Source organism: Fringilla coelebs (genome assembly GCF_963513975.1).
Source record: "Fringilla coelebs genome assembly, chromosome: 14".
NCBI lineage: Eukaryota > Metazoa > Chordata > Aves > Passeriformes > Fringillidae > Fringilla > Fringilla coelebs.
This window is the reverse complement of record NC_140040.1, coordinates 12,182,812-12,326,990: the sequence shown is the minus strand read 5'-3', so window position 1 is coordinate 12,326,990 and position 144,179 is coordinate 12,182,812. Positions and strand designations below refer to the sequence as shown.

The window sequence follows — 144,179 nt, the reverse complement described above, 5'->3', positions numbered from 1 at the left end:
AATAGACCTGCACCCAAACCAAATTAAAATTTCATCAAAAGCACAAAGGCAAGAGAATTCTGAATTAACTGAACCTTTGCCTCCTGCTGAGTATCTAGATGTTGCTGGAGTTGCCTAACCTTGATTAGTGTCGACACCAAAGGCTATATGTTATTGCAGATCAACTTGCACAATTACTGCTGACATCTTTAATCTAGCTTTTTAAGCAGAAAAAAGGTATTACAGTCTTGTGTTTAGAAGCAGGAGCTAGACAAATGCAGGACTGAAATGATGTGCCCATTTTTAACAAGAACAGTAAATTAACCACTGTAAAATTTACCTAGGGACACGGCGGTTTATCCTTCACTTGAAGCCTTTGTATTAAGACTAGGTATATTTTTAAAAAAGAGGTGCTGTAGATCAAACAAAAAGAATGGTTTTGATACAGAAATTAATGGTGCTATTGCCCGTGTTACCCAGGAGATCAAATGCAATAGTCATAATAACCTATTTTGGTTGCAACATCTAGTGATTCAGTGAGGGAATTATGTATTCAGCAAAATACCTATAGACAAATACTGAGATATTTGGTATTAATTTATTTGCTATTTAAATGAGATATACTATCTCCATCATTTTCTGTGGAGAACAGTAGCATATAGATTTTAAAAAATAATTTAAAACATGCTGTTTCACCTACTTTATTTCAGTAAATGGAAAGATTTCATTATTATGTTACCATGTGACATTTTTCCAAACAAAAAACGATCTCACAATTGTAATAATTTCTATTGCTTTGTCAAGATTTTCGATACTTCTAAAAACTGCCTTAAAGTGTCCTCACACTCATACTGAGGCATTTAATTTCCCATTTTATCAGGACAGCTTAACAGAGAGGTTTGGTTAATCGCCAGACAGAGAATTTGCAAAGAGCATGCATACTGTGTGTAAGGGCTTTTTCTTTTATTTATTTATTTATTTATTTATTTAGTAATAAATACAATGACTGAAGTCAATTTGCTTAACAAAGCGGGCTGGAATTTGGTGACTGGGACTCACCTTAATAGGTTTCTGAGACAGATGACTTTTTAATTCATTGCAGTTCTTGAGCTCTTGAAAGTTAAAAAAAAAAGAATAAATTATGTCTTTTAAAAACACTAACAAAAAACTCATGTCTAATGACTTCATGGAATGATTTCAAAGTAACATTGCCCCTGGTGGAAAAATGGGAGCTGCCTGCTTTCCAAATGGGCTGCACCTGTGCAGCTCTCATAGAGGTTAAAAACATATCAAAGAGTTTCATCAGTGCAGGGCCTTCTGGGACAGACTAAATGGATTCAGGAGTTGGAGGAGGATCAGCTCTCCTGGCATCTTACACTGTGTTACTGTTGGTCCTTGTTTCCTGTTAATTCCGATACTGCCAGGGAAAGACTTCTTTTTTTCCAGGTCTCATATAAGTAAATTTTAAAAAAAAGATTCTGCCTGCAGGCATGGGATCTGATGACTTTCCTTGCTGCAAAGATGCAGTCATCTGGTTTTGGTGCTCACCATGTAATAGCTGGCAAATGGACAGAGCACAGGGTTCTGTGCAGCTCCCCCAGCTTCTCATAACCACTGAGATCCATGACTTCAGCAGGTGTAGGAGTGTCTGCCCACCTCACTCCCAGAAACTGTATGGCTGTGGCCTCTCATGTAAAAAAGTTAATAAAATTATTATTGCACAAAACAGGTTACATTCCTATTCTACCAAATGGCCAGTGTCCTTGGGGAAACATGGGGTGAGACTGCCTTGCAGTGCTGTAAAACTAACTGAGGAAAGGCAAAATGAATGATAACCCCCAAATTATTTAAGTCTTACACGTGTATGGTTTTAAAGATGTTTTCTTCAGGATTGTAGCTGTATGCTGAATGCATGTGGCTTTTTCCTAGGTTTTTTCTTCCTATCATTATTCTATGTGCTCAAATTAACTTAACTGGGAGAACCCAGATGCTAGAAAGTTTATTAAAGGCCAGGTTTGTTTGTATGCTTGTATAGCAAAGTTTGGATAGGAGGTGTCAGTATGAAGCTGTTGGGACTAAAAGATGTGACAGCAGCAGGGGGCTGGTAACATCCCCTGACAGAGCTATATGAAGGGCACATATTTGTAAGTTTGTGTTTAAATTTCATATTTGTAAGTATGTGTTTAAATTTCCACTACAAACAGGAAATTCCAGTAGTGCATTTAGCATCATTGTCCTCACCAGCTGCTATATCTTTAATAAGAAAATCAGATGAAGACGAATTTATGTTGTTACATCTGTTTCTATATCAGATGATATCCAGGTAGGCTGAGTGAGTAATGCCTCTAGAAACTTTAATCTTTGTAATTGTATTTATTTATTTTTAGACAGACCTACCTTGTTTCATTCTTTGTAATCTGTTTCATTTCAGGAGGCAGAGCCTTCCAATTGTCTAGCTACAGGAGAATTGCAAGTCCATTTTATGAAAATATGGGCATATAATGTTCCTGGCTAGAAGAGTGATCTTGAGATCATGTATTCCCTGGAACATGAGCACTATGTACACCAATGAGCCTCCACAGGAGAAGGCTCCAATCCTGCAAGCTAAATGAGACTGGGGAGTGTAAAGAATGGAAAGCTGCCACCTAGTCAAGGCTGTCTCTGAGCAGAGATGTTTTCCTGCAGTGTTGCTTAAATCTGTAATATCTGAATTGCCATGGCTGTGATGCATGGCTCAGAAAGATAAATATCTGGGCTCCAACGTATCTAGGCCTGAAAAGTCCAGCTGAAATTAAGGAACATTAAACATTCCACTCATTGCAAATGAATAATCTCAAGCTCAGGGTGAACATTTTATGTGCATAAATAGAGGTAGCAATAAGGTAGCAATCCTAACATTGCAGAAATCACAGTTGTTGTCTTTTTTCCCCAAGATTAGTGCTGACACACTATGATGTATATTGGAGAGCATCCACGACTTGTTCAACACTGGGTGCCCAGAGGCCACTGTGTAAAATTCCAGCTGCCTCAGAGCTCTGGAATCACATGGGGTACTTGCAGAAATCATCAGATTTCAGTATTGCTTATCCTCTGCTTTCTGAGATTTTTAGCTGTAAAGGAACCCAGTAAATGGACTAAATATCCCCACCAAGATGCCTCTGGGCCAGGTGATTTCAGCCAGAATGTTCACCATGGTTGCTGAGTACTTAGAGAGTCTCCAAAGCAATGTAGGTGCTATTGCCCATCTGTATTATGAAGCCTTTCACTGCCCCAGCTGTCTTTACTCACTGTTTGCATGCTCCTCTTCCACACCTATTTCTAGCTAATTCTCTTCCCCTCAAAAGTTTCAGTGTGAGAGGAGGCAGAACAAACAGTGTTGAAGCTTACAATACAGAAGTGTGGAGTTGAGCAGAGTGAAAGCAGCTGAGCTTCAGGCTGTGAAAGAAATGGTGAATTCTGTGTCATTATTAGAGGAAGAATTTTTTCATGTGCAAGTGAAGACTATTTATAACTGTAGAATTTTTGTCCCAGATCTATAGAGTTAAAAATGAGAGATGGCCATATCCTTTGTAAGTGCAAGAGACATCATAATGCATTCAAATTTATATCTGTCCGTAGGAATACATTTTAAAAATCATTTTAGGTCATGGAATTTGTAATTGAAGTGGTGAAAGCTGTTTAAGCTTGTGCAGTTTCTTGAGACCTCAGTGGATACCCCAGAATCATTAAAGCTGGAAAAGACCTCCAAGATCATTGAGTTCAACAGTGAACCACAGACCACCTTTGCACTAAATGCCATGTCCAGTTGTTCCTTGAGCACTTCCAGGCACAGCGACTCCACCCCTGCCCTGGGGTGCTGCCTGTTCCAATGCTCAACAACCCATTCAGTGAAAAAACTCCTCCTGAAGTCTGACCTGAACCTGGCATAGCTTTTGATACAGGCCAGGATGTTGCTGACTGTATACACTGGTCATGCTCAGAAACTATTTTCTTCTCTTTTTTTATCTGGTGAACTCTCCTCTCCCATAGACTGTTAGGTGGCTTAAAAGGGGGAAAGAAAAGCCCTTGTTTAAAAAGTATGAATTTTGAGACTCTGTGTTGCAGTCAGGCAATATGTGAGGAGCCTGTGTGCCATTGAGAACTCTGAGTAAGGTAAGCTGGCCTGTGCACTGAGTCAGCTTCTCACTTAGGATATGATTTGGTGGCTAAGATGCATCTTAGTATATGTTGGATGTGTTTGTCCAGTCCACATACCAAGAAACTCATTACAGTGTCAACTTTCTTCCCAAAAAGAATTAGTATAAAGGAGCTGTATACAATTCCCCCCTCCTGCTAAGGTCATCATTTAAGTCTTAAATGAGGGGGGGAAGGAGTTTCAATTAAAAAGCAAATGCTTGTGCAGAAAGGGATTTTTTTACTAAAAAAGCAGTATGCTTACTAAAAAAGTCAGTCAAATCAACCAGAAATAAAGTAGAAAATCTTTCCTGTTTTGAGTGCAATTCAGATTTTTATGTTTGCCTAGAAACAACTCTAGACAACACCTGTTTTTCATTTGCCAGCACCTGGTCAGCAGTACTTTGAAATCTGTTTCTGCCTCCATCTCTCTCTGTATTGTCCTAAATATATTCTGAATACAGGCCTATGTGTTAGCACTTTGTATTAATGCACACAACTGTCATGCTTTAATGTTCTACTAGTAAGAAATTCCTTACAGGAGAGATGGAATTTCTAAATCTCCAGGAAATACTTCAAAACAAATGAGCTTTCATGGCCTGTAGCCCTGTCCTCCATTGGAGCAGCATCCTGGAGGAAGGAGCTTGAGGAGGGGATGAACTATGCCTCCTGCAAAGGGAATTTTGGCAGTTTGGGAATCTGTTGCAGATCAGACAAACCCCCCAGTTAATTGCCAGCCATTGATCTAATCTGCAACATCAGCACATTAATGAAGTGCCACCCATGATGGATCAGACAAAGCGACTGAGCTAGAAATCCCATTCCTGAGCAACTTACTTCATTTGTTACACTCATTTTTATTACTGAAGTATGTTGAAAAATTTGCCTTTATAAGGCAAACTGGTGCAGTGTTAAACACAATCTGCTGGACAAATTCAGAGTTATGTTTGTTAGCATTTAGGAAAGGCTGTATAGTAAACCCCTTCATCTCTCTTTTTCTTGGCTTTTACCTTTGGTTGTGAGAATGTGACATTTCAGGCTCCCCCACAATGCAAAACAGGATAAAAAAGAGATTGCTGTTTGAAGAAATTCAGGAATAAAAAGAATCTCTAAAATAACGATATGAAATACTGTATTCCTTATATTAATAGTGTTTCTTAACTAACTTTGTCATACCATAATCAAGAGTTATCCACTCATCAACGGCCTGTGAAAAAGGTGCCTTGTGGTGGCTCCTCTGGGGGCTCACCCTTTATCCATTGCTCTTGCCTTTTACAGTAAGCGTGCCACCAGACGTGCTGAGATATGTAAAGAATATTTGCACTGTATTTGAACTCTGACTTGGGTGTTTAGAAACTAACTTAAGCTTTGTTCTTCTCACTTCTTACAGGGCTTACACTACAGTATGTGATGTTTTAAATCTGGTCCCTGAGCCAAGTAGTTTCCTCCCTAGAACATGCGTTAGGCATCAGCTCTCGCCCGTCGTTTGCTGGGATTGATAATGTGCCAAGTCTTGAAGTCTTAACTCAGTTCTTACTCTGACAAGTCTCCCATGGAAATCAATGGAAGTTTTGCCTGATTAAATACTTCTGGATTCCTCTCCAAAACACTTGGCTTATTTATATCAGGCACGTTTGGAAAAATCCAACATTTTAGCCCCTGTAAAGTAGGTTTATCAAAATCTTAACTGATGGAGGACACAATGAAGGCAGAATACCCAGGGGCCTGTTTGCTGGCAGTGGAGCACTGCTTATGTTTGGAAACCAAACCAAAACAAACCCAATACCTTCTCTAAAAAGCAGTTAAATTTATCTGGAGTTGAACTTCAAAACTTTGTAAGTTAAACTTACAAACTTATTCACATATGACCAGTATGAGATGACAGTGGCCTCTTCCTGTAAGTCACTCTAATGTGACTGATCAATGACTTGTGTCATTCAGAGCTGCTTTAAGGTTACCAGCGAGACTCTATAAAGTTTTAGTCCTTTTTGTGAAAATTAGAAAACTAACTGGGCAATAGATTCATACAGAAAGATGTACTATAGTTTAGCAAACATTTCATTGAAATCAGTTTCAATGAATACCACAAAAATACTTCAGGATTAACATAATTACCAAAAATAAACAAATACTAACTTTAATGAGCAACTTTTAATGTATGAGTATAATCCAAATCTTATTTTTTAAACATGCTTAGGTGTTCATGAAACTTGGCATGCTTTATGTCATCTAATACCTGTTGCTTTGAAAACAATATGTATTTTGCATTTGGAGAAATAAGCCATCTGGGAGGTATGGGAAAAAGTAATGTCTTTACATTTTCCATCAGTCTGCAGAGTACATCTACTTATTTTGAGACGCACAGAACTTTCATTTCTTGGTGAAAGCAAAGAAGTAAAACAATTTTGAGACATAGTAGTAGGATATGAAGGAAGATAGGAAGACATTAACAGCATATGAACCTAAATAAGATGTAATTTTAAAATTCATTTTACTAAATCTGTGCCCCACTGTGGAACATGAGAATTCTGACGTGTACCCCTCAGTCCTGGTGGTAGGAGCATCCCAGTCAGGCTCTGCAGTTCTGCAGGATGATGTGCCTCTGTTGTGTGTGCATTTGGAGCAGGAGGGCACCCTTTATGTGCCCCCAGGTACGTGTCTGGGTCCCACGGTAGTGTGCCCTTGTCCTGCAGTGCAGACACAGCGTGCTTGCAACAGCTCTGACACTGGGGACCAAGGCCTGATTCCTTCCATTGCCTGCAGAGATGCATCAAAGGAGTAGGGCCCTGATTTTTGAAAGAAAGCACAGCATGTTTCTCTCCAAAGTCCTCTCCAGCTGTCCAGGAACTGCAGAGTGAGATTGTGAGATTATGTCTGCACTGCGACACGAAGAGTTGCTAAAGCCTACTGAACCCTATGACTCATGCTTGCTTTCCCAATGACTATTAGCCCAGCTGCACTTTTGACTTCGAGCATTCACATATTTGGGGAGAGTTGGCTTGTGCTATCTCTTGGCAGACTGTTTTGTAGCATGCACGGCTCGCTTTTGTCTGGTTCATCCAGACTTATGAACAATAGCTTGGGTCCATGTTAAAATACCAGGCACATTTTAGCACCTGTAAGGTGCTTGCTGCTCCAATCCAGCCTTTTATTTTCCTTTCTTTTAATATCAGACAAAGCTTATGATCTCAGAACTGATTTACTGTTGCTGTGTAATGTGCACAGATGTTAGAGTTTCTTCTGCCTCTCAGAAGTACAGAGTTTGGGCTGAGACAGATTCTTGACATGGGCACGAGGTTTTCACTATGAACTGGTGGCAGGCCAAGCCCTGATAAGAAAGGGCAACAAAGCTGCCTTTTTGGCCTTATGCTGTGACAGAACATATGAAGGGTAAAAGCAAAACAGAGCTGGAGGGGGCAGGGGGGGCATTCTCTAGGATGGGAGTTGCTGAGTTCAGGATGCAGCAGGGCAAGAGCCTCGTGTGCTGTCTGCAGATCCCTGCTCCCTGTACCTACCAGAGCAAGTAGGGAGGGAAGCTGCCTCCAGTCACCTCGCAGCTGTGCTTGGAACCAGACTGCACTGCAAGCTATGAATGCATCTTGCTTTAGCTCCTGAATGGTCAATTAGCAAGGGGAAGATATGTGTCAGAAGGACAGATGCAACAGTAATGAACTGTTCTCCAGACTCTTAACGTTTCTTTACAAAGAGGGTAGTCCTGAGGTCTCTAAAAATCTGAGTGTGATTGCACTGTGCAGTATGAACAAAGCAACCTTCTTTGAAGCAGGGCAACATATTAAAGTTTTAATTCTATTTTTTTACCAGTTCATTTTTCTTTTTACTTTCCTCTCTAATACTTCTGTAGAGCTTTCTGCTTTCACAGGGCCTATGGATGCTCCACACAGGCTAGCATCACTTCCAGCCAAAACAGAAAAAGTTAAAAAGCTTTATGCTACTTTCATTCTCTGAATCTCTTGGAGTGAGTCTGTTTTATCTTCTCTGCCTTTCAGTTTGTATGCTCTTTTGGCAGAAGCTGTTGGCCTGATTCTGATCTTATCTGAAGTGTGTAAATCAGAACAAAGGCCAGTGCTTTTGAGTGAAATACTGGAGCAAACACCCTGCTATGGTATATGCCATTGTGTACCGCCAAGAATTCCAGTCGGATTCGAAGCAAAAGGGAATTCTTAACTAGGTTCAGTTTATACAAAGGGCAGTTTGCTGCTACAAAGGGACTTAAATAGAATGACTCAACACTGAAACAAAAGTGGTGGGTAGGGATCACAGTAGTGAGCTTTAAAGGCATTTATTGGAAAGTCTACAGAAGGAAAAATTGAAAAAGCTGCTAAGAGACAGTTCAGCACCAGCATGAACAGTCAGTACAGACTCTTTTTTTCCAGAACATACTAAGCTGGTATTACACCTGGTATTTCAACTAAGGTCTAATTATTATTCTTTCACTTGCTATTATAACTATACTTGAACTCTTGGAAAGCAACAGACAGATGGTGGCATCAGACTGGAGGGAGAGCAACCACAGCAATAAAGTCAGCATAAGTAAAAGCATCATTTTAAGAGGAGAGTTTTTCAATTTTCAGGTTCAGCATTCTGACCAGTAGTGCTTTCAACTTTAATATCGAAGAAACCATAGAGGATTTTAAAGTGATTAGTGGTTTGAACTGACACAGCTACGTTTTTCTTGATAATATCTTTGCAATTTGTCTTTGATCTTACAAGTAGGCAAGAGCTTGTCTTTTAGGGGAAAAAGAAATCTCTATTTCCAAATTTCTATCTTTGCATTGTACATGTATAGATTTACCAGTCAATCTATAATATATTATGATATCTATATAACTGCAAGTCCTGGGTGAGCTGGCCTATTTTGGAGTGTCTTAACATGAGAAATTACACTACATTACACTAGAAGTCTAGAGGAAAAACTTCATTGTGATAGTCCTGATGGTAAACTTTATTATGCAGAGAAATTCTCAGAGGGTGTTAACATTTGCTATCTCAACAGTTTCCTTGAACTCTAAAGTTTGAAAACATCCTTGAGACCCATTGCTACTGAAATTGCATAAATCATCCAGAGAAGCCATGCATCTTAGTCTCACTTGCTTCCAATAAAATATTGCTAAAACTGGGAGAGCTCGATTTGCTTCACTTCAAGCGAAGAAAGCACTTTTTCATAATTTACAAGTCAACTGCAGCCTTTTCTATCACGGAATTTTGTGGAAACCAAATAGATTCCAGAAATCTATACCTAATTAAGCACCACTGCTGGGCTGCAGACTTGGCATTCCTAAATTTCCACTGGTTGGAATCAGGAAGGATGATGGAGTTAATCTGTGCATGCCTTGTTCTTCCCTTAGCAGCTCGTAGTTCTTAGAAACATGACACTGAATCGTTCCCTTGACAAAGTGTTGCAGGCCCTAAATACTCATGAGACTCTTCCTGGAGATGCACAGCGAAAGGCTGCGGTCACAATGTGCACCGAAGGAAATTCTGAACAGATAGAAAAGTTACAGAGGTTTGGACTGGATGACCTCAAGAGCTCCTTCCAACCAAGATTAATAAACAAACCAGTGATTATCAGACAGTGAGGAACTTGGCAGTATGGAAAAATCACTGCCATTTCAGGAGCTACCCCCCTTCTGTCCCTTCAGTGTGCTGATGAAATTCCTTCTTTAAAGAAGTTGTTAGGGTCAGTGAAAAAAAAATAAAAAATCTAGGGAGTTTTCCAGCTTCAGCTTCTGTGCGCTGCTCTATTCCTCCCTGGGGTTAGATCCAGACTTTGTAATTGAGATGGCAGTTACATCTCCTGGTCTTCCTCTTTGCACAGGACTAAGGATCATCAATCCAGAGCCTGTGTCCTTTGACCCACACAGCTGGGGATCCCCCAGCTGAAGAGACGTCTCTCTGCCCTCCAGTAACTTAGGAGTAATAACAGTTTATGACACTGTATAAATCAAGTGATATCTAACTACATATACTTGCAAAAAAAAGACTTCAGTAAGCCTACCAGAAAGAGACTGGGACCTTTTCATTAGTTTCCTTGCTTTGTCTCTTCATAAACATTGAAACTAAATTCCTTTTCCATTCACTATGCCTTCTCTTCCTTGACCACCACACAGCCTGTCCTGCCTGCCAATCCTCCATCCCAGCACTCACTCTTACCTCATCAGGCAGCTGGATGAACTCTACTTTGCTGAGAGAGAACTCCTAAGCTACTCAAGGTTCTGCAAAAATGCAGATCTCAAAATGTATTCCTCCATGGGGAAAAACCCCACCAAATAAATGTGTTTTTTTGTTTGTTTGTTTTTTCTCTTAAAGCTGCAGTATGGTTTGCAGAACCCAAAATGTTCCCTTAATATTGTTCACCCCTGAAGTATTTTACTCTCGATTTTTTTTCCCCATTTGTCTTTATTCAAGCATGTATAATCTAGGACTATTATAGAGGTGTTTACTTGAAAGGAATGTTTAATTTCAACACAGTCTAAATGTTAGAATTCTTTTTTTCTTTTACATGGCTCATCACCTTATTGTAGTTCACAAAATACAGAGATCTATTTGCAGTACTTTAGTTCATAAACTTTTTATTTTGAAAGTCTTAGATACTGCAATCTGTACTTAAATCACCAGAACAACATCATCAGTCTTAATGTTCTACATCTGCCCTGTCCTCCCTTGCTGATTTCTGGTTGATTTAATTCCCTTTCCAACGAGCAATTGATCCTTTTGTCCCTCATTTTCTGTGTGAGAAGAAGCGACCCCAGTAATGCCCACCCTCCCTGCCCAGCCTGGCAGAGCTCCCTGCCTGTGCTGTGCACAACTTCTCTCTCACAGAAATTTGCCTTCACAGGAATTTCTCTCATAAGCAACATTGGTTGCAAGAGAACAGACTGGGCTCTCCCCTGTGGGTATGGAGCCACTAGTTTTGTTTTGATTTGTTGTTTGGGGTTTTTGGTGTGTCTGTGTTCTACATATTTGGCCTTGTCAACTGTGTTTACTCTAGAGTAGAAAAAGAGAAGCTGGTCAGAAAATGACACAGCTGAGCAGCTGTTGAACTGCTGGTTGTATCCTTAACTTGGTTATCAGCTCACATTCACAAAGCTGAAATTTGATATTCCTCCTTCAGAGCACTAGGAGAACTTCTGGTGTGAAGTGTATGTTCTCCATATCTAACTATTTATTTGTGATAAGTATCTTGAGATTTCAAGAGGAGGGTTAAATTGGAGTTTGATTTGACAGCTGGCTTTAGGCTGTGCACACTCACCATGGCATGGACCTTTCCTGTACCAGGGAAGCTCTGAGCTCTTCCACAGCCCAAGGTGCCAACTCCAGCTTTCAGGGCTCATTGTCAGAGTGCACCAGCATTTCTGCCTTCTCTGCCTCTCTCATGTGTGGAAGTTAGTCACTCAGAGCAGGCTGCCAGAGAGTGGGGGACAGCAGAATATGAAAAATACTGCTCTGAAAATATCATCTTAATGTTGTGTCCTAGGGTTAAAATTCACGTAAGGAGCTGTCAGTGTGTGCAGAGCAGGAGCTAAAGCTGTTTGTGTGCTGTGTAACATAGCAGGGGAGCCTTTTGATTTACTGAGCAGCTTTGTCTAGATCCATAGCTGCTCCTTTGCATGCTTAATATTATCTTTACAGTTCTAAGAACAGATAAGCTGTTCTGACCCTCAACAGGATCATCAGATAAATCTTCTTAACAACTATTATACAGATTATTTTTTAAATAGCAAATGAACTCACAATTTTGCATTAACATTGGGATTATTTTCAAGATACAAACACCCTCAGAAGAGCTTTCAGAGTAAATAGAGCTATTTTCCCAATTTGTTAACTTTAGACCATCAAATATAATCTGGCAATAAGTTTATTTGCTCTGATCATCCTCTCAAGATCAGTTATTATGCCCCCACAGTTATGGGCTGTCATTGGCTGGGTGCACCAGACTCATCTGGAGTGCTTTGTGGGTATCAGCATTTTGCACACTTGCTGCAATGCTTTCAAGCTTGGGGAGTGTCCAGCAGTGACAGATGGGCAATTTGTGAATTTATGGAAGCATTTCTATGGTTAACACTTCAGGTAAGCATGACTAACTTATTTCCAATCCCCCATTTAGTGACCTATGTGAGGAGCCTTATAAAGCAGAGATCTCTCTCTGTTATGAAAGTATCTGCTATCTGATCATGAGCTAACATTTCCCATGTGTTCAACAGCCCTACTTTGACATGTGACCCCCGTGATAAATACCTGGATTCCAATCAGCATTACTGCTGTGAATCTGTTCATTGCTTCATCCCAGGCATGCTATACCTGGTTCCAGTATACCTGGTTCCATTCTAACTAGCTTAGGCAACTCCAAAAATCCCTTCCAGATTTTTACTTCAGAATTTCTTTAGACCTGCTTCTGAGTAAGACTGTGGAACAGTCAATTGAGATTATTTTACAGTTCATTAGTACAGATGACTCTTTTTTACCATTTACCTCCAACTGGTTTTCCTCTCCTTTCCATCATGCACTATGGGAAGATGAGCTCATGCTCTGTATTTTGCTAGCTGAAGCTATTTGGAATAATTATAAGCTATTCTTTAAGATTCATAGATGTTTTTAAGGAATACAGTAAATGCAGGCAGGACAAGATGGTATTGTAGCAGGAAAATGAACATTGCATGGGCAGTGTGAACTGTTTTAAAAGGGTGTGTTAGGCTTTAACTAGGCTTAGCATGTGGATTTTTTTTTACTGTGATGAAAACAGGACCTAAAGAATTGTATCTCTGAATCACTGTTATCATATGGCTAGAACTTTTGGGAAGGCTTTGAAAATAGAAGGAAATGGAGGAGGAAATGGAGGTTACTTGTCTGTAAAGCAAGTGAGGTGTTAGCCCCTTGATAGAGGCCACATATTGTGAGGTGTTAGCCCCTTGACAGAGGCCCCATATTGTAGCAACTTTTTCATGTTTGAACTGTGTGAATGCTTGTCTTAAAGATACAAAACTCTTCAAGTGTCCTAGAAATGTTTGTTCTAGATATGGGACTAGCAATTCAGGTGCATTTCCACTCTACATTTGTTTGTAGAGGTTCAGAATTGGTATCTGCTTTTCTTTGTGAAAGGACACCTTACCTTATATTTGCTGTAGGTCTGTCTTTGTTTAGTAATCACACAATAGAATGAACAAACAGCTTCAAAAAAAAAAAATTGCATGAGATATTAATTGTTGGTCATTTAGAAAAACCCATGATCAGGGTTGTGTAAACTAAGACACACCATGGATGTTTGTCAGCTTCCAGCTTAGAGACTAACAATAGCAACAGCTTCAGCCAGAGTACTTCTGTCTCTTAAAAGGCCCAGTAGTACATTGTTCTATATCCCACATCTTTATTTCAATTTGAACTACCAGGATTTTCATCTGTGATGGAAAAAGCATTAAGCATGACTATCTGAAGAAGAACTGCATGCTGGAGTGGAGTGCTTCATTTACCAGATGATTTCACTCTGACACTCTGTTCCAATACAGCATCCCTCTCAGGTAAGTATTTCAGCACCCTGTAGGCTATTACTGAAAGAACAAATCCATTGTTCCAGTCAATGAAGTGGGAACTTTGTCAGTTGTATAAATTCTGGGTGTACTCATGCTTTTGATGACCCAGTTCTTTCAGGCATATTAACAGGATTTAACAGAGGCACAAGGAGCCATCTGGTTTTTGTCTCATGTACTTTTCTTTGGATGTCTTTACCTGGTAGTTGCTCTGGTTGTGAGAGCATTTGCTGATTTTTCAGTACAGTAATAATGGACAAAGCATTATTGCCATCCCTATATGTAAGCTTGTTTGTGTTAAACCTATAAAGCTATGGCAGCAATACATGGTTTCCCCAGATCATAAATTTGTTCTCCTGAAAATTCAAGTAGAAATGTCCTACTGAACTAAAATCTGTAGCCAGGAGGTAGAGTATTATGGAACATGAGCATTCCCTGTTCCAAAGCACCACTCCTAGTTCTGTTTCAGGCTCAGCCTCCATCACTGGGCTCTGGGTTCACTCATGGGCAGACTAGAAAAGGAGCAGTCCTTGTGTGTGCATCATCTTGTGTGTATGGAAGGGATGAATGAACTCCTACAACTGCCCAGTCACAGTTTGCTGACCACTCGAAGGGTTCCTCCTTCTCTTCCAAACCATGCTGAAGTTTTCACCTTCTGACAAACTCACAAATCAGCTTCCTACACTCTTTAAACTCCTGTGTTGCTATGATCATCTGGGGACTTGGCCAGTTCTTTTTAGGGGAAAGGTTTTCACACCAGCAGGTTTAATGACTTCATTTAATGTTTCAATTTTTCCCATTTACTCTTTTTCTACCAACTGAATTGATTGCTGTAGAAATTTCACAGAAACATCTCAAAATGCCTCAGACCTCTGCTTTCCCAGGATCAGGCTCCCAGCTGTGCTGTCTCAGCTCACAGCAATCAGCTGGCATCTTTTCCAGCTCCAGTTGCCTTCCCATGAAGTTCACTGCTGGGAGGAAAAGGAAAAGGATCAACTTCTATCAGCAAATCCACAGCCTCCTGGAATGACTGTTGCTTCTTTTCTCCCCTGATCTTGATCTGGGAGTCCAGATGCATCTGAGTGTGTATAAACTGGTTCCTTACCTGTTTATCCTGGAAGACCTTACGAGTTGTTGAATATGCCAAAAATACAAATTTCCTCATGTCCTTTGCCAGTTCAAGTGGGGTCTTTTTAGTCCCTCCTGACTTGTACATCTTAGTGATGCTGTGGCCAGTTATGGCCCATGCTGGCTGGTTCCAGCATATCAAGGGCTGGTGCTGGACTGGAATGATTGGAGGGGAAAAAATTTTGGACCATCACTGGTGCTAGATCAGACTAGATGACTGCTAAACCCTTCCTGCCCTTTCTGACTGTCCTGTGAGCCATTCATTTGAGTTTGACACTGAACTGAAAAAATGCCAGAGCTTGCACTTTGGCTGAGCAGGAACAGCAACTTGAAATTTCTGTGCTTATACTTCAGATCTCATTGCTAACACCACTAATCTCTTTTTGACCTAAGGGGCTTGCCAATTTTAGCTTGTTTCTGTTAGGAGGAGAAGTTGGCTATGGATTGAATTGTTTCTCTGGGACAAATCTGTTTGGTCACAAAGAATATGCACTGAGCCCTGTTTCCCTGAGCATAGCTGGGATTAATAACAGCACTCACAGACCCAGGCCTTTGTCCACCCAGCCCTCTACCCTAAAACTCTTTTTCTTATCTCCTCAGATCATGCTGTCTGTTTGCCTTGGGTTTCTTTTGGCTGCCTTCATTTGTTCTTTCACTGCTTCTTTCGCACGTTTGAAAATGCAGCACAAAAATTCAGTACAAACTCCTCTGTGATTGCATTTTTGATTGAAACCACTTCAACTTCTGCCTGCAAGGATCATCCTATTCCAAAATTTTTCCAGGACTTCTTTTCTTTCTACTGACACTTATCCAGAGGAAAACTAATGGAAATTATCTCATATTCAGGAGAATTACTTATTTGTCTGATGCCAACCGGTGAATTTTGGAACAAGAGTTCTCCATTGAAATCCACTAGAGAAAACAGACAACAAATGGAGCCACGTTTTTGTGGGCATATCCTGGAAACTGGTGTGTCCCCAGAAATATATCCATTCAGGAATTAACTGTGATTTTGGTTTTATTAAGACAAAAATCACAGACGAATGCCTGGCGGGGGAAGGAGTATGAATGCATCACTTCTGTTCACCTGCCAAGAGAGAACTTGGCTCAGAAATGGGTGCCTGTGACACTGAGCTGGGAGTGCCTCACTCCTCACTCTGTTTCTGTGCTGGTTTCAGCTGGGGTAGAGTTAATTTTCTTCAGAGAGGCTGGTACAGGGCTGCGTTTTGAATTTGTGCTGAAGAAACTACAGTTTCTTGGGCATCTTTGGGGAAAGAAGGTGGAGGAGAATGTTCTTAACAGAGGATGTTGTGTCAAAGATTATCTCCTGCTTTTTTGCAGAAGCTGAATTGCAAGAACAAAGTGAGGATGAGCACTGGATTTGCAGCTGCAGTGGAAAACCTCTAAAAAGGGGTAGAAAAGAAAATCCTGTGGCTGTTCAGCCTACAACTCTGGTCATCTTTAGCTAACTTGCAAACTACTCAACTACTTGGTTTGTCTTTTTTAATAATTTAAAATAATTTTTCATGATTTCACACCAGAGAAAGCAACAGGTAGTGGCATCAAGAGCACAATACATTGGTACAATTTTGGTGGTTGTGACATTTTGTTTGACTTCTCAGTGTGAGCAGTGCCTGTCCTTCCCTCAGTGTAGGGCACTTGCTGGTTCCCATGGATGAGAGCTGGAGCTGGCACCTGCCAGGCAGCTTCTCTGTGCCTGACCAAACACAGACTGTCTCACATTCAAATATTACATTTTTATTTTGTCATGCATAACTGGGTCCATTCTAAATGTTCTCTTAGGGGAGCTGATAGGAAAATCAAGGTTCTGCCCATGGTAATTCAGAAATGTTGGGACCCTTAGTAGTTACTAGTATAGAAAAAGAATACCCTAGAAAAAACATGTTCAGTGAGTAAAAACAATAATGAAGAGTTTAACTGTAGAGACAACCAGGAAATGTGCTTTTGATCCTCAATGACAATCAATGGAAGGTGAAAAGAGAAAGAATTCTCAGACAAAACTCCATTTTCTCCAGTTTTATGCTCATATTTTCTAAGTTCTTTACATTTCTTCAGTATGAAAATTTAATTTAGGTCGAAATGATCGTGGGGTTTACTCTCTGAAAGATGATGTTTTTTCACTAAGAAGGTTGAATAACAAATGTCAGCCAGCATCACTGAAGATTTTACATATGTAGCTGTGACCTAGGTTGGTCATGTTCAGCATACATCATGTTTCTGATGCAACCCTAGAGTTTTCAAGGATTTAAATCACTCATTCATTTAAAAAAAAAAAAAAAAAGGAAAATTAAAACTATTTTTTCCCGGGCATGTTGTCGCTATTTAAAAATCAAACTGAGAAGTAGCACACACATCAGTTGGGAAGGAGGGAATCTCTCCAAGTGTTTAGGGTTTGGAATAGGCTCACCAGGATGTACCAAAGAAGTGGAGTTTGAAAAGTGGTATGAACAAAGGAACAGTTTTTGATGGTCCCAATGATTATTTATTTCAGTGCTATTTCTCACTCAGCACTACTTCCCCAGGACTTCTATGTTCTTAATAAACATAAAGCCACTCCTATTTTGGGTAGCAGTGTGCTTTTGGCAATCGTTGTTATAAAACGTCTGTCAAATTGGTTGGAGAGAGACCTTATTTAAATTAAAATTTAAATTTTTTTTTTTTAAATAAAATGTGTGGGGCACCTTTTAAATATTTGATCTGTCCAGCAAGACCAAGGCACACAGCTTTAACCAAATGCTCCTTGGGATACTTTGAATAAAGATATTCAGATTCTAAATCATAATGGGGCTCATTGTCTTTCACCTTGTCAGTAAGGTGATCATAATCTACATGAGTAAATAAAGAAAACAAAAGGCAAATATGTTGGGTAACACAATCCTGTCATCTGGAATCCATGTGTTATCCAAACATCACAAGTACCTGTCCCCTCACTCCTCCTGAGAGACAATTCAGACTTTATCACTGTTTCAGACCTTTGTGAAAACAACCATAAATACATGTATTTGGGTGACAATCATAAATATGTGAAATGTACTGCCTACTTTGAAGTCTGTAGTTCAGTCTCTGGGAAAAAAAAAAAGAAGCTACATGGAAAGAGTTTATAGAAATGTAAGAGCAAGGGAAGGAATTTGTGCTGAAGGCAAAATCTCCAACTCCATAAATGTCTGACCATTTAAACTAGGAGAATCACTGTAAGTGCTTCATGCTCCCTCACACATCCATTCTCATATTGGATGATTTCTGTAGCCCTTTATACCCATTGTGGCAAATTGCCAGAAAAAGGCATATTTTAGCTGCTCCTTATTAAGAACAGCATCTGAGGAAAATTTCTGAGAACTAGACTTTCAGCTGTATTTCTTCTACATTTTCATGTCCTTAAAAAAGAATTTTTATTGCCGCCAAAGGATCTTCAGCACAAATATCTCCCGGTTTGAAAGCAAGAATGGAGAGCATTGTTTACTGATAATTTGTAAAGTTTTGTGTGAATTTTAGAGCACATTTTCTGTACAGAGAATGTGCACATCTGCCAGCAGAATAAGGGCTCGTGTCTGAACTGCCAACAGCAATAGACTGCGCATGTATCAGGAAGGGTTTGTCAACTGCTCCCTTCTTTTAATTTGCACGGTTAGTGCTGTGAGGTTTATGCAAGGCAGCTCTCAGGGGAGGGGACTGAAAGTTCTTTGAAGTCCTTTGTGGTGGCTGTCTAATCTGGAGAAGAGGATTACTTTCTTTCTGCCAGGAGCACATGACAGTTTGGTAATTAATGAGCATCATAAAGTTCTCTTTTTCTATTAGATACCCATTAGTAAACCTGGGATGGTTGTCATTTTGGACAAAACCATGCATATCCTCATTTTATCCCAACATCAAAGGGGATCTCCTACTGTCTGATGCTGAATGCTCTAATTGTGTTTGTGTTTGGTGGAGTTGGTGCAGAATGCATCTGAAACAAGCCTTGACATAAACTGTAGGTCCTGTGATTGGACACACAGCCTGAGCCTTCCCAGAGCTAACAGCTTAAATGAGTGGTGGGTTTCGCTATTATTTTAAACATACTGCTCTCTTCCTCTCCTGTCTGTCTGTTTATGCTATTTGTTTTCCTTTGAGAATACGGGAATTAACATACTTTCCACATCCATATCATGCTGAAAAAAGGAAAGCACTGTGTTGGGCTATTTCCCTTTCCCCTTTTGATATAGTATTACAAAAAGTCTTTCTTTAGGATTTAAGAGCATTTCAGGTATTAAAGCTCTCTTGGGTTGTCTTTTTCACATTATTCTGAAAGTACAGAATGGTTTCCTGTTCTTTATATTTGGCTCTTTTATACTGAAACAGTTGAAAAGTCCTAGTCTGTGGACTTTTTCTTTCTGAGAAAATGTCACCCTTTCTTCCAAAGGGTCCAGTTTCTGAATGCAGTGTAGTTTCTTCAACTGCATTTAATCTCCTTTAGAAATAAGAAGAATGGCTAAGCAGCCTGTTTTATATATTCTGAATTTAAGATTTTTTTAAAGGTCAGATGCTCATCCTATACTCAAAATCTGTGCCGAATGCAGGCTGGAAAGAACTCAAGGATATGCAGCTGCCTTTTCTATGCACAGGGCTGGACCAGAAAGCTCCACTGTAATGAAATGTGATGGCTTCAGAGGGACTGCTCAGTTGTGAAGCCTAAAGAGGAATATACATACTTAAGATTCCTTTTGCTTTGTTTTCTCTTATATTATTTTATCTTTTTAATAGGATTATGTCTGTACTATTTGGAATATCTGATGGGCCCAGAGTTCTTGTTCAGGGTCAGGCTGGATGCTGTATGTTGTGACTGTTAACTCAGGATTAGCAAAACAAAGTATTATTAATTTTTGCATCTCATGTGGGGAAAAAGCCCTGGTGTCCTAACAAAGGAAATGTAAAAATCTGCAGCATAAAAACACATAAAATAAAGCTAACTGGCTTTAACTGGCCCAAATGTTTAGCATAATCAGAGGCACCCTGCAGTATGGCTGTAAAGGAAACTGACAGAAATAAATGTTCTTCCTTTACAGCAAAACTGAAATAGAGACACTGAATTTCTTCTGAAATGAAAGTGTATCTTCTTCACTAAACTCTCTGGGAAGATGAACCTAGGTCAATAAAGAGTCAGATTAATCAGAAATGGAAAATGTTTTTTTCAGATGATATCTTAAACCTTTAAAATAAGATTTAAAAAAAATAAATATAATTACTATAGTTGTCATATCTGGGACCAGAATTTTTTGATCATGTTTTTCTGAGTCATCCTTGCTCTTAGGAGATGAAAGGGATAAATAATACCATTGAAGATACAAAGCAACTTGTAAACATAGTCTCTGTATTCTCTCACATTTCAAATTGCAACTGGTCAGAAAACTTATTGTGAACCTGCTCTTCATTGCAAAATGGCAATCCATATAAATGTTTCACTTCTGACAATGCTCTATGTATCCAAATACTGGAGCAGAATACTTGAATAGACTTGAAACAGAAGTTCTTTATATTTTTGGAATAGAACATTATGACCTTGTAAAGTAGATTTTTAGCCCATTGTTTAAAATTAAGAAGGCAAACTCTTTTGTAATAAGAAAAGCCTAAAAATCAGAACCATCAGTTTAAACCCAAAAAGAGCTTTTAAAAATTTATGAAAATAAATAAAGAGTTTTTTCCTCATTTAGAATGAAAAAAGAAATTGTGGATCTTCCAACATGGCAGAAAACCTACTTTCTGCACAGCTCTGATCCCAGCTGTAAGCATGACAAAGGCTTGGGCCATTGCAGTTTGAAACTCTTTTATTTGCTTGTACTATTTACTTTTGTCTAATTTTCTTTAAACGAATGCAGAGAATCACATCTGGATTCCTTTAATTGCTGAAGTGAAAATTATGGATGGCTGGGATAGTTTGTGGTCCTTGCAAAATTAGTCTCCTGCCAGTTTGTACTCAAAAGACCATTCCATGTTTACTGGTGAGGCCGGCACACTGAATCTGAGATTGGCTCTAGACACAAACTTCAGGGTTCCACACTGTAGACTCCAGCACCCCAGGCAAATGTGGGGTTGGGGCTGGAAAAGTCAGAGCCCAGCTGGTGTCCAACTGGGCCAGGCTGGGAAGGGTAACAGAAAGGGCTCCTGTAGGTGTTTCACAGGTAAAATGTGGGTCTGCTGCTGAATGGGGGGGGCTCGGTGACAAGGACACAGAGAAGCCAAGGTGCTCACTGAACTCTGCAGCTCCTTCTCTCCTGCTAAAACCAGCTCCAGCTACCCCAGGCTCGTGGCCCAGTGAGAAAGTCTGGGGCAATGAAGACTCACCCTCAGTGAATAAGTGTCAGGTATGGGGGTGCTCAAAGCAGCTGGAGGAACAAGTCCATGGGAACTGCTGGGATGCACTCCTGGGGGAGCTGGCTGATAGCTCTGTGAGGCCACCCTCAGCTGTCACTGAGAGGTCATCACTGTTGGGAAAGGCCTTCTGAAATAAAGCAAATGTGACACATATCTTCAAGGAGGACAAAAGGGACAATCTGAGAGTTACAGACCAGTGAGCTTCACCCTGATCCTAGGGAAGGCAATGGAACAAACACCCTGGAACCCATTTCCAAGCCCACTTAGGGCAGAAGGTGACTGGGAGTGCTCAGCATTGATTATGAAGGGGGAAAATAATCCCTGGCAAAGCTTTCTGTAAGAAAGGTGGATGCTGCAGAGTTTGACTTCAGCAAAACTTCTGACACTGTCTAAGACAGTACCATGCCTGCTGACAGAGGGAGGGAGGAGGGTCTGGATGAAGGCCCAGGCAGGTGGGCTGAACCTTGGCTGAACTGCTGGGCTTGGAGCCTTGTGATCAGCTGGAGGCAGCACCAATGCAGCACCCAAGGAACCAATACAGCAGCCAAACACTGCTAAACCTCCTCGTTCATGACCAGGGGGGCCCATGTCAGCTTTAGCTTGTTAGTCCAGTTTGGCCTGATTTAAGACTGATACATTTAAATTCCTTAACTATTTGCCAGGGTGCCATAATTCTGAGCATGATTCCATTGTGTGAAAGATGAGCTATTAAAATATTAGACGTTATAGTAAAGAGAATGTAGAATTTATAAACAAAAGTTCCATTATCCGTCTCACTGGTTTGTGCTACAGAAAAGAATTTGTGGAGAACCATAGGGTATTCAACAATAATCCAACAGCAGGGAAGAGCTGAAGTATATTCTTTTTCCATAGAGATTTATGCTGATTTGTAGAATTTTAAATCCAGTTTTATTAATGCCTTCCCACTCTCAGTAGGAAATACTCAGAACATATGAGGAAACTGTCTTATGAAACAAGATTTTATTTTAATAATGTGGATATTATTGTACAGCTACTCAGACATGAAGAGACTGAATAGTACCTCATGGGTCTCTTGAAATCAGTATGGAGCCTCCAGACCAGCTCAGTGGCTTAGTTGAACTCGGTGCAAGAATTTTCTTCCTCTCTTCTATGGGGACTACACTAATTGAACCTCTTCAGTTGGTCTGAAACACTCATGATCCGCTTTATTTTTTTGTGGTGGGTAGATCAAGAATTGCTGAACAGGGCACTGGTCTCTAACAGTGACCAAAAGCAGATGCCTGGGGAAGAATATAATAGGGTTAACATATCATGATACTTCCACTCCATCATCTCTCAGTCTCTCACAACTTGTTATTCAGGGAATTCTTGAGTCTGAAATGATTCCACTGTATTTAGAAACTGTCACTGGATTTCCCTTATGTTGGTTTGCCCAAACTTTCTTTGAGCCTATGTAAGCTCCAGTACTCCCACTGTTTAGTTGGCTGGGAGTACCAGAGGAGCAGAGATTGCACAGCTGCTCTTGCATGTGTTTGTCTGCTTGAGCTTGCTGGGAATGGCTGATCTGGTCACAGTATTTTTCTGGACAGTATCTTTCTGCACAAGAGAGCTGATTAGAGCAAGCCCTAGCACCGGAGCAGTAAGAAACTTTTTGTGGTGACATCCTAACTGCTTGCAGAAACAGAAAACACTCCTTGAAACATTCCACAGACCCCCAGCTACAACTACAAGAATGGCCTTAACACACCTGTAACTTGCACATTGACAGTCTTCTGCATGGTGACAGAGCTGAGATCTCTCACGCTTTTGTGGATCCTAATTGAACCTTGTCCAGCATAGTAGCATTTTGTTCCCTCTGATCTCCTGAGTGTTTTACAGTGCATAGCAAGCAGGAGCATTCCTTTTGTGTTTAAAAAAAGGAAAGTCACCTCTCCCTTCAAGACCAGGGTGAAAAAGAACCTTAAAATCTTGCTCCATATGCACAAAGTGGAATGCATCTCAGCTTTAGCTATCTACAATATCTTCACTTGATCTGGTCACCTAGTCTCCCCTTATAGCCAAGAGAGGGGAATAACCTGTTCTTCTGACCTATTTTAAATGTCTATATTAAGATGAGACAAATCATGTCCTAATAGGTACTTTTAGAAGATGATTCATTTCAACTTCATAGAGACATATAAAATAGGTCACATGAATCACACATTTCTCTCCATTGACTGTAGAGGAAGATAAATTCTACCTAGTATATGTTCAGGAATTTGTATGTTTTTAAATCTACATTTGGATTAATAAATAAGACACTGTTCTCTTATTGTGTGAATGTGGTATTAGCAGAAGTGACCCAGCCACAGTCCTTTACCTGCCTCATGATACTGAAGGAGCCTTATAGGGAAAGATTCTCTCCAGATATTTCAAGAGGCTTCTACAAGGGAGGCTGTGCAGAAGTACAAGGTGTGTGGTTTATGCGCCTGAGTTCTTTCACTTGTCTGCCCTTTGGCTGCCAGAAGAGAGGCAAAAGGGAAAGCCTGCTATGATGCACCCTGCCTTTGCAGGACACTGGCAGAAAGGCTGCCTTGGTTAGACGTGGTCTGGCACTAGTTCAAAACCACCATGGCAAAATTATGAATGCCAGCAGAAGAATTGAGGGCTTGTTAGTTTTATGCAAATCCCAGAATTCCTGTAGCTTCTGTCATGTATTTGAAAATGCACAATATAAAAGGACACAGAAAGTAGAACAGAGCAGCAAAGTGGATCTCCATGGGTTATCTTCATTCAAATTAATGCAGCCTATCTAAATGTAATAATTATGTCATTAATGCCATAACAAGATGTTGCAGAGGCCATGTATTGACAACACAAATTGAATCAATGTGCAGTGTGTTTGGCAGAGTCTTGTAACACTGATAGTTAATGGTAAAAGAAAAGCTGAGAAGTGTAAATTAAATGTTCAGAGTTTACTTGGTTGTTTTGTATCTGTCCATCTGCCAGTCCTTCAGAAATTTCCAAGTAGAAGTGAAGAAGACTATCATGGTAAGTTCATTTAAGATAGTGTCTTATCTATATGAGTCAGTTTTGTGGTTCCTTTGGATGCACTTTGTAAGAAAAAAGGAAGTAAATTTTGAAAACCGAACTGTATTCCGCAGCAAAGTTTAGAGAATATAGGTAAGCAGCAAGGACAATTTAGATCAAGCTGTGTGTGCTGTGCTGGTGGCCTCAATATAGTTGAACTGCTCTAGTGATTCCTGTTCTCCTGAGAAGGAATCCCTTGCACAGAGGGTTCTGTCTGTGCCTCGTCACCTGGAGTGTGCATGTGCAGTGCTGGGCAGTGCTGGCACGCTCTGTGCTCCTGCTGTGTGCCTGCATCTCCCTGGGTCTGGGCCTGAAACGAGTCTGCTTCTGATTCAACAACCTTGGTAAGCTGCACAAAGGCTGAGCACTGAGCCAGGACCGTGCTCAGCAGTTCACAGTTTGGATCCTTCTGTTGTACTCAGGGTAATTCATCCTCCAGACTGCGGGCTACAGGCAGCTGGGCTCTGCTGGGCACTGCAGAGCAGAAACACACACAGGGAAATGGAGAAGGGCAGTTTCTGTGCCTCAGCCCCTCGCCTGTGCCAGCCTCTGTGTCCCTGCTGCATCACAGGCTTTGTACCAACACCACTCCTGGGTGTGCACGGGGTACCTGTGGGGAAAAACAGTAGTAACCAATGACTCAGCGTGTAAACATTGCATAAAAACCCGATTGCTTATTCTGCTGAACCTTAATGTTCAAAAGAAGCCCCTCTTTTATGGCCAAGTTTCTTTTAGAATGACAAAATACTTGTGGCAAGTTACTGGAGCCAGATTTGTGCAGTGACATGGTGGTCCAGGCAGAGTTTTTAGAGTAAAGTTTTCTTTCTCAGTACGATATGGTTATAAGTGTTTGCCAAAACACTTTGGAATTGTTATAATTCATGCAGAGCTTAAAAGGTAGTTTTATTAACATTTTTCATCCTTTTCAGGTATTTATTAAGCTAACACACTTACTTATTTGCAAGCCCAGGACCTGTTTACTATAGCAACAGATCTTCAATAAACTTTATGTTTATTTTTCAAAAACTCCGCAAAACTAACATAGAAGTGCTGTGCTGAGCCACCATACATTGAATTCAAGCCTTTCACGTTTCATGAGAGTTTTGCAAATGCTATCATATTGGAAATCAGGCCTGGGTGACTGTCAATGTATGTAGTTTCAAATATGCTGAAAATACTCCAGAGAGGAAACCTAAATACAAAGTATAGGTGCAGATCCTGATTCTTACATTTTCTTCCCAAAGATAATGGATTTGTCAACATATGAAAGTATAAGACTGTACCACCCCACAGTTTTAAATAATGAGACAGTGATCAAGCATCTTTCTCCTTCCTCCACCCCTTGCTGTGGGTTGCCCCTTTGTCAGAAGTGACTTCTACACAAGCAGTGTGCTTTGTGTGTAAGGTCTGACTGGTCCTACTTTGTTCCCTTGCCAATTGTTTTTCCAGCAATAATTTTTCCTTTTTTCAGAAAGAAAAGCACCAGTGAGTTACAAAATGAAAAATGAAAACAGAAATCCAGCTCCTTACAGTTTAAAAAACCCCAACAACATTGAGCAAGTAGCAGCAGAGTGGAGGAGCTCAGCTGGCTCATCTGACAGTAGCCATTTGCTTTAATGCAAGACGTGTTTCTTTTGTCCATGTGCAGTGAGTATCCTCTAGAATGGATATGAAAAGTAATAGGGAATTGTATGATTTAATGGTGACCCTCGGTGCCATGCTTTGAACAGACCTATGATGTCTGTGTTGTCAGCTGTGGAGTGGGGCTCTCTTCAGTCATCAAAGCATTTTAGTGGAGTTTACAGTCTGTTGTTTACATTATTGGCCAGTACTTTACTCTCCTGAATACAGTTTAACTATTCCACCGCCCCTGTGATGAGTATTCTTTTCGGCAGCAGCAGTCCTCACAGCCTTGGAACATTGTTTTTGGACACAAACATACACAAGTTATTAGAACACAAGATCAAAGGAGGTGTCCCACTGTCTTCCTTTCAATGCTCCCATTGTGTTTGTATGCTGAAGCCTGCTAGAGAGTTAGAACCAGAGAAGGGGGAGAGGGGGGGAAGAAACCTTTGTACAAAGGTACTTGTCACTGAGAGAAGCCCATAAAAGATGATGTGAGAAAAGACACCAGGTGGAGTATAAACCACCCTTATTGTTAAGAAATGCAAATAAAAATCCTCTCCTATATTAAAACTTTCTTACTTGTCATTTCTTAGATGGTAAAGGAAAGATTCTGATTATTGAAGTCATGGCAGTACTTTCTACTTTGCTTTTTTTCTTTTTATGTGTAGTACACTATACATGATGTGGAAAAGAGGTTTTTTTCCTCTTTCTCTGCATATTGTTGCAATTGTTAGCAAATTTCATCTCAGCAAAATATCCACTGGAAAAAGAAAACTCAGGAAAATCACACTTTAAAATATCTGAAGGATTCCCTTCTATAGAGGACATCCATAGGTTTTGATTAGTAAATAAACTGCAAGTTCATTTTATTTTGATTGGAACAGCGTTTTCCTTGGGGAAACAATGACAGAAAAAATTCTGCTAAATTTATATGATCTTCGAGTTTCTTCTGAAGAATCTGCAATCAGATTCCAAGAAAACAGATTCTAGGTCCAACACCCACTAAAATATACTGAAAAAGCCAATTGCTTCTAAATTGCTGGGAAAGCCCTGGCCTAGCTTCCTCAGCTCTAGAGAGATACATGGTAGAAGGAGTCTCACTAGTTTTAGGCTGCATCAACTGATTTTTTCACCTTTCCACTTTTCTGGTGAGCTGAAATCTGGATTACTGAGTTAGCGATGCAAAGGTCTGAGAGAGAGAACTTGCAGGACATAACAGGTGACAATTAGGAATTCACAAGTCAAGGCATTTCTAAACTCAGGTCTTCACTGAAGGCAGTTGCTGATGAGGACTTTCAGACTAATAGATGGAGAAAACAAAAATTAATCTGGCATGAACCTTCATACTCATCATCATGGATTCTTCTGTTTTAGGACTTCTAAAACTCATTTTCCTGAATACAATGGAAAGGAGAGGTGATACCACCTGAAAAGGAGTATTTTAGTGGGGGCAGTGCAAAGGACAACTGGGTGTCTACTGCTGCTTGTGGAAAACAGGTAATCTACCAAATCAGCACTCGTCAGGCTGAACTACCAGCCCTTAAACTTAACATCCACCTCTATCTGATGGGTTTTCTTGGCTCTGAAGAGAAGTGAAAGAAAAATTACTTTAATCATGGAAACCATATCCACTGGAGTATGGAGACACAGTGGTCTTACAGTCTGGGACTACAAAGTTTGCCAGGGTTTTCTCCAATCTTCACAGGATCTCAGAGGAGTTATAGGGCTAACCTTGAAGAAGGCCTGGAAAAATTTCTCATGGTACCTGAGCATGTGCAATATTTGGCAGGTGATGTAGTGAATGCGCTCATTTGTGATAGACATCTTTCTGCTGCACAGACACTGTTTGAACTTGCTGATCAGTCTTTCTTCCCCCTCTAGGGTCAGGGCAGTTGCTGACATCCAAGAAAAACCCAAGGAAAACCTGTGAAGCAAGTATGTTTGGAGTTGAAAGGATGCCACAGTGCAGACTCACGCCAAAGCTTTGAGGCAATAAGCTAAGGCTGCAAAGTTGCTAAAGCCAGGAGGTGCTAACATGCCTGATTGCAAAAATGCCTAAGGCAAAAGTGCTGAAAAAACTGCCTAGACCAGGTACAAGGACAAAGGCCCAAAAGCTAAAACAGTGTCTTGTGACAGGCATCCCATTTATGTGTTCGGAATGAGCAGTCAAAGCACTCATGTGGTCACCAAACCACAATTTAAATGTTCATAAAATGGTTTGTGGCCCTAAATGCATCAGCAGGGTAGTGATTGAGGGCACTACTGAAGAGGTATCATTGCTGTGGGCAATTCTTTGTTGATGGAGTAAAAGGGGTTTGGTTTGAATGTGGTTGAAATGGAGGCTGAGTGTGGTTTGTGACCATCTATGATTCTGAGAGTGATGAAGTATCTGTACAAAAAATTCTGTATCAGCTGGATCCTGGAAATATTAAGAGCTTACATATGATCCATTGTCCCTGTCTATGCTGCTGAGAGCACATATATGTTTTCCCTTCACAACTGAGCAACATTTTCTTAAAACACTTTGTTCAATATGAACTTAGATTGTTTAATGCAGAGGAGGAACCACACAGATTGCACTTTACTGCTTCGGTGTATCTTTGTTTTTGGGGTTTTTTTCTAAGAATTACATGGGGCTTTTCAGCTTTAAAAAACATGAATCAACCCTCACTTATTCTGGAGGTGGTGTAGCATGACCAGCATGCCACTTCCAGGTGGAAGAGAACAGCACCCACCTGAGACTGTGGGAGGCCAATACCAGCCTTCTTTCATCTCCAGCTGGAGGGAACATGGCAGGAGAGCGCAAGAAAAGGAAGGAGATAAAGCAGAAGAACTGGAAAGCAGTATCTTACCACTACCCAGACAGGAAAATCAGTGTAGTGCTTTCATCTATCAGGTAACTCTTGCCGTTGCAATTATTGCCAATAATTCTGCTATGCTATTGAATATTGACAATGAATTCCTAGAATGGTCTTATTCACTTGCTCCTTAGCTAAGAAGCATTTAATATAATCAACTGCTTTATAGTATAGCAAGGTTCAAAAGGGTTTTCCATCTTCTGAAGAGGCAGTCAGCCCCCATGAAAGGGCAATGAATAATACTCTACGTCATAGCTTTCGAACTTTAAGAATTCCACTGAGGTCACTGGGTTGGAGATCCTTTAATCGTTGGTGATGTTCTGTGAATGGTGTACTTTACTCTGATATTTTACTGGACGTCACTACTTTACACACTTCTGGCCCCATGAAAGGAAAACCAAAAATCTTTGTATGCCTTGAGGTCTCCGTAGTTTGAGGATCATTATATACTGAGTCAAATCTTGAGGTTCCTGTTTAGTTGTTATACCATGCTAAATTCTCCTGAAATCAGGTGGAATTTGATATCTGAGCAAAACCATGCTAAGAATCGCAAGATTTGTCACTTTGAGAGTAGCTAAAACTTTCTCCCAGGTGGAGGAAGAATGAGCTGTGGTTGTGATTCACACCCAGAGTAACGTCACCAGCTTGTCATTGTGTCACTCCTGTGCCCAAGCAACGCTCAAGAATCCTACTGGACATGGAGTCAGTTACTGACATTGGGGATTCTTTTGGCAGATTTGCTCTCCTGGGTTGGTTCTGCAGGGTATGTCATCGACTGTCATGGGAAAGGGCTTGCTCTAAACTCTAACAAATGTCGCGTATGTGAAGGCAGTTGTGCACAAGAGTGGCTGTGTTCTCCATGCACGTTCCTCGACACAAGTGGACCTCTGTAATCTGCTGTGAAAGCCAGGGCTTCTTCCCCTGGCCACTTCAGCAGACCTGCTGAACTTGAGATATTTCTAAGGCCTTGTTTTATTCCCAAGAGCTGAATGTGAGCAACAACTTACAAGAAGAATGGACAGGCCCATCCCATTTGGGGTCACTTATGCTAAGCTATTCTCTGTTTCTCATAAACAGTGAAGATAAGTGATATTTCAAATAAAATATTTGCTGATGAAGTTTTAAAGGGTTCTTGTTTATATGCCAACCTGAGGTATTTGGATTTAGAATTTCTTCATATGGATCAGAAAATGTTTACAAGTTTTCACGGTTGAAGTGAAGCTCAATAAACTTTTTCTTCCCTTCCTTCACCTCCCCAAAACAAGAGACAATCTTCAAAGGAACAAATATGTCACCTTAAATACACAATATAAAAAATGGGCCAAACAAATTATTAAAATACATAAAAAAGAAATTCACAAAACATGTTATTAGCCATTTGACAAGCAATTGATGCTGTTGCAATGGCTGCATTTCACAATGCAAGGACTTTCTTCGCTAGACAGATAAATAGTTGGAATAATGTGAGAAATGACTTTGCAATCATCCAAAGAACAATTTGGGTTGAAATGGTTCATTTAATGGCATTGCATTGGCTGTGCTGTGCAGTTGTTTCATACCAGACCTTCACCACATCCATGTGCTTTGGAATTCCTTCTAAAAATGAGCTCCAAGCCTGACCCTCCTCTCCCGGTCCCAATTCCCTGCAGAAGTGTTACTACATATGCTTTGAATCTTTTTTTCAGATGAGCTCCCAAGTCTAACTCCTTCCTCCCTGTGCTTGAAACATATGGATTTGAAAGCACAGATGTGGCCTTGAAGTTTTTTGGACCAGGCCCATCTGGGTCAAACCCTACATAGTTTGACTAGTAGTTTCTTGAGTTAAATTCTCAGAAGTCTTCATTTTTTCTTGTTCTGAATCTACTACGTACTCCCTTTTATCTCTTCTAGTTGAACTTCAAGCATCTCAAGGGAGATGTGATTTTCATAAACAGAAATATAATGACCAGCCAGAGGAAGAAAGCAAATTTTTAATGACTGTGAGAACTATCTTTATGAAACAGCAAGTTTCGTTTAAGTTTATGCTCTATGTAAAAAATACACCATTCATAATTTGGAGAAGTAGGAGAGATTCTTTGTAAATCTCATCTACTTAGCTAATAACAAAAAAAAGCTGAGAGAGACTTTGTCCTCCTGCTGCCAACATTTTGAATCACTGAGAAAGGGTTCCGGACCTGGCCCCGAGAACCGCATTTTGGCATTAACAGTGACTTCATTAGGACCACTTGTGTGCGAAGGGATGCCCGTGAAAAACAATTTGCACGACTAAGTCAGCAGAACAACTGCTTTTCCAGACACGCTGGCTTCCTCCGCGATCCAGATCCGCGGAGCGGGGAGCGGAGGGGCTCAGCAGCCCGCCCGGGCACAGGGGTGCCGGGGGGCGGCGTGCGGGGCGCCCGGAGCCCCGGCGGCCCCGAGGGCGGCGGGCGCGGCCCGCGGCGGAGCCGGCCCGCGGCCCGTGCGGGGACACGGCGGCTGCGGGGGCGCGGCCCGCGGGGCTCCAGCGGCTGCGGAGGGCGGCGCTGGGGGCCGGGCCGGGCCGGGCCGAGCCGGGCCGGGGGGCAGCGGGCGCCTTGTCCGCCCGGCGCCCCCGGGGCTGCGCGGAGCGGGGCCGGCTCCGCCGCCCGTGCCTGGCTGGAAGTGAAACGCGCCCCGGCTGCTCCTTTTTCTTTTTTCTTCTTCTTCTTCTTCTTTTTTTTTTTTTTTTTCCTTTTTCCTTTTTGAGCCTCCAAAAGGCTCACTCGCCCCTTTCATCTGCCGCCGCGGCCCAATGGGAAGGCGGAGGCTGCCTGCAAGTGGTCTAATCTCAATGAGGTGTCAATCATGTTCCCCGGTGGGTGAAGTAAGGTCTTTTGTAACCGCCTCTGTCTTTGGGAAAGAGAGGAGAGAGGAGGAAGGCTGGAGCGGAGAGGGGGACGCCGGACCGTGCTGCAGGAGAGGAGCTGAGATTTGAGCTCGCTTGTGTGTTAGCAGGGAGAAGCGGAGCACATGGATTTCTAAACACGCTGGGATTTTATATATCTACAAAAAATAACAACAAGCGAACCTGACCCTACTGAAAACAGTCAAATGAATCGTAATTGCAGATCAATGCAGAGAGATGGGGAAACTTCATTCGAAACATGGTTAGTTCCTTTCACTTGCTACTTCCTTAGCCCCTTCCCTTTATTCAGATTTTATTCGGTTTGTTGCTGTGATTTTATTCTGGTGTCTAACGATCTTCCTTTATTATTTCCCTCACACACTTTCCTCCGGATCTGCCTAGCTGCCGTTTGTAAACCCAGAGAAAGTCCAGAAGGTAGGGATGGCTCCTCACTGTTAGTAACTTTGAACGCCTTCCCCCGGTGCGGCTGGCTGCCCCCGGCCCCCTGCCCTCTCCCCTCAACTTTCCGCCGCGCTTTGCTCTCTGCGCGGCCGCCCCGCTCCCGGCCCCGGTGCCAGTCCCGGCTCCAGCCCCGGTGCCAGTCCCAGCCCCGGTCCCGGCTCCAGCCCAGTCCCATCCCCAGTCCCGGCTCCAGCCCGGTGCCAGCCCCAGCCCCAGCCCGGCCGGGCGCGGGGATGGCCGCGGGGGTCGGGCGGGCTCTGCGGGCGGCTCAGCGGCGGCATTGTCTCCTCTTTCCTAGGTGATAGTTTTGCGGTGAACGCCTCTCTGGCTCGCAGAGGGCTGGAGGACTGGATGGTGAAGCAGAAATACTCCGGGGGCAGCAGCAGCGGCGGCAGCAGCTCGGGACTCCAGCACGGCTGCCAGCACCGCGCCGTGTGCAGGCTCTCCAGCGCCAGGGTATGTCAGCTTCCTCGCTGCCCCCCCCGCCCCTTCCCTTTGAAATAGTGAAAGGCAAAAGCTCTTTCTACATCCCTCTTTCCCTCCCAAGGGGCGGTTGTGCAAAGGAAGGTTTTCTTTGCCCTAATGTTGCTCCGAGGCGCTGCCCCGTGGGTGGTTTCCTTCAGTCCTTTGATGAAGTTAGAAGCTGCAGAGCAAACTTGGTGAGGGTACAAAAGCCAGAGGAGTAAGGGAACCTGACTGCTGGCGTCTGGGCACTACGATTAGAACAAAACCTTTCACGAGCAGGACCGAACAATCTCTAGGGAAAGCCCAGCACCCAGCCAGGGTGTGTGCGATAGCTTGTGAGCCCTGATTAGTGCACAAGTTTGCCTGTGACATTTTGGCAGTCGAGGAGAAGTCCCCGAAGAGTTACTGTTATTTATTTGCTCTTTCTAATAACAAGAGGCTGACTTTCTCCACCAGAGTTACTGTGCCAGTTGCTTGTCCTGGCTCTTTCACTGGTCACTTTCCACCCCTTCTCTTCTCTTCAGTCCTCCATGTAAAGCTGGGCTGGAGGAAACGTTTCAGTTGCCGTTTTCTTTTATTTATTTTTAATGTTGTCTCTTTAAACAAAGAGGCATGATGGGAGGTAAACAGACTTAACATTACTTAGATATGGTCCTCATAGTATTTCAGGGTGTGATCCAGAGCTTATTGATGTTTACTGAAAGACTCCCATTGACTTTGGATCAAGCCCTGAAAGTTTCATCACTGGAAAGGTAACCTGAGAGATGGGGAGATTGGAATCTGTGCTTCCCAGCAAGCCGTGTGGCTTTGAAAGCACAAGCAGAGCCAGGGCCACCAAACCTCCTGCAGGCTCTTTGCTTTGTCAGCTACCAGTTGTATTATCAGAAGCCTGGACTTGTGTCTCAGGAAAAATTCACTTGCAAGTGTAGAATGTTTCATTTTAGGCGGGATGTGTAAGTGAGTAGAAGATGTGTAGTATGGGAAAAGCTAATGATGACATCCACCAGTATTGTATTTTGAGGAGCATAAATTGTATGAGAGTCACTAGAAGTAAAGACAAGGGGTAAGATACTGGTTTGTTGTAACCAATGAACATAATCAGCTTCAACTTGCAGGTATGATTGGTTGAAGGGATATTTATTGTGCTTTACTAGGAAACAATGTCTTCAAAGAAAGACCTTATCATTAACAATTGTCCATACTATGATACAGACGCAACACCCATTTTTAATTATTTTCCAATTAACCGTTTTTTTGTAAGTCATGTTTTTTACATATGTTCTACCTTTCACATGTATGTTTTCTAGAAAAGAAGCTCAACTCACCAAACTAAACAGAGATTTAATATACAGGAGTTAAAGGTGAAAACTCTGACTTTAGTTTGTGAAATGTATTTTCTTCCACAAAGATGATTTGCTTTCTGCAAAGAAGAAAATATCTTTTGTCAAAGGTCCTTTCTATTCACAACCCTCTTCAGTTGGTGAGGTCTGCTCAACTGGAATGACAGTAGAGCAGTATTTCCCCTCTTACTCAAGAGGAAGCCCTCCTCTTGATGGCTCAGCAATTAGCAAGCCATTAACTAAATATTAGTCTGCAGTTTTAGTACATTATAAAACTGTAAATAAGTTTAAGTGTGTTTAAAAAGACTTTTCCCATGAGGCCTTTTACTGTCATCCTTATAGAAATATTTCTGAATGTTCAAAAATATTTGCCATTTATTACCTAATATTTGGTGTTTGGTAGTATCTGTGTGCATGTATAGCCTGCTTGTTGATTTAGTTTAATTGTCATCCTGTCACAGGCACACTGTGACAGCTACATTAAAGTTCCTTTAAAATACGAACTTTTGGAATATGGAAGGATGCATTTCTAATCCTACATTGGAACCAGATGTGCCATATGTACAGTCATTTTGACAAGGATTACGGAGTCACAGCTATTGACTCCATAACTGAGACTGCATGGCTGCTTCTCTTCTGAGATCTCTTTGATCTCTTGTATAATTATACCAAGATACAAAGGGAATTGTAGCCTAACCTCTTGGTTCTTTGGTCTCCTCAAGATGTAGAAATAGTACTTTCTTCTGCTAATGGTTAGTCACGGGGTTGTGTGGGACAGTGATGTAGTCCCCAAAAGTGTACTAGTGTTGCACTTGAATTTACCTTAGTGCACTTGAATCTTCTCCTTACTGCTTCAGAATTCATCCTGAAATGTTCAATAAGCTTACAAGGCTCTGTGGAATGGTACAGTTTTATTGTGTCACAGCTGAAACTGTGACTTCTCAGTAAAACATGGGATCTATTTTGGGGGGAAAAAAGCTAAGTTACTGTGTTTGTGACTTATGGCAGAAAGAGCTAGATCGAACACTGATGAAAATATCTGCATCCACAGAAACATACAGCTGAGTTAAAAAAATAATGGTCCTAGAAATAATTTTCCTAGTAGGAATCCTTAACCAGAGCTTTGTTGATGGTGTTTCTGTTAGTATGTAGGGCCTATTTGGTGAAATTCTGTTTATTTCCAAAGACCTGTTGATGGGAGAGAAGAGCACCTAGCCTGAAGAACTCCCAAGACTGAAAATTCAAAATTTGAATAATTTTAATCAAAACTTGGATGTGATAGTACAATTTGATTTATTTTACTGTCTACAAGCCAAAAATCCTCTCTTGGTTGTAGTTGGAAGGCTGTTTCTCTCAAGAACAGACAGTGAATTGTTCTGCTAAAGTTAGTCATCCATGGGAGATGACACTGAAGTTCAGGCAATTCATGCAGTGTTTTACAAGAGGAATGAGTGACTAATACAGGAAAGCAGTAAAGTTTCATTTGTAGTCCTCTCTAGAATGATTGAATTTACAATTGTTGTGGAGGGGAGGTCTTTACATCACTTCACTCAAGGAGAGTTCCATTGTATGACGCCTTTCCTCCAGACCAGAAGTTTTGGGAATTTCTCCGTTACAGAAGACTTCCCTCAACCGACGTGTCGTCCCTGTCGTGTCCTGTCCTGTCCATCTGTCTCTCCCCTCCTGGAAGGACAGTAATTAGTGTCCAGCTGTTGGCAGGAGTCCTCTGGGGAGGCTCTGCCGGTGGATGGTTGGGCGAAGGCGTGGGCCGGGGCAGGGAGTGTGTCGGGGTGAGCGCTGCGCTGTGCGTTATCTCGGGGCTCAATAAACCATTGCCGCCCGCCCGGCAGGGGCTGCTCTGCCCCAAGGGGTTCAGGGACTCCGGGGGCTGGCCTGCAGCTTCCACATCGGGAAGCATTAAAGGGAAAAGGAATTCTGTTGCATCCATGAAAAGCATGAGGTCCAGAGTCATCTTCTGGTTTCAAAGCTAATTGAAACCACTGAGGCTGTAAATCTGCTAGCAACTGAATACGCTTCTTTTGCTGCTTTATGAATGAGTTAACTTGTATCCAGAAAGGTTTTTCTGATGCTGTGGATTATCCTGTCTATTTCTTAAGCTTAAATTTATTCAGCGTGTTTACTTTTACAAACTATTTTTGGAAATCAACATTGTTTGCAAATATTCATGTATTTATTTATTTAACTGAGAAATGGTTCTGTGCTAGAGGGGGGAATATTAAATATGACATTTGCTTAGTTCCATTTACTTTTATCTTCAAAGCCATAAGAAATTTTACTAGGTTCTTGTGCGTCTCATTGACATGTGTGCTTGGGAATGGAAAAAATATCCTATTTTTAATTAGATTTCAAACCAACTCTCAGTGAGCCACATTGTAGGTAATCATTTTAGGTAAAATAGAAATTACTTTAGCTTACCACTTCTACTGGGCTCGTTGGTACTAGTGATCCTCATGTTCAACCCTAATTGATATTAATTAGAGTTGAGTATCTGGTTTGGGACTGACACAGTATGAAATTCTGAGGCGCATCAGTCCTTCAGAGGTGGGGCTTGTTCTCCATTTGTTCTGTGCCTGTAACTGCCAGTGACATTAATGGGCATTCCTTGCATGGCTGAGAGGAGACAACACCAGTGTCAACTTCACTGCTCCTCTAGTATGATCAATCTTAAATTAAAAAAGAAGCCCTTCCCAGTCCCCCACTGTTAAATTGTGTGTGTGTGTGTGCATATTAAAAATACATCACCTTACAGAAGACACAGCTGGGTAGGTCATTCATCCAAAATGAAAATAATAAACAGAGATGAGAGGTTTTTAGTGTTATGTACACAGTATGGCTTAAAGGCTGTTGAAATGCAAGATTTAATTGTAGCACTACTTTGGGGTCATTTCATGGGTAAAGTGACATCTGAAAGAGTGCCTTCTTACTGGTATGGTGACAAGAGCAATGAAAGTTTCCTTGGATGTTATCTTGTGTGATTGCTTGAAGAGAGCTTTTAACTGAAATATTTTCAAGTCCATTAATGTCAGTACTATATAAATAATTATTTTTATTGACTCTGAAGATTAAAAGAAACAACAGACCCAGCAGTTCTTGATATTGGTATGACTAAAAAGTATTTTAGTACACAAAAATATTGTCTCTGGCATTTAAAATAAAATTACCAAACTTTGTATTGAGAGAGAGAAAAGCAGAATCTTATTTAGTGTTGAAATTTGGTGCCAACAAACCAAGATAATTTAATTAGTGGTGTACATAGTATATCTTGACAGCTCTGGTTTGGGAAAATTATAATATGAATATTAACAATCAAAGAGTCTCTGAAAGTATTAGTGCCATGGTGATGAGATTAGTGAATTGGCCAATACTGTAGCAGAAAGCTGGATTCCAAGGGAATTATCCTTGAATGATACCAGTTGGTGCAATTAAAAGCCACAATTCAGTTGCCATATGGAAAGTGTTATGCATCCTTATATGGTTTCAAAGCTATGTGCCAGAGGTTAAATTGACATATGAAGAAAAGCATAAATTAAATATTTTGTGTTATGAAATTAAAAGTTGACTTTGCCTGAGCCATATGGAGGAGGTAGATGGAAGACTGTCTGTATTTCATCAGGGCTTGTTTTATAGGTGTTTCAGATTTAATGTGGTGCACTTTTAATTTGGCATGTTGATTGGAAAGCCGAATGGCCCATGAAGTTTCTGCAAACAATCTCATTAAAGGAACTCTTTTTTTGATCTCTAACAACCCTCTTTCTCCCACCCCCGCCAAAGTGGAGTTACTTAGGTTGGTGTTTGTAAGAAGAAAATATATTCTCTGTAGTAGCTGGGTCAAGTCCTCATCTGTTCTCTTGGGCTTCTGATGGTCCCTGTTGGCTTAGTGAAACCTTAATTCTTCTGAATGAGAAGGCCTTGGTTATGGAGTGTATTCTCTTCTGTAATCCGGGATGAAAAGAAACAACAGCACGTTATATTCTTTAATATCTTAAATGTAAATAATGCAGTCCAGACTTCACGCTAAAATTTTAGTTATAACAAAAAAGGGACTTTTATAGCAGACGATTGTTGATGTACAGGAATGTTCTTTACAGCAGCATTCATTAACAGAAGGGTTTTCTGTAGGTTTTGGGATCTGTAATAAGACCCAGGAGGAGCTCAGTAAGTAGCTATTTGTATGCACCCTTCAGAAGAAGATCTCAGTTGACTTTTATGGTTTCTTTTGAGTTGAGTTATGAACAGAGGAAAGAGAAGTCTCTTGAGTACTGAAACTTTGTAGGAGTTAGTTTTTCCAAAGTTGGGGAAATAATTGTTTGGTGATGATATTTAAATCAGAATGGAACATTGCTCCCAGTGCTACAGATGTTGGCCTTTATAGAAATCCTTGCAGATGGATTTTGCTTCGTGAATGTCAGCATCAAACCCTGGTTGGAAAGCAAATGGTAGATGTTCAGACATACAAAATACTTGAAGTTGTTTTTTTGTTTTTTTTTCTTTAATGGAACTACTTTTTCTTCATATACCAGTTACTTTGAATACTTGTGAGTTATCTATAAATATCACATAGTTTGAAATCTTTTCATGGAAAATGAGGTAAAGTTTTAGTTAAAAAAATTAATGTGAAGGAAGGGTCAAATATACTTTCTCTGTGAATATATTTAGTCATATCTGCCAACATTGGCAGCAAAACTAAGCCTGTATTTACTCCTACAGAGTAACTACCGCTATGGGAGACTGAGTTGGACTGTATTGCATTCAAGAATTATTAACAAAGTTCCAAATGCAAAATCTTCATTGTGTCTGATTTTTGAGCCAGCAAAGCGTGTTTGTATTGCAATATCTCATGACATTTCTGTTGCAGCGGTGGAAGGCCAGTGGTGTTAGCTGTGCTGAAAGGGCTGTGCTGGCTTTTAGTGTAAGCTAAGAGAAAGGGGAAATGATTTTGTGTGCCTTCAACCACTGCTCCCCTGGTGTCTCTGCAAGGGGATCTGTTGTACAGGGCCCTTGTTCACTTTCTGTAGGCTTCTGGATTTATTGTCATCAGAGAAATATGGCATGTTTTTTGTTGCCATGTAGCCTGATGTCCACTGTTTTAATAAGGTGCTCCACTGGCTTGTGGTTTAGCCATAGAGAATCTAATTGTTTAAGGGACGTGGTGCTGCAGTGTCTGTTGGGGAGGTCCTGTAGCACTTTCAGGAAAGGTGGCTGACAGGGGACCTCATCAATGTCCAGCAGTATCTGGAGGGAGGGTGTCAAGAGGCTGAAGCCAGGCTCTGCTTGGTAGTGCTAAGTAATAGGAGAAGAAACAACTGGAAGAAACTGATGCACAGAAATTTCCACCTGAACATGAGGAAGAACTTCCTTCTTGTGCAGTGACCAAGCCCTGGAACAGATTGTCCAAGAGGCTGTGGAGTCTCCCTTCACTGGAGAGATTCAAGAACCTTCTGACACAATCCTATGGCCTGTGCCCAGGGATGGCCCTGCTGGAGCAGGGAGCTTGGACCAAATGGCCCAGATGATGTGGTCCCTTCCAACCTGAACCACTCTGCAATTCTGTGGTTTTTTGCCTATTGTATATTATAGGGCAGTAAGTGATCCTTTTGTTTTGGTCTGTAAAACTTCTGGTGGTATAAATGTTTTTGCTCCTCTGATGACCTGACAGTGCCCACAGGAGACTAAAATGCCATCAGTGCCTGAGAAGCTCCTCAAGGGCCAGGAAGAGCCCTTTAAAAATACACCTAAAGGGTCCCAGCAGACACCAACCCCCTCAGCATGGGGACAGAAGACCCTGTGGTTCCTTGGTTCAAACCAAGGTCCCTGCCAAACATACAAGAAAAGTAGTTGTTCCTTAAACCTAGGGCTATTGTTAATAAAGTTTAATACTTGTGAACAAGACCTATCAGGCAAGCAGTTTTTCTGCTTTTTGTCAATGCTCCAGTAATTTGGTAATTTTGTCCAATAACCCTCCTTAGTCTGAGAATTCAGTGGACTCTGAAGCTCATTGAGTTGACTGATGGATGGGTGTCCCAATTACACCTTGAAAGGGGACGTCTACCAGCCTTGCTTTCAGTTTGAGTGGGTTTGGATTTAAATGCAGGCTCAGTGGCTCTTGTTTCTTCTGTCATTTGCAATGAGAATGCCGTGAGAATGTGAGATCCTCCCTTAAATGTTCAGTTAGGTTTTGAGCAAAATTTGCAGCATAGGAGATTTCAGGTGTCTGGAATTTTCAGCCATGTATCCTTGGACTTCTGACTAACAAATGCAGGCAGTGTATGTTGCTTTAGCTCAGAGGTGGATTGGCATGTGGTCAGAACAGTCTGTGCACTGTCCACCCAGAGAAATACTTTGTATTTTGCGATTAGGGTGGAATTTAATGCATTTGGGGGCATTACTGTGGCAGCTTTAAAGGGATTAAGTATATTGAGGTTCCTATTAAAGTATAACATTGTGATTCAAGATCTGTGAAAGAAAATCATGCATGGGTGTTTGATCTTGGGGTGCAGCCACACATGCTGTGAGGCATAAAATAAGGGGATAGACTCAGTAGGGAAGTGACAGAACAAAGTACCGTCTTGCAGGAGAAATGGGATTTGGGAGCAGCCTCGGATCTTTTGATCCACACTCTGATGCGAATGATGAGTGGTACGGAGGTGACAGATTTGTCTTGGGGGAGGAAGGAGAACGGTGGGTAGTGTGTCACATTGCCCTCGGAGATAGTTTGCTGTCTGATTCCCCAAAGATTTGATAGTGGTAGGTAAGGACTAAGCTGCTTCTTGTCCTATCTTAAAAATCTTTCATACTTCCAGGACAGTTAGTTTCAAGAGAGTTAGGTAAAGAGGGTAGTAGCTGTAAGGCTAAGCCTTGTGCCTTGTGTGAATAGGAAGAACAAATGCCTGCTTGGGGGAGTGGGGATTTTCTCTGAGCAGTGTCCCAGCCCTGAGCTCGCAGAATAACAAGCGCTCTCTGTATTGCGCAAGATGCTGCGGTTAAGCCTGTATCAGTGTTTCTGTAATAAACTCCTCTTTTTGAAACAATAAATAATAATTTTGCCTGTGAACTCTCCAAGTCTCTCTCTGTTCGTGTAGTGTACGTGTGTATACACTACGGACACTCGTTCCCCTGTAAAGAGAGAACATCACAGTCTAGCAAACAGAATATCTGTCATTCCAGCTGAGCAAAGGTCTAAGGCAATAACCCAAAATATCCTGGAAGAAATTCTAAAAAGCATTGAAGAAATCAATCGTCTGATCCTAGAGGAAGGTCTTTGATGTACTCCTGGTAAGTTTATACTGGGAGCCTGCCTATTTATGGTCAGCCATAGACTTTCTATATGAAAAGTGGATCAAATAATTTCATAAGCTCCTGCTGTAAAAAAAGATGGTTGATAATTTTCTAAAGCGTACACACGGTTTAAATGTAGATTGTGGCTTTTAGCAGAAGGCCAGGTGGGGAGGAAAGGCTTTTCAAAACAAGTACCTACAGGAAAATAAATAATACTTTGATATTTTTTCCCATGGAAAAACTGTGCCTCATTTAGCCATCCTGAATATTTAATTTTATTTTGAGGATAAACTTCATAGGTTATCTCAGTTAAAGCCACTTTTATTTATGCAAAGCTTATGTGCAAGGTCTTGTTCCTGATGTGAATGTATATGTAAAAGGAGTTTTTTCAAATCCCATAAATAAATTACATTTAAATGTATATTTTTAACTCACTCAGTGCACTTAGGTAAGACTGTTTCTATAATTTTTAAAAATACTGCATTATTTCTGTGATGCTTTGATGCAAAAGTCCTGCTGTAATAGAGGGGAAGCTTCTCATTGGTTTTAGTGGTTTTGTATTGGGTTCTCTGCCACATCAGTGGAAGATGAGGGAAGGTTCAAGAAACCTTCTTTTAATCTGGCAGCTACATTGCTGGTATAATGGCAGTGTATTTTTCCCTGCAGATGCAGTTTATCTGATCATTTTATGACAGGTTCACAAAAGTTTTTCCCGGCTGTACTGCCACTTAAATTCCCATTTGTAATTAGCAGTGTAATTTTCCAGATAGGTTTAAATAGCATGTTTTGAAAGAGGCTATTCCCACAGCACTGCTTAATACCCATTAAAATGCCACATTTTTATTGTATGAAGGTGTTTTTTTATCTAATTAGGTTGGTTTGTTAAAGTATTGAACCACAGTCTCATTTTTTTTTTCTTCTACTCTAAGGGTGTTTTCAATCATTTATTTATGACTAATAGGAAGCACACAAAATCTTTAACTCTGGACTAATGCACAGCATAAAGAAGTAAATGAGATCTCTTCCTGTGTAAGCTTTTGTACAGGGCTTTACTTTGAAAGACAGTTGCTCTCAGACTGCAATGTGGTGGTGTGTAACAGAAAGAAAGAAAAAAAAAAAACCCTAGCATTTGGAAAGGAAGTATTTTATTCATTGATGCTATATAGACTTCACTGGAATTTGGTCATCAGCCTTACCATGGCACTCTTTTCCAGATGAGTGTTTGATTTCTTTTTTTTTTAATGCCGTATAGGGGAAAAAATAAAAAAAGTTGTGAGAACTCTGTACTAAAATTCAAAAGTAAGGCACGTTAAAGTAGCTCTGTGTCCTTGGGCATTTGCTGCTGTCCAGGAGGGACCAGCTGGACTGCAGCATGCAGGTGTTTGTGCTAATTCATTAAACATACATATGTTCAGATACAGAACAAACCTCTGCTAAAACAGTCGGTCCTTCATCTATGGCCACCTCTGATTTTCCCCATTTTGGAAAGACAGAAACCAAAGGCACTGCAGTGGGAAGCCCCCTAGATTTGTCAGTAATTGAATAACAGACAATGGGCAGTGTCCTGTGGGAGAAGCAGAAAGGCTGTGAGGTCCCTTGTTAGCTCTGCTGGAGTAATCTGACCCTCCTCATGCTTCTGATGGCAACGCTGGCACTCCTGCCTCCTCAAAAATGAGGAGAATTTCACCACCACTGGGGAGAGCAGGAAAGCTTGTCAAAGACAGAAGAGCAGAATGGTTAGATGAGAAAAATGCTAATGATGTGCCTTTAGGGGTATGTTTTAAGAAAGGCAAGAGTCCTGGCCTCCTGTGCAGTCTGAGCGTCTCCTGAGAGCAGCAGGAACCCTGTCCAAAGGCAGGGTGAGCCTTGCTCCTTCCACTGTCTCAGCTGACACGGGCTCTAGTCAAGCTCATCTGCTACTGCACATCAGTTCCAGCATCCAGCAGGGTGAGGATTGGGCAGGCACTGCTGCTTGCAGTTAGAGACTCTTCTGAGAGGCACTCCAGCCTGCCAGTGCCAGATCAGGGGGTGGATGTGCTTCAAATTGGGCTGGCGCAGCTCACTGCTGCTAGGGGGCTGGGTGCTAATAGCTGATGGCAGAGCTGGGCAGAGGGAGCTACTTTTGCTAGAAAAGTCTTCTGATGTTCAGTCTGGTCTGTGTGTAGGTGGGAGAGGAAAAACCCCTTGTGTTACCTGGGCTTAGCCTCCCACAGCCAAGGATCTTCCTTCTCCTGCCAAGGGTGATGAGCAGCGTTCTGTGTCACGCCTGGCTGCGTTCCTGACTCTGTTGTGCCTTGTGCAGCTTTGCAGTGGCCCTTCCTGCAGGGTGATGCCTTCCCTCTGTGTCAGCCCTGCTGTGCCCAGGGACAGTGGCCTTGCTTCTGCTGACCAAGGTCTGCTGGTGGCTGGCTTTCCCCAAACTTCACACGCCTGCTGGACCTGCCTGCCTGTGCTGCACAGAGAGGGAAAGGAGCATTCTTTGCCATGCAGTTTTGTGACTGTGCTGTTGATGGGGGAGATTTTGGAGTGAGTGATCCGGGTGGAATGTAAAGGGTTACGCTGTTGGAGCTGCCCAGGCGCCAATGCACTGGCACACCGCAGGTGATCTCCAGCGAATGTTGTTTAAAGCGCCTGTCCCACGGTTTCACAAATGTGCTCTGACCAGAGGATGTTTTTCTAACTTCAAAGGGCTTCTCAGGCTGGCTCGGTGCCTCACAGACTGAGTCCACAATTCCTCTCTGCTCATGATGTGTTCTAACCATGTGTGATTTTTTTGGTATGTGATGTTTTCTTAAAGAGGCATTGACCTGTGTTCAAGTGAAACTTGCTCTTAAGCTTGTAAACACAAACTTGTCGTGTGGGCAGTTTTCATCTTGACTTGATGCCTGTATTTTTATTTTTTTTCAAGAGCAAGAATAGATATCAAAAGGAGGGATAATTTATAGGGGAAAAAAAAAAAAAGAAATAAACTTGCAGCAGCCTTTTGAGTCGCACCATCCAGAGTCTTTTCCTTGAAGATCAAAGTGTGTGTCCTTTGCTGGCCATACGGAGAAAAGTGTGTTCCCACCTGGGCACTGTGAGCATTACAGTGGCTGCTTTGTCTGAAATGTGCCTCTGCACAAGGAGAGTGCAAGGAGGGAAAGCAAGGCACAGAGGAGTAGAAAGCAGAAAGAACTCAGGGCACTTGTGAATGACCTGATTTTTTTTCTTTTCTTCTCTCCTTCTTTAACAATGTTATATTAAATTAAACTTTTAGGAACATGTTTGTATGTTTTTAAATATTTAAGGTTTATTTTCCTTCTGTAGTACTTTGTAGTGGAGTTTTTTGAGGGGGGCTACATTTGCTTTTTAGCACTGTGAATTAGAAATGGCTGAGTTTTTGTAGGCCAAATCCTTTTGCTGTTGAAATTCAGTAACTCTCTGTTCATTCTGCTGAGAGCAGGATTAGACCCTGAAATATCTTCTGAGGTACACTCTGCTACATTAGCTGTGGTTGTAGGTCTGGGAAGGTTTAGTTAGTGTTCACCTAAGTTGCACTGGTGGACACTATTTTTTGCAATGTTTTTTGCATTTAGTAGGTCTAGAAGAAGCAGGCTAGTTTGAGGTTTCAAAGTAATAATTCTTAGTTTACTGTTACTGCTATTATAGATGGGTTTGAGTTATTAAAAACCCAAAACCAACAAAAAACACAGCAGCAAAACAAACTCTTTCTTCAAAGAAACCAATACCTTGTAAGCCAGACCATAATACTTTCTGTTTGGCAAGGGATTAGGAAGTATCATCTGCTGTGGGAGTAAAACATCACACTGTGAATGGCATGCCGTGAACAATATATCTCAGCTGTGCAGTGAAGGTTTGCTCCTCTTGAGTAACAGTCCTGCAAACTAGCACTTAATAATTAATCCAGCTTTCAGATGCAGCTTGATCCCAAGGTCTTCATCCAGATGAAATCCTGGAGAAGTTGGTGGTGTCTGGGACCTAAGCCCTAGCAGCAAATAACCTGTGCTGCCCTGCCATCCCATGGCTATCAACAGGAACCATCCCACCACGTTTATTTTGGCTGGTTTTAAAGCAGGTGGCCAGAATGAGTTCCTGGTTTCAAAGTCGCAGCTGCTGCTTTGAAATTGTGTAAGAAGGGCTTTGGTTTCTTAACGCAAAATAACTGAGCTGCTGTTTAGTATTAGAGCATCATTATTCTGGGAAATGCACTCTTCATTTTAAAAATATCTTCCCTATGGAAGTTGAAAGTTTATACCTCATGATTCTAAGGTCAAAGAGCTGAAATGGTTCCTTGTTTGACTGATGATTGTAAATGCTTGAGAATTGCTCGGTGACTTGAAATGAGTGGAGGTAGTATTAAAATTGATAGCACTATTAGAAACACAGAGTTACTGCAGGGATTTCTGGTTTGTTGGCATTAAGTAAATTAGGGGAAGACTGTTTTGGGCAACTACAATTTAAGACTTTTCTCCTTTAACTGGATGTCTTTGTAGGAGATATCCCCAAAATATTAAATGTTTATCATTAAATCAATTAAAAGACCAAATGGAGTTCATACCATCACAGTAATGATGCTGTGATTAAGTAGGAGAAAATGTTCCATTACAAATCCCCATTTTGTCTCCTTGTAAAATTTTATTTTAAAATGAGCCATCTTGGGTGACTTTTTCAGTAGCGTCAGCAACGGTGTCAGCAGAATGGTGAATTTGTGTCACTGGAAGTATAAAGAGAATTCATGAAGGAGTTTGTGTTAAGCATAGTTTTCTTTTTTATAAAAAAGGATTCTATTCACTGTGGTTTTTTTTTTCTTCTTTTGTATTTCTTGCCACCTTATGATATTATAATGTTTTTTGCCTACTTTCAAAATTTCAAGATATATATTTATAAAAAATATATGTCATGTAAGCCTTTTTCTAGTGTAAGAGAAAGTACATTTTATGCAAGGTACACAGCATGGGGCTTTCTGGGCCTTCAATCTCATTTGATCCTGTCTCACAAGAAATGCATCAAACAGGAATGAGCAAAATGCAATCCCCTCAGACTGGGTGAAAATGTTCTCCTAGGAAAGAAGACGAGAGAGGGCTGGCGAGAGGAAAGGCTCGACCTCTCCTCTGAAAGGAGGCCTGAAAGAAGCAAGTGGACAGAGGAGGGAGTGCATCTTCAACTTATGTAAACAGGCTTGGTAAAGGATGGAAAGGGCAAAATTAGGGTATTGGGGACACAGTCGAAGAAATGAGTTCAGTTTGCATGCATACAATGTAACAAAATCATTGACTTGGTTGTTAAGGGGAAGAGGTGAGAATGGGCACATCAGAAGTACAGCCAGTACAGATGGGATATCTGGGCTGTGCCCTTAATCCTTTTTGTTTCAATCATAAAATAGTTTTTTGGTATTTTCTTGTGACTGAAATTTATAGTAGCTCAGTCTGTTGGGAGCTGTATGTTCTAGTGCAGCAGTTCTTAGAGTTATCCATTTGCACATGGTGCTGGACCACGTTTTATATTCAGGTGTGTGTGGCAGGAACATCCCTCGAGGTCTGTGGTTCAGACACAGGCTCTGATAACAGCATGGGCCTCTCCCAACTGGTGATGCCCCTTGGGTCTCTGCTTCGTGGTTGGGATTTTCATGGCTAGGATGTCAGCCCTGTGGTACTTAAGGAGGTGGGGTAATAGGTTAAACACAGCTTTCTTAAGCTCTCTGGATTGCAAGGCAGGTAGGCTTTGAAGTCACCTGAGATTAGCAGACTGGTCTGGGCTGGGATGTGGAGCTGGGAGGTGTTTGTGCTGTGGGTGGCCAGGGATGGATACCCACTGCTGTGGTGCTGCCTGGTCTCTGAAACTCTGAATTTATGGTTTAAGAGTGAGATCCAGGAGCCATGCATTCTAGTCCAGATCATAGCTTCAAGTGTATATCTTTTCTAAAGTTGTTCATATCTTCACAGAGACCCAAAATAGCTAAACACTTGCCACTCATTTAGTCTCATTTGTCTTCTCTTAGAACATGCTGGTTTTATCCACTTTTTCCCAACTTCCCCATCAGAGAAATATTTATAGTTTATTAAGAACTTCAATGTCAGCTGTACTTTTAATTCAGTACTATGTTTTTATGAACAAGCCAGGTATTTATCACCTACTTTCCTGAGCAAAGTAAGAATGAAAAAGAATGTTTGAATTCTCCTTGAAGTTTATATAATCTCCCCTTGCAAAATAGCCCAACCTCTTACATTGTTTCTTTTGATCTACAGTAATCTTCCTAAAATGTTTCAGAAAGGGGCCTTTCTGAACTGTCCAGCTCTTGTTACAATCCAGTGGCTCAAGAAGTCTAATTCTAAAAAGTTTTTCTTAATCAAAGCAGTTCTGACATGTAGAGAGAAAAGATATTTTACTTCTCAGTCATGCTGATGAGACTTTGGACAAGGGTGTAGAAGGTGGTGAGAGGGATGTGTCTTTCCTGTATGAGCTGAATCTCCACTCTCATGGAGGCCTGTCCCAGTATTTGTGCATTCAAGTGATGTGGACTTCCTGCTTTTTGCTCTACCTTATATGCATATAAAGTCAGGGCAAGATTAATAGGAATGTAGGGACAGAGTGCATGGCTGGCATGTGTGTAAATAGAGTAGGTATGAAATACAGCATAAGGAGAATGCCAGACTTCCACCAGTGACACTAAATGAAACTGATTACACAGACATTACTAAATTGGGAAGGAAAAGGTTTATTCAAATTCGACTGAAGACAAGCTCTGATGCACCAGTTAGACTGGAAGCTTTGCAAGGAGATGAAGTTTTTCTGGCGTTTGCTTGAATAATGAAATTACCCTCTCTTGAAGGTTATTCTCTGGAGCAGCAGAGTTTGTACATGAGTGAAATGCATGTCAAAATGTTTACAAAGAACTGAAGTGGGGTGGTGAGTCAAAGCAGCAGGCTTTTCTTTGCACTGGCTTTGTAATGGAGAGCCTTATAATGAGGGTGAACTATGCCTCGGTCCAGCGGGCCTTTGTGCTATCTGGAGCACAAAGTGGGGCAGGTTTACAGGTTAATTAACACCTCTTCCCTCCTCCTTTGGTGTCTGTGATGCATCACCCACGGTCACGTTTAAAAGGCCCGATGGTGACTGATGGTTAGTGACTGATGGTTAGTGATGGGTACTCCCAAGCTTTTTAGTTGGTCCTGCTAAATTCTCTGCTGCGAATGTAATTTGTTCTTTTAAACAATAGAGAGCACAGCTAAATATATGGTGCTGAAGAGGAACTTATTGTCCTGTCAGCCTGGCAGCAGTGAGCACACCCCCAGAGCTGCGTGTTGCAGCCAGGCACATCCCAGTCTGTTGCTTCCCTGCTCCCCACTCCTTGTAAATATGGAGAGAATTCAGGAATATTCTGCCTCTCTAAAGAGGATTTTATGGCATCTCAATCCCTATTATTATGTATTTAAGGATGATTTCTCTGAATATTGAATTGTAAAGATGGTTTTAATCTAGCAGCTCTGTGGTTTTGGAGAATTTGGTCAGTTTGGCTGGAATCAGGGTTCTTTGTGTGTTGGATATGGGCATTTATTGTTGTTTTCAGGTTTTTTCCCTCCCCGTTTGGACACTGACACCTATGGCCCACAGATCACACTTTCTCACTGTGCTTCCTTTCCCTCCCAGTTCCTCAGGCCTCAAAATGTGTTAGATACTTCTATTTTAACAGCTGTTGCCTTTCCTCTAGCTTGATTTAAATGCTGCATTCTTCAGAGACTGAGTCCTGGGGGGGGAAACAAAGCCACGTGGTGGTCTAACTAGCAGGGTGTGCATTTGGTGTGGAACACCAGGGATCCTTTGCAACCACGAGTTGTCTAGCACACCAAAGTAAGACCAAGGCAAGTACACACCATATCTACTGCATAACCACACCTTGCTCTACCATAGCCACTCTTAACATAAAACATGTGTAGCATGTGCATATTTCTGGAGCCTAAAGAATTTCTCCTCAAATCTCCTACTTCCTTACTTGCTTGGTTGTGAGTGGAAAGGCAGTGGAGCATAGCCCAGCTGATGAGCAGAATCATTTAGGGAAGAGGACAGTGCAGAGGCAGTGCTGGCTGCGTTACTTGAGGCAGAGTGGAAATTGGAAAGGAAACTGTGATTCAGTGAATCACAGTCATCTCTCAGACAGCTCCAGGGCAGTGCAGCTCTCTGCTGCTGCCTTGCTCACAGTGGATTACAGGGTCATAATGCAGCCCACTATGCTGAAGCAGAAAAGCAGTAAATTCATCCTCAGGAGCTGCTTTGTGTTGTCTAGAAATGAGGAATTCCTCTGTAAGAATGTAATACTTTTTATCCAACTTCCCAATTCCCATGCCTCAGCAGTATATTTATCTTCACCATTTTCATGCTGTGAATAGAGGGAGGCCAAGAAACTTGTATAAAGGACTTCTTTTGCAGCCAGTGATATGTGCACTGTAGCATCCTATAAAGTTAACAGGGATTAAGGTGAATGACCATGTGAGCACGGGAGGCATCCCATCAGGAAATATGTCTATTTCTGTGTAGCAACTAAAGCAATACTATCTACAGACTTTGAATCAAAGGTTTGGACAGCTAAACAAAGCTAATCCCCAAAGATGTACTATTAAACTCATTTCCTGTGTATGGAACAAATATTGTAGGGGATTCTAAAAGCATTTTCCAGCCATTGTTAAGAGAGGAGTTGGGGTGTGAGTTATAAAATTCAGATCTGCGTTCAGACTTTCACCATATTTGTGGTTTTTGGTTTGAGCCTGTGTCTAGTTAGCAGGGATATAAACGTTAAAATTCACTCATGTGGCTTGAGAGATGTTCTCTGCTAGTAGTGCAAGTCTCACTTTTTTAGCATGTCTTTGTCTTAGAAATGATTTCTTTCTGCTGCAGTCAGATCCTTTCTTTCACTAGGCAAATTCTGAATATTCAGGCAAAAAAGGACAACTAGTCTAGTAGAGCAGAAAATGTACCATTAATTGCCTGTTAAAAATAATGCTTCTCTCATATATTCTCTTGAAGTGAAAACTTGTATGTTCTTACAGAGAAGAAAGTAAATGTCCTGTCATGCTATCTTCTTAGGAGAGCTTTTCTTTCTTTGTTTCAGTTTGACAGCCCAATACATTTCATTACTCAAGTAATTGAAATAAATTGTTAGATGGTAAAGGGTTAAACTAAACATGAATATCCTTGGTTTTGGAGAACTTCAAACAGGGAAGAGGAACACTAAGAAACTCACTAAGCTGCCTGCTCAGATCTGTTAAGCTGGGTCTGACTCAGTGATGTGTTTGTGGAGAGGGAGGTTAGAATAAATCTGAATTCTCTTCAGAGGACATGATGATTTATGAATGGCAGTGAGAGTCACGTACCCAGAAGTGAACAGGACAAATCAGCTGGGCACAGAAGATGCTTTCCCCTGGGCTGTCACCCATTGTATCTGTAGCCTGGTGTGTGACACTCAGTGTAATTTCAGACTGGCCTCTCTCTGAGCAGAGGCTGATAATGTGTGAACACGTGTGCTGGTGCTGGGATGGTGGACAGAGAGTCCATGGGCCATGCAGGGTGTCTGCTTTCAGAGGGGGTTAGTGCTGACTTCCTAGAGGCAGGCTCTGGCTGTTATAATCATGTAGCAGAGAATATTACAGAACCAGCGATCTCAAGTGCTTGGCACTTTGCTGTAAATTTAATCTATTTACATATTTCCTGTGCCACTGTACAAACAAACCAGTGGGCAGTCCTGAAACCATTTTCTCAGGCCAAGTTCCAATTGATACCAAAGAGGTCAGAATTGAAAGTAATCACTCATTTAGAAGCATTTCAATGTGACCTTTGGAGAAATAATTTTCCTTTTGTGGACTTTTTGCACCCCTCATTAGGGAATTATTGAAAGTCAGTAGGAAATTTCAATGAGTGCAGGCAGCAAACCTGGCTGAGTTGTTAACCTACTGTTCCTTTTGGAGTGTTGCAGGGGACATCACTTCTTCAGAAACTAGCATGGATCTGAAGTATTGTTACTCTGCCCTCCCTCTTGTTCTTTGTGGAGTTTGCAAATGCTCATCTTGGCCCTATAAGATCTGCAGGTACAAGTGTGTGTGGGGTTGCACCCTAGGTGTACTTCAGTGTGGGTGCTGAGGACTGCAGTCCAAGGCTGGTGGCATGCACAGGCAGTGTGCAATATCTCATTGTCTGTCACCATTGCAATATCTTTTTGTTCCCAGAAAAAAAACAAAACCAAAAAAATAATGGGCAAGCTTGAAGAAGTTTAGAGAAGAGCTAAAGGTGGTTGAACCAAGAAGACTGAAAGGGCAAATTATTTACTGCTTGTTTATGTAGGGAAGCTGATAAGACCCTTTGTTATAGACATAGAATGAAAGAATGAAAAGTGCTTTTATTTATCAGTAATTAATGTGCTTACTTGTGCAGACTTTTATTATGATGCAGAGTGTTTACAGAGCAGCTTTTCTGGAATACCTATTGCAATTATGCCAGTAAATACTGAAGTAGAGACTGAAGGAGAATTTAGTCTATATTGTTTGATGCCTGAAAAAAAGGTTACTCAGATCTGTGAAGGAGAATGATGAGGAATAACAGTGGGACTTGGGAAAAATTGGGTGTAAAGACATGGCAGTAGCAGTCTGTTTGAATGTGTAAATGATTATTGGAAAGTGGTGCAGGTTTTAGTTCCACTCGGAATTGTTAAAGCTGCGGTTTACATCTCTTAACTTTCCCAAGTATGTAATGGAAAAGGGTTTTCAAAGTTCAGTTCATTGAGCTCTGTCCATTTCTCTTTCTTCTACTGAAAATACAGAATAATTGTGTGTATCTATGCCAGCAAAATTGAGATGTATGGGATTTTTCTCCCTTTCAATGAATACATTTTACACGATACCATTCGACATAGAAGTGTTCTTACTTTAGGCATGGCTTTAGCAGTTTATGCTGACAGCAGTTAGTTATAACTCAGAGCTCTGTCTTTTATAAAGATTAATGATCCTTAAAATAATAAATATATTGGAAATGCCAACCCTGGAAGTTGTTTTCAGTTCATAAATAGAATTGTTTGTGTAGGAGCAGACATCTTCGCCTGCTATTTCCTATCCTAGAGCAGTAAGGTTTCAGTATCTCAAAGGTGCTGTTGGAGAGAAAAGATCCCTTCATGAGGAATATATGTGTTGGGAAGGGCAGGAAGAGGGTGATGACAAGCCATTTTGCAGTATCACATTTGCTTATGGCTTATGGGGAGTGCTACAAAGAGCTTGAAGCTTTTAACACATCTGAGAATTGTTGACTTTTATTCTGGTTGCCATCATTCAGTAGGCAAAAACAGCTCAGCAGGCACAGGGACCAACAGCTTGGCTTTTGTGGGTGGGCATTGTTTTGGGGGAGAACCAGTAACTTAAAAATAAGTTTGTTACAATATAGTCCTAACAGTAAATTAATCATGACATTAAGGGGGAGTGTATGCATAGACATTACTTCACAGAGTTGTCATAAATTCTGCTCTTGCCATATTTTAATTTCCAAGGCTTTTGAATCTCAGACAAGGTGCTATAGATGTAGTTATTAAATTCTGCAGAAATATTTTTATTGGGTAAGACATTGCTTGATGATGTAGCTGTGAAAGGCAATTTCAGAGACTAGCAAAAGGTCCTTTATCCATGCATTTAGGAGGAAAAATACCATTTTGTAACACTCACTTATTATTGAAATATTGTTTTAAATTTGCCTTCTTTTTCCTGAATGTGTGCTCATATATGTAGTCATAGTCTTTACAATGTGGGGTTTATTCTCTTTGTTACTGGGTCATCAATAACATTGTCACCAATAACACACAAGCGAAAACACAGCTTTGGAAATAGTGAATTTTACTCTTGTGGTGCAGAAGACACTTCCTACTGTAGAGTCACCTGAGGAGATGCTGCCCTTTTCCAGCTTTTTTGAATACTCTTGAGAGAAGACACTGGGTAGAATATAAAGGAAAGAAAATGTTAAAAAGTTTACACAGTGTATTTCTTTCAGTGCAGAAGTGAATGTAGGTAGAGGCTGAGTTAGACTAAATATTGCTGAGAAAACAGTATCTAGTTCCCTGCTTTTCCAGGTTTTTTTCTTCGTGTGCCTTGAAAGGGAAGGCCATGTTCTCTGCACCTTTCTGTACCAAAACACATGTTGCTAATTATTTGGTTTCTCCTAGGGGCTGTTCTTTTGGATGGTGGTTTGCCATGCCCTTTAAGCCTATAGGGACAGCCAGTGTCAGAGGGAGCTTAAAATATGTTGTCTGCACTGAAGATGTTTGGCAACCAGGCAAAGAATGGAAAGGTGGTGCTGGGAGAGGTAAAGCCCCCGATCCCCTCTTATCCATGTAGCAAACTTTGCCTGGTTTGGGGGGAGGTCTCAGGACCAACAGGAGTGCTTTGGAGGCTGCTCTGGCACTTTGGCTGCAGTTTTGGGCAGATGGTCTCTGTGTGAGTGAGGTGGTGGACACACCAATAACTGGCTGCTCCATGGAGTTCTGTCTGCATTCCCCTAGACCCCACAGCAAATACAAGGTAATTTGAGGCAGCTTATGCCTTTATTTACCCCAGCAGAAGTGTTGACACGAGCTATTACTGTGGAATGCCTGCCATGTAGCCATACTCTCAGATGTCCTAATGTTGAGAAACTAGCCTGAAGCTCTTTGCTGAGGTTTATCCAGTAAAATTTCATAGCTGAGTCATTTGCTCCATAAACCATGATAGCAGAGCTGTATCAGATGGCAAGGACCACAGCTACTAGCTTCAAACAAAATTTAGGAGTTGTTTCGAATTTAATTTGATGCAATAATAATTTATAGAGTGTAAACACACTAGACATATCTCCCGTTCTGGGATTAATCAGGCAAAACTCTGGTAAGTAAAATTCTCCTCTTCATCTTTCTTTTAAAAACACAAGCTCACTCCTGGTTCCTGTTCAACAGCGCCGGTTAAACGAAGTCCTTTGCCACCAGCCAGGTGTGAGCCACTGTCCTGCCCTGGCAGCACACCTCGGTCACAGCTTGGAGAGCCAGGGCTTCACCTGTCTGCTCACACTGCCAGTTGTGTGCTGCAGGCACTCAGCAGACACTGGAGGTGAAATCCCTATTTCATTCAGCATTGGCCACCTGTTGGACAGAAGCTTTCAGCCACCATTAGACGGGGCTGAATTTGGAACAGCAGCCTGTTATTGAAAGACACCATTTTCCTTTCTGATCTGCTGAGCCAGCTCGTCCTCCAGAAGCATTTGAAAAAATGGGAGGGGTGGGCAAGACCATGAAATTTTCCTCCCGCTTGAAATGCCTTTGTCTGTGACTCGTTCTCACACAAGCTGTTTAAGTCTTCAGTTCACTGTTCAGCCTATAGCTCTCAGGTGCCATTTGGCTTTCTGTGTAAAGCTTTTGGAAATCAGAGATGATTTGGGAGGGGACAAAGCCCTGGAAGACCCTTCCTGAAGCAGGCAAAACGTTTCCTTTCTTGTAAGGAGCAAGTGTGTGTTCAGAGAGCCAGCTCTGTTCCTCACTCCCTGCTCTCCACACGCACGATCCAGGACACTTCTGCCAAGAGTTTTACTTGCACTTATGTTAGTGGAAATATCCCTGATAAGAACTTGTTGTTGAAGTCTTGTGGCTTCAACTGTGAAGGATTTTAATTTTTTTTGCATGGAGATCCATTTGTTTTTACATAAAAATGTGAGTGAAGGTTTATCTTTTCCTTTGAGATGTATGGCACTAGCTCTGGAATTGCTTCCAAGTTTACAAAACGAGTCTGTGGTTTAGACCTCTCCGATAAACATTTTTTTGTTGTTGCAGAGTTGGATCAGATTTTTGTTGTCATAATGGTTGGTGCACTTGGCAGCTTGCATTTTAAATAATTAGGAGATAAAATTGGACTGTACTGGAAATCCAGCATGTCTGGTATTTTTTTGCTTTACTTAGTGATGTTTTTAATCCCCCTTTTAACTTTGAAGACTAATGTTAGGCAGTTAAGAACTGAAGGTTGATAATTTTTTTGTCATTTTTGAAACCTAGATCCAAGCCAGCTTCTCTTGCAATATTTCAGCTTCAACCTCCCAGGACGCTTTGAGATACATCAGTGTCTTTATCAAAAGATGTAGGCCTTTTGTGGTGGTAGCAGTGTAACATTAAATATTCATTCTAATTTGCAGAGTTGAGACAATTACTCTGAGGTTCCCAATAAAGTTTACTTTGGAATTTGAAGCTTTGAAAATATGCTGCTTGCTTAATTTCAATTCCCAGCAGCCAGTGATGGAGTTTAATTCTCAGATGCATCAGAATTGAGGTGTTTTGAAAGGCATACATTGAGGTGTTGAGGGTTTGGGTTTTTTGTATTTTTTTCCTTTTAACCCTCTTCTTTTTGTTTCCCACAGTGCCATGGGAGTGGTGAGGGAGGAAGCAAAATATAAGGCTAAATTGGGAAACAAGTTTCCACCTTAAAGAGTCTTTGCTGTAGGAAAAGTATACATATGTCCCACAGAATTTTGAATGCAGTCACATTTAGGAAAAGGATGCTCACTTGCAATATTGTTCTGCACTTTTTAGGAGCTCTTGGTTCCAGTTCTGGGCTACAAGTGGATTCATCTTAGCAGCTGGAGAAGTAATTCTCTGTATCATTAGCATCACATTCTTAAAAAAACAAGCAAAACTCAACAAACTTGGTCTAACTGACCATAATTTCACAATTACATTCTGCATTCAACAGAGGATTAACAAAACAAAAGTTTTATGATGTGGCTTAGGCCATATCTGCTGTATCCAGGCTTGGGAAAGGAAGTGCAGTTTGGAATTAAGAAATACAGACTGCAAGTATCGGTCTAACTCATATGCAGATGATTTTTTTTTTTTAATTATTGTCTTGATTTCTTGATTTTACTGAGTTAGCCTCTTTAGCCCAGAATAAATCATGTGAAGAAGGAGAACTAGAAGCTAGTCCTGGCTGCAAATACTTCCAAGAAAACATTTTGTGTTAACAATCTGCCAACTGTGCCACAGGAGGACAATTGTGGCACCTGCTCTCATTTCAAATTCCTGTAGTCATCTTCAAACAGAAAGCACAGAAATGGAGAGACTTTGAATTCAACTTGTTTCCTTTGTAGTAATGGTCCCTCAAGTACAGAATTGAACATGGCACCTTGCTCTTGTCTGAGCTGAGCCTGTTCAGAGGATAAATTGACTACTCAGTCTGCTTTCTTTCAAAGGGTCTAAATTTACTTTATTGTTTTTACAGTTGATTTTCTGTAAAGATTAGGCTTCTCAATTTTTTCCTCTGGGCAGCATATGGGAGGACATCCAGATGCATGGGCAACTGGCAAAGCAATTTAGCTCTGCTGCTGGTGGCCTTAATTAATTATGTCTAGATTAATTAGCTGATCCATTTGTGGATGCAGTGTTTGGGGAAGAAAGTAACTGGGAACATTGTGAGCCAAGAGTTATGGCACTTTCTCAAATATGAGTAAGAAAACATATTCTAGCTGGTATTCTCAGAGCAAGTGGGCTCCCTCTAAATGTTTCCTCTGCTTAGAAATACACAGTTTTTAATGGTGAAAATAGAAGCTTTAAAAAAAACCTCAGTGAAGTTTGAATGGTAAAACTATATGCATAAAATCAAGCTGTTTCTTTGTGGAATGTGACTTATGGAGAGGAACACCCAAGTTTTAAACTTCCTCCTTCAAAATTTATGGACGCCTTAGAAACTTTTCTTTTTTTTTTCCTTTTTTTCCCTCCTGTTTTTAATATGTCAGAATCTGTTTTAAGATTTAACTTTTTTTTAAAACACATATTCCAAAGTATGTTTCACAACTTGATTTAATGTAGCTTCCATGTGTCTTGAATACAATAGTAACTTCTGAAACCAATATTTCTTTAGAGAGCAGTAAAGTTGTTTCTTCATGACACCAGTAAGTAGTTTTCTTGCCAAGAAGTATATTGTAAGATTTATTAGACTCTCCATTGCCCTCCCCCAAGTAACCCAGATTTTAGCTTCAAGTAAAGCAAACACATTCAAAAAGTGCTCTTTAACTTTAGGCTAGGCGGATACAAAATAAAATCCTCCAGGGGTATATTACAACTAAAAGATTCACAAGCCCTCCAAGGGGTTTAACTTTTTAAGTAGGCATTTCACAAGTATTTGTTGCATAAACCATTATATGCTCCAGGCTGGGGTTCCTGTAGAATTTTATTTTTTAATTTATTTTTTTGTAATATAAGGCATTCAGCAATAAATGTATTTTTGTGAAATATAATCATCTCATCTTTGCTGAGAAGTGATATGTTCTGTTCTTCAAAGCATGTGTTTGCTTCATTTAATATCAAATTTCTTGCACTGTCATTTTAGTCCATTCAGTACCTTGAGGTGCTGCTGAGTGGAAATGGGGATCATCCATTCCAGTTTACTCCTCTCACTTATTTTTCAACATCAATTGCTTTTGGTCTGCTGAAACTCCATCTTTGGCAGTTGGAAAAACAGATTTTGGAGGCTGGAAGAGTCAGATGACAGCCATTTATATATGTTGGTCTTGCATAACTGAAGAGTTCAGATAGGCACAAGTGCGCGGGGAAAGAGAACAGCGGAGCGAGGAGATGGGGAGCCCTTCGGCTCTAGGAGATCTGGCCTCTCCTCCTGCACCTTTCAGAGACTTCCTTGTAAGCTTGGGCAAGTCTTGTCTCTGCATTTTGCTTGTTCATCCTTCCCACAAAGATAACGATCCTTTCTTTGTTTCTTTCCATCTCTAACTCCTGGGGCAGAGCCCCTCTATTCCAGAGCTGTCATGTGCAAACCTCTTTTGGCAGTTTCGTCAGGACCTCCGAGTGCTACTGAAGTGCAAATGACAAAGAAGTACACGAAGAATGGAAAGAACGTAATGCAAGACACAGAAAGAGTCCTTTTAAGATTGTAACAGGAGCAATATAAGAGGTTTAATCCAACCTTGAGTCTTCCAGAAGTGAATGAGGAGCTGTAATTCAAAGAGATTTTGGAATAGAAGCCCTTGAGTATTACAGGCTAGCGAGTGACAAGGAAATGTAGGAAAGAGTCTTGATTATCTTTTTAGACAACTTGTTAACTGAACTGTTGCATTTAAATCAGAATGATGATCAGTTCGGAGTCGGAAGAGTAACAGAAAGACTTGTAAGGAGGGAAATGATGTGTCTGTCAGAGCAGTGAGATTCAAATATCAGACATGAAGGATAAAGACAGAATACCAAAAGCTTCAGAAAAACAGAAAGGGAATATAAATCCCAGCAAATTTCTTTCTTTCTAGATCAGAGGCCCTTAGAGAAGAAAAAGGAGAGCCCTGATACCTGTAAGAATGTCTTCTTGAAAGAGGGGCTGAGCCCAATGTATTGTGTGCATCAGAGTTGAGAGTCCTGTAATAGAGAGGCTTGGCTCTTTGATAGACTGGCAGAGGGGTGGGCAGACAGACGTCTTGTATCCAGAGATATTCTGAGATCCAGATGGAGGAGAATAATTGCTAGACATTACTGAAGTGAAATAGTACTTGTCTTGAGACCTTAGTGTTGGCAAGGCACTTGAAAACACAAACTCTGAAGTGGTCACTCCCTATACCTCCATTTCCCAGAAAAACCTGATTCTGCCTGGTTTTTACAGGGGCATCCTTTACTCCAACAGGAGCTCATCAAGCTCTGGCAAGAAGACAGATATGTTTGTTTCTGCCAACCACTGCTTTCAGAAATGTAATCCAAGAGCAAGCCTTGCTGCATAAAGTTCAGTGCTGTATTGTCTGATTGCCCAAGGACTCTGCTTATGCTTTGCCTCACACAGGAATTTGAAAACTGTTCATGAGAGAGCAGATTTGCTCAATTATTGATTCATTCCACATGCTGTGTGATTTTTAAGTCATATTTTGCATGAAAGCATTCAGCTGTCACAATCACAAGGACATCAGTAGTTAAACTACCTGGCATCATAACCCCCTGGATTTGTGCACAGCATAAATAAACTGCTCCTGGTGAGGGCATGTGCTGGTTAGGGAGGAAAGGGGTGGCAGTAGAAAGTTACTATTAACTGGTTTTGGGGTTTTTTTTTTGTAAACAGAGGCATGCTAGTTGTGATAAATCTCCTTTTTTCCCCACATCCTGACTTCCATACTCTATTTTACCTCTCCTGCACTGGAGGAACTAATTATATTAACAGGCTTGTCCTCATTTATTTTCAAGTGTGTTTTTCTGTAATTTCTCTAAGTATTTTGATGTCTATTGCAGATCCTCTTTGAGGTTTTAGTGTTCTGTCTCTGTCATTTCCATTTGTATTCTTGCATTTGGACCTGACAAATTATATCCATTTCTGTTGTGGTTTTAGCTGATGCTGGTTTTCCATTCTATGGGCCAAATAAAGTTCTTGGATTCATATGTGCAATCCCCATTTACTTCAATCATCTATATATTTTATTTATAGTATTTTTTTTTTCTCCCAAATGCTCAAGATTTCAGCATGAGAGTAGTATCCAAATGTTGCCACCTCCTGGTCTTGTGTGGCCTAAATAAAGTGAAAATGAGCCAAATATTTTTTCATGTTTACACTTTGAGAGTCAATGTGTGAAAAGGAGAGATTTGTTTCAATGTGCCTGAGGCCTTTATGCCTCATCCTTGTTCATACAACTTGTGCAATTTTTGCAAACTCTAGCTGCATTAATTACGAAGCAAATATGGTTATTAGGAAGCAGTGCTGCTGGTAAAATAATGTGCAGGAATAAGACAGTTGGCAATAAGAACTGCTATTGTTTGAACCCTGTTTCATTGAAAATAACTAAAGTCTAAATTGTATAAATAAAATTGCTGCAGGGCCTTTGAGGGCATCATTGCTATAGAGCAACTCATTCATTGTTCACCTGGGATGGACAGGAAGACTTGAATTTGAGAGGATTCTGTAATTCAACCTGTCTTGCTTCACAAGCAGAAATAAAACTTGGTGACTGTTCTGCATGTTTAGATATGCATTTCTAGTGTCTCAATGGTCCTCTAAGAGTTTTTTTGGTTGGTTTTTGTTTGCTTGTTTGTTTTTTTTTCCCCAGATGCTTACTAGAAATAAAAGCCCCTGATAAATTCACTTTGCATTTAATTTGTTCATGACAATCAACAGAGCAAACAGTTCTATAAACTGGAGATTTAGGGCACAAGATCAGGTTTTCTCCATCTGTGGGAAATTCATTGCACCTTTAACATGGAAAGAGGAAGACTACCTTAGGTGCCTTTCTGGTGAACTTCTTCATTTCTGTGAATTACTTTCTGAAGCAGAAGGAAGCCAGGGTACATTTGCAGCCAGAGAGGTGCTCGGATGCTGCCCCAGCTTGGGCTCCTGGGGGCTCTGCTCTGCAGAGTGCCCTCTTGGCTGGGACAGGCTGTTTGACAGTCCATGGAAAATCTAACCCAGTTCGAGATTGCATTATCTCTCCTTGGGGACTAAAGAAGATTTGGAAGGGAGGCAGGATGATGAACCTCCTGAGTTTTCTTTCTCCATGGGTTTCTCTTCCTGGCCACGTGTCATGAAGCATTTCCTTACAACTGCAGAGCAGCAGTCACTGCTGTGGCTGCAATGGAAACTCATTTTTGTGTTGCAGATCCAGCTAGACTCCTCTCTACATTTACTTACAAGAGAAAGGGGGAAGATTAACCTCATTTTGCTGCCAGTCTATTACCTTGAACAGTCTGGACTGAAATCTGAACAGTGGCTGGAGCTGAATTCTTGCTGGCTGATTTCTATGGAAAGCTTGCATGTCTCATTTTAATTTTTCTTCATTAAAAAAAAATAAAAATTCCCCCTGATTCATTTTTTTTTAGTCACTTGAAATAGGGAATGTAACTTGAAACTGGAAGTAAAAAATTTGCTTTGAGAGATCAAGAGTCTTTTTAAGCAGCTTACTGGATCAGCAGTTGCAAAGTTATCATGAGGCCTGAACTCTTTCTATGGGTTTAAGGGAGGCAGCACAGTGCAGGAGCAAACATCACAACTCTGTATCCTCAAGGGAAGACTTAGTGCTTTACACATACAAGCAGAACTAAATACTGTACTTTGATGTACTCCTCTCTCTTTTTTTATTTTGTTATTGGTTTCAACCTGTTGGGAGTAAGTTTTTCTGAACTCCTGGTTAAGATTTCCCTTGATGCTTTGTGGATCTCATGTACATTATATAAAGCTGAAAAGAAGGACACTTCATGTAGATAGTAAGCACCCTAATAGCTATTAGCTATGGATTTGTGTCAGTGAGTTTTATGCAGTCCCACATGTAAAAGAGCCACCACGTGACAGGACTGTTGCAATGTGTAATATTTGATGTTTGCCCTCACTCTGAGCAGTGTTTGGTGGAAGCAGAGTGGATGCCCAGTGTCCACTGCACTGGGGTGGGTGAGATGTTGTTCCATGTGTTGAGTAGACCCAAAGGGTCTCTGGCCAGGTTCAGTTTTCAGACCTGTGGGTGGGTTTCCTACAGCACACTGTGCTTTGTCCCCAGTCAAAGTTTGCTAGTTTGTATGATCTCTCAAATCTGGGTGTTGGCAGTGGACATCACTCCAGCAGAAGGATATTCCCAGAACTGAGAGGTCTGAGTTGTGTGCTGTCTGAGGGTGGGAGCACAGCAGAGACAAGGGGCTGTCCAAGGAGCATCAGCTGTGCCTGAGGGTTGGCCACACAAGCTCAGGGGGTGGCCCTATCTGGCTTGCCACATTTTTAAAAACCTTCTGTCTCCATCTTGAGTGTCACATGTGCATTAGAAAAAATGAGGCAAAGGGCTGGAGTAATCCTCTGGTTCTCCAGGGTATTCCCTGTGGTTACAGCCAGCCATATAAACACATTTATAAACTGACCAAGATCCATTAAAATAAAATTCCCCAATAATGCTCCAGGGGTTTTGATTGCTTTGGGGGGGCAGGGAAAGAGAAGATTTCCCAATTTTCCTGTTGGAGGGGTTCTTCTTTTCTTAACCATTGGGTAGCAAGCTATGTCTAATTTTAGCCTAAGTTAGTTATCTTGAAAGGTAGAAACACACCTTTTTAGCAGGAAAAATAAGGCCTCAGAGAAAGAAAACTAATGACTGATTGTTAGAAGCATCAGGTTTCAACCACTGAAATGCACTGGCACAAGAGATCCAAATCCTGGCAATGTCTCTGTTTGTCCTTCAAAGGTAAATAAATTAAGCACTGTGGATTTCACTGGCTGGAAATCTGTCACGGGAGTGTAAAATTTCCTTTTGTTCTTTTTTTTAAGACTGTAGGATAGTCTCCTTGATAAATACAAATGGCCCTGATGTCCCTAAATTAAATTTTCTCTTTCCCATTCTCCACTGTGTAAGGCATGTTGACAACTTCCATGATGTGGAAATGGTAACAGCTGAAATACAGATGTTCATGTGAAATACAACATAACAAAAAGGTGTTTTAACCTTTTTCAGGGTTAGTTTCAAAGGGAAAATTTTACAGTAAAAAAACTCTGTATCTGTTCCTTGTGAGGTTCTGCAATACCTGCAGTATTTCTTCATATCCCAAAATCTGGACTTAAACAAATTTTCTACTGAAATCAGCAATCTTGCTTAAATAATGTCAATAAAGAGAGTGGGATAACCCAGAACTGATTTGGGATCCTACAGTGAATTTTATTTCCCAGACAATGTGATCTGTCAAAGTAGACAGACTGTGTCACCAAACTTATTTTCAAAAAATGTGACATTTTGTTCAAAATTGCTGAAACATCAGATTTTTACATGCTTGCAATGAATCTTTACTTTGAAAGTTTTCATCCTTAAGTTGTAATTTTTCTGAAGTTTTGAAAACTCTTGTCCAGCTGTCCAAGATTTTGGCTCACGTTACTGTAGGTAAGTTGTAGGATCATCACAGAATGGTTTGGGCTTTAAGGGTCTTTAATGACAGTCCAGTTCCAACCCCTCTGCCACAGGCAGGGACACCTTCCACTAGACCAGGTTGCTCCCAGCCCATGTTTAAAGTTTGCTTTGATCTTTCCTTGTGTACAGGACTGTATGCTACGAACATTTTATAGTTTGTTTGTTACCCAGAGTAATTGGGACCTGCAGTGATTGCATGTGCAGCAGCACTGAAGTGAAACAATGCTCAACTTCCCATGTGCAGCACATCCAAGGCTCACGTGACAGCTCTTCAAGAAGGTTTAGCTGTACTTGGCTTTAAAGGGTGTCTTAGCTAATTAGTGTATTAGAACTCATGGGCCACGGCTTGTGAGTTCAGAGCTTCTGCTAATTAAGTTTTGAATGTAATTTTAGTTAAACTATTAAAGCTTTGTCCCAGGGCTGTTCTCATTAAGCAGAACTCCAGCTCTCCTGGATTTTCTTTGTTCAGAGCTCTCTTGCAAGTGCGTGGAGGCACATCTGGTATTGGCTATGGCATTCACATGGGTCTAAAACTGCTGCAAAAGAAACAATGCAATGAAATTTATCTGGGAAAACAGTGAGATCACAGCATAACATTTCCCTGGAGAAAAGCCTGAACCTTTTTTATGATCTGTCTTAGTACTTAGTACAGCACTTTTAACCATCAAACTTCAGGGCGTATGAAATCCCAAAGGGTGGAAATGGAAATATTTTTTTGTTTAGTGAAGGCTAAGTATACCAAGATAATTATTTCATCTCCTCTTCCAGGAAACATTTAGGGGCACTAAGCCCCTCTGTGTAACATATACAAAAAAGTACAGTAGGTAGTTACTGCAAAGGGGTTCATGGACTGTGAACCACCTGTGACTTGAGTTACATTGAAACCTCTCAAAACTGTTGTATTTCTGGTGTCATATTATCACTTTGTTTACCAGCTTTGGGCTTTTAATTAAATTTTACAGGATGCTTGCCCACAATATGGATTAGGCCCATTATGCTACTTGGGGAAAAAAAATATTATCAAGCACAAGGCTTTAAATTTGGCAGTTGCTCAAATTTGTTTTTTCTAAACCTTAATAGGCATGTCCAAATGAACATGGCAATTTCTTTAGAATAGAAATGAATACACTGTTTTGTTGTGTCTGAGGTCTGTGTAATGGGCTGTGACAGTTCCTGCTGTGATACCAGGTGAAAACCCCTCTGCAAGGGCCAGCCCTGGCCATTCCCACCGGCCGGCAGCTCCCTGCTGCACCCGGGGGTGCAGGTGGCTGAACCCTGCAGACAGGGAGAGAGGGAGAAAACTGACACAGAAACTTGGAAGCTGATGCTTGGAGGTGAAGGGAAGTAGTTAATTCTAATTAGAGGCAAACTTGCCCCCTTTTTTTCTCTATGGAGAGCAAAAGATACTTGTTGCTGTTTGTCTTCCTTCTCAGCTCTTGTGTACTCTAAGGTTTTCATCCCACCCTGTGCCTTCTGAACTTGCTTTCTTTCCTTGCTGTTGTGCAATATGTCTTATTCCTGATTATTATTTTTGTTCCCACTGTATCTGCCTTTCCCCAGATCATTCTTTTCCTCTCTACTTCTCATTTTTCATTTGTCATCTTTCTCTTTGCTTGCAGAGCAAGAAGCTGCTGGTGTGGCAGCATTAGGGATTGGATGGCTCTGCTAGGGCTGCAGCTGCTGGTCATGCAGTGGTTCATCACCACCTGCAGGGAGCTGGAGGCAGGCTTCCAGATGGGAAATGGACAGGGAAGAGCAGAACCACACTTGGTTTGCCACACCAAATGGTGCCCAGCCCCTCTGCATGGTGATCCTACCCTGGGAGATGCTGACAGGGCATTGCCCCTTCCTGGGGTGTTCACTTGTGTTTCTGTGTGTGTGATGAGTGAGCTTTCTCTCTGTTGTTGGGTTTGGCTTTGAGTCCCTGGGCTGGGGGGAAATGAACTTTAGAAGCTGCTCTCCTAGGAAACCATAGCCATGGCCTTGTTTTATCTAAACAGTGGCAACTCAAGACTGTTCAGCTCTTGGAGAGCCTTTGGTCATGTCCAGTGATGATATTTGCCCTTACACCTGGCTAAGGACCTGTCCTGTTAACTTCCCTCCCTGTGAGTCACAGTCCTACCAGCTCTTCCTGAGGCAAGAACTCAGCCCAAGCACCAGCAGCATTTCAGATTCCAGCTCTTTCTTTGTGTTGTTGCTCTGACAGCACTTGTTGGGTCTGTGGCATGTTCTACTCAAATTTTGGTTTTCTTTTTTACCAAGGAGAAACCACACCATTCCCTCAGCTGGCTTGGCAGACTACCACAGCAAGTTAGCAGTCTGAAGCTCTCTGAGGCTTCTGTTACTGCCCAAATTTTGAACCCTTTTATTTATTATGTGTTGGGGAAGAATTGTTTCTTCTGAGACTGCAGAAAGATAGCTCAGCTCTCATCCTGTGAGCTGATTATCTGGTTTTACACGTTTGCTTCATCTGAAGTGGCAGTATTGAGAAACAATATTGCATATAAGGTTTATCTATTTCACCTTGCATTGTTTTTTCTCTTCACATACCCCCAGTTAAACATCAAAAAGAAGATAAGGTCTTGTGGGTTTAATGTGTCGTGTAGTAAGTCTGATCTTTACTTACATCTTTGCTGTTAATGTGACACTTTTTGGGGGGTCAAGCAAGTTTTAAGGATGAATAGAACTTGGCTAATGTGAGACCAAACACAAGGACAGCAGTTGTCTTCTGACAAAAGGGATATTTGCTTAACAGGTATTGGTGTATTTATTGGATGTTGCCTTGGGATGCGAATGCAGCTCTTGGAGACATCTTGGAGACAAATATTTTTGTTTTCTGTCTCTTGTCACTTTCTAATTCTTTTTTCCAGCTCAGCCTCTAACCTCAGCTTGTCTTGGACATTCCTTTTTCTCTTCCTCTTCCATGTCTGTTCTTTCTCTCTGTGTCTTGGACTCTGAAAAACAGCAAAATTTCTTCTGTGTCCTAGGGCAAATTTATACCGTAAGAGGTTTTTGCTCCAGCACACCAAAGCAGCACCTGAGTCTGCCTTTTCTCCCTCTTCCTCAGAGGCATGAAATATCCAATATAGAGATGTGGGAAAGAATAAAAATTTAACTTTTCTTTGCATAAACTGCCTGGCATTATGTCTGTGTCTATTCAAGAAGGATGACAAAGCAAGTATTACATGGAACATTTTATTATACTTCTGTAATTATGTACAGCCTCAGGGCCATCATTCAGGAGATGGGATGGAAGGACTTCCACACTATTTTCAATTCTCTGTTGAATCCTTCTGTGACTGGAAATAAGTAGTTTAATTTCCTTTGGATCTTTTTCTCCAGTACTATGTTTACTTTAATGTCCCTCACCTCCTAAGACTGTGTATGGCAGACTAAATCTTCCACTTGTGTTTATGAGTGGGAATACTTGGATTTTTAGACATTTCCAAAGTGCAACTGATAATTTCAAAGTTTGCCTAATTGTGTAATCAACTGCATTACTGTGGGCTTAAAGTTCTCTGGTTTTAGCCATTACAGCTATTCTCAAATCTATCACAGGTTCCATTTTAGAAGTAGACTTCCTTCTGTATATATCAGATTTGTTTAGTGGAATCAACCATCCTCCCTACCAGAATTATTTTGATGACTTAATCGCTGTGGAATTTGTTAGAAAATGTAATCTTGTTCTTGCATGTGGCACTTTAGTTATGATCTACACAGCTGTGAACTGGGTTTCCCTTATTCCTCCTTTACTTCCCCTGCCTCTGTTAATACTAATTTGGCCAAGTGTGGTTTACAGTTCAATTTCATGCTCATTACAGTGTGACATGAATTGGTAGCTGGCTGAAATGGGCATTCAGAGACTTGAGAGCAGGGAGGCTTGCAAGTGCATTCAGAAAATAAACACTGTGAGGATGTTTCTTCATTAGATGGAGCTGGGAACTATAAACCCTGGGAATCTGAGAATTATCTACGTACATATCTGAGCACTTAGAGCAAAACCAGGGAAGGTGTGAGATTTCAGCTAACTCATACCTGTCAAGGGTTAATGGGAGTTGAAGCTGGGCTACTTCCTTTGCAGCAGTATCCTTTTACACACATGCTTTTAAAAACCTGCTAACCAAATACAAGCTGGCCCTCGCTTAAAAACCCATTCTCACTTTCCTGAGGTTTAACTGGGGCTGACTGTCCAAACCTGCTCATGTACCATCTGATATCACATGAAAGAATCACAACTACCAGTGCAAGAGGCCACACATTTATCCAAAGGGCAAAGTTTTCCGAGAGTCCATCTCCTAAAGGATACCCCAGCTGAGAGCTCAGGATTGCACCTACTTCAGTTTCCCTTAAATTTGATACTTGTATACAAAGTTGCCCCACATTTTATAAATATGTAAGAAAAATGTTTTCTTTGGTGTTTTTCAGAATTTGCCTTTAACATATATGTTGCTCTCCTTATTAATTTTTTTAAGAGGTCATCTGATGGCTTGAATGATTGACACAAAGAAAGAAAAACTCACAACTTCAAAAGCACCCAAGTTGATAAAAAAATGGCTTTTTTATGATTTTGAGTTAGAAAGAACTTCTGCCAAATTGAGGTGTAGATTTGCCTGTTACAGTCTTCTCCCATGACCAAATTTGTCAGAGGAAACGCTGACATCTCTTTTAAATCAGATCCATGAATGAGTATCATGAATGTTAAGGAGAGCTGTCTGCCAGAAGAAATTTGGGTTGAAAGAGTTCCACAGGTTACCAGATGTGTGTGAGTTCACCCTCCTTTGAAAATTCACAGTTTTTAATCCTTTCCCTGGGACTGGTGTAAATGGCTGCTCAAATCAGTTTAAGGGATGGATGGGAAAGCTGTTTAGTTTTAGTTTTTGTAGGACATGGTCAGTGGTGGGGAGGCCTCTAAATCCTGTTATCCTACCGCAAGCCCAGCACGTGGCAGAAAACATGTCTCTTACCAGATAGGGCTGAGAGTTATTTTAGTTTATTTTGCTTCTATTATTTTTTTCTTCCTAAATTATATAACAAATTTTTAATAATCTAGTTAGTTCAAAAAATGGCTCAGTGTTTGTGAAACAGCGAGAGAGTTTGACTCTTGCCTTTAATTTAGCCACAGCAGATGCTGCTAACAATACTCTGCTTCTCAATGAAGTAATTCACCTTGAAGATGAGAAGTGGAAGCACATTGTTTAAACAGCTGACTTGATTGCTCAGAAATGAAGCTGACCAAAATGACTTGATGACTTGTATCTGAGGACTAGGTTATTAAACAAACTAAGCACACAATAATATCAGCAAGAGCTGTCTGGGGGAATCAGCCCTACTTGCAATGGGGATGTTATGAGCATTTCTTAAGCAAATAAGCATATTGAATCAAGCAGTAATGAAAGTAGTGCTGTGATTTGCTTTCAAAATTGTCCTTAAAGGTTAGGAATGAGAATAAGTGGGGAAAAACAGCAAAGCAAAGACAGAGGGTACTGAAGGCATGAATGTTGTCTGTAACAACAAATGAGAAAAACAAATATGCTGCGTATGACAAAATACAGAAAAGTGTTCTAGGTTTGTTACTGACTTGAGCTATGAAGAGTTTTGTGACTTATAACTAAGCTGGAAAAGTTTCAAATCTCAACTCAGTGAAGCTGCAGACAAAATCTGCAGTACCTACTCAGATAAATTGCCAGTTTTCTTTATTCTAAGACTTTCAGCTTCTACAGATAGGATCTCCATTTCTAATTTGACAACGGTTTTGTCATCTTATTTAAATAAAATGGGCACAGGAAGATGTCCAGATTTTATAGTACTCCCATGCAGAACCTGTGTTTAATTTCTGGTTGCCCTTTGTCTTTGCCAGCACCCCTTGTCACGGCTGCTGAGGCGCTGTGCAGTGCCCTGTACTCCCTGTCATGTCTGGAGCTCAGTTCAGCTCAGCTAACTTTAGATGTCTACAAGGTAAATGTTGACATCTGAGCCAGCCATGCTGTCTCCTTTCATCAGTGGAAAGAAGCAGAAGCTGCAGTGAGGTCAGTTTTAAGGCTGGGGCAGTTTCTGGTAAGCCACGTGAGCTGTGTGATGTGCTCTGCTCCGGCCGCTCCGCTGCGGGTATTTATAGACCCGGGGTGAGAATTTTCTTGGAGCATGGAGAACGCTGTTATTTTTGAATATATAGCAGGAGGTAAGTAAGGTAGGATTAGCTGCTCAGTGTCTAGCTGCTTTGAAATTTTACAGTTAGTTGTGCTATTTTAACCAGAGGAGCTAGATCAGGTTTCCACGGGTAGACTCGTGTCCACTCTGTGTCCTGCGAGTCACTGTGTCCAAAACTGTCACTGTCTCTCAGGGGAAAAGAAAACCCAACCATGTCCAATGGCTGAGAAGGGAGAAACCTAACAAAAGAAACCCGTGGTAAAAAATCTGGGGGAGGACATGTATATGTATGAATGGAGAAGAGCAGATGACAAAAAAAGGAGAAAGGAAAGCTGCTGATTGTCCTTTCTTTATTCATTGCTTTAAGGAAGGCCTTTAAGCTGGAGAGCAAATTGGAATGTCAGCAGGCTGACATGAAAACATTAATCTCATCTATCTGAAAAGGGGTAGATTTAGGAACATTTGCTTGTGAAGCTTGGCCTCTGTTGCACTTTGTTAAGTGTGGTGTTTAAGGGACAGTGTGTTTGTGTGTACACATGTCAGAGGGAGAGAAAACAGAGGACCAAGGACTTATCTTTGCAGAAGCAGAACATGACACCCATTATCAACAGTGGGTGCATCTCTTCTGAAGATAGGGGGGGTTTGTCCATTGATCATCGTGTTCTCTATGTCTTCAGTGTTTGCCTCTGTGTCACAGAACTGGATAAGCACTTGCAGTGCTTCTCAACCTTGTGCTAAACTCTGACTGATCCCATGTCTCTTTGTATCTGCCTTTTACATTTAACAGACAGAAAATCCTTGCATTTTCCTCACCAGCACAACTCAAAATAACAGCTCCACTGTGTTAGAGGTGAGACGTGTGTACCTGTGTAAATAATAACAATGATAAGCTGTTTTGGTTTGTGGTTTTTTGTTCAGAGTTTTTTGTTATGTTTTGTTTTGTTTTTAATTCTCAGAATGGTTGAAAATATTGGATGTCTTTTTCACCATATGTATAATTAGCATAAGGAAGAAATAATAACCCTGTCATTTTGCTGTGGAAGGATTATTGGCTGAAGGTTACAAAGCAGGTGAGGCTATAAGAAATCCTGGGTTCTGTTACTGGTTTTCTCAGATTCTTTAACTGCCATGCCATAAAGCATGGCATACTTTATCTCTCTTGAAACTATCTTAAAGTTTTTTCAACCCGCCTTGCATCCTGTACCAACCCATCACTTGCCATCACTGCTCATACCATGGCTTCTTCTCATGCTTGTTTTAGAAGGTTCTCCTAATGTGTGTAAAGCAGTTTGTAGTTACTTTCAATTATGGATCTCAGTACTTTCATAGTATCCTCCTGGTGGCAAGGTATTTGGAGACAAAATTTTGTCTATTGAATAACTTTGCATTTGAGAGTGAGTAATACCAGTGCTAGAGACTTTCTTGAACAAAAGATGATGTCAGCCTCTTGCAGGAAGGAAGAAGCCTTGTCTGTATTTCAGTGACAGAGATAAGGGGAGGGGAAAAGAATTCCTTCCCTGAATAGTTGTGCTTGAAGTAGGAGGAGCTCCTATCACTCAGATCTTGAGTTGCTTTATTGTAGCCTGCTCTTCCTCTTTGATGGCTTTTTTCCCTTTAGAGCCCTGTAGTTAATTAACTCACTTGATTAAAAGCAGAATGTCCAAACTCATGGGTCACCACACTTGGGAAGTTTAGATGTCCTGTTTAAAAATAGGCATCAGCACCTGATATGCCTTTTGAAGACAGCAGGAGCCAGTCCTGCATGAGCTGGCTAAATATAGTGGCAGCCCCAGCACTTGCCAGAGAGATTAATAAAGGGAAGAAATTCCACTTGGGCAGGTAGGGTGCAGCAGATCCAGATCTCCCAACTGTCCTGTCTGGTGGTATGGGCTCTTAGTTAAAAGAATTGCTTTGATTTTTATTTTTTCAGTATAGCAGAGAAACTTGTAGAGTCAGATGTTGTCAAAGTGTGAACAAGAAGGAGTTTATATCCTTTTTACTCAGTTATTACTTGGACAGAGCAGAAATACTTGAAAATTGCTTTTTTCCTTCACAGACATTTGCTGAGATCAGCCCTGTGCAACCTTCACTTAGTAAAACAGAAAATTAAATGATCCTAATTGCACAGTGCACCATTCCTCCATGTTTCCTCTTTCTTTCATTTTAGTTTTATTTTTGCCACCATTTCACACAGACCTATTTTTCATTTCACTTGTATTATTGCAAATTATTGGTATCAGCTGAAAGGGAGGGATGATGAAGATGAAGTTAGAGCAACTGGCGTGGTGAATTACTTAAAGTTTAATTCTGCAAATTTATTTCTTGTGTTTCTCAGTTTAGGCACCCATTTTAAGTAAGGGACGTTTGGCATGTAGGAATGTTTTGACTCCTGTACATAAACACAAACTTCCCAACTGTCCAGAAAAAGAAAAGCTAATGTGGTCAAAAGGCTGAGATTTGAAATGAGAGATAGAAACAGTGGGCAAGAGCAGAAATGGGAAAGATTAGCCATAATAAAGATGCAGGAACAAATTCTGAAGGCTGACAAATACTTTTTGGAGTTTTCACTGGGTAACCCATCCTTTGAATTCAAGCTGAAAAAATTTACCTTGCACCAGCCAACAAGCAGCCCTGAGTGAAGGGGTGGGAGATCCAACTGAGGAAGCTTTGCTCTCTCTGATCAATATGAAGTTCCTTTGCCTGGCTGTACACTTAACCTAACCTTCCACTTCTGGAGAGAGTGCTGCTGAGCAGGATGTCCTCACACCTGCCTTTGTCTGTAGGCAATGCCAGAGCTTCTGGTAGCTTCTACAGCACTCTTTCATTTCAGAAGTCTGAGTAGTTACTGTCCAGGACAGTTTGGAGCAGCATCAAACAACCTCCTGCTGCTTAGGAAAAAATTGTAAATCATTCATGTGTCACGAAAGGTGTAAAATAAACTCATTGTTGGCCTGATTTCAGCACACAATGCATTACAACAGTTCACTGTCATAACCCAAATTCATCAAAGATCAATCAAATGCAGCAAACAAATGCAACATCAGAGGCCCTGAAAAACTGTCAGGGACAGTGCTCTTCTGTGAGTATTGCACCTTCAGCAACTGAGAAAGAGAAGGTTGATTATGTACCATAATATTATCTCTGTACAGATATAAAAATAGGTTGATATAATGACATTTGGCCCTATCATTGCATTTGGTGTATAGTGAACAGCATAGGGATGGCATGTACATAAAGCAAGTCCCTTGGGAAAGAGCTGTACCTGAAAAGAAATTTTTAACCTTGATTTGTAGGGTTTTAATTTAAAGTAAGTGATGTGAACAAATCTTTCACCTTTGCATTTGTAGATTATTTCATCTCCAAAAATCTGATATTTAGAAACACACCTACCTACTGTGTACAGATGTTCTCATCTGGGGACCCTCTTCAGGTGATAATTTGGCCTCTTTGAGCTTAAAAGCTTTGATTTTCCCCACAGATCACTTGAAGCTGAAACAGATGCCTGCCTGATCAGGAGGGCGTGCTGATGAACACCAGACTGTCTAAATGCTAATGAAAGAAGGAAAGAACAGTGATAGGAAAGGGTGGGGGAAAACCAACAAACTTACTATGGGCTCTGGGTGCATGGTCAGAATACGCTAAGAATTAATCCAAGCACCCATAACACAATGGGAGCACTCCTCTCAGTGAGCTGTGTCCTGTATTTCCTCCCAAGAGATGTGTGATGCAGGCAGATCCAACCTTTCAGGAGGGGTTTTCCTTTAATTTTTGGGCTGAGATTAATGAATATCTGTTTCTGATAGAAAGTGTTTATCAATGCCACCTTCTCATTCCATACTGAAATATGCTGTTGAAATAATCCCTGTCCAGGAATGAGAAAATAAAGACAATAGAGATATGGAACTACTAAAGATGGTTGGTCTCAGCAGTTGCAGGAGAGAGTTAGGATCCAGATGACTACTGCATCTGAATAGAAAAGAGGCTGAAAGAAGTATGTATTCCATGGGGACCTTCAAGTAAATTCTTTCCCCTTTCATAAGAAGGAAAACAAAAGCATGTTTCTCAGCTGTGCTTCTGTTTTGTTCTTTCTCTATTTAATCTTTTAGAAGGCAAAAGATAGAGAAGCTCTTTCCAACAACCTGTTTGCATTGGGCAAAAAATAAATGTATGTTTAGTACTTGAGTTGCTCTGGCTATGGCTTGTCTTCAGAGAGCCTGGTGTATTCCCCCCTGTGATACTCTAGTGCAGTTGAGGCAGGGCAGTGCTGACTCCTGGGGGAAAGCTTTTTCTGTGGGATGGCAAGGAGTCCTTGCACAGGGCAGCCAGGAGCCTGGCCAGCACTCACAGGCTCAGTTCAGTGCTCAGAGTGGGGAGGCTCCAGCTCCTTCCCAGCGCTGTGTAGGCATGGCTGCAATGCCAGTAATTGTGGTTACTGGCCTGTCACATTTCAGGAGTGAATGGAAATGGAGGATAAAATGCCATTTTAAGTGAAATTAGATGGAGGCAGCAAGGAAGAGCTTTATGGCCACCATTGAGGAGGGCAGCACATAAAGGCTGTCAGGCTCATCTACTTTGAGGGGGTCTTCCTTTGTGCAAAATATTCTTACAAAAGTTAATTCTCTCTATAAAAGTCTACTGATGTTGAAACCTCCCAGACTCTCTTCTTAGAAGTTTTACTTTTGGGAAGATTCAATAGAGGAACAGTCCCTTTTTTTTCAGAGTATGTGCTGAATACTGTGCATTTTCTGAATAGCCAGCTGCCTAATTTTTTCTTTTTTTTTTGTAGTTACACCATTTTCCATTTTGCAGAAGAGGATTAAATATTTTAAGTGTGTTATATCTATTTTTTCTTAAAGAAAAAGAACATATGATTGAAACTATGCAAATTTCAGGTTGTCCTGGGTGGTGGTTATTCTCCTGAGATGTTGACAGTATTTCTGATGGTAGCTTCATTTTATACAGATATTACTGAAACATAGAAAACCTCAAATCTTCTGATTTTCTTCAAACTCTCGTTGTCTTTTTGCCTGTATTTCCCTTAAAAGTAGTCAACTCTGATGTCTCATGAAATTGCTGAAAGTAACATTTTTCAAAAGACATTTGTTCTTAAGAAGATATTTTTTCCATTGTCTGTGTTCCTAAAGCAGTAATTCCCTTTCTGAACTCTTGAGCTCCTTTTGCTTCTGTTGAAAAACTTGGCCAAATCAGATTTAAGGAAAAGAGAAAGAGGATAGAAGATCAAGAGAGATAGAAAGTATTTAGTGGCACGTTTTTAAAGAAAGTGTTGTATGAAGTGTTGTACAAAGATACTGTACTATCAGTCTGAGTTCCTGTGTAGTTTCTAACTGTGTGTGTTTCATGAGTTTAACGGTAAGGAAAATACATCTTTTAGCAGGAGTTGTTCCTTTGGAGCCTCTCCCAACTTTTCTTTGGGTCCCAAAGAAGGTGCATAGAAGCTTTTGGAAATTTGTATCATTCCCCTATGCTAACTGTGGGACAGATAGGTAAATCCTGATAGACCAAGACAAATTACATGCACTTGCCTGTCTGTAAGAGACAGTAATATACTGGAAAAATATTTCTTTGCCAGCACCTTTCCCACTTTGATTCATCTCGTTCCAGCAGCTTAATCATGGCCATTTAAATGTGCTATTGCAGATATTAATTCGGTTTGACACATCTATTTTCCATACACTTGGGAAGGAAATCTCTTTCTACTGGTTCCCTACTTCAAGACACAAAGCAAAACAAAATACAAAGGAATTTTATGTGACTGGTACCAGCACCGGATGCTCTATTTGTTTGTAAGTTCTTGTTCTTTTTGAAATAAGCTGCAGTGGCAAGAGAGGCCTTTAGACAATCTGGAGGGGATATAAAGAATGTGCTTTGTTTATACTGAGATAAAATAATTGAGCTTTTCTGTTGCTGCCTGAAAGCCATGTCTCCAGTTTCTGGGACCTGTTTACTGTGTGCTGTGCAGAGCCTGCAGCCCTTCTGGAGCAGACCGGGGCTCCCCTGGCCTGTCTGCCGCTTCCTTTTTTATGGCTGGGTTTTTGAGAGCGCTGGTATGCCCCAAACACCTGCCAGATTTGCATATCATTCTTGCTTGGCTTGAGCATCCACTGCAAAGTTGGCACACGAACTGTGGAGAAGCAGGGCTAGTGTTTTGATTTTCCGCCAGAGCCTGATACTGAAATAGGCAGTGGGAAGGAATCCAGTAATTGTTGGCCTCTGATCAATGAAAACTGTCGTTAGGCCAGTAAATCGTCGGTATGTGGGCTTAGTTCTATATATCATCTCTGGGCTGGTGTCACCCTGACTCCAGGACGAGAACATTATCAACATGTCATCAAGTCTGCCGGGAGCTTTTTATTACTTTTTCTCCCTTTGATTTATATCCATTCTCAAATTTCACACAGGTCAGGTTCGACAACACGCTGGAGGGACGTTGAAGGGATTGTTTCTTTGGCACAGAAATAGATTTGCCAGCCCCATCTAGCAGGAAGGCCCTCTCCCTCTTGCCTGTATAGTCCAAACTGGTCTTCCTCTGGACTGAAGAGCCTTCCTCCCTCCCTGCTAGTTGCTGTGGCAGGAAGCACAAGTTGCCATTATCTCTGCTCAGGCTGTTTGCTGGGATTGTGATGAGACAACGCTTGATTAGCTTTGGCCTTGTCCATACACAACAACTTTAGTTTAAATAAACTGCTACTTTAATTTGGATTGAATGGTGAAGACTCTATTGTGGGCATTAGGGATTCTGGCTATCTTTTTTATTTGGCTTTAAATGGTTCAGAATCAATTAAGCCAAATAAAAATAAACCACATGAAATAAATGTCCATGTGGCTCTTTGCAGTTGAACTCTGTTTAAAACTAAGCCTCCTGTTTAAATCCAGCAGAGCTTCCTTTTGCAGACAAGCCCATCCACAGTAGAGCTGTGGGAGTAAGGCCAAGCAGCCTCTCTGGAGTGTGCAGATGTACCTGCTCAGGAAAAACTTCCCCCTCTTCCCACTGGGAAAATTAAATCTGTACTGGCTATAAAAACTGCAGCTTCTGTGGCTTTCTAATGTTTTTCTAAACAGCTAAATGGATGGTCATTGCTATGTGTGCATGTGGGATAATGTAATTTCTTTCTTAGGTAACTTTCTGTGGAATAAAGTTATTTTCTGCAGTAACACCTGCAAGAAGGCACTGCTAAAGCAATGGCAGGATAATAGTAATTGTGAGAAGGACCTAAACCTGCTCTTAAATGAAATCATGGGTGTTCACAGTGTAAAACAAAGGCCTTATCTTTGAGTTGGAGATGGGGAAGTACATAGTATTTCTTCAGTAAATTTTTCCCTTATTCCTAGCAGCATTCTGTATTTTCGAGGCCAAGTAAGGCTATTTCTCAGTTGCTGCTCTTGAGAAGGATTAGTGTTTAAAAGTATGTGGTATATACAATTAGAGCCTATTGTAGCATTAAGGTTTGAATTCAATTCCTTTTGCATGCAAGTAACAACTGAAATCTGGAAAGAATCATAACTGAAAAGAACTTGGCCGGAAAATGCGGATGTTGGCTGTTGGACTACAGAAGCAAGGCAGCACATTCAGAGTTAAGGCTGAATGCCCAAGTGGCTGTGGTACACCAAGGGATTATGTGCTGCTGCCTTCTACATATAGGCACAGCGAGTCTGGATACAGCTAACAGTCCAGGCTCTGATTTTTCCCAGATTTAGCTGAACTTGAAATCTATTGTTTAAAATAACTCTCTGTGGATTCCGTCCTTAAATGTAGGATAGCTTTATTTAAAAGCAAAATTAGACAAAAAGTTGCTGGTTAAGGTGAATGGCTGGCTTTTAACAGGCTGAGTGGCTTTTCTGGATACCTTTTTTTTTTTTTCTAATGAGTAAATCCTCATTAAAGGACACTGTTTAAATCTGATCATGGCCCCATTTCAGCAAAGCACTTAGTGTTTCCTGAAGTATGCGGGAAGTCAGTGAGATTACTTACTTGCTTAAAGTTAAGCAAGTGCAGTACCAAATTGGGATGTGCATGAGCACAAGATTAGTTGCTACACAAATATAGACCTTATTACCCAAAGTTAAATATTTTGAATTCTTTTTTAATCTTCTTAATGGGAAAGTGAGTAGGCTGCCTTGAAACTCCTTTCTTGCCAAATTCCATTTCTTAAATCAAAGCTCGCATTTGAATTACATGACCACAAAAAGCATTATAAACTAATAAACCTCTGAATTTGTTTACAGTTGTGTAAATTGAAAAACAGACAAACCAGCTTAAGATTTCTTTGTTCTTATTTTTCCTTTTTTTTTTTTTTTTTTTTTTTTTTTTTTTAGCATTTGCTCTCAGGCTCAGCCTTTGAACCGTGTTCTTTCCTTGGCTGTGTTTCACTCTTGCCCAGGTCGAGCAGGCAGGGAGGGCTGTGACAGCTGCCTGTGCTGAAGTGCAGAGCCAGCCTGGTTACCCTGCACACAGACTGTTCAAAGGAGCTGCAGTCTGCTGGCAGTGCAGTTTCACATGTCCAAGTGCCCGCCCTGGGCTGTTAGCAGAAGGCTTGAATGCAGCCCTGGCCACAGAGTGATGTCCTGATGTGGTGACTGCTCTGTGTACAGTTAGGAAACTTGTTCTCCTCAAATTCCCCTCCTGCTTCCATGAGACGAGCAGAATGCACACTGCAAGGGGAGAGCTAAGGCTCTGTGTGCGAGGGCATAACAAAAATAAACACAGTGACCAAAACCAAAAAACAGCAGAGGTCTCTAAAGAGGCTTTTGTGTGTTATCTCCAGCAAACTTGTAAGAAAATTCACAGCGTGAATTTGTGTATGTATGTGACCACGGGCATGTGGGCTTTAAAGTCTGGTGCAAATTGTATTTGTTAGCATTGTCCCTGCTCCTAAATTCTATCCAGAAAGGGAGATTTTGAAGCTATGATAGTTTCCTGCTCCATTTATTTATTTATTTTTAAACTTTTAAATTTGTTACTCTTTAATGGAAAAGACACTAAAGCAGAGGGGAAGGAGCTTTGCCTATCAAAACAGGCCTATGGAAATATCCCTAGCTAAAATAAATGGAGCTTTATTGGGTACATTCAGGATTCAGTTAGGATGCAAAGGAGTACCCAACCCATAACAGCCTCAGCAGCTGCAAAGTTTTCTTTGCAGACGTTGTGTAAGAGATTCACAAAATTAAGCTGTTAACAGGGATTCTGGTGCCACATTACAGTGGATAAGTACTGGGTATCCAGAGTTATTTGCCATAAAAGCAGATGAACTTGAGCTAAAATGCTCTGGGTTTAGTAGTGTGTGAGAAAATAGAGAATACCTCAGACCTGAGTGTGAAGTCCTTATACTGCCAGCCTGTGTGAAACTCCTCAGCCCATTCTAGGGCAGAGGATTTTTAAACTGGTGTACCAGAACTATCCCACAGACTGTGTTTTGTGATCTAAGACAGGCTGTGTTCAGGTTTCCCAAAGCCAAAAGCTTGTCACATATTAAGAGTCTCCCCCAAGGGCTTCCCAGCAGCATTTGAGTCTCCAGTGCCCATCAATTGAAACAGACCAGAAAACTGTGTAAAGTTCTGTTCCTGTGCACTGCAAACCCTCTGTATCTTGTTTGCAGAGCCTGCAACAGGTGAAGTTTTAGGGACACTCCTCTAACTGAAGCTGCTGGGGTTTCTCCTTTGGCCCTGGAGAGCCTGGAAAGACTGTGGGTTTACCACAAGCATCAGAGCAATTCATTTTTCCATCAATGATGTGACTTTTAGAGCCTTTACTTCTATGATATGTGTTTTTCTAGCCTGTCTCTCTGTGCTTTTCCCACTCCCCAGGTCTTTTTTGTTTTCTAGCATCCCTGTTATGGATTACTATGTTTGAGCTATGTCCCTGGAGACAGTTTCTGCTTTCTGCCCCACACACCACATCCAGGGGTGAGGTCTGTGCTGGAAACACTGATGTAAGAACAGCTCATGGAGGAACTTTGGGGATTGCTTTGACATGGGTGCTCAGGTGCTGCTGACACTGCAGGGCAGCCTGGGGGAGCTGGTGCAGGTGAGGACCTGCACTGTCGGCTGCTCATGCTGCTTCAGCAGGGTGACAGAAATTGTTGGCAGAAGATGGGTTGAAGAAGGGTTGGCAGAAATTTGTTTGAGAAATTTGACAGAGAATTCATCTGCCTCTCTTTCCATAATATAAGGCTGTAGAAGAGCTTTGCTAAAAGACATCATCCATGGAATTATTTTCTTCATATCCATTTTTTTTTTCCTTTTCAATTCTTGCTAATTTGTTTTGGGTTTTGTTTTTGGTTAAAGCAGTTCCCTGTATGTACTAGGTGTTGATACCTAACCTATATTTTACATATACATGATCTAAAGAAATACCATTTACATGCCACAGAAATTTTTCTCACTAGGGCAGTGTTCTGAGTGCTTTCTGTCAGCCAGCAGCCCATCTCATTTCTGTCAGATGAGCAGTAGAATTTGTTCGTAATTTCTTGGAAATATTAGTCTCCACTGGATATCTGCATTGCACCACATTTTGTCACACTCCCAGCAGTTCATTCTCACTTGGATAAGGCTGTGGCTGTTGGAACCATATTGTAAGAAATTTGGAACTCAGAAATGGCTGTGAGCTAATGATCAAACCCTGCAGATGCTCATGTGTGTGCTCATTTTGAAGAGAAGCCCCTGCAACTCCAAGTCTAGGAATATCCTTAAGAGTAAGACCCAGGTTGTTGAAATTCACAGTAATGGCTATGGCTTTAGTCTTTTCATCAGGTGACAAATGTTTGCAGATTGTGGCCCTGAATAAATCAGGAATAAACATCTGAGCTTGTTCTTCATGTACATACATCCCATCTTCCTTCCTGCTGTAGTCCTTGCTGGTTTCCCTTTTTGATTTAGTCTTTCTGATTATTCCCTTTTTTCTGCATGTGCTATTCTATACCTTAGCCTTGTTTCTATCATCACTTCTAAATCTTGTCTATATTACCATTTAGGCTTCTTGTACCCCTTTGAAGTTTGTTTCTAATGAGGGATGATTAACATTAGTATTAGTGTGATGCAGTGCTGGTATTCTGATATCTTGTATCTCTCTTTCATTTATTTTAAGCATTCATTTTAGATGATTGATCCAGCAAATTTAAATTTACTCCTTTAAGGAATCAAGTTGGTTTCAAAAGAACTATTCATTTGAGTAAGCTTTAGTGCCTGTGCAAAGGTTTCCATTACTGGGTGCATTTAATTTCTTCTCTGCATCTGTTTTCCAGTCTTCATGTGTCTTTAAGCCTTGCCTCTTAACTTCTTCCATCCTCAATGTCTTTTGTGTTTTTAAAAATAGCAATAATTTAAAAAAACATTTAACTTCTCCTAGATTTCTTACTTTATCTTCTTGTGTTGTCATTATCCTGGGTCTGTGTGAAGCTGTCTTGCTCCTCCAAAAGCAGTCAGTTGGTAGCTTCCAGTAGGAGCTGTAAAGGGATAGTTGAAGCAAATAAAGGCAGATTGACAGCAGTTTGTTTGGGATGAAAGACAATTGTACTCTAAAGGGAGATCTGCAACATGGCATATGGTCTAGGGCATTAACCTGCAGCTGGCCTATGCAAAGCATTGGAAATAAGGTCTCCTTCCATGAAAATCAACAGCAAAGCTTCCATTTACTTAAATGGGAGATGTTGCAAATCCACAGCATGTATTTTGTATATTTGCAAGCATCAGAGTATCATACTCAGACATTCAAACTTCTGTTCTAACATTTTGAGGAATTTTGTATTTTCAGTGCAATGCCCAGGTGAGTTAGAGTGCTAAGATTGTTGGTGTCTTATCTGGGAGAAGGTGGAGGTGAGCTGTGAGGTTCCAAGCTGTGCTCTTCCTTTCCCAAAGTCCCCAGTTGCCCTCTTACTCCACTCAAACATTTCTCTTTTTCTCTCTCATAACTTTTTCTTTCAGAAGCAAAAGAGCAAGGCAGGCTTTTATACAAAGCAGGTAAATAGAGCAAAGTCTGTAGAATGCGTAAGGCTGGTTGAAGTGAAGAACACTAGCTTTGACAGACAGTTTAGATATTGTTCTCTGGTTTTTAGGACCTGGAGGTGGGATAGATCTAAGGAACTAAGCAGTTGGTTAGGGACAATTGTTGTCCAGCCTTGCTTCAGTGATGTCTGTGAGCTCCAGAACAATTCTTCACACTTTGTGCAGCCACATGCCCCTCAAACCAAATTGTGCAATAGAAAACTTGGTAGAAATTGATAAAGAAGTAAAAAGTCTGCCATGCAGTCAGAGCATCCTCAGACTGTATGGGAAGAATTAACCAGTCCTTGTTCTGGTTTTCCCATAGAACACTGAAGGTTGTGCATTTGCAGTATGTAATCTTAAATTTTGTGTCAGTCTGAATCAAATCTGCATTTAGTTGAAAATGGCAGTGTATCCTAACTGGAGAGCAATAACCTTTCTATAACCATTGTTGGGATTTATGAGTGAATTTTTATCTTAAGGCAATACTTTGTTCATCTATTGTACATGACTACAGCTCTGGGCTGGGGCACTGTTAGCAGTAGTGCCTGGGACATCTGGAGTAAATTTTAATAGTATCAGGAGGACAGACTGATCAAAGTTTCAGGTCATTTGCAGCCTTGTGCTTCCTTCTTGTGTATCAGGAATTTCTTGCTCGCTGCCTTCCTTCTTTTCTGTTTGCAATACTTTCCTTTACGGTTGAAGAGGAACTGGAGCCTCCCAAGAGGTAAAGAAAAAATGAGGAAACTCTTCAGTGACTAACATGAGCAGACAACTGATTCAGTAATGAGGTTCATTAAATAGGGTGTAAATAGTGGTGCAAATGCCTTCGTCAGGCACGTGGCCCCTTGGAAGACTTTGGAGCCAGGATATTTCCTTTCATCATCAGCCCTTTGTCAAGGTGCACTGTTGATTAGGAGCACAAATGTCAGGTTGTCAGTATGCTGAGTTGGGAAAGCATGTCTGAACAGACTCCCAGCAGGAAAATCACTGAGCTACACTTAACAGGTGAAATAAGGGAGGAACTGAGAGAGAAAACCACTGTTAATGGAAGGCAGCCGACTGGGGAAGAGTTGTTGCAAAAATCCTCATTATTATTATTTGTTTTATGATAGATGTCATCCTCTCTCACTGTGTAGTGTCTTCTGAGGAAAGACAGTGCACAGTGAACTGAAGGCTCCTTTTTGCACCGTCACTGTGGCTCTTCACCAGTCACTGTTGCAGACACTTGGGATCTCTAAGGAAGATCTTTTGCAAGGTGCTTTTCCCTGTTATATATTTAAAAGGCAGAATGACTGTCCTTGCAGACAGTAGGGATACTGCCTGGCTACTTACTGAACTTAGACATGAGGATAAGTCCAGAGCAGTAAGAGGGAGTAGGACTTTAAAGTATTTTACTGTCAAGTCAGTAATTTGAAAGCAAACCCCTATTGTATGGCTTTTTGATTTCCACTGTATGTCAAAAGAGAGTGACCCACTAGATGTAAATATTTCTTAAAAGATAAAGCAGGTGACACAACTTTTCTAACGCAGGGTTGTCACAACACACACCTCAGCAGAGAGGCGAGATGGTGTGCGTGGTGCCAGTGCAACCACTCCTGGTTCTGTTATGGTTTACTTAAATATTGTGAGGCTTATCTGCCCACTGCTGGCAGGGCAGAGACTCCCAGACCAATGCTCACCTATGCTGTCATATTCATGGGTTACTATGTCGTTTGGAAGTATTGTGCCTAAAAGCATTTCTGTTCCCTGCAATGGAGTTAGAACCAAAATCTGTCCTTGCAGTTGAGTTAGAAATACAGGCTGTTGCAGACCCGACCACAGGCAAGTGCTGCTTATACTCAGATTTTGAGACCTTTAATACAGATGTCTTAATCTCTGCTTGTTGCTTCTGATTTACTTGGTTGTGTTGGCCCCTGTGTGCACTTCTGGCCCTGTCAGTTGTTGTATTTCCACAGAACAAAACCTCAGGTGCAGACAGCAATTGGCACCATTGGAGCCTGTGTGTGGCAAGAGCATGGCAATGATCCACTTGGAGTGGAGGTGACTTTGGTGTCTCTGTAAGGTCCTGAGAACATGATGCCTGAAAAATCCTTTAGGTTAAATCACCCTCCATGGTCTGTGACACACATGGCAGCTGAGGTGCTTTCCAGTGGCTTCCTGCATCTTCCCAGTGTGTGTTCCTGCTTACACAGAGCAGCAGCCCATGCAGCAGAGTATCTGTATCTGTGCTGTGCCTGTGCTGCTGACAGCTGGGGCACTGCTGGTAGGGTGGGCTGCTCCAGGGATGAGGGATTATACAGCAGCTTCCAGGAGTGGGAGCAATGTAACCGTGTTGGCTTTGTGCATGGTTAATGGAACAACTTCTTCACATGGCTCCTAGCCCTTATTCTAGTGATTTTTAAATAAAAGCTTTCCTTTTATAAAGGATGTTGCTGGTTCTTTTTAATGCACCCATTTGCAGGAATGGTTTTCATTCTCATGTGCTTTCCTTCCTTTTTTTGTTTTATGGTTTGTTTCTTTGGGTTTTTTTTTTTTTTTTTTTTTTTTTTATTTGTTTGTGCTGAGACCTTTTTTCCTTTGCAATTTGATTGATCCTCCTTCTTTCAATTTCACGTTGGCTGCTGCATATGGAACCCCGCCTGGCTTTAGCTGAGACAAAATCGACTGCACACAATTTCCCTCTGACAGCTTGTACAAGAGCAAACATTTCCGAAGAGCTGAAAGTCTAGAAATTCAATCAGCGGAAAACCTACTGTGTGGAACAGCTTTGCTAGTGCTACAGCTCCCTGCTGGGTAGAAAAGCAATCCAGTTACAATAAATCCTTAAGAGTGGAGTCATTTGGGTAAAAGGAAAAACAAAAGCTGGTTTATACAAACTGATTGGAGTCAGACGTTTTGACTTCCCATTGAAAAAGGAGTCAAAGCGCAGCTTTGCTTGGTAATTTAAAGGGGAGATTGGCTCCTTTTATCTTTCTCTAGGCCAGAGTTCTTAATATTTTTCTTGTGGAAGAAATATTAAGAGTTTTCAATTTAAGTTAAAATACTTACGTTGATGTCAATATTGATGCTATAACTGACTAGAAAACTAGTTGGTCTTTAATGTCCAGTGAAGGCACAATTTTATTTCCAGCCACTTTGATTTTGTTCTGCTGCAGTTACAGAAATGTGAAACTAGGGCAAAACTGGATCAAAATCAAGGTTTGCATGTCCTGCCAGGACAGCTTGGGCAACAGTTTGTGCTATGCTGCTGGTGTGTCATGAGCTCATGAAGCTGTTGATGCAATCTGGGCTGCCTGACAGACTTTTCTGACTGAAATTAAGAGTTGTGCCTAGTGAGAAAGATTTGTTTGTGTTAATTATATTTCATTCTTTAAATACAATCTATCAAAAATTAGCAGCATTAAAAAGCATTTGACATGAAAATAATGTCAACAGAGATGCCAGAAATGACTGTGATGGAATATTTCCCCTAATATATATTTAACAATTTAAATGAAGGTAGCTTGGGGTAGTAAAGTCTCCTTGTTGTTTTCCTTTATTTTCATGATTATTTGCACCACTCCTCTTTTTGTGCTTTTCCTACTGGAGCATATGAAGCACCACCAGGCTTGAATTGAAACAGTCTTTCTAAAGTCAAAATGAACTGTCTGGAAATGCTGAGACTTTCTTCTTCCTTTAATGCCTTTCTGGTGTTTACATAAGACTAGGTAAAACTTTTCTGGGTAAATGTGAATTTTAAAATGTTGCTGACCCTTTATTAGGTGCATGGGGCCAGTCAAGCCTGCTGCTCTTCATGTAATCTGCATTGGGTTGTCATCCTTCCTCCCTCCCCTCCCAAATGTGTCTGGTCCTCATGGAAAAAAATAAAAATTGTAGAAACACTGTAAAGGATTTCCACAGGCCTTTATGTTTAAATAAGATGTTATAAATCATAGCAAATGAGTACAAAAAAAGCCTTGCCACAAAGATGGAGTTAAATTGATTTAAAAAAGAAGGGTGGGATGGTAAGCTGATGGGACTGTTTAAACTCCAGTTTCTGTCCCAATCACATGCTGAGGGCTTTGTGGATTGGTGATGAAACTGAAGTACCCTGAGTTTCTCGTTCAGCTTTCTCCCACCCTCCATGGGAAGAGGAAATGTCTGTTGTGATCCCAAGTGACTCCACTTTTGTCCAAGTGTTTTGTGCTGGTCACAGAGCAGTGTTTCCTCTGCCATCTGTGTGGAGGGGGGCTGTACCTTTCCAAGGGGATCTCACTGAGGATTTGCTAGCCCTGCTGATGTGCTCAGAACGTGGAAATGGTGCTCTCATGGCTTTTGACAACATCCCATACCCTTGGTTTGACTGGCTTCTCACAGCGCTGGCTTTGGCCTCTCCCATCTTGTGTGGGGTCTGATGCCAAGGCCAGCTCTTGTCAGGAACCCTCCCTGTGTCTGAAATCACACATAACATTGTGCCTGGGGTCACACCCCTGTCACTGGGGGTTGATCTTGGAGCACCTGTGAGCCCTGGGCTGAATGACACAGCTTTGCTGCTCAGGACCTGTGCACCCACCTTTCTCTGGGCTTGGTCGCTGCAAGAAGCTTGGTGGGATCTGCTCTACTGCAAGCACCTGTAGGTGGTAAAGAACAACCCCCCATGTACCTTTTTGGGTGTGTTCCCCTGGGCTGGGGAGGCTTTGTGTGTCTGTGAGGAGCGGGCTGTGCTCCCTGCCGGGGTGTACTGCACAGGGGTGATGGCTGGCAATGCAGTAGTACAGTAACTCTTGTTAATGGAAATAGGGGAACAAGGAAAAAAAAGCCTTTGAAAGAGGTCCTATAAATATTACCTCCCTCAGAGCTTCAGCAACCCAGGCTTGGCTGGGTCACTGCAAGTTCAGTTCCTTTGTTTGAGGACGAGAACTGTCCGTAGTTGTGAGGCTCCATTACGTTTTCTATCAATGTTTCTTGAGACAAACACTTAGTATTTGGCAAAATTAATCTTTTTTCCTTAGCATTTCTGTTGTTGCAATGCAACAAACAAAACCTACACTCTCCAACACACACGATCAGAAAACCAGACATTTTACCTGAAATGATGAAAAACAGCCTCAAATGCCCTTCCAAGGTCTTTGGATGTCTCTGGGCATCATTCTGCCTAGCTCAGATGACAAGACCGTAGCATTGGCCCAAAGTTTAGGGTTTTGCACTTTCAGAGTGTCAGAGCTGCATCAAAATGAGGATCTGCTCTATCCTGGCTGCCTGAAGTAGGGTGTTTTTCCTCCTACCTAAATGCACAGTTCTCATGAGTATCACCAGAAGTTCTGTTTAAGGAAGATATGCACATCGACATGATTTCTGTCTACACCTTTACTGTTCAGGGCAGCACAGCTGAAAATCTATTTGACAGTTAAAAAAGAATTTGTGAAAATTAAGTAATTTTATTTCTGTTTAATTTGTCTGCTTGAGAGTGGAAAGGAATTAGTTTCTGGGAGCACTGGATATTGCTGGTCTCCTGTTACTGAGACCATTTGACAGAGATGCATTTGACAGGTTCTGTGCTCTGGATATAAATTGGGGGTGGGTTTTGACAAATTCTAGCAAAGGTACCTTAATATATTGAACACAAATTTTCAATGCATAGAAGCAGCTGAGAGAGTCCAGCAAGATTGCTGATAAGCTGGATGTAATGGTTGCTCTGTGGTTAAAGTTTTGAGTGAAGCAGGACCATGCTATGGAGTCAGGGCTATTGCTAGAGGGGCAGATTTCTAAGGCAAAGCATTACCAGCTTTTGGAGGAACCCCAGACTGGAGTTCAATCTCTCTTTATTACAGAACATCATTCACTGTGCTGCTCCTGTTGTGCTTCATCTTACCTGGGGGAAACTCCAGCTCTTGCTGCCAATAGCCACTAAAAGTAACAGTTACTAAGTTTTTGGTCTGGGTGAGGTATTTTCCTTCTAATTATTATTTGCTTTTTTTTCATCCTAAAGGCCAAACTATTTTGCTGTCACAAAAAAAATCATGATCAGGCTGAGCTAAGACTAAAACCAGGCCTAACCAGGAAAATGAAAACATAACATTTATGTTCTATCATGTATTTCATGATTCTTGGGGATTTTTTTCCCCACTGTGTTCTGGTACACAGAAGCAGCATGTAACCAGCCTGCCCTGGAATATGCTGTTTGACAGGAGTGAAAGACACAGGCAATGCACACGGTGGAGTCCAGAGGCAGTTGCTGGCCCAGTGCTGCCCTGGTGGCTCAGAACCCATGGCTGGATGGAGCCACTGCCACCAGGCAGCCCCACAGCTGGGAGTGCTCCTGCTGGGGCTGCCCAGCCTCCCCACTGCTCAGCAGTCCCTCGGTCCTGAGAGGGTGGGGAGTTCTGACAAACTCAGAACCCAGATCCTAAAGGTGCATTATGTTGAGAGTTGGGTAAGGGTTTGTATTTATGGCACAGAATTCCAAATCTTCTGATTCCCTAAGGGCTCAGCAGTGTTTGGTATTTCTGCGCCATCCCCCGTCTTCTCCTGATGTTTTCCACCTTGGGCCCCCTCAGCCACAGACTAGATTTGAGTTACCTGAGTAGCTCTGCTCCCTGCTCTCCTGCTGAAGCTTCCTCATGCTCTGCAATGTGGTGGATGACCTCAGTAATATGGTATTTAACTTGCAAAGCCACAAGGCTTGAGGATGCCTTCCTTCTGACTCCCTAGAGGAAATGACCTATCCCCAAACAGTGAGGCAGTGAGGAGAGATAATAAGGAATCATTTTACGAGGAACCACATTTTATCCTCAACAAATCTGATAAAGGACTTTAGTTCTGGTTTTCCTAAGCTGTTTGCCAGTGTGTTTGAGGGATAAGTATTTTGCAAAAATGATGTGAACAGGAGTAGCAGCAGCTAAACTGGGGAGACTGTTGAGCTGCTGCAAGGAAAATTTTCATGCAGAAAGTGTGGATGCAGTGAGGTGCTTGCAAGCAAGCAGCAGTGAAAAAGTAGTGCTTCACATACTGTGCTTTTGTATTTGAACAGTTCAGAAAGAGACCATGGGTTGTTGCTGCTGCAGTAGAGCTGTCTTTGTTTCTCCTCTTCCAACTAAACCCCTGGAAGAAAAACAAGCAGTAGAATACACCTGCTTGTCTAAAACCTTTAAAACTCTTTGCTTTCTAGTTGTTAGATGAGAGATGTCAATGTATGCCTCCCCCTGATATTTTCTTTCCCATTGTTACTTGCTTTGTGTGAAATCTGCAGTACAGTGGCGGGAACTTTATACAGACTTTTATACAGTAACTGCAGTGGTGGATTTTTAGGAGTTTGTATATGAGGGGAGAAGGGATTTAACATCGGTGTTATATTTTTGTTTGTTGTGATTTGATATCCATCCCGATGGAGGGCAGAGAACCACTGAGAGAGGTGCTGCCAGGTGTGGCTTCCCACTGCTTTTTAATTCTGTGATCACAGAACACGTGATTCTGCAGTCCCCGCACAGACGAGTCTCCCACTGATTTCAATGGGAAATTTGCCTGCATCAGGGATAAAAGAGTGGGCCCCAAGTTGTGTACAATGATGCAATCTGATCCCCCTGCTGTGGAAATTGATGTAATCGCATTCTCGCCCTCCCCCCTTTTCTCAGCCCTTCTCCCTACCAACCCCTGGTGGCTCCTGGGGGGCTTCTCACCAAACAGAGGGGAGGATGCAGCTGTGTGCTGAAGCAGCAGAGGAGAGGAGGAGACCTGCTAACAAAATTTATGGAGGGTTGTATCCTAGATGTAATCCTAGAAAACAGCTAAGAACCTGCCTGCCCTGAAAAATGCAATCACCTGCTTTTGCTAAATGAGGGGATGTTTCTTGTTTTCAGTTGTGACATTCAGGACACATCCTCCTCATGTGCCTAAGGCTGATTTACAGTGCTCCATGAAGTGAGCAATCTCATTGCCATCTGCATTCATTCTGTGCAGAGGGACAGGGTTAGCTTTTTCTAGGGCTCTCTGTATTGTTATTGTTGACAGTCTCTGTTTTTCAGCAGTGCTTTTGTGCCCTGGCACTGTGCAGGTTGCTTGGGAATAGTGAACCTTGAGAATGCTGCACTTTGTTCCTGGACGAGCCGGGCGACCTCTCAGGTGCTTCCCTGCTTTGCCATTTGTATGGGGTTTGGGCTTATTTTTTTTTTCCTTTGGGAATTCTAGGCACAGCTGAATTTGTTCTGTGTTTTGCGGAAGAAAGAGCTTGTTAAAGAATTCCCTGATGACTTTGAAGTGAACTATTTATTTTCTCTCAAGGCTTACTCAGTGTAGCCATTTGCCCCTTCTCCTCTGTTTTTTCACCCCAGTGTTTCCTGAGCTACAAGCATTCTTGGAATATATTAGTTGTAATGAGTTATGTGGGCATCAAAAGTTTTCTTTGAAACTATATGGCATCAACATCTGTTAGCTCTTAGAGAACAGAGACACAGACAAAGGGGCTGATGGGGGGAGGGAGGAAAAAGATATTAAATTCTGGAGTATGAAGTCTCCGTCTCAAAGACGCAGGGGGAGGGGAAGGGGAAATCTGCTAAACTCCATGCTTTGATGTGGGCCGCTGGCCCTGCCATTCCATTTATGGGAATGTGCGTGGCAGACGGGCCTGCACAGCTGCCTTCCCTGCCTGCTTTTACTGCTCTTACTGCCTGCCCTGCCTGCCCTTAATGCCTGCCCTTACTGCCTGCCCTGCCTGCCCTGCCTGCATGCCCTGCCTGCCCTTACTGCCTGCCCTTACTGCCTGCCCTGCCTGCTCTTACTGCCTGCTCTTACTGCCTGCTCTGCCTGCCCTGCCTGCTCTTACTGCCTGCCCTGCCTGCCCTTACTGCCTGCCCTTACTGCCTGCCCTGCCTGCCCTTACTGCCTGCTCTTACTGCCTGCCCTTACTGCCTGCCCTGCCTGCCCTGCCTGCCCTGCCTGCCCTTACTGCCTGCTCTTACTGCCTGCCCTGCCTGCTTTAACTGCCTGCCCTGCCTGCCCTTACTGCCTGCCCTTACTGCCTGCTCTTACTGCCTGCCCTGCCTGCCCTTACTGCCTGCCCTTACTGCCTGCTCTTACTGCCTGCCCTGCCTGCCCTTACTGCCTGCCCTGCCTGCTTTAACTGCCTGCCCTGCCTGCCCTTACTGCCTGCCCTGCCTGCTCTGCCCTGCCTGTCCTGACTGCCTTGGCTGCCTGCTCTTACTACGTGCCCTACCTGCCCTGCCTGCTTTGGTTGCCTGCTCTTACTGCCTATCCTGCCTGCTCTGCCCAGCCTGTTCTTCCCTGCCTTCTTTGTGCTGCCTGCCTGCTCTTATTGCCTGTCCTGCCTTCTCTTTCTGCCTGCTCATATTGCCTGCTCTGCCCTGCCTGGTTTGTCCTGCCTGCTTTTTCTGCCTGCTCCTACTGCCTGTTCTTTCTGCCTGCCCTGCCTGCTTATCTGCTCTGCCTAATGTCCTGCCCTGCCTGCTGCCTTGCCCTGCCCCACCAGCCCAAGTGCACTGTCACCTACATGCCCCGCCTGCAGCCCAAATCCTGCCCCAGCCCTTGTTGCTACAGTAACATTTTCAAGGAAAATGCCGTATGCTCGGTTTTTAGCAAGTGAGATAGGGAATTGGAATTTCTAATAATAGAGGCAACTCTTGAGTTAAAAAGAAAATGTTTGGAAGGGAACTTTTTATTTGCTTGTAATCCTCCTGACATCTTTGTGAATTAGCATGCAATTGTTCATCTAAATCAGGTTTTTAAACGGTGTGCATCTGTGGCTTTTTACTGCCTGTAATTAAAAAACATGTGTCTGTTTTCATGTATTCAGCATCAGTCACCAGTCAGGCATGGTCACGGATGCTGGACTGCTTACAGGAATGTGTGGAGATAGGTTCTGCTTTCTATTTAATCTTTTTCTCCAGAGCCTCACAGTGCTTGTCATACATGCCAGACTGCCGAGGGGAAAAGAAACTTCTGTCTTTTCCTCCTGTTGGCTCTGTTTTTAGCCTTAATGTTGATGGCATTGTGCTTTGCTGGGACTTCCTGGCCCATTAAAACCCCAACCAGTTATAAAATGATTAGTTGACATACCTGGGCTCTTGGGACAAAGAGGTGGTTTAAAAAGGAATGTGAACCATCTGTTTAGCCAGCACCTCCTGTTGACAGATTTATGGCTCAACATTAGCATATGTGTCCAGGGTCACACACCTGTGCTTCCTAACAAGGTAATATTATTTAGCAGGGAATGTTTTCATCCTGAGGATTCAGAGCTCTTTGCAAAGGTGGGCATCAAGAATTCCGCTTTACAGTTGAAAAATGAAGGCACAGAGAGATTTAAGTGATTTACCCTACACCACACAGTGAGTCTGTGGTGGAGCAGTTATTGAATCCAGGTTTCCTCCAGCTGCATAAATACACGTCATCCATTAGCAGGAAAAGCCTTAGAGCTATAAACATAATAGAGGAGCATTGATTATCATTCTAGGGGAGCTTTAAGCCCTTGTGCTGTGTGAAAACCTGAGCCTTATAGGAAGATACAGGCTATTCTCACAAGAAAGGCTCAGAATGCAGTATGCTAAAGCTGTAATGACCACTGAACTTGTTGATCCCATCTTAAACCAGCAAGTTATTCTGTCCTCAAGCTCTGTAGCCACTTTCTACAATGCTTCCCAACGCCTGGATACAATCACCTCGGTGCACATAAGTCTGTCTGTTAAAGAGGTTTTTGGTAACCAAATCTATCATGAAAGGAGTTTGAACAGAAAATCAGATTTATTGCATAGCTACACCCATCTGTCTGCTGTGGTGAAGAAGCCAAAATAAGCAATTCAAAGAAGCCATCGAGCTTCTCCGGGCTGGAAGGAAGATGAAGATTTGTCTTCTTTCATGCATGTCCTTAGACATGTTCCTCAGCATAATCTATGTTGAAGATGAGATCTTGGGGACAATTGATTTTCCAATCAGCAAGGAGATTAGAGGATAGTTAGAATGAAGTAAGGTAAATAGCTGAATCTGTAGAGTGAGTTCATTTATTCTTCTGAAGTGGCTTCAAAGTGAATTTAAATATAGCAAAAAGCAGTCATTTCTTGTTTCAGCTCTATTTAATCTCAAAGACTGATGTTCTTTTTTAGTTGAAGATGGCTGGACCCTTCAGTAGGAAAGTAACTGCTGATTCTATACATCTGTTCTAACAGTTGCTCTCAATTATATGGTCTCTTATCTGGCAGAAATACTTGAAAAACTGTGTTTTATCCTATCACCTTAAAAATTAGAAGCCTTGATAGTTACAGAATTTCAATAATAATGTTGATGGAAGATGTCACTTTGCAAACACCTAGCAAGGGTTTATAAAGATCCATAAAATCCAGGATTAAAACATCATAAAAATAGTAGTGTTCTGTCTTGAAACTAGAATAATAAACAAATAAAAGTGTACCCTACACTGATCTGAGTATCTAGAGGAATTTATTTATTTATTTCCTTATTTATTTCATTTTCAAGCTTTAGGCCTGGCTATAAATCTGTATTTAAAGAATGACCTCAGAATAACTGAGTATCTGCTTCCACTTACATTAGATAAATAAATAAAATAAATAAAGTAGTAATAAAGAAACTACACCATTAATTGAGGTGTGAGTAGGCTTCCTAGTGCTGAAGGCTGGCTTGAGCTGATCATACTTACACATGGCTGTGTTTCTAGTCCATGGGAAATTTCAGATACCCAGAGGGGAACAGGGTTCCTTCCATCCACTGTTTTTCGAAAGTCTTTTTCCTCTTTCTGTTCAAGTCTTGGCCAAACTAAAAATAAAGTAAAACAATAATGGCTGCTTTGGGATTTGGATGGGTTTCCTGAAGCATCTTCAGTAGATGAGGTTTTCACATTTTCACAGTCTGCTAAGAACTTGCTGTATGAAAATCAGATTTATTTTGGAAACTTGCTTCCTGCTAGTGAGACTGAAACATTCAGAATGGCCACTTGGCACCTGACAGGCCCTCAGTGGTTTGGTTGAAAGGCCAGAGGGCATCCTCCTTCTCTTGAGCCTCTATTTCTTGGGGTTGTTTTTTCTACATCAAGAATTGAAGTTTGTGGATAGGTGACACAGCATTCTTGTTGGCAGTGACTTTAAAACCATTTAAAATCTACACAACACATTAGAATTACCACATATCTTGTCCCTTGCAGTCCTGTTGTGAAATGCATTTCTTCAGCTTCACTCATTCCAAAACTTTATTGCATCAATATGAGAATAAAGAGAGAAAATCCCATGTTTCAGTCAGATGGTTAAAAGTAGGGAGGAAAGGTTTTTGGTTGATGATTTGTCATTCTGCATGTGTTGTGCAAAAAAAAAAAAAAGTATATATGATTCTTCGACAAAAACTTCATTAAGCAGGAAATATGTGCATATTTTCTGCCAAAAATGTGGAAAATTCTGTATCTTAACGCTAAATCAAGGTATTTTAATGAGGTGTTTGGAGAGGGAGAGAGGTAAAGTGACTTGTTTCTACTTGAGAAGAGCAACACCTTGTAGAAAAATGTTAATTAATGCAATATTGACTCGAGATGTAATACAAGGAGTAGGGGGGCCCAGGCTTTAAAAATATGCTTGTTATCATGATAACCCTCTTAAATCAGAGGTTATCCTTTGAAATATCAAATGCATATATGGATGTATCTGTCTGTACTTAACCCTGGAGCAAAACTGTGTTGAGCACTGCGTTAGGTCAGGCACAGGCTGCTGAAATACACCCTCTGGAAATATCAGAAGCTTTGGCTCTTGTGTGCCATAAATGTGCTGGGTGTTGTGGGGGTGACATGGAAAGGCAGAGCCAGGACAGGGAGGGGGTAAGAGTGCAGAGCAAGATTGGAGCAGCCAGTGGGTGTAGGGACCAGGAGGCAGGACATGGGGATGGGACCACAAATATGCCTGTGCAGAGCCTGGAAGGTGAGCTCAAGCTCAGCCTCAAGGTAGAAGCAGAAAGGGAGGAAGCAAAGGTGATGTAGGCAGAATGAAGGGTGAGTATTTGGCTTGCAGCATTTTCGGATGGCTGGTGAGAAGGAAGTCAATAGTTGGAAGCCCCAGAATGAGTGCCTGGCCTTTGTCTCCAGACTTGTATCAGGAAGAAGACTGCACAGGGCAGTTAGGGCAGAAGTTGAGGTTAAAAAAATAAAATTTCTATTGGGTTAGAATTCATTGATGTCTGATTGCACAGCAAAGGTGGGAAGTGAGTGACGATTGCTGGACTTGTACCCAGCTGAATAGAAGCCCTGGGGTGTGGGAGCTTTTGAAGGTGTTTTTTCTCCTCTTGTGTGCATATATTCAGCAACATTTCTGGGGGAGTTGCACTAATTAACTCTTCTCTCCACCCCCACACTCGTAAATCTGAGCTGAGTACAGCAGCCCCTATCAGAGTGGGATGTATGGGGCACAAGGTCCTTTCTAGCCAGGCCAGGCCAGGCAGCTGTTCTGGGTTGTGAAGCACATGTTTGAGTCTGAATCTTACTCATTCACTGTGAGCTGTGTGGGTAGCCAGCAATGGCCAACTTCTTTATCTGGGAAACTCCTGGTGAGGTAGAAGCACTTAGTGTAGATGGGTTCCTGTCCAGCAGCCCATAGCCATGGCATGCTGGAATAATCCTTCTGTGTAAATGTTCCTTTTCTTTATTCTTTCAAGTGCTCACTGACCTCATTTATGTAGTATTTCACAGGGTACATCTGGTTTTGGTTGTTTCATGACTCAGGGTTGCAGTTTGAAAAGGCAGTGCTGTGATTTACAGCATTGTGTCAGGACAGTGATATACAGCTGCCTGTGCCCCAACTGTTGTTGGTGTTTGAGCTCTGCTCCTGCTGTGGTGGGTGCTGAGGGCCCTGTGGCAGAGCCTGGCTGAATGCAGAGCTGTTCCTGGCTTCTTCTTCCCCTCTAGCCTGTGTCCTCCTTGTGCTTGAACACGCTTGTCCCCAGTGTCCAATATTCCTGCCTGGCTGCAGTGTTTGCGTCCCACTGGAACTTCTTGAGCTGTGAGTTCTGTTTTACCCAATGAGCCTTTTCTTTCACCCTAGCCCGTGTTATCAATTTGGGTTGCTGGGAGCAGATGCACTGTTTTATCCACTCCAAGGCAATTTGTGGAGGTCACTGGGAGAATATTATGCAGGATGAGCTGCAGTCAGAATTGTTTTCTCTGATGCTTGCTCAGCTTTTATACTTTTCTGTTGTGTGAGTTCACATTCACTGCCCAGAAACCTTTCCTCAGGCAGGTGCATTCTGGTATTTATCCAGGTTGCAACATTTATCTCAGTGGTGCTAAAAATACTCAGGTAACTCTCTTGCAGTTTTTTTGATAGAAAAGTTAATGATGATAAGATGAATGGGAGAGTATATATTTTTTCTCCTGCATTTTTTTCACTGTAAAATCTTAAGAGTTGCCCACACCCTTCTTAGGTACATGTCTGTCTATCAAAGATAATACATGTCAGAATCTTCCACAGAGGAATACCTTTGAATGGGAGCTGAGGAAGTCTGCTTAAACGTGTCACTAAGTGTTCAAACGATGCTCTCATCAGTTTCAGGATGGATTGTCAATTTATGTGCTGTCTAGCAGTTATATTATGGTTCAACAGCATGAAAAACACTTTTTAGAATGTGTTAATTTATAATAATTTGGTTTAAGGCAGAAACACTTACTGGAAATTTGCTTGCATTAAGTTACTACTTTAACTTAAATAACTAGGAGCTAGAGAAGGAGTGAAACTAGACTGGAATATAAAACATATTTGCTTAAGACCCATGTAATGATTAAAAGTGAGGAAATAGGGAAGCTAGTGTAATGAATATTAATGCTTCACTCTGCTGTTTTACACTCCCTGTCTTCCACTGTTTTCCTTTGAGTTACTTGATAGTGCATTTTTCATCAACAAATGTGTGCTTGTTTTTAAGTTATTTCTTTTGACATATGAAAAATCACAACAATTAATGACTTGTGAGTTTTGTAGAGCATGAGATTAATGACATTTTAACAGGCAATATTTGATACTCACATGCAATGCTTGCCTAGCTAAAATTTTAGGAGGTAAAAGCTACCATCTGATGGTATTCTCAGAGATACACCACAAGTACCTACCCATTGCATATTTGCTGATCAGAAATACAGAAAATAATTTAATAGGTTTTTTTCCTAAGGAGAGGGGGAATTCCAACACAAGAAAACCCCAAATGAAACAATTGTTCAATATTTAGCATTGTGGGAGAGCAGAGTCACTTCTATATTTCATTATCTATTGGAGCAGGCCGAGGCATGCTCTCACAGCTTCATGGAAAATTGTGACATGGGGGAATTTGAAAAAATAAATAAATGTGTACTAATTTTTAGGTGGTCCTGAAAAGATCATAATCTTGCAGCAATATGATGCATCATGCCAACATTTTGTGTCTTCTTTTCATTCTCTGTTTGTTCCTTCCATAATGTTTAAGGTAATGAATGATATTAATCAGCACATGCCCAGAAAAGAGAGTTTTTAAACTGCAACAAAAGTAGGTTTTTTGTGATGTTCTACCTGAAAAGATAAATTCAGAATGTCAGCTTTTATAGCAGCATTGTGCTGTGCTGTATCCCAGCATTCCAGGCCAGTTTGCCAGCCTTTCTCAGAGACATTTGTCCTGCTAGGTCTAACTTTACTTCAGGGGATGTGATTGTGAAGGGCCAGTATTTTCATGATTTCTGGGCTAGGTATGCAGTATTGTTAGTGAAATCTAATTTTTAACATGCTGCTGCAGAATTTGATACTGAAGAATTCCTAAGATATACTTTTGTGGCTTAGTTACTCTGTTATAACTGGTCTCAAAGGATGACATTTGGGTGTGGGGAAGGTAAAGAGCCTCTGCCAGCTTTTTCGAGAAGAACAGGTGAACTGCCTTTATCATGATCCAATTCCTTAACAGTAAAGCTAATAAATCCAACCAGACATTAATTTTCACAGGTTGCTCCCTTATCCTTATCTCCTACTAAAAGCTCTCCCAGGTCAGCCTCCAGCCCACAGGTTGATGCTGAGAATTCTGGCTCTGTGCTGCTGGTCTGTTTTTGCAGATGCAGCTGGAATGGCTGTGAGTGCAGCAGGCCAGTTTGAGGGCCCATCTCCCTCCTGGTCACCACAGCTTTATCAGAGGCAGAGGGTGTCTGGGGAGAATGCAGGGAGCTGGGCTGCAGTGTTAGGTCTGTGACACTGCCAAAGCTTGGGAATGGCTGGGAGCAGTCAGGACATGGGCATAGCTGCCATTGCTTGTGGTTTAGCTGGGCTGGGGTGATGGAGCTGGAAGGGTTTGCTAATAAGAGAGTGAGAACACTCTTCAGGGTGTTTGTGACTGGGATTAGCTCCACGTGCCACCAATGCCCTTTATAACTGCAGCAGCACCACTGGAGAAGTGGGTTTTGGGTCTGAGATAAGTTCATCTGCGTATCTGTGGCATCTGCTTCTGTATTGCTCTAGACATACTGGAGTGGACAGAATTTCATTAATTTCAGAACTGAAGGCTCAGGCAGCTTGTCAGAATCTGTTATCTGCTTTTCTCGGGTGACCTCTGGCATATGGAAGTTTTCTGAGTTTTCTGTTTGTTGGTGGAACCAAGTGATGACATTCCTCTGTGGGTAGTGAAGGGCTTATTTCTCCCTTATCATTTCCATTTGAAGTTTTTAAATCTTGCTTGATTGAAAGAACATTGAAAGGTTGAATATTACTTTATAAAATTATTTAAGTATGATCTTTTTTTTTTCTTTCCCCTGTATAGTCAATTCATCTTCACCAAATTTTTGTCCAGAAGTATGTCCAGAGCATTGTAAAATAGCAGCAAATGCATTGACTACTACTAATAAGGTGATTGACTTCTTTCCTGGAAAACAGTTTCTGTGTTCTCATTCATGTTATAAATTAATTCTGGCAATAATAAATGCATATTGTTAACAACTCAACACTTTCTCTGTAGTGTATTTGTAGTTAATTTGTTTTGTTTTGTTTTAAACAGGATTTATCTGGGGAAGGCTACAGAGACACTATTGGTGATGAACACTTTCATCTAGAAGGTATTTAAAGAACTACATTTTTTGGTTAATACAAAGGAGTATTGGAATAAGTTAGTGAATAAACAAGTGTGAGAATGCATATATCTAGAGTGCAGTTCTTGATCTACTGATGTGTCATTTGCCTGAAAAAACTGTTAAGATGTAAACAGGGTATTATTTCTGTATCTGCTCCTATTGGTATTGGAAAAATTCACCCAGCTGGATCACAGGGACCAAAAGTTTTAACTCAGGGTCTCACCATTTTCTCCAGGTACTTCTCCTGACATTGGTAGGAGTGATGGATGTCACTGTCCCTGGCAGAGGTGGAAAATGAGTGAAACTGTTAGCTCTGGGTTGTGTGGGACACTGCACTCCCTTCTGGCTTACACAAACCAGCCTTAGAAACTCCCATGTTAATTTCTAGTAAGGACTAGAGGCTCTTACTCAGCACATTGTTCTTGAACTTGAATGGAATCATTATTGCCTCAGACAGTTTCTCTTTCCATCTCATCTCCTCCTCTGTGGTCAGGCTGAGATGGAATCACTGTTGTGGTGGGAAGGACTTTGGTGCCTGTGAGTGTGGATGCTGCGCTCTGCCAGAGAACACAGAGAACACAGAGAGCTTCAGGGACAAGTGGGGGTTCTGAATGCAGGAGATGAATTTGTTGCTCATTCCTTTCAAGGAAATGAGACTTCAGAAGCTCTCTAGTATAGCAAGGGGTTGCATGGGCTGTGTGCTAGATTTATGTTATACACTAGTGGAAGCAACATGCCCAGTTTATTTAGAGCAATGAGCCATGTCAAGCTTAATCTGGAAACTTCTATACTTTTATAATCCAATCATTTGTTTCTGGTATTAGAAGCTTTTGTGTAACCAGAGCATGAAAGATTCTCTGTTAGGAATGTCTGCCTTCCAGTTCCTTACCTGTGCAATGTGTTAATGCACTGTCAGTCTTGGATTACAAGCTTCTCTTGTCTCTGTAGTTTACAAAGACTGCATGTCTCATATGTGCCATAACATAGGAATTTTGGCTGGTGCTTGCAGGCTACTGTTAATCACAAAGGCAAACTGGACTTGCCATGATGGAGACAGTGTTTGTTGAGTGGTTTTGTATTTAACTTCACCACAGTTTTCCAATCTTCCCTTACTAGGACACAGGGTAGGATTTTAATTTTAGAATGATAGGAGAAACAACTTCAGACAGGATATTAAATGTCAGCAAGGTGAATAATTTCATTTTCTTTGTCTCATTCTATCTTTCCTTGCCTCTAATTATTTTTCTTTGTTGTGTAGCATTATCTTGCATAGCAAACATAATGTTCAATATGTAATATTTTCAAACTAGTCAGCAGCAATATTCTTTTTATTAGAATGTAAAGCCTTTTAGGTAACTGTAATTTTAGTCTTTCAGCAGTTTCACATGATTGCTTCTGATGAGTCTCCTTTGTTATGAGGTAACTGGGTAGTGAAGACCAGATTTAGATACCAGCAGTGGTCGATCCTTTGTGTGCTGTCACCATGGAAGAGCTGCTCTGTGGCATTTTTCCAGCTGGGAGGAATATGACTGCTCCTACCCTGTGCTCAGGCAGTGCATGCAAGTTGTCAAAGCTTGCTCCTCATCCCTTCTGCTCTCAGATCTCCAGGCTGTGCTTTCCGTGCTGGGGACAGTGTTAACCACTTCCTATTTCATTCAGATACTGAAAATCTTATAATTATCAGACAATACAACAATCATTGTGTTAAAGCATCCTTTTGTGTAACTTTTTACTTGCATCATACTTTAATGGTTGTGCTAGTACTAGCACAAAATCATGGTGTTAGATAAAGTGAAGCTGTAATAAGATTTGAGATCTTTGATAGGGCACAGATTGAATTCTTAGGTACGAGATGGCAACTGTTGTGCTTCTTCTCTGCATAGAAATGTTTCTGTGGGAAAATTTAATTAATATTCTAGAACATAGATTGATCTTTCCCTCTAAAATAGTTGTTCTGCCTCTATTTTGCTGCCTCGTGGTCTTTACATATGTACTGGTATAACACACGTGCTGCATGAATATATGCTCATGTGTCATGAGATAACACCAAAATCACCAACAGAGACAGGGGTCTGTAACCCATCTGTAATGGTTGGTTGGACTGAGCTCAAAGAGGACAATGGCAAACACCATGCTCTACCAAATACCATGCATCAGTGAACTGTATTCTGTCTTCATAAATACATGGTAGGGCTGAAAAGGAAACATTTCTCAGATCTGCAAAAAAAGCACAGCAAGTTCCACAGTTCTGGGTTAGGGGTGTGTTTGAGCCTTCTCTCTCAGGAACTTTATTGGAGAGTAAATCTGAGTTCTTTAGAAGACTCTCACTGAAAAGACAAAGTGGCAATAAGAGAAATAATTGAATTCCTTATTTTGTTTTACATAGCCAAGTTCATTACCTTTTTTTCGTTCCCTCTCTTTTTTCCCCCTTTCTTAGCTGTCTGAGCAGTACAGATAAAAAGAACTCTCTTTGCTGGATTTAACTTCTGTGTTGTTATGTAAAGCTTGATCAAATCCTTTCGTCTTAACAGACTTAACTGGCCAACAGCAAAAGGCTCGGGATTCTGGGATTAAGATTGTATTTGGTAAGAGGACTGGTGCATTAGTGCTTTCTTTTGAACTATACAAAGAACAAAGTAAACATCAAAAGCATTAAGCCATGAGAGCGGATTGTTGACTCAATGTTGCTGCATGACAAGAGGTTAGAACTCAATAGCAGCAACTCCGTTATTGAGCGCTGTGCAGAAAGAAACGGTTTGACCAGCATTGTCTGCTATACCCACCACCTGCCTTTGATTCTGCTGCTGGGCAAGTCACTAAATTGAAAATTCTGGATTTTCTCTTATGTGGTCAGTTGAGAGACTGATTCCTTAGATAAGAGACACCAATGGAAACCTCAGTCTCATATTACTCTTACTCTGTTTTCCTTCTTCCTCTTTCATTAATAACACAACAATTGGGCATGCTGGATATAGGTTCTTCAGTGGGTTTGTTTGCATCTTGCATTCCAGATGATTTCCCAGTGCATTTCAGAGCCTTCCACTTGGCAGACTTGGAGTACTTGTGCAATCTGCTGTGGCTGTGTAGGAATGTCTCGTGCTCAATCTTCCTTCTCCCCCAGTTTCTGCACAGGAAGGAGATGCTTTATCACCCTTCACATACAAAGGAGCTCCCATTTTCTCTTCTTGGTCCCTAGCTAGAATAATGGGTTACCAGAACTAAATGGCTGGGGGTGGCTCTGGAAGAAGTCACAAAAACTAGCACAGACATTAGGAGATATTTCCCATTTTGTGTCTGTGAAGAAGCTAGAATGGCAGGCAGGAATTGAGTGCAGGATCAAATGGTAAGTCACTCTACTGGCATGGAGACAAGCAGGTGGTTCAGAAAGACATCTGCTATTTGAGTGCTCAATAATGACATCCCATTCTCCCCCAACTCTCCTGGGCATAAGTAAGCTTCTAATGAATTGTTCCGAGAGTCCTGCTCTTGTTTTCCAGAACTTTTTTCACCTCCTTTCCCTGGACCCTTTTAGAAATTTTTGCAGCTAAAACTTGTAGACCAGGAGAGCTTTCTTATCTTGACACTCCATGTCTTTCTGAAGTGAACTGGGCTTTCTCCATCTTATCACCTGAGCATTTAAAAAACTTCAGAAAGTTCAGCTCAGGAAGGAACCCCTGATGCAGTCTTCTGATGCAGACTGATTGTATAAAGGGGTGATGCCTTCTTGTCCCAATAAAAGCTCTTTGTAGCCCTCTGGGGTACAGCTGCCTTTTGGAGTTCACAGTGAAGTCTTGAGCTTCACCTTGATACCTAACCTATTGTCCCAATTATTTATGCAATAATGTGATTTCTCATGTCACTGTTCTCTTGATAAGTATGACCTAAGTTCTTCTATTAATCAGGAATCTTGCATCTCTTGAGATCAATCTAGTCCTGTAGCTGTCAGAGGAGCTGCCTCTTACACTGATAGCAATCTGTTCCCTGTTTCATTTGTCAGCCAAGGGTGATGTCTTGATTATTATTCTCTCAACAGAAGACTGGAGAAGATCCAAGCCTTCCTGGTGCCTTATCTGAACATGATATCCAAAGCCCTGCTGAATGTACTGACAGAGCTTGGCCTGAATCAACAAACCCAATTTTTTATATATATTTCCTAAGACAGATGTATCTAAATTCCTAGATGTAAGATGTTCCCTGTTCTGGTACCAGAAAGGACAAATTATTCAGATCATCTTCTTGCCCATTAATATTAGAAAGCCCTCCAACAGAGTTCAAAGCACATGTTGTTGTTAAAAAAAAAATCTAGCAGATCTGTCAAAGAGCTACTTGTTGCACTTTTCACATATTTACAAGCCGTTATGTAATTTTTAAACCTGCAATTAAAGCATTCTGTATTCAGCAAAGCAGAAAAGTTATTCATTATATTCTTAACATTGTTATATATATGTATAACATTGTTATATGTTTTTCAACATTTTACTAGTGTGTGCAGTCTGTCCTTCATGTCCTCCTCCCCAGCATCTGTGGCCGAGTGGGAGCTGAGGTGTGGTGAGCAGTGCTGCAGCATGAGGAGCTGTGTTATTTTTGACTTTAATAAGAACTGATAAGCAAGCAAGGAACCAATAACAATGAATGAACTGGTGGTTTAAGGCTGCTGATCTTATGCCCAGCTCTGACAGCCTGCCTGGACCCCCCAGCTGCACGTGCTTCCCCCTCCACACTGATCCCAGGGATGGGAGCACGTTGGCTTCCAGGGGGATGCTGCCCTTGGCTGGGGCTGCAGCAGCCAGCAGGGAGCATGGGGAGCATCCTTTCCCAGTGCACCCCACAGTGGGGCTGCAGCTGTGTGAGATTACTGCCTTTCCTCTCTCTCCATTGAAGAAAGATTCAGTGAAGGCTTTAGTTCTTGGAGTTTTCTCTGTAATTAGTAATTGGAAGAATATTTGTCAGGATGTTAGCTCAGAGGAAGGGTGATGAGGTATGGTACTTGGGCCCAAATTGTTATGAACTTGTCAGCAAATGAAAACTTGAGCAAGCATTTTAGCTAGCTTCAGCTGATCTTCTACTTGCCTGGGGGACACTTTTTACCATACTTCATTAATCTCTTAACTGTAATAAATTAGTGTATTGTTCTAAGCTGGGCTGTGAATAGGTAATAAAAGGCAGTTATTTCAAATGGCATTCTTCTCCCTAGTTAATGATTTCAGTTATAATAGTTATTAATTTTCTAATGCTTAAGTATTTTTTTTTATTTTTTATACATGAAATTCCAGTGTATTTATAGAAAAGGCACAGATTGCATCTTGCACACAGGCAAATTTTCTTTATGTTGGCACCACTGTTATTACCAGTATGGTACTATTGATGCAGGCTTGGTGCTTTGCAGAAAATGATGGTCCCTTCTCTCTCAGGTTTTTAAACATGATACCTGTTTATCCCTGACATGGCAAATAGAGTGTTAATAATTCTACCTTAAAAGTGCTCTTGTGGTCAGCCTTCTGGGATGTTATATGGGAACTCTGCATTTTAAGGACTCGCTGCTAATCCTGTGCACTCACTGTAGTTTTGCTGTGCATGAGTACATGCTATGTGATCACCTCGGGCTGCTGATCACTGGCTGTATTTCTTTCAGCTCCCTAGAGATTTCTGCTGTATCCTTTCCTACTACTCAATATGACATGGAACAAGTCTGAAAAATGTCTTTGGCCATGGGGTGACCCACTGGCAGCGGCCACCAGTGTGTGACAAGCAGCAGGTCCCTGCTGAGGCTGGCAGCTGATAAGCTGGTCACTGTGGGCTGGAAGGAGCAGCGAAGGACGTGGGGGTGTGGGGAGGAAGGAGCAGGGGAGAGTGCCAAGAGAAAACTGCTTAGTTTGGCAGTTAGAATAAAAGTCACCAAAGAACATGAGACTGGTAGGATTAGCAGAAGTTTTCCTGTGGTTGTGCACAGATCCAGGAAATTATAAGAAGCAGGTAGGCTGCTTGCCATGAGTGGGAGGAAAATCTTACGGCATGAGGCGCTTTAAAAAAAAAATTTAAAAAAATATAAAATTGTACAAGTGTTTCTTAACATTAGCTGTTCCAGTTGAGGGGGGTTGGTATTTGGATCAGAAGCTTTTACTTCTGGAGCTGCTGTTTCAAGTGCAGCCAGGTCAGTAGTGATGAAAGACTGTTGCCATCCAACGGTTGCCCATGGCCCGTGTGTAATGAGTTAGTGGTCTCCAGGTGTTTCCAAATGAACCTTTACAGTGTGTCTAACAGCTCCCACCCATGTTGGCAAGCAGAGCACAGAAAGGCAGTGAAAAGTGGGCTGTTAGGACACCTCAGAGGGTGAGCTTTCCTCCTGACTGAGCTGCTGCAGTGTGGAGAGCGTGTGCTCTCCTCCCCGTGTCCCGCGTGTTCCCTGCACGGAGCACGTCACTCTCTTTAGCTGACACCCCAGCAGCTCCTGCTGGTGCTGCCCAACAGGTGTGATAGATGATGTGTTTTGTCCATGGTTTGAGAGTGTTCTGGGTTAGAATCCTCTGCATTAGGCTGGGAAGATCGTACCTGCTGTAAGCAGTGGTTTCACATTGATCTCTGAGTTCAGATCGTGCTACACAGCCGGAAAGTTGTTACGTTGAACACAAGCAAGTCTCATGTTTTGTTAGGAGCAGCATAGCAAGGCTGAGAATGAAGCCTGGGATTTTCTGCAGCCATGTCTGTCCCTTAAAATATGATAAAGAGAGAATTACAAAGTACAGTGCTCAGGAAAGCCTTCCAAACTTACAAGTGGTCTGTATTCTTTATGATAGCTGAAGCAAGCCAAGTGTTAATAGGGAGGTGAACAAGCACCTCAGAAAAAGCAAAGAGTTGATCCTTAATGAATATCTTAAATATGGAAAGCTTTAAAATAATATTATGTGCATGGTATTTATAATAATATTGGTTTTCCATGTTCTTTCCATCTACCTAAGACTGGCAACTTTTCCTTCTGCCGTGGAGAAGCTAATGCTCTTTCTGAGTAGTCATTTAAAAAATAATCAGTTAACAATAAGAATATTCTTTTATTCTCAGCTCTGGGGTAGTCATGAAGTAGTTTTGGCAGGAGGCAAAAAAAGTCACCTACAAGTGAATCTACATCTACAGGTCTCTCAAGCTGCTTCTCTTGTAGCACGTGAGAGCCAGACCATCAGGGTGAGTGTGGGAAGCAGAAGAAGGGAGGGCCAAAAGGGTGTAGCTCAGGGAGATCTCATTGAAGGCTCTTGGGTTTGCCTTTGGCACCCCAGAGGTGAGTGAGGCACCGTGGTGGATGTTGGGCTGGGATCTCAAGGGAAGGTACCCTGCAGCAGGACTGAGAAGTGGTGCCAGGGCTGTGGGGGTTGTTTGTCCATGCAGCTGGAAAGGGCTGGGTCAGTGCTGGGGGCTCACTGAGTGCTGCTTTGGGCTGGGTCACTCACACGGAGGGCAGGGCAGGCTGTGCACAGCTCTGCTCCAGCTGTGGGCACAGCTGGCACACCCTGCCCCAGCCCTGCCCGGGGCTGTCCTGCCCCGCACTGCTGGGTGTGAGCTCAGCTGTGCCTGGGGAGAGGAGCACCTGGGAGAGAGGAGCCCCTGTCTGTGGGCTCAGATAAAGCTGATTGCTGTACATGGGCAGCAGTGTAATAATGTACTTCAGCTTTGCCCCAGGACATCCACCACCAAGAACAAAGAATGAAATATGGGAACAAGTCAGGAGTTTGAAAACAATCTCTCTGGAAACATGATGAATACCAGTGGTTTCATTTATTCTACTTGAACAAAGGTCCTTTTCTACTTTTAATTTCCCAGCAATGATTATTACCAGTTATTTTTCTTGTAGCTTTGACCACAGTTCATGGAGGTTTTATTAAACATATTTTTGAAAAGTGATTCAAAATGCCATTCTTTGACTCTCTTGTGACTCTCTCTTTTCTTTTCTTCTTTTTCTATTTTTTTTTTTAATCCATGTGAAGCTAGTGCATATTTCCAGTCAAAGATTTTGGACTAGATAACACTCTCATGCTGGTGTTCCTAAAATTATTCCAATTTTTTGCCCTTATAATTGAAAGAAGTTTTGGCCTTTGATATTTCAGAAGACAACATAAATGTTTCAGACCCCTTGCCTTTACATGAAACACTGCACTCATTTTTAGGAACCTTGAGCATTCCATTTAATAGGCAGTAAGTCCCGCTGCAACTCCCAAATATTCCTGATGTTGTTTGTGTTTCATTGACCTGTGGTAGAGCTTGAGTGCTGCCTTTGCTGGGGTTTGGTGGCTTTCTGCAGAAGGTTTTTGTTTAGATGCCTTGTGCATATTCTGCTAAGGCCCTTCTCTCCTGCCCACTGGGATTTCACGTCGTGGAGTGTCTCGTGTGTGGACACACATTATGGCAGGACTGAATGGTTCTTGCGTTGCTGAGACTGAGTTTAGGAGCAGTTGTTGTACACAGATGGCCTGCCTGATGGATGCAGAGTTAGACAGAAGGCTGAGCCTTGTGCTGGGTGAGTTTAGCCACAGCAATGCTCTGAACCTTGCAAACACTGGGCTGTGTAGATGCAGAGCTGTGGAGGCCATTTCCATGGCAAACATGTTGCTTTGCCAGTTGCTGTTCCAAATTCAAAGTGTGTATCAGGGTGCTTTTGTGTGTTTCAACTCCACTTCTGCTGCAGTAGCTACAGAAACCCAAAGTTTTACCTCACCAGGCAGAACAAGTGCCCTTTGTTACCTAGACAGATTACAGGTTTTTCTAAAGTCTGCTCTTCATAAAAGCCCAGCTTGAACAGTGGAAATTCTGACTTGCCTCAGATACTGAGGAGACTTTTATAGTTTCAAGTAGCTCCAGGGTTATATTTTAAAAGTTGAATTTCATCACATGTTTCAAGTTTGGTGGAAAAAAAAAAAAAAGGCATGATATTTTTAGCAGAAAAAAGTCCCCCCACACCTTTTTTCTTAACAGATGTTTCATCTCAATCATATCCAAACCTCAAAGCACAAGTAGCAGTCAACCTTATTCTCCTGTGGAGCAAGAGATAAAATGTCATTTGTTTGGAAGACAAGCTTTTTTTTGTAACCACAACTAGTTTGTGAGTAAAAGCAAATAATAAATGCAGCACTGTGGGGTTGTGGAAATGAACCTGAAGCAACATTTCTGCTCTTGAAAGAGCTTGGAGTCCAGCTGCTCTTGTTAGATGGAAAGTCCCAACCCCCAGTCTACCAAAAAAACAAAAAAACCACCAAAAACCCAAAAATACCAGCAATCAGTTTTTTCTTGCTTTATAAATCTGATCCAGCAATCCAGGTCCTTTCACTAATGAAATACATCATCCAGAGTTCTCAACGTTGTACCAAAAAGGATTTAAAACTGTAAAGGTAACAGAGAGAGAGGAAAGGAATAGTAATTGTAGACTGAAATATCCAGAAGTAAAAGAGCCCCTACCCAAGGAATTTTCAGAGGGCTCTGGAGGAGTGGAGAGCATTTCTGTGCCTGGCAGCCAGGGCTGCACTCAGGGCTCTGTGCTGGCACAGGAGTTGCTGGGGGAAGCCAAGGCAGCCCTGGACTCTGTACATGAAAGATATTTTTAGGAGGGAGTTACAGTCCATCCTAAGGATGTGGAGGTATAAAGCTGAAGTGTGGTGCTGCAGACCCTTGTTTTGCTATTTCAAGGAGCCATTGAGGAGAGTGGAGCCATCCAGGTGTGGCAGGACACGTTGGCAGAGTGGATTCAGCCCAGCCTGCTGCCTGTGCTCCTGCAGGACCCCTGGGAGCTGCCCTGTGCCAGGCTCCTGTGCCCTGCAGGGACAGCTGCCCAGCCCCTCAGCTCATGCTCACTGCTGCCCAGATTGCAAGATGCTGCATCTGGAGGTAAATTCACTGTGGCAGTGTCTAGGATATCACAGGATCTCCCACCAGAGGGGTAGCTCAAAGGGGGTGGCTGAATCTTGAGTTGCAAAGGCGTGGGCTCTCTGGAACAAGAGGAAGGGCTGGCTCCTCCTGAAAGGGTGTTCCAAACCATCTCCTTTTCTGTGTCTGAGCACTATGTGGGCTTCCATCTCTGGCTGGGGTCCTTAGGCTGTACTAATTACCAATGGTGAGCAGATACCTGCCTTGGCTCTGTGGGAATTGATTCTCTGATGAGATCCTCTGCACTCTTCAGACTTCAGGTGGTTGGGTCAAGCCTTGATAAAATTTATTTCTCGGCATGTTTAGCAGTATGTGATGTATTATCTCAGTACTATTCCTCACCCTTGCAGAAATATGAAAAGGAAAAGAGACACGTGCACATGTATATGCTGGACTGTTAATATTAATCGCAATAATACTTTCCTCTTGTTTGTGGATCAGTCTCCATTCTCCTCCTCCCACTCTCCAGAGTAATATGGGAAAGGCTGTGAGGATGGGAACACTGAACCTGCTACCAAATATTAACTATTAAAGAGTTGTCAGATCTGTAACAATTCATCACAACCAAAATAATGTTACAGTGTAGGTCGACAACATTGCTCTCTGGAACAAGGTAGTGCTGTGAGGGTCAGAGTGACATTCATCCTCATGGGAAGCAATTCTGATGAATTGAAAATTACAGTTCAGATACCTTTAGAGGCCCTGTTATCACAGCAAAGGTGGTGGAAACACATTTTTCTTATTGAACAACCAAGTTAGATGGGAGCGAGTTAATATCAAAGACTGCATTATTAATAACATTACCTACTCAGTCTTCATTTGAATAAAGGGTTGTGCAGGGGCTGGGTTCTTTTCTTCTTTTCCTTTCCTTGGGAATCTCAGGGGGAAAAAATCCAAAGAGACAAAGGCAAAAGAAATTTAAGATAGAAAATTCTATATGAATGCACGTCTGCAACTTACACTGAGAATGGATTTTTAAAAAGTAAAATTGTTACCAGTTCCTAACTAAAATCAGTGTAGGACCAGCTTTAGAGAAGAGAGGTATTTTTTCTTTTGTTTCAAGTCACAAGTGATCAGTTGATGTCCCCATCTGTCCATGTTCAGTAACTGAATTCCACACTTCACAGGCCCATTCAGAGCCCTGGGACATACAGTGCTGTAGGAAAGTGGTGAGTGGTCCATATGACACTGACAGTTTTCGCTTAAGGAACACTTGCCATGTTAAATGATACAACAGATTGCATTCTGTTCATGTGGGTTTTGATATGTCCACCGATCAAACAAAAATCTTGCTTCTGCAGGTATCATCCTGAGCTATTCTGACCAAAGCTTATGGAGATTCTTCCTTGCTTTCATCTTCTTTTTTTTTTTTTTTTAAACTAGGGGTGGGGAATGAGAAATTATCTTCTTTGATCTCCAATGAGGAAGGGAAAAAAAAGGACTGTTCTGTTCAGGCTTTTGGCTAACACAACAAACAGTGTTTAAAATTTAACTTTGCTTAATTAATTAGTAATTCTGTTTAGTGCTGTCTGATCTTCATCCAAAAGGTATTTTGAAGCTTGAGAACTGAACATGAAAGTGTTTTGGGTGAAGATGGTCAAGGAAGGCATTTAATCTGGCAGTTTCTGTTGATGAAATACAGCCAGTTGGGGAACTAATTGGAAAAGGGAATCATAATCTGGCAAAATTCAGCAAACTCCCTCCTTTTAGCAAACTCACTCCAGATAGAGTGTGGGAAATCTAAGTTTGGTGTTTATGCATGTATGAGTTACACCCTGGCTAGCAGAGAGAAACCATTGTCTTTTGTATCTGCATCTTTAGTACAAAACCTTTTTTGTAAGGAAATAGTAAAAAAATGCATCCCTTCTCCCCAACATAATAGGGAAAAAAAACCAAACCAAAATCACCAAACCAAAAAAGCCAGACCTAGATAGAAACATGTGAATCTGCATCAAAGTTTGGAAATACTTCTACTTAGAAATGTCAAATTATTGGGATTGGCAAAAGGAATCGAACCTTTAAGGAAGGTGATGTTGCACAGACCTGGGAGTTTGACTGCATTTTATTTGGGAGAGAAACTGTTCTCTGAATTTCTGAGTGACTTTCAGTTTAGCCTTTCCTCACTGTCTGAGTAGTGTCTTGTCAGTTAGAACCATGCCTGAATATTTAAAACATATTTTGGTTGTCCATTTTTGTTGGGGTTTGGTTTGGTTGGTTTTTTTTTTTTTCTTTTTTTTTGCAAGCTGTCACAAGGTCTGAGTCACTGCACCTCTGCTCTGTCTGCTCCTGGTCAGGTGCTGGCAGTAGGTCTTGTGACATTGTGACTTCTTTTCCCCCATGGCTTGCAGTTGAGTCTTTAATTTGTGCTCTGTCACAAGAAACCATGAAAATAGAACATGGGTCCTTTCCATATTTTCAGGTTGAAATACCCATCCTACATTGGGAGGAGGCACTGCTAGTACAGCTTCCTCTGAATTGGTTTTGACTTGTCCCACTGGATGTAAAATGGACAATTAATTTCCCTACAGTGAGTTTCAGAGAAGGCAGCTTGATCTTTGTTGCTTTGGAGGGTGTGTCTAATTCATCAGCTTCAGCTTTCAGTCAGGGAAAGCTAAATGCATGCTTCTGGCACTGCCCCAGGACCAGCCTGTTTTTCTGTGTGCCTGTTCTGGTGGCTGTGGAACAGGAATGTTCCTCCCTGATCCCGTTTCCCTGTGTGCATTTGCCACTGGAGGAGAGGGCCTTTGCTCAAGCAAAGTTATCTCCATCAGGGGTATATTTCAATCAACTCAGTGGAATAAAACAGGGTGTGCTTAATGGGGGTGATGTTTCCTAATCCATGGCCTCCAGGAGAACTTAAAAGTGAAATCTGAATGTGAATGTAATTGTTAATTAAAGGACTTCTCCTCAATTTAGACTTTCAAAGATGGTTGTTATTGCTCTGGTTGTTGCGCAGTCGGTGAGGAATGTCAGTTATGAATGAATGTTTATTATGCTTGCAATGAGAAAAATGTTGGCAGATAACTTAGACACCAGAGACCTCAGATAAAACAATGAAATGAATTCTCTTTCTGTCCCTTTGGTTCTCATGGTCTCCAAGTCCTGATGCATCTGCTAGGTCTGTAAATTGGAAGGGAAACCCTGACCCTGTTGATGTCTATAGGAGTTTCACTACAGAGCTTGGCCAGCTCTAGGATGGTCAATCCCACCAGTCAAATACTGCTGCCAAAGTTCAAATTGACTGTTACAGAAGTGCTTATGATCTCCCCTCCTTGTCTTAATATGTAATTTTTAAATTTTACTTTTATCCTACTCCCTCACATGTCTCAGGTTGTAGTGTGTGGTTTGTTGTTCTTTTCCCACGTACAGATAATTCTGTCCCTTTGCTTCTGGTAGTAGTTTTAAGGAATTGCTGTGGAATCCACTCTGCCCAAAATGAGAGGAAGGCTAATAATATTACACTTCAAAGGTTTGGTTTCATGTGTGGCAGGTGCTGACTTTCATAGGTGGCATGTTTGTCAATTCTCCAATTTTACCTTTCTCTCCATAATGACCCTGGCATAAAGAATATCCAGTCATAATTCACCACTGTGGAATTGCACAGCTTCTCCCATAGTTCTGCTTTTTGAGTTAAGGTGATGCAACAATCACATGCCTTTGGGAAAGGCTGTCCTTCCAAGGAGGTTCTGAAGTTGTTTGTCTATTTAGCCTGAGTTCTCCTAACTGCCCTGCAAAATTTGGAGTTGGTAGCCCAGACTTGGACATTCCTCTGAGTTGCACCCTTTGGTTCTGGCCTCGAGATCCTGTTAATCTGTCTGACTAAAATGCAATGTATGGTTGAAAACTAGAGTGAAGCTGTCCTTATTTAAGAAGGCAGGTCATTTGACAAAGCACATGGTCCTTTGCTGGAATGAGCCTTTGAGAAACATGGAATGGCATGCCACCTGAGTGAGGGTGAAAGTTTAAACACTCACTTTTGCACCTGAGAGCAGCTCTGTTTTGGTGTTTTGTTTTTTCTCTCTTTTTGTCAGATGCAGGATGGAGGCAAGAGAAAGATGTTTTTTCTTCCTGAAGCGTACTATTCTGACTTCATTCAATACACAGAGCACAGCAATCAGTTTACCTCATTTCTGGGATATTTTGGTGATTCCTGATTTTGGCAGCATTTTGAATTATTACCCCCTTTGCTTAGGAATGGGAAAAAAAAAAAACAAACCTGAAAAAATGGCTTAATTCTTCTGGGATGAGTCTTAATATCTTTAAAGTGGTGCTCATTCTCTTACTCTTTTCCTCCCCCACTTCAATTATGAGCAATTGGGTGGTAGTAATTAACAATTGTAGAGAGAAACATCTGCTAATACACTTAAGCCAGTCAGTTTGTTTTTCGTGAAAGAATGGTATTTCACAATTTTTCCAAGTTAATATTTTTCCTTTATTGTCTTTCCAATTTCAAATATTGTCCAGACCCATTTTTATAGTGTCTTAAGGTTATAGAAGTGAATACAAGACCATTAATAATGAACAAGAAAAGAACGTAATAAAGAAAACATATGCAATATTTCAATTCATGAAACATTCTGTTAGGGAACATTGTTTTTGAGAACATATGGTTATTCCCATGAGAAGCAATACATACACTGTTTTTTCCCCTCCAGTTGTGGATTCCCACAACAAGGGTATGTTTCTTTGTGTATTTGTCTATGTAGCACGTTCTTTTTGTCAGGACTTGTTATCTGGGCAGGGAGGTAAGTAAGTATTTTTGCACAGATGATGTATTGTATGCAGACCTATTTCTGATGGCCTAGACTTTGGAAACACTAGTCTATTAATTCTCCACAGTCCTTTGAGATAGCTATCTTGTCTGGTCTGGTTTAATATCATTGGCAGAGCTGAAAGGAAGTTCACATTGTGAATATATTTGAAACCTTGGCATGCAGCTCACTGGTGGATCTCTGTTTACAGGCTGCCAGTTTTAACTGTCCCAAGCAGACATTCTCATTTTATTTATAAGTAGGCTCTGCATGTGTTTGTATCCCTCATGAAATTGAGCACATGTCAATAGTCAAAACTAAGTATAGCAGCAAGATACCAAACACTTCTCTTCTCAGACAAAACAGTATGTATTTTTAAATGTTCATTAGGCTTGGATAAGGCATATGGGGATATATGCACAGACACATTATCTGATCACTTGGTAATATTATTTCAGTATCTCTATATTGCTCTTTAAAGTTTCTTCAGTTAGATATAATTTTTCTTTGCTGAACGAGATTTGACAACAGGATGAGATCACCAGATTTCCCCATTTCATTTGAGCTCCAAAATGAGTAACTGATTTCAAAGGATAATTCCCTGGAGCAGCAAGGCCAATAAGTTCTTCAGATCAAAGGTCAGCGAAGCTCAAAGAGGATAATTTCTGGCATACAGTATTTAAACTCTCCCAAGGAGTGTACTGCAAGATGTATCCCCTCCTTCTCCAATAGCTGAACCCTTGTTTTTTGAGAAGACTAATTTGTCAGTGCACATTTTTTTCCTCTGTTACATAAATTATACATTAAAGTGAAAGCTTCCTATCTGAACACACAAACTGTACATGCAGAAGGGCTGTTAGCCACACCAGGGGAAGGGCTGCTCCTTCAGCAGAAGGGAACTCTGTGCTGTTCCTCTCTGAAGCACCTGCTGGGCTCTGGGGCTCTGTGCTAATGCCAGTGGCTTTCAGCTGGGTGCAGAGCATGGTGCTGGGAAGGAGGGAATGCTCTGTTAGACACTTTGTTTGGACAGAAAACCCAGCAAAGGGCACTGTGGCAGGGAGCAGCCACCTCCTGCAGGATCTGCCTCGCAGTGCTGTGCCTCCTGCAGTCTGCCATGCCTTTGTCATTTGGGATGCTGACCCTCCACAGATAGAAGACAGCTGTAGAAGTCTTTTGGCCATCGTGTACTTTTAAACATTTAAATAATATGTGATAACAGAAGTGGATGTTTTTTCTAAATGGCTGTTCACTGTCCTAAAGAGGCAAGGGGTCATACCAGCCCAGCTTTCATTTATTTCACATCCCTTAGAGCAAGACTGGGTGGGATTGCAAAAGCCTCTTTACAGAAGTTTTTATCAGATTATAACTGTGGTTGTGAAAAATCAGTGACTGGTGCAGATGAGGCACTGAAAATCTGGGGGTGTATCTAATAGTTATGAAGAACCACTATCAGTGTAACTATCCTTGTTATGAAGGCCCAGGTTACTTTTTCATTTCTTGTTGATTTTAGAATGTAGTGACAAAGCTGGACTGAAGTAGAGAAGCAAATGTTGTCTTTTGTTGTATGGGGGTCTATTTTTTACCTCAGCTTTGGACTTCTAGGAATGTAGAGTTGTACTCAAAGAGCAAAGAGTATAAAGCAAACAGCACTTTGTCAGATATACTTCAAAATTATGTAATGGAAACAATATTTATTTTAATACCTGTCTTACCTGTGAGAAGCACTATACAAAAGCCTCCTAAGAAGCAGTCCCTGCTCATCCAATAACACCAGCTTAAAAGAATTAGGGAAGAAACTGCTGTGAAGCAGCTTTGTCTTCCTTTGTCTGACCTTCCTACTTAGCTTGTGCTTGGTGTAAGGAATCCTAACATGACTTGGAGTAGAAATCAAAGCATGTGAATATGTCAGTATGTGTACAATAAACACCATTGAACTGGTATAATGCAAATTACATGTGTGTATTGGGAAGCTGGTGTTAGTATAACCTCAAAACTACCAGTAAGTATCACAAGACAGGAAATTCCCAAGGTCAGCATTTCAAATTTATTCCCTTTTCTTTACTGTACATCCATCTTACATAGCTTACCACAAATTTGAAAACAAACAAACAAAAGTAATACAATACTGTTAAATTTAAACAAACAAATGTAGTGCAGTGTGACAATGTGAATGTTGGGGCAGAAATCTGCTGGAATTTCTGAGAGTATGAAGCTATGGTAATGGGAGTTGTAAGAGTTTTATTTTTGTTTGTGTTTTGGTGGTTTGGTTTTGGTTTTTTGTTGGTGTTGTTGGTTGTTTGGTTTCTTGAAGCTAATTTTTCTATTTTAAGCATGAAAGTCCAGGAAAATGGCAAATGAAGTATCTTAACTTCTAGCATGCTAGCCAATTGCTTTCCTGGAAGAATGGTTGGGAGGCAGCTCAGCAGTGTGGTACACCAGGAGAGCCAGTAAACCCAGTCTGAAATGGGTCCCCCTGAACTGGAGGGGATCATCATGTCACCTTTTTTGTAAGGAATCTGACTTGGTTGAACTGGCACTTAATGAGATGGTGCTGCTAAAAGCATCCCCAAGAAACAGTTCCTAACATGGCATTAGGATAAAGGCTTTGGGTAGATGCAAATGCTGCAGTGCAAGAGAAGAAAATGTTGACTTTAGGACCTGTGTTTTTGCAACTTTGCTGGGTTTTGAGGAGTTGGAAGGATTGCTGCTATATGTAATGGAGTGTGGGCATAACATTGGCAGAGGCGTGTGCATGTATAAAAAATCATGTCTAAAAGTCTGAGGGTAGGGTTAAAAAGTTTGTGTGTATTTTCATGATGCTAATGAAGATAGAATTAGTTTTTTTCAGATATAGGGTTTCATCATATGCAAGGCTGAATGCCCCTGCAGAAGCCAAAGGAACATCTATTAAATTCGAGACCTTTGTCTTTTAATCCACATGAGAAGCATGTATCTTTCTGTTAGATATCATATATGTTGTGATAGATATTAATATTGATGCTCTTTATGAGTGCTATTGATTTATGCAAGTGCCTGATGTTTTAACTTGAAACTCGAGTGAAATATGCTATTTCATGCATTGAAAAAATGCAGCTTAACCTTTTTGGCAGGTAGTGTTGCCTTCTTGGAAGGTACTAAGCTTTGTGTGTGTTTGAAGAGGAAAACTGGAACAGGATGAGGGCTTTATTTCAGCTTCATTACTTCACTCACTGCTGGTGAATGTGATGGGTTTTTGCAGTATGTCAGAAACTTTCAATATTTTGCAAATTATTCAACTTATTTGCAGTAACAGTTCTGCTGTTTTATATTCTCATAATACTGTGTTTGAACTTCCTGTGACTCTAGTGATGTTTGTAGGAGAGGCTGTGTACCAAAAGCTGTTGGTAGATTGTCTGCTGAAATTATCCCAGATGTGTAGTGAACACAAAAGCAAATCAAGTATAATGATCCTCTCATACAAGTGTGCTGATATCAATTTCACCCTAAATATAAAGACAGATTTGCAAATATGAGACTGCTTTGACATTTCCTTATAAGCATTTTTTCTTAAATATGCTTTTCGCAGTGGCTTTGCCTCCAGAGAAGACAGATGGAGTTTGCAGTGGAGATGAAAAGAAAGCAGAAAAAGAAAGTGACACACGCACAGGTTCCAAGAAGCAACTGAAATTTGAAGTAAGTCCTTTGTATTTTAAAGTTTCACTGTACTGACATAATTATGGTAGAAAAATAACCTGTGGACCAAATAGTGTCATCTGATGCATGTTTATTGCTCCCAGTGTTTGTAGTGGGTACAGGAGGCAGCAGAATGGCACAAATCAGTGCCTTACTGTCAGTGCTCCACATGAGGTGATTAGTGACACTTATTTCCAGGTTTGGAGAGAATCAAATGATGGTTATTTCTTTGCAGGATCTGAAATGCATAGCAAGAAGAAGCTTTCAGTTTAACCCTTTATTTATTAGGCCAGCTACCATATTATCAAATCTTTAGATTGACTTTCATCGCCTATTGTGCTTGGTTGAATCTGCCTAATGTAAAATGCCTGTGAAAGCTTCTGAAGTGACTGATCTTCAGTGCCCAGGTCTCCAAAGTGAAATAACCCTGACCTGCTACTTGGGAAATCCACCTGGTCACATGGCAGGAGAAGGAGGGTGATGAATCCTATGGGCTCTTTCCTTGCAGGCTTGCGTCTGTAGAACATCATACAACTGTCAGACATTGTGTGCAGTTGGCAGATGCTGTTTCTGTAGGGGGTGTTTTCATTAATATGAGTATGGAAACATGCAGTCACCCAGCTAGTGGGTTGTCTGTCTTGGTGAGGAGGAAGATATTCTGGCACCAGCAAAAAACAGCACAAATATTCATCTCTGCACTCCAGGCTTTTGGTGCTGTCAGCCTCTCTAAATAATGAGCTTTGTGTTTCCTCAGTTGATGTTTCAAAGACCATACAGGCACCTTGCAGCATGGCTGGAGTGTTCTTTTCCTTCTCAGTCTGGTACAATTTTATGTTTTATTGTTTTAAAGCAGATTAGGGGGAGGTAGGTTTCCCATAGGTAGTTCAGGTGTTTCTTTTGTGCCTTCTGGGGAAGTGACTTTTCTTTTTTCCTAGTTTTTGTTTTTTTTTTTTTCCCCCCCACAGCTATAACTCTTTTTCTAGGCCTATTTTATATTCTACCTCGAGTAGCAGACATTTGCAGACAGGAAAGGCATGATAAATTGCAATTAACAGTGCCTTGACATTTGAACATTGGAGGGCACCTGTCAACATGGTTGGTGCCAGAGTAGCTGGAGCTCCACTGTACCAGCAAAGTCTGTGCTTGTTCCCAAGTAGTTCTTGGCATGCCATAAAGGTTAGCACTTGGTTCTAGGCACCGTGACTAATGCACAGAAGGTTTCCATGCTCTTAACTAAGCAGAGCACATCCTCACATAAAGATGTTATGTTAGGCAATGTGGCACAGGGAAGTATTAATATGTGGCGAGAAACCAAGTATTGATACTTTTTTCCCTTGTTCTACAAATGAAAGTTTTCCAGCAATGTGAGCTGGGAGCTAAGAGACTGGTAGATGCTTCAAAGGTATAGAAGAATTGCGACAAGGGGTCTAAATCTGAGGTGAAAGTGATTTGGCTTTTAAAGGTGCCAGGAATGTTTATGTAATACGAAACTGTGTTTCCACAGTGGAGTGTGGGGCACTTTGCAGCTCTCTGCCGGGCTTGTTACAGCTGAGAGCAGGCTGCCTTTGAACTCGGCAGGGGACGGGTGCCCAGAGCTGCTGTAGGGAATCGGTTTCAAGTCGGAAGATCAACCAGGTGTTTTGAGGTCTATCACGCTGAAGCTATTTGGGGCTGTTTATTTTACCTGCATACAGTGACTTTCATTTTAATTGCGCTGTAACTTCTCTGTTTTGCCTTTTTGTGGCTCTGGATAATTCTGATTGCACAGGTCTTGAGAGACAGCGAACGATTTGCACCCAGGTGACTGGAGTCAGTCAAAGTGCATCCTTTGTTCTTGGTTTTGGTTTGGGGATTTTTTTTCCCCTTTAACAAATTGATTCTTTCAGGTTTCCACAGATCACACTCTCACTAACAGAAGCATAGTTAAAACAAGGAGCAAGCTGTACTCCCAGGTTGTTCCTGCCAGTTCCAAGGCAGGCTCTGTTTCAGGAGCTTCAGTGATGTTGTACTGCACTAGCTCTGCCTGTCAAATATCTGTGCTGAGGACAGGTCTCTCTGGTGGGGATCTGTGTCCACACTGCATTAATCCTCGCTCCTGGCCCTGTGGTTTGCCACCTCGCTCTGTCAGCCTGCTTCTGTTGTCTTCCTCTTCCTGAGTTAAGTGTGGTTTTCCTTCTCAGGTTTTAGTGAGGACTCTTACCATGTTTCAAGAGCTTCAGGGAGCAGTCTTCTTGTACCTTTTCCTGTTTTCTACAAGTTAGTAGAAAGGAAGTTATGAATTCCCTGAGGTGTAGCCCAGAGAGTTGTGAGATTATGATGGGACCTCTTTGTTGTGGTGGACAGAGACCTCTCCAAGACTCACCCTGAGAGCTTCCTCCCTCAAAGGAGGGAGGAAGGAAGGAAGCAAGCAGCATCTTAGAGAGTCTCCTCTGCAAACAGGCCTTTTGCTTTAGGTAATCAGCTGCTCTTTGCATGTTTCTTAGGAATTGCAATGTGATGTGTCTGTAGAGGAAGATAACAGGCAAGAATGGACCTTCACACTGTATGACTTTGATAACAACGGAAGAGTCACACGCGAGGTAAGCAAAGTACAGCTGCCCCTCTATGTGCAGCACTTGCTAACAAGAGAAGTGTTTTATAACAGGAACATTTTTTCTGCTATGAAGTAGAGGTGTCCTGCCAACTTAAACAGCAGTTTCCATGGACCCTTCCCTCCTAGAAACAATCCCACCAGTAGTTTGCTGTTTTCAGATCTACTGTACCGTTTTTTAAGCTGGTTGTTGTTTAATACCTGAGATCAGCCTTTAAAAAGTAGTACTGGCATTTGAGGAGGAGAAATATCTGAAACAACTGAACAGCTAAACACATTGTCAAAATAAACCCCTGCAAATGTATATTGTTCTGGCTTCTCTCCTGCTTTTCAGAGTTAAGCTAACCAAATAGCAAGGTTGCTTGCTGACATTCTTTCCAACAGTACTAACTATACTCTTCTATTGTTTTTATGAATATTGGGCTGATCTCTGCCTTTTCACTCCAAGTATAAATAACACTGATGATGTTCTCTGGAGGACCATAAAGAATGGCTGTCAAAGCATACCTGTGTGTATTTTTTATTATCAGGATGTCTTCCAGCCAAATAGGAGGATGTATAGATTAGGATATAGTCCTTTCTGAGAACTATTTCGGCCCAAATTGAATAATTTTTCTTCTAGAAGAATATCTTTTACTTGGGATTTATGCTGTGTGCTGTCATTGATTTCTGTGATGTGTGTTTACTGGCTCCCATGCCTTTAGATAATCAACTGAAAATCAAAGGCATTTTTCTGTCTTAGATCTGATGCTGGTGCCTGTGACAATTACTAAAAACTGTTTGAAAGCAATAGGGCAAATACTGAAAGTGTAGTGGCCTTAGACACCAAAAAGTCTGAAGCAAATTTCTTTTGACATTGCCAAAGGTGGTGGTTGTTCAGGGTTTTTAACATGTATTTGATCATTACAAGGCTATTTTTATTGTCTATACTCTGATAGTGCTTTGAATAGTCAAGTGAGATCTGTGCCCCTCATGCACAAGAACAAGCAGATGAAAAGTTGCAGGCTAAGTCCAGAGTTTCAAACAGGAAGATGAGATAGAGAGGGCAAGAAGGACAGGTGAGGTGAGGAAGTAGTACTGTATTTGTTAATGTTTGTGGAAGAGAGACTAGAAAAATGAAATTACTTGCTTGAAGTCTCACAAGAACCTAGTGGCAGATTGAACCCAGGTCTTTCAAGACCCAAGGCTAAGTCTTCATTACAAGATTATTGTGACTCAAAAATAGGGGGAAAACACACAAAACCCAAACCCACACACATGGGTGTCTTTTACATTCAGGCATGGAATTCCCATTAATGTCGGGGGGGGTCCATGTGCTGAGCATACCAAGAATATGCTTTCAAGTATGTATACAATAATTACTTGTGATTATGTGGTACACTAAAGAGCTTAATTTGACTGTACTTTGAGAATATGTTACAGCCAAATTCTACCTCTCCCTGCAATGTGAGCAGACTACAGTTTAACTGAAACCAAATCTGTGCAGGGATTGAATATTATACTGCTCTGAGGTCTGGAGGTTGCTACATTCAGGCTTGAACTTGTGCCAAAAAAAATTCTTTCAGACAAGGGACCAAATAGGTTGATAATGTTCAGCTCTTTACATGTGACCAAAGATAGAAACAAGTAGTATGCACCATTCCAGATCTTCCCCTTTATGTCCCACACTTCTTTTGCAATCTGTTCCACGGCCATTTGTATAAACCATCTTCTTGGTTATCTTCTGTTGAATCCAGGTGCAATTTTTGAGGGGGTTTTTTGAGCAAGAATGACCAACAATAGCAGCTCATAGATAATCCTGGCCACAAAAGAGGAATTTTAGTTTCTTAATATGACATAGAATTTCTTGTTCTCCCGGCCCCTGGGAGATGGGCAGACATAGTGTGCCTGGTACTGTCCTTTGCTAAGCAACTCTGCTGCTGTTCCTGCAAATGACTTAACGAGGGGGAACATTAAACATTTGAATAGTTTCAATTAAAATTAATAAGAGACATGTTTTCAGTCAAAAGTATGTGAAGCACATTGCTGGAGCAGGGACAAAATGGGCAGTCTGAGGAAGAGGCAGATCTGTACCAGTGTCCTTTAGTGAGCTGATGAAAATGCATTCAGAACCAGTCAGCTTTTCTTAACAAAGGTCCAGTGTTCTGGTGAGAAAAGCTTAATATGGACCTTTTCTCCTTCTTGGAAAATTTCCCTTTAATGTCTCCTGGATTTATATCTGGATTTAACAGAGAGATTTTTTCAGTTAGTTTTTTACCTGTAGACCTGGAGGTGCTTTGCAAAAAGAAGTCAGTAGCATTATTCTTGCTTTTCACCACGTTGTAAAAGTGAGACAGTGGAAAAGAAGTGGCTTGCCCACCCACATCCATTTCATTTGATTCCAAATCATTGTGTTTAAAACATTGTACCTCATGTCCAGAGAGTTTCCAAAGGAATCCAGTGTTAAATTAAGTTTGTAAGACACACATAGGTGGGGAGCAATTTTACTGATGGATTGAATTGGCTTTTTCATTCAAATGCATAAAAATTGTAAATAAGGTGTGTGTTTAGCTGATACAACTTCCCTTGGGTCCTACAGAATGACAGATCACTGCTAGAGCATTCAAATTGCATTTTAGTGAAATTTCTCCTGGATCTAACAACGTCTTCAGAACTTAATGCTGCTTTGATTTCCTCCTAGAGTCTCTATGGCTTATTCTATAGTCCTTATAATTAGAAATTCACATCTAGTCATGCTTCTTGAAGAGATAAAGCCATTACGAAAGCATAATTATTGGGATGGCAAATTGTCAATTAACATTACTCTATGTTATTAAACTTCTGCTTTTTCTGTCATAAAGATGTCCAGTTCTCAGTCCTTTTTGGCTTAGTGGGAGATAACTTTTCCTGCTGTAATATGTATATTACAAAACTTGGCTAATAACACTTCCCTTCATTCCATAAGCCATAAGAGGACAATTCATTATGTACAGCAGGCCTTTTTAGAACTGACAGCTGTGCTGTAATTATCTTCACATGAATATTTGTAATCGGACTTGAAACTTGGATAATTCAACTAATGTGTTTTGATCCATGAGGTTTTATATTGAGCTCTCTGAATGTAATTATGCTTCACAAACACTAGTTTTTGGGTTTTTTTTTTTTTGTAACCAGTTCTTCCTTGTAAAATTGAGTTTCTTTGGTGAGCAACTGCTCAGGAATAAGCACAAAAGAAAGTTGCTTGTCAGGACAGCTTTTGAGCAGATAGCAAGTGAAGTTCCTTTTGCGTTCCAGATAAGAATGATTCAAAAATGTATGTGATCAAACAGAGCTGATGTTGCAATAAAAACATCCTGCTGTATGTAGAAATCAGACTACAAACAAAGTACAAATGAGACATTTGTATTTATCTTTTTCCAAGGGAAAAGTAATGAACTGATATTGATGTTTCTCTTCATGCATTTTTAATGCTAAAATTGTTCTTTGTATCTTACATTAAGTACCCAATTTTTCCTCTTATGTTTCCTTTGTGACTTGTTCTTTCCCTTTTTAGATTCTTTTACTCCTATACTCTGATGAATAAAAAGGTTTGAGCTTGTATCTGCATTCAGAGCTCAGCACCAAGCCATTGACTTGGGGAAGGGTATTGGCTTTTTTGGGGCAGCCATTTATTAGCCTGACCCTTATCTGTTGGTTTTCACTGTGTTTGTACTAACTCAGGATATAGAAAGAACAATGAAACCAATGGATAGAGTGAGTGCCTGTTTGTATCTGTGGCCATCACTTCAGTCATTAGAAATGATGCCTTCATGTCAGATAGAGGTATTAAGAAAAATTATAACTTTCTCTCTTGGTTTTAAGGGGCGTCAAAGAACTCTCTCTCAGGCAAACTACAAAGACTCAAACTGAATCTTTCAGTTTTATTAAACTCTTTGGGTTTGGGGTTTTGTTTGTTTGGTATTTTGGGTTTTTGTTGGTTTTTTTTCCTGAGGGGAGGCTGGTAGTTTAGGGTTTTTTGGTGGTTGTTTGGTGGTTGGGGTTTTTTTGGGTACAAATATCTCATTCTGTTAAATTAATTCCAATGGAAAAATCTATTAGTGTCTTCTACAAAAATCTCTAATTTGCTAACTAGTCTTGTGATGATAATCTATGCTAATATGGGAAAAATAAGGTCATCCCTGTACTACTAATATTTCTTAAAAACAGAAAATAATGCTTGCAGTAGGGACTTTCTCAGTCTCACATATGTCCTATAAGGAATGAGCAATACTTCAGTGCTCTCATTCTCTTTTCAGACCCATTGGTTCCTTTGAATGTTATAAATTTCTCTGAATGTTATAAATTACTTTTAATCTCCTACTGGAGATCCATGAAGTATTCTGCAGATAGATGTGTGAGAGCAGCATACATGCGTGGACTTAACAAATGGAAATATTTCAGGCAATCTATTAAATTTTCTCTTGTTAATATATTTTGTTGCACTGGCTGGTTGATAAAAAGGATGGGGTTTTCACCCTGGAAAAACCAACCGTGGTGTTCAATAAGCAAAAGACAAATAAATCTGGGTATGGCACATGCTGGCTGTTTGGATACTACTCAATGAGCATTTGTTTTCCTCTCTGTGGAAAAATATCCTAGTTTCAGTTTTTGTATTTGATTAACCTAGAGATCCCAGCAGAAATTCTGCATACCAGAAGCCCTTCAGAAGTTAGAGTCATGCAGCATACTTCCCCTCTAAATATAATCCATTTGCTATGAAAGAGAGAAATATTTTTGTTCACTCTTGTTTCTCCTTACCCATTAGTAGTCTATTATAGTAGTCTAAAAATACACTTTTTGGGGGGGAAGGGTTAAGCAGTCTAAAGCAACACAGTTGCAAAATCCAGTGATTTGTAAAACTCATAATTCATTGTGCATAAAAGTTTGATTCTTTGGTAGGTGGGCTCTGGGTCATGCTGGTTTATGTGTCAGACAAGAGAACATTTAACTAGGTTTTATTCTTGATCTTTGATGCTAAATTTCTTGAGGAGGGTGAAATGCACAAGCTGGTGTGTAGAAGGTAAAGCTGTCTCAATGGATTTAGGCAGTTTTAAAATGAATTTAAATACAGATAATGTTCAGTGGGACAGCTTTCAAGGGAAACAAGTCTGCTGGCAGGCTACTGGAAGATGAAAATACTTTTGGGGTAAATATACATGTAACTATAAAATACAGAGTGTGTAACTTATATCTTAATGGTCTATTGCTTCCAATTTGACAAGAAACCATTACCATATTAGCTGCCAAAACAGGGCTGTGAGAAAGGAATCCTAGAGGCAGTTCAAATTTCATTGACAAAGACCATTCTCAGTAGATCAGTGCCTCAGAAATTCACGTGTTATAATTGTGAAACAGCAATTGTGCAGCAGCAGGAGGCTCAAGCTGCCTTGTAGCTGATACCTGCTCAGCCTGGTGCACGAGACAGAACAGCCCAAGCAGCCTTGTTTGACCAAAGCAGAACTGCCAATTTGCTGAAATTCCCAACCCCAAATTAGGACCACAAGTAAATGAATCCTGTAATGAAAACGTTGTTGTCAGTATTTAGAAGATCAGCATAAGCACTGAGTGGTTGCCCATGGCTGTCCCTAACCTCGATCTTGGGACACATCCAGTGTGAGCTCCACGTTCTGTAGTGCCAGGAGCTTCAGGGCTGCCTGCTGAACACATAACAGAATGCAGGGGCAGCAGTGTGTAAGTCCACAAGGGTGCTGAGTTCTCTGTGCAGTCATTTCACAGCCTGGACATCAATTTGGGTTAATTTGGGCCTCTTTGGCTGAGACGTGCAGCTTGCCCTGATGTGATATGCATGGGCACATATTTGTGATTTGCCAAGTATGTGTCACACAAATGCCACATTTTGCCTTCCCTGACAGCCTTTGGGAGTAGTTTTTAAACTGCTGAGTCAAGCAGCTTGTTGAGAAAGACCCTCACACAACACAAGGGGCTGATTGTCAGCCAGTTAGGAAGTTAGACCTCAGCCCTGAAAAAAATCATGTAAAAGGGCAGTGGGGGATTTTCTGTCATTGGTTTTTGAAGCTAAAATGGACTGGATGTACAAGCATCTGACTTTACAAATATCTGGCATAGCTGAAAAAAGGAAGAAGGGCAGAATATTGTGAGTGAAAGAGTTGATAATAACCTCTTGCTAGCAGCCTTGTGTAGAAAGATGATGTGCTGGCTAACCAAAACTTGTCCAGGAATGTATGGGAAAAACCCCACTCACCCATGTGCTGAGTGTATGGAGCCCAGTTAAAAGTAAATACTGTGCTGAAGTGTTCTGCTGAAGGAGAAGGTAGTATAGTACAATGCTGCTGAACATGACTTATGGAGGGTATATTAAACAACAGATATGGCTTGTTTGTCTGTTTATGTGCTATTCTGGGTTTTTCCTCTTAGATGAAATAAAAATTCAGCCCTTCGAGCTGGCTCTCTCTGGCCACATTTAGAGATCTGGCTAGATCAAATCAGGGTGGAAGTGTTAGAATGCAGATGTGTTAAAGGGCTGTGAGGTGCCAACCAGGTTGACACAGGGCATTCTGTCCCACTCACAAGCTTTAGACAGTGGTTGTCAAGAGCATGGAAAGCAGGTACTGACATGTAGTAACAGCCCATATAGACTCTTGCAGCAATGAGAGAAAAAAATACATATTCTGCTCTCTTTTTATGAATATGTTGTCTTGAACTTACAGGTCTGGAGATATTCTCCTGAGTGCAGAAAAGTTAGAGAGGTTACATGTTAAGACAAAGTCTGGACCCTCTAGGATTTAGTTGTTCATTTTTCCTATTGAGATGGAAAATCATCTACTGTAATATCATTGGTCCTGGCCATAAAGTCAGTGTTTCCCTAAATTCTGTGTGAGTAGAAATCAGTATTTCTGTGTCATCTTTAAAACTGGTTCCATAATGAGGACTGTGTACTGACTTCTAAAGTGATAGGGGGATCCATTAGGCCATACTAAACTTTGAGCTGCCCATGTTACAGGTGTGACTCCTGAGAAAAGGAAAAGTTGTAGAGGTTTTGAATTTTTATAGACCTGGCTCTTAATCCTCAGAACTAGTTATAGTTCTAATCACAAAAGGTGATTTAGGTATTTCCTTTGTTCTTGCAGGCATCTGGAAAGAGCTTAGGTAGTAGGATAGATCAAGGAAAAGGAAGACCAGCGTGGGGAAGTTCTCAGATATGCATTCAATGGGCTCTTTATAGCCTGCAGTGATCAGAATGCTTTATCAGAAGGCTTTGGCTTTAGGTTGGTGCCCAAGACCAGTTTGGGTAAAATCCCTTTGAGGAAAAGCAGTGAGCCAAGAGATCCCCTTTTCATCCTGGCAATTTAAGGTACTGCCCTGATTGAGCCTGGCTGGATTAAATCAACCTGGGAGACCTTTGAGCATCACCAGCTACTAAACAGAGTTTCTCCTGTTTGAAACCATTGGCTTGTTAAAATTGGCTGGTGTTCTTTCCAATATAGCCAGACGTGTAAGCCTGTGATCACATCCCCTTGCCTTCAAAGAGATCTGTGAAGAAGGTTCTGTAACAGGCCTGACTGGATCATATTTGCAGTTCAAAATGGGTGTTTAAAACTGGTTGAATTTTGCACAGTAAGCTAAACCCCAAGATACAGATGGTAGAGTGACATTCAAACAGACATCATTTCTTTCCAAACCTGAGGTTTACAGTCCTGCCACTTTTCTTACTGATTTTCCTCTAGATAATTTAACTATGCCAAGGAAAAAAAACCCACAAAACAACAAAACAAAACCAAACAAATAGGAAGACTGCAGTGCCCAGGATTTATTCAATTGATGTGCTTGTGTTTTGGCCACGTGAACTCAATTTTTAGTGGAGGATGAATGATTATCCCTGGGTTCTCTGTAAATCAAAGAAAAGAAAAGGCAGAACACCATTTTGCTGGTTCAGAGCTTGGGACACCTGCAGATCTTGTGCTGTTCTTCTTGTTTTGATCTGCTTTGCCCCAGTTCATAAACCCCTTTGATGAAGATTGTAACACTCCTGATTGTGTTGTGCAAGTTGAAGTCTTCTAAATTCAGTGACTTCTGAGGATACCTCAGCATTTAATAGTGCCAAATCCAAAATAATTGTAAGCATTGGAGCTGTGGGTTTCATGCCATTTTCACAGTGATGTGTTCTTCTGTGTTTCAATCCTCCTCCAGGACATTACCAGCTTGCTTCATACCATCTATGAGGTAGTTGATGCATCAGTAAACCATTCTCCTAGTTCCAGCAAAACTCTGAGAGTGAAACTTACTGTGGCACCAGACAGCAGCCAGAAGAAAAAGAGTATCTTGTTAAATCATACTGGTAAGGATGTGCAATCAGCCCTTGGAAAAATACAAAAGCTTCCAGAGTCCCTTGAAAATCCATCTCTGTGCTTTGTTAATACAAATACATATATACTTAAAGGCAAATAATTATGTGGGTCTTTCAAACCCCATGAGCCTGCTTTATGATCTTGATTGTAAAATTGCTTGCCCTCCTTTCAGAGTCTCATTAGCAAATGAGGGTTCCCCCTTCTGATGGATGGCTTCTTTTGGAAGCAGCAGTAACCCATATGTAGTGTAATTGTCCTGGTGCACTGCAAGGCAGTTCTAAGGCTTCTTGACTTGCACCACTTTATCTCTGCTGATATTGCAGCACTTGGTTTGTGTGGGAGGAGGTGTAGGGTATAAAATATTTCTTGCCAGTGCATAGCTACCAGTGCTGCTGGGTAAAAATAAACAATTAAGCATAAGTAAACTTAAATAATCTGTGTATAAAAACTGTACATTTTCTGTGCTGGCATAGTCTGCCATTATAAAAATGTTTGTACCATGATGGCTCATCTAACTTATCTTCACTGTAATAATAATTGCATCAGCATAATTACTTCAGTAGGTAGAGTAGTACTAAATTGAAATACTTAAAAGTATTTAAAATAATACTTCAATAGAAAGTATTGACCAGATGTAAAAGGTGAGCCTGGTCACCTCAATTTTAACAAAACACTCACTCCCTCAAGAGCAGGCACAGGCAAATTCTCACTGCTGGGGGGAGCTGTGTGTTGCATTAGGACAGCACTGAGCCTGCCAGTGGGAATGTGCCCCATGGAGTGCAGGGCAAACCCATTCCCTCTGAATGAAATCTGTCCTTTGGGTGAAAGCAGGACTGAGAAGGTTACAGGGAATGATGCATCCCATCTGATCTAGGGGCACAAAGAGAGGTGTTGGCAGTGTGCAGTGTTGGTTGTGCTGATCAGCAAGGATAGCAGTGTAACAATGATGTACTTTCTGCTGGCAGATTTGCAGAGTGCCAGGCACAGAGCTGAAAACAAAGCTAATGAAGAAGCAAGAAGCTCTGAGAAGAAGCAGAGGGCTTCCCTCAGGTAAGGGGAATGAACCCTGGCTCCTGACAGGCACTCTGAGGAAACCTCAACCATTGATTCCTTGCTTGCTTGTTTTATTTTTAAAAATTATTTTAAACTGGAAAACTGGAAGAATTACAGGAATTTTCATTGTGGGCTTAAGAGCAGATTCCATAGCTGGACACTTGTTTTAAAACAAACAAAAAAGAAAAAAAAAAATCCTGAAATTTTCTATTTCTATGAGCTCTTTGGAGGATCTGAAATGTCCTTTTAGATGCCATCTACAAATAAGTCAGGTTAATAGCAGAGCTTTTTGGCTAAAAGTGTCCTAAAACCTTTTCCACTCCTTAGCAGCCATCTCCTGCCTTTCTCTGTCCTCCTTCCAGCCCATCTTTTTCACTCATCAACTCAAATAGTGCCAAGCTTTGCATGGACTAAGTTGGTTACCAGCTCATAACCCAAGCAGAATGCTGAGAGGTCATCTTGGTGTGTATTTGATATATTTTAGGATTTTATGTTTCCTAACAGAAACTGCTCATAAGGCAGAGGGAAGTCTGTGCTGAAATGTTACAGTAATGACATTGACTCATTAGTTATGTTTGTTTCTTCAGCTGAAAATTTAAAAAGAAAAAAAAACAACAAACTTTTGGCTCTCCTTAGATTTAGGGATATTTGTCTGGATGCATAGCAAATTTATCAGGAGAAGGAGCATTCAGTCTTATTGAAACTGACAAGAGAACAGTACCTCCCTTTTTTGTATGGAGAAAAAAATGCTAGTGAGTTATCCCAGTCAGCAAATCCCAGTACAATCAAATTTCAGATTAAAAGAAGAATAAAATTGCTATTAATCTTGTGTCAGCAACTCTGCACAGAATCTTCTATGAGCTGAAGAATACTCTGTAGTTTTACTTGCTGGCCTAGATGTGGTGTGCAGATTCCCTCTGCCCATTAGCAAAGTTTTGTCCTGTGTGAATTCAGTAGATTGGTTCTGTTTGATAATCTAGTGCAAAAATCCCTTTCCAGTTTGAAGTCCCCTTCTTATCCACCTTGAAGTCCTGGCTCTGCAAATGTAGGGTTTTTATGAACAGCAGGCATTTCCAGTTAAATCCACAGTCATGGAAGCATCAAGTGTTGGGACAAAATGTTTGTCCTTCTCATTCCTTTGGTGAGAGGCTTCCTCACAGATAAATCTGTGTCTTGAGCTGAGTAGGCTCCAGCACCAGACAATGGTCAGCAGCTGCCAGTTTTTGTGGCATCCCACTAAATGTAGAGAGGATGAAGAGTGTGCTGTTCACACTGTGTGTGTTTCAGGGATGTTTGTGCACTCTGGCCAAGCTGACAAGCCTCAGGAGAGCTGCTGAGGCTCAAGTCAGAATCTCACAATATTGATGCAGTTGCTTCCCCTTTGAAAGCAGCAATGAGAACTTGTGAGAAGTGCACGCATTTCACATGTTCAGTCACTTAGGGAATTCTGGGCAAGATGTGATTAATATTCAAGATAAAATGGATAGAAATGTTTTTATCCTGAAGGCTGGGAGATAGATGGGTTGGATTTCTCATTTGCTGAAAGCTCCAGGCGGGAGTTTTCACCTGTAGGGCTAATATGAGTTAAGTAGCTAGATTCATGGCTAGATAGCCTGGTTCTCCCTGGCTGACTTAAACTCTGTGTTCTCAGTGAGGGAGGCTCTCAGGGGATGTCCCTGCATTCTCTGCCCTGTGCTCCATTCCCCTTTCCTGCTCTGTTGTTGTGTGCTTCGTGCCATCAGGATGACACATCAGCGTGGGAATTTTAGAAAGGACTTCCATACACCCACAAACACTCCAGCAGATGCCCTTTTTTATTAAAACCAGAACCATACCAAGCCCAAGCCCAGTAACAACACTGTGTTTTTACACAGTCCTCAGTCATGGTTGGTGCCTGCCCATGTGTTTGCAGGACAGCACGGAGGGCCTGGGTGCCAGACACTCCAGCTCTCAGAAGTGCTTGGAGCTCCCTTTGACAGTGGAGCACATCTCTCATCAGTGCATAATTGCTTTGCTGTGTGTATTTGCATGAATATTGCTGAATGTCATCTTGCATGCGAGAAAGTTATTAGAATGTGGGGCTGTGGCACTACTGGCATAATTTTTTTTTTCTCTGTCTTGATGAGAGATTTAATTTATTACAGTAACAAAATAACAGGTTCCCTGTTAGCTTCATTTCCAAGAGCAGTTCTGTATGCAGTGTTGCTTAATTGTGTTTTGGATCAAACTCAAGGATGTTTTTTCTGAGTTAACTGTGAATTGTCTGCAGCACATATGTTCAGGTCCCAGTGGTTTCTGTAGGTGATTCATGCCTGGCAACTGCAGTTAGGCAAGTTCTAGCCCCAGAGATCTTTTATGTTGACAGCTAAAGTGTAACAACCTGTAAAGTTGTGTCTGATACAGGAAAGGTATTGAGTTGATTAGGTATCCAAAATGTAGAGAATATATGGACATTCCTTTTTTTTTTTTTTTTTTTTTTTTTTTGAGAGTAGCCCATTTCACTTCTGGAGTTCAAAGCTGACTCAGGATCTTTAAACCTGCTTTCCAGGCAGACTCTCCTCCATTCAGGAGACTCTACTGCTCTATCAAAGTTGAGCAAAAATGATCTTCCAGTTAGGTCAAGTCTTGTGACTTTGATAAAAGACACTGCAGACCTGTGTCTGACAGAGACACGAGGGGCCTCAGTTCTGTAATGTCCCTGAACAGTACAGACTAGACCAGGAAAGCCATCTGTGCCAAAGCTCAGGGGGATCAGCAGCCTCTGGAAACTTGGAAATGTGTTAATGGACTAAAAGCAGAGTACTGGGCGCCATACAGTACAGAGCCCATATTTAGCAGCTGGTGTAGGATACAAGGCCAAATTCTGGTGTTAGGCTGACATCAGTGCTCTTGCACAGAGAATAGCAAAGCCAATCTTGTGGTCTTGGAGACTGAATTGTCTGAATGACAAGCAGCAACTTAATCAAGGGGTTTCTGCTTATACTGTTTGTTATATTGAAAATATTGTTCATATTTGCAGACTTCCCATTTAAATTGCTGAATAAAATTGTTTGGCATTATGGGCTACAATACTATAAACTTCTGCCTGATTTTTTTCTGCCTCATAAATGAATGGTATTTCAGATATTCATTCTCAGGAAATAGTTCTGCTATAAATAAAATTGCAAAGCTGAGCAGGAAAAGGAGTTGAGATTCTAAAGCCAGCGTCTGATCTGACCTTATTAATTATATTTTGGAAAGCAGCAGTTACCTCTGAGTGTCCTACTAGCACCTTCTCTTCCCAGGGTGTCTCTGGTTACTACACCTGTGCTGCTGCCTGTCTTTCTGAAGCAGGAGCACATGGACATTGGTCTGGATTACCTCACAGGGGTGGGAATGGTCATCAATCAAACAGCAGATTTTCTTTGGCGTGTCCTAATTGGAGAATCGGTTGAATGATTTGGCCCTAAGACAGAAAGTAATAAATGCTAGGAGTGGTTTTATTTGCTTTTGCACATGTGATGCAATTGGAAAGGCTCCTTTGCTTTGCAACACCAGGGTTGATTTATATGAGGGGAAGGAACAGTCAGTTTAGGCCTATTGTCATAGCAAGTCTGGCCATCCACAATTTCAAGTGTTTGTTGTTTCTTTGTGAGAAGCTCCTGTCACTTCAAAGGGTCCATTAGTTGTTGGTTTGCAGATGGTGATAAGAACTTTAAAGAAGTTCTGCTGAACTGTAATTTTGCTTCCTGCTGACAGATACCACCAGAGTGAGAGCAATCCAGAGCAAAGTGGGTGCTATCGTCATTGTGTTGATGAGAACATTGAAAGGAGAAACCACTATTTGGATCTTGCAGGAATAGAAAACTACACATCAAAGTTTGGGCCAGGTAATTTATATTGTGACCTCATAATCTTTTGTTTCTTCAGTTGCATGTTCCATGTCAGGGACAGTGAATTGTGAAGCTGTACAATTACTCTGTAGTGACTCAGGAGTAGGACTGTGAATACTGCAAGATAATTACTGGTGAAGGTGGTATCACAACAGAGCGGGTAATGTACTGCAAGGATGCTTTGATGTACTTGTTTGTGTAGCTAAACTTGGAGCTGAGCCTAGGAGAACAATCTTTACATCTGAATTATTAAGTTTAGTCTACGGGTGAGGTAAGGATTGACTTTTGGATGTTGGAGCTTGTTCCCAAGATGAGACCAGCACACATTTTATACTCACTACTGACCCAAAAATAGGAGAATGTGTGTTTGTACCTGGAATTTTGGCTCTAGTCCCCACATCAAAGAGATTTGGATTTCCTTCATTTCCCTGCCCTCTGCCAGGGTTTTACTATTCCACTCACAGTTAATTTGATGACCAAGAGTTGGTAACATAAAGATTTTTATACACATACACACACACAGTGTGTGTTCAGTCTTCTCTAGATAGGTATTCATATTTGTGTATTATTTACTGGCCAGAATTATTAAATGTAATTAAACTAGACAGCTATAATTGCATTCACTTCCTTAGGAAAAATTTGTTCTGCCGATAATGCTATCCCTGCCAACTGCATGCTACTAATTAGAACTTTGAAATACTAGATGACTAACTCAGCTTGTTATTTCCTAGGATCTCCTCCAGCAGCTCAAAAACATGACCCACCAGGCAGAATTGTGAATCAAACTAGATCCCGTTCCCATGAGCCTGAGACCTTCCATGCTCACCATAGGAAATCCCAAGTGGTGGATCCAAACCACATCAATCTGGCTGAAAGTTCCTATGCCAAGATTGCAGAAATCCAACAGAGGCTCCGGAACCAGGACTCCAACAAGCACTTTGTGAGGTCTCCTAAAGCCCAGGGCAAGAATGTCGCCCCTGTGCATCCTGGAAGGGCTGTTAGAAATAAACCTTTTCAAGGGGTGCCCTTGCCCATGGCTTCCCCAAGTGCGCGGGTGGGCCAGAACCTCCCGTACCTTCCCTTGCAATCCCAACAAATCCACAAGAAGCATAAGCAGAGGGCAAAGGAGAATCACCAAATGTGCAAAACCTTCCAGTCTCCAGGGACAGTTGTGGAAAAGGAGCACGTGAGAGACCTGCCCACAGTCATTTTATATGAAGGCCAAGTGGGACAGATGATACAAAGACATGAGCACCACCACCATCACGAGCACCACCACCACTACCACCACTTCTACCAGACATAGAAGAGATCCCACCAACATCCTCCAAGAATCATCCCAAATGAAGGAAATGCGTTCTTCTGATACCAGAACTATGGCATTACTATGATTAATATTATCATTACTCCATTAATATTCAGCTAGCATATATCTTAGAGGTTATATGGAACTCTTGAAACTCACCCTATTTATATGTTGTGGAACCGCGTAGCTTACTCAAACACCTTGTGGATTTTTGTTTTTTTTTTTTTAAGTGGCTTGTAAAACAGCAAACAGCCATAGCTTTTTGAGCTGTGATTTAATACAGGTCGTCAACGCACTTCTGTACAAGTACTACTTCCAGTGTACTCAGAAAGATACTTCAAACAGTCCTGCAGACATCCAGCTTTCCACTCTGCTGTACGCCGGCTGATCGCACACAAGCCTTTCATCAGGGGAGCAATGTTCGAAGGGTTGGACTCCAGAGATACTCAGATAATGGAAAATACAAACAGCTGCTACCTCTAGTATTATTCAGATTTTATTTTCTTTTTATTGATTGTAATGTGCTACAGGGGGGAATTTTAATATACTGTGTTCGTGTAGCCTGTTTGTGTTCACATCCTTTCAAATCATCTTAATTACAAGGAAATATTAGCTAAACTTGTCAACAGGGCTACATTTGTATGACTTACACTTTATTTTCTTGGAGATTCTTCATTGACACAAGTACAGTCTGTTATATACTGGGTAATATTTAAATATACTTCTTTTATTTTTGGTTTTTCTCTTGCTTATTCTCTACTCTGTTTGGGGTACTATTTGAAAAGAGAAGGATGTGAAATGGGGTTTTCCAAAGCAGCACTAGACTTTAGTGCTTGGGCCATAAGTATCATTCATGGGGCTTTGAGAAGGAGAGGGGTTGATTGGGGGGGTTTGTTTTGTTTAAATCCACAGTTCTTTGTTTTGAGAAAGAATTGAGGAAAATATACTTTCTCACTTTAAATGTTGGCAAATATATATAAAATATAAATATAAATATATATATATAAATATGCACACTCTCAGGTACATTTTGTTGTGTTTTAGAAATCTGTGGTTTGAATATTAACATTATATTTGTTTTTTCCACAACAGTGACTTTTTAGAAACATATGCCATGGCATTTTCTTGGTGCCTCCAGTTTGAATTTCCCAAGCACCTATCAATTTGTGCTTCTCCCATTTTAGAGACGTGTATAAAAGTATCATTCGCAATCTTCCTGGATTCTTCTACTTTTTCCATATCAAAGGGCTTCCATTCCATGAAGGAGAATCAGACCACACTCACAAGACCTTAATGGTTACTGAGAAATTTGAAGGTCAAAAGAAAATTGGAAAAGTAAAAAAACAAAAAAAAGGGTCAGTGCATTGACGTTTCTGTGGAGCCCAGATTTAAAATAGAGTCAGTTGGGTTTTGTACAGATCACCATTTTGCAGGTAGAAAGTGACTGGAAAACACCTACATTTCTTTTGGAACATTAAAGTAGAGAACTCCTACATAAAGACATAATTGTTCTATAAATGTATTTGCTTTTGGTTTTAATTATTTTTAATGTTGTGGTATTTTGTCAATAGTATATATTGTAAATGTAACTATCCGACATTGTTATAAGCCCTTTATGACTGGGGCATTTTTTGTTTTCTGACTAGAGTTTTGATCAGTCCAAAATGGGGTCTTACCTTACTGCTGACCAGGTTTAGGGGGATGTTGTCCTTTCTAAGAAGGCAGAGACATCACCTTGTACAGAACAGAGGGAAGCTTTGCCTTCTCATGGAATTGGAATGGAATCACTGCTTCATGGTAATTAGGTCCGTCTCTTGTCTCCCTGGATCAGCAGATGTTTAGACTTATTGTCCCCTTGAAAAAATCTGGTTTATTTTATTTTACTTTTTTTAGCTGTCAACAGCGTGTTCTGTAAAATCTAACAAAATGTTTTTAAAATGTGTTTGATCTGTGTGACAACTATACTGTTCTGTTTATTTTAAAATTCCTAAAGTCCAAAAATATTTATATGCAGAATTTTCTGTGTTGAGAATATGAAAAGGCCACGAATTTGGTTAGTTACCACTGAGTTGTTCTAGTCTAAGCCTTTTTTGCTGCTTGTGTATCATTCTTTTTCAATGTATATATAATTATGGACTGCAAAAAGAAAAAAAAAAGGCATTTATATGTCTAGTAGAAGGAATAAGCTTATTTATATTATAGTGTTAAAAAAGTCTGATGTATTCAAGTGACTTACATTATACCGCATGCAAACACACAGTGTACATTCCATCTAAGAAGGGATGCCATGCTATTTGTTTTGAAGAAGTAATTAAAGCTGTTCTCTTTTCAGTAGAGCATATGCCACAAAGACTGAGAGGTGGAAATTGTTCTTAGTCAAATTTTTTAAATGCAGATTGTTACTGAAAACCAGAAAACGTTGTGGAAAACTCGAGTGCTTTCAGAATTGTGGGGTTTTCTACGAAAGGGCAGCAAAGGGGTAAAACTGCTCCTTCACCCAAAGATATTTTGCTGGAAAAGAAAACAGCACCACTACCAAAATCCCATCTGAGTGAGAGGTGTGCAGTGCTGGCTGTGCCAGGGGGACTGACGTGGAACATGACCGACCATTTGTTACTGCCTGGCATTGGTCTGGCTTGGTTTATTATATTTGGACATTCAAAAGACAAATTCTGCCTTGCTCAGAGTCTGAGAAACACAAATGCATCTTAATAACATGGCATCCCCTTATGAAAACCTTACACCAGCCATGTATGAATATACAGTATCTAAATACTGTGTTGCAGTTGTGTTATGTGCATTATAAGTGTGAATAACATGTAGCACAGTTTCTTTTCACAAAACCTTAAATTTCTGTACCTTTTAAATATGTTTGCTTTTCAGTATTTTGTATAGTAAATATAGATGGTTTTGACTAAATGCTTTATTTATTTAACAGCAAAAACTGTGCCAAGAGAACCCCCTGTTAATTAAAGTTTTACTAGTTCAGAAAGTATATTTCTTTCTTCTTGTTGTGGATTTCAGGGGCCTGTTGCAATTGCTGTCAGTGCTTGCAGATCCCACTGATGAAAGAGCTTGCATTAACATTTTTGGGAACAGGATCAGGAAATTACGTATGGGGTGGGTATGCTTTGGTCTAATATTTAAAATATCAAGTTTCAAAGTTAAATTTCTTGTCCCCTGCTGTTGGACCTGTGTTGAGTAACTGATATTTCATCTTGCTATTAATTCTGAAAACTTTTCCTTAAAAAAAATAAAAATATTGGTTTAGGTTGTTCAAAACCATAGCTGAATCAAAATTTAAAAGAGTTTAGTTTCTGGTTGATCAAAACATTTACTTCCAAAGAAAAACATACCAGAGTTGAGTATATTGTTAATGCTGAAAAGTAAAATGAAGTGGCATTAAGTATTTTCAGATGAAAACTCCAGACTTTTCACTTCCTTCTTCTGTTTTTACATAAGGCAGTTCAGCAAAATGAAGTCAATTCTGACATTTTCACTATTTGCTGAAAAAATACAATTGAAAAATTTTGCTCATCTCTACCAGCTGCAGTTCTGGGGAGGGCAGTGTTTTGAAGAGAAGGGTTGCTGAGACCTTCTCACAACTTCATGACCACAATACAAATTACCCCAATCTAAGGCTGTGAAGTAAAATCCCTGTCCCAGTGAAATCTCTGGCAAGGCTGCCAGGTTCCCGCTGGCTGCAGGGTGCCTGTAATTTCATTCCAGGAAGGTGGGTTTGAAATCTGCATAATGTGCAGCCAGTAACTCCAGTATTTATTTTTTCTGCATCTTACTGCTGATAGGTTTGCTAATAGTAAATGGAAGTTTTGCTGTAAGAGATCAAGCTGGTAAATTAATTAAGATTAGCAGCAAATACTCTTTACACTGATGTCATTGGAGGCCCTCAAGGCACTTCCAAAAGTCTTTGAAACAGCCTCCTATCATTTAGTCATTGTTAGAAATGGAGACCCAGTTCTGTCCTTGGATGATGAGGTACAGATTCTCCTGGCACACTGGCAGACCAGCCCCAAATATATCACAAAATCACAAAATACATGACCTCTATTATGGTCTTTCTTCTCTAGTCATTGTGAGCATAGAGCAGCAAGGTTTAGCTGGAGAAGTACTTTAAAGCTGTGTGTGTTGTGTGTGTGTGTATATATATATATATATATATATGTGTGTGTGTGTGTGTGAGTGTGTGTGAGTGTGTCCTCTGGCAGAAGTTAGTGAGTGGAACAAGATGGGTTCTGACAGAGGTGATTTTTTCTGAAGGGATGAGCACTGTGTGTGCTCAGCAGTCCACAAGTTGCCACATAAACACAGAGCTCTGATGAATGCATACTGTTCCCCATATGTCATCGTGCACCTCAATTACTGAATGACAGATTTCATTTGTATTCCAATTAACAGGAAAGTTGGGCCCCTTTGGGCCTAGATTATACTTGAGAAAAATTCATCATGCTAGAAAATTTGCAAAAACATTCACCATAATTTTTGCCTGGAGTACAGGCAAGAATGTTCATGTTTGGAAACATGTCAGCTAATCAAGTCTCACCTTTAATTACCTTGATGCAATTCATCAAGATCTGAAAATACATTTTTAAACATGACTTATTCATGGCTTTGCTGGGAACCAAGTCTTATTCAGCATCCTATTAATTTTCAGACTTCTTTGGTTTTAGTTTTGGCTTTTTTTTTTTTTTTAATATACCAGCAGAAACATGTTTGAAAATCCATAAACTAAAAATTGAACTTCATGTGTTTTCTAAATAGCTTCTGGAAGAAGATATCTTTCCTAATGCACTTCACAGCAAAACCAGCCTCTATTTATGACAAAATAATGTATTTTGTTTGCATATTTGAACAGATGTTGAGTTGATTTGATTTGGAAGGGTCTGTTTTGGGATTTTTTTTGTTGTTGTTATGTGCACATTTAAAATGTGCTTAAAATGGTCTAAAAGGAACAGATAGAGAAAAACAAATTATATTGAAATTATTCAATATGCATGGAAATGCATCTTATTTGAAGCCTGGGTTGTAGTTATTACATAATGAGGTTTTCAATGATGCTTTAATTTACTTTTATATTTCTATATATTCCTAGATAATTCAATCCTAAATGAGCTGAAATGGGAGGAGTCACATGGATAAGGTCTTCTAATTTCTCTGGCTTAAATTTGCAGGATTTAAGGACTATTCAGGCAGATTACTGTGAGGGTTAGAGCTGTGAAGAAAGACTGGCAAGGGAAGGATGGAAGGATTTGAGAAGTGTGGGGATAGCACAGAACTGGCCAACAGAGGGGCTGGGGGAGACACACCAGAGGCAGGAAAATCCTGTATGGAGAAGTTTTTATTCATGTTACTTTTATGAATCTCTTCTGGTACAGTTTTTGCTCATAAAACAGCAACAGTAGTTTGTAGAATGCTTTTCACTGGGAAAACTTGAAAGACTTTCTTTAAGAGTGAATCTCCAGCATGCAGTGGGAGGCACGAGGCAGGAAAGTTGCAGATAATCACTGGGGCTGTGGCAGAATAAGGAAGGATCCCTGTTTTCCTGAGTTCCTGTCCAAGCTGAGGGAAATTTTTAGGAAACAGAGGTGTTTCTACAGATGTTTTGAATATTCCTTAGAAAGCATTTTGAATATTGACATTAGTTCTTTTTCTCTTTGATTACAAACACGAAAAATTGGTCACATGTTACCCAAAGTTTCCGTATCTGTCCTGACTTTTCTAAACACTAAGCCCTCACTATGCCTGGGAAATCTACTGGCACAGGATAATTTTTATACCACAAGGAATGACAGACAGGCTGTGTTGGTTGTCTCGTCTGGCTGGTGTTCTGGGGTCTGAGAGATGAGAGTTCCAGAAGATTTTTAAGGATGTTGAAGACATAATGTTAAGGGGATTCATAAATTTGGCAATGGGCAAACATTAACAATAGCAGGCATGCTGGCAGTGATGAGCATTGTGCTTTCTGGTTTCTAGGACATGTCTGTGAGGTGGGGTGTGTGTCTTCCTTTGAGTGCCTAGTCCATAGAGACAAAGCTGCCTCTAATGACTACCAGCTAAGGGATGTATGTACTCCTTTGGTGTTGTATTTTGTGGGTGAAGATATGAGGTTCAGATCCTTCTGGTGCTGAGTGCTTATTCTTGCATTTAATCCTTCCCATTCTGTTCTATTCACGAAGTATAGCATGCCGAGGCTTTGTGAATTTCCTAATAAAGCACCTAACAAACTGGGCCAAATTTGTTTTCAGCTTCATAAATGGAAGCAGAGGAGCCCCATGCATGTCTTGGAATTTGGACCTTACAAATGCAGTTTGCTATGATTCATCATTTTTTCTTGTACTAATTTCAGATATTTGATAAGCTCTTTTTATGGTTTACAAGTTTAAAAAGACAAATAAAACTTTGTAGATTAAACCATTGGTTTGGAGGTTGTATTTTGTCTGCTCTCTGATGATCTGTGAATAGCCTTTTTTCTGTGGGCTTCAGCTTAAACCTACAGAGTGACTTTGGAGTGGGTGTTTATAGTTCTTTGCTTGCTTGTTCACAGGGTAAGGCTGTTGATAGATGAATAAAGTGCCACTTGAGGTTGTTAACAACCATGACTGGTAATGCTAGTTCGCCTAAGATAAACAGTGAAATGCTACAGCAATTAGCATTAAGGTCTCACTTGGCCAGTGCTGATTTTCAAAGCCAGAGATAGGAGCTCTAGAGATACCCAGGGCTGGGAGGTCTGGAGCTGCTCTCACCCCATGGCTGGGAGGTCTGGAGCTGCTCTCACCCCATGGCTGGGAGGTCTGGAGCTGCTCTCACCCCATGGCTGGGAGGTCTGGAGCTGCTCTCACCCCATGGCTGGGAGGTCTGGAGCTGCTCTCACCCCAGGGCTGGGAGGTCTGGAGCTGCTCTCACCCCATGGCTGGGAGGTCTGGAGCTCTCACCCCATGGCTGGGAGGTCTGGAGATGCTCTCACCCCAGGGCTGGGAGGTCTGGAGCTGCTCTCACCCCAGGGCTGGGAGGTCTGGAGCTGCTCTCATCCCTGCTCCCAGTGCTGGGGCTCCTGTGTGGTGTGTGCACACAGCATCTCTGCATACTCAACGTGCCAGTAGGAAGCAGGAGTACAAAACCCGTAATGTTTCAGTCCAAAGCAATTAACCCTCTCACCTTGTGAGGAGTGGCGGGGAGGAAAAGCCCAATTACAGAGACTGAATTTCCAGTAAGTGCAAAAGTATGAGGGAAGCAATAAGGCAGCGCTGTGGGCCTCACATTCCTCTCTTTACAGCCTTTTCAGGGAATATTTTTTACTTTTGATGTCTACAATCACAACTTGCTGTTTGAGTGTGCCATCTGCTAGGGCCACAACCCTCAATGGCTCTGAGCGTGTGACTTCCAGAGGTTTCACTGGAAATTTTGTGCAGCTTTACTGAGTCAACAGAATTCCTTTAATTTGTACTTATATTTATGTAATCAGGGCCCTGGGACACTCAGAGCTTGCACTGGTCAGGGACAGGTTTTTATTAGAACTCTCCTGGTCTAATAAATGGACGCTAAAATCAATTAAATTAAAGATTACAATCTTGATCTCTTACAAGCCTGAAACCTGGAGTCATTTGAGCTGGTAACTGTGAATTAGAGCAAGTCTTTGTGTTTTCAGGAGCAGGGCAAGACTTTCATTCCTTTCTCTGCTAAAAACATCATCACTGCAACCCCTTTTGCCATAACTGAATCAGGAATTCGGCATTCACAGGATATTATGTGTCTGCTGATCTTTCTAACAATAGTTAATGAAGTTTGTTTTACTTGGAGCCTGTGTTCCTTTGGACATTGCTCCCGTGGCCTGCGACTGCAGAGGAAATCCCCTGCACAGCAGATCTCACCAGGAGCGTCCTGCCTGCCCTCTTCCTCACCTCCCCAAGGGTGTGGGGATGGAGCCACTCCAGAGGCAGGGTCCAAAACTGCTCCTTCCTGGCACACAGGAGGCATGTTCACTATGTCTGTGACAGCAGCAGGGAAAGCTGAGGAGCCCAAGCCATTGAGGCCAGTGGATGCTCCTTGTCCTCAGGAGGGGTGTCAGTGCCCCAGTGTCTGATCTCCCCCTACCCCAGCACTGGGTTTCTCTGGCACGTGTGACAAGCAGGTGCAGTAAAGCCTTGGGTTCCACAATGCTCTTCCATCCCTTCAGTCACTTGAGAAAGATGTCACCATGAAAAGAACTCGAACAAGACAATTTTTTTGCTGTTGACTTTCTGTTGTGCCCTTTCATGGGTTTAAAATCCACTTATCTGAAAGTGTGCAGTTACATTTTGTCCTTTTTCATCATTTAAATGCATCTTCTTGATCTGAAGAAATAAAAGCAATTTAAAAATTAGAGATTTTGTTTTCATATGTGCTGCCAAGTCTGATACTGCAAAGTAACTGCTGAATTGGCACAAGCAGTTTGAGAGAGCCAGCAGATTTAGGAAGGGAGAAGATAAACCTTATTATGTTTCTTTGCCAAAGGAGAAAAGAAACGATATTGACTTAAATGTGGGAAATTTAAAAGGGGCCATATGTTCTCACTTTGTGCTTTGTTTCTAATAGATAGACAGAAATCTTTGAAGTGTGGATTGGCACAGTAGGGTGCATGCTTCTGTAGAGAAAAGATGCTAAATGGGGAGGATGTGAGGGGGCACATGAAACTCTATTAGCCATGCAACAGCAAAGAGAGAAAGGCAAATCCAATGATAATGTACATCTGTTTCAGGGAATTTATAAGCTTTGAACATTTTTTATGTGCAGATAAGTGGATCCTTTTCTTACCATAACTTAGAACTTCAAAGCAGATTGTGTGGATAATGCAAATTGCTGAAATATGAGATTTTCCTACAAAGAGGTTTCCAAAAAAGAAAAAAAAAAAGAATTAAGGCTAATTGATGCCACAGTCTTTTATGTACAGTGTAAAAACTCTACAAAAATTGATTTTTATGAACTAAGAAATTGATGAAAAAATATTGAAGTCTGCTGTATGCATTCAGGGACTGTAGTTTGAAACTGAGTTTCTGTGAATTAAACATTTGTCTCTGATACTACTGCAGCAGTATTGTAACATAAATTAAGACATGTAGCCAAGCTGTAATTGTATCAAAGTCTGGCATGTCACAGGAATGTAAAACTCATGAGTGTGGCATGATGTGCAGCACCTGACATTCGCATCACTGTCAAGGTAGCAAAGCAGGGATTTCTAGAATACGAGAAAAAAATGATTACAAGAGACAAAAACTAATGGGGGGAGGAAAGAGGAGGAGGACACTGATATGGTTAAAGCCTGGGAGAAGATGAATGTGGAACTTCTTAACTGCTCAGAAAAATTAGTTGCTCTCTGAGCTGGGAGGTTACAGCCAGGCTTGGGGATGCCAGCTGCATTCCAGCTGGGAGATATGAATGTCCCAGCTGAAAGGCCAAGGCTGTGACACCCTGTGCAACAAATGACATCAGCCAAGGGATTTTGAAGACCTTCATTTATTAGATGTAGTGCATAGGGGCATTCCCTTCCTCCCTGGGCTATAGAGCCAGCTTTGTCCTCCTTCCTGTGCTGGAAATGGGGGGAGTCAGGCTTAACCTGATGCTGAACACAGAGGCAACCAGGAGTGGGAGCTCATACCTCATTCCTGAGTCTTTCCCCTATTTTGGCTTTATTGGCCAGCTGGGCATCTTCAGTAGGTTTATTTTCCTGCATTTTAGTATGAATGGATCACCGCAGTCTCCGTCCTGGAGTATTTTTTTAATTCCTAAATCCTTGCACAATCTGGATCACTGTGTGCCATGGCAGGCTGTTGGAAAAGTGTCAGGTCTCAATATCCTGAAGTAATCTCTATCCCTTCATACTTCATGTCCAAGGCTCATTCTTCTTCTACCTCAGCAGAGGTGGGAAGCAGCACCAGTTCTCCTCAGCAGTCCCCTCACCTCATGCTGGCAATGACTCAAAAATGCTTCCCCCTCACCCCTGCAGTAAGACTGCCCCAAAAAGGCTTGATTTTGGGGGTTTTTTTGGCTCTGAAGGGTGGCCCTGTGATGTGATCAGCACCCTGAGATGTGGGATTTCTCCCCATCCCTGGCCAGGTGGGAAAACCCCCATGAGCTAATGAAACCATTTACCTCATGATTTGGGCTAAAATGTTTTGTTTTAGGCAATCAGCAAGGGCTGGCAGAGGATTAAACTGGAGGCAATCCCTCCTTTCCGACTCCAGACCCCGAGAGCAGGGAGAGGGCAGCAGGCAGCGATGCCGAGAACAGCTGTATGCCATCAGACTAAAGATAGCAACATGAAGCATGTGGACTAATTAAGTTCCCAAGTGGCAGTGTACAGAGTGTTCAGACCAAACAGAACAGTGCCTTCTGCTTGTTTTGATCAGCTCAGTTTCTCTCACTTTGATGACAATAACTGCTGGATTTGTCTCTGGCTGCCGCGGGAGCGCTCCCAGCCCGGGCT

The 144,179-nt window shown here is 41.3% G+C and overlaps 1 protein-coding gene across 1 annotated transcript; it reads left to right on the top strand.

Moving 5' to 3' along the window:
- Window positions 1-31,823: 31,823 nt before the first annotated feature.
- Window positions 31,824-133,702, top strand: NKD1 (NKD inhibitor of WNT signaling pathway 1; the record flags this gene model as incomplete). Its single annotated transcript, XM_084214983.1, has 10 exons — window positions 31,824-31,848; window positions 31,989-32,021; window positions 32,347-32,504; window positions 98,138-98,195; window positions 116,430-116,536; window positions 119,020-119,115; window positions 127,314-127,461; window positions 128,437-128,521; window positions 132,263-132,393; window positions 133,128-133,702. The coding sequence occupies 10 exons, from the start codon at window positions 31,824-31,826 to the stop codon at window positions 133,700-133,702; spliced, it is 1,416 nt and encodes a 471-aa protein (XP_084071109.1).
- Window positions 133,703-144,179: the final 10,477 nt, after the last annotated feature.